Below are 144,179 nucleotides of genomic sequence, written 5' to 3'. Positions count from 1 at the left end.
CAGAGAGGAAGAGAGAGGGATGACGAGGCCTACGAGAGAGAGAGGAGAGAGAGAGAGAGAGAGAGAGGGCCATTCAGCAATTACAGGGAGAAGTGCCTCCAATACAAGGACACTAATTATATCCACCATCTGTAACATATCGCTAGATGATTCCCAAGACATCCATGTTAATATACGTTCATCAGCATACCTCAACATGGGGGGAAACAGTTTTTCTCTAACTTGTATTTAATAAGAGAATACTAACGACTGGTCAACCTCAAACCTGGTATAGTAGTATAGTACTGTAGTTATATATTACTGTCTGGTTTAGGATGACACTCTTACTTGCCCACTTGGCCACTACTCGGGCACTTGCCATCTTACACTCTTAGAAAAAAGGGTTCCAAGGGTTCTTTAGCTGTCCCCATAGGAGAACCCTTTTTGGTTCTAAGTAGAACCCTCTGTGGAAAGGGTTCTACCTGGAACCAAAAAGAGTTCTCCTACGAGGACAGCCGAAGACCCATTTTATGTTCTAGATAGCACTTTTCTACAAGTGTAGCCACGGTTTCAAGAGCACGAGTTATGATGTCACTCCGTTATTTAAGTTTTAATGAACTTTTATGACAGGTTGTGACATCACTTGCCTGAATACCCATCCACATGGCTCTGGCCAAACTGACATTTCTTCTCCACGATGCGTCTGTGGATTTGCCTCCCTGCCCTACGATTTCTAGAATGCGAACACATTCTGACCGTTCTGATTGGTCCCAGAAACCAATGGATTGGATCAGAGCCAGCCTACATGATGATGTTATCAACTTTGATACTCTGATTGGCAGTGGTGGAAAAAGTACTCAATTGTCATACTTGAGTAAAAGTAAAGATACCTTAATAGAAAATGACTCAAGTAAAAGTGAAAGTCACCCAGTAAAATACTACTTGCGTAAAAGTCTAAAAGTATTTGGTTTAAAATATACTTAAGTATCAAAAGTAAATGTAATAGCTAAAATGTACTTAAGTATCAAAAGTAAAAGTATAAATAATTTCAAATTCCTTATATTAAGCAAACCAGACGGCCCAATTTTATGATCTTTTTTGTATTGACGGATAGCCAGGTGTACACTCCAACACTCAGACATCATTTACACACCATTCTGTATACTTCTGGCCCTTCTTTGGACACTGTGTTAACAACCCTCCAGACGAGCTTCAATGCCATACAACTCTCCTTCCGTGGCCTCCAACTGCTCTTAAATACAAGTAAAACTAAATGCATGCTCTTCAACCGATCGCTGCCTGCACCTGCCCGCCCGTCCAGCATCACTACTCTGGACGGTACTGACTTAGAATACGTGGACAACTACAAATACCTAGGTGTCTGGTTAGACTGTAAACTCTCCTTCCAGACTCGCATTAAACATCTCCAATCCAAAGTAAAATCTAGAATTGGCTTCCTATTTCGCAACAAAGCATCCTTCACTCATGCTGCCAAACATACCCTTGTAAAACTGACCATCCTACCGCTCCTCGACTTCGGCGATGTCATTTACAAAATAGCCTCCAATACCCTACTCAATAAATTGGATGCAGTCTATCACAGTGCCATCTGTTTTGTCACCAAAGCCCCATATACTACCCACCACCTGTATGCTCTCGTTGGCTGGCCCTCGCTTCATACTCGTCGAACAAACCCACTGCCTCCGGGTCGTCTACAAGACCCTGCTAGGTAAAGTCTCCCCTTATCTCAGCTCGCTGGTCACCTGTAGCACGCGCTCCAGCAGGTATATCTCACTGGTCACCCCCAATGCAAATTCCTCCTTTGGCCGCCTCTCCTTACAGTTCTCTGCTGCCAATGATTGGAACGAACTACAAAAATCTCTGAAACTGGAAACGCTTATCTCCCTCACTAGCTTTAAGCACCAGCTGTCAGAGCAGCTCACAGCACCTGTACATAGCCCATCTATAATTTACATTTTCATTTTAGTCATTTAGCAGACACTCTTATCCAGAGCGACTTACAGTAGTGAATGCATACATTTCATAAAAAAATGTTTTCTTCCATACTGGTCCCTTGTGGGAATCGAACCCACAACCCTGGCATTGCAAACACCATGCTCTACCAACTGAGCCACACGGGACTACATTTATCCCAAACAACTACCTCTTCCCCTACTGTATTTATTTATTTGGTCCTTTGCACCCCATTATTTCTATTTCTACTTGCACTTTCTTCCACTGCAAATCTACCAAATCTACCATTCCAGTGTTTTACTTGCTATATTGTATTTACTTTGCCACCATGGCCCTTTTTTTGCCTTTACCTCCCTTATCTCACCTCATTTGCTCACATTGTATATAGACTTATTTTTCTACTGTATTATTGACTGTATGTTTGTTTTACTCCATGTGTAACTCTGTGTATGTGTCGAACTGCTTTGCTTTATCTTGGCCAGGTCGCAATTGTAAATGAGAACTTGTTCTCAACTTGCCTACCTGGTTAAATAAAGGTGAAATAAATAAATACCAATACATTTACAAACGTAGCATTTGTGTTTAATGAATCTGCCAGATAGAAGACAGTAGGGATGACCAGGGATGTTCCCTTGTTAAGGGTGTGAATTGGACCTTTTTCCTGTCAAAATGTACTTTGGTGGTGTTTTGGGGAAAATGCATGCAGTAAAAAGTACATCATTTTCTTTCAGAATGTAGTGCAGTAAAAAGTACATAATTTTCTTTCAGAATGTAGTGAAGTAAAAGTAAAAGTTGGCAAAAATATAAATAATAAAGTGAAGTACAGATACCCTAAAAACCTACTTAAGTAAAAATACTTTAAAGTACTACTTAAGTACTTTACACCACTGTTGATTGATTAGAGATGATCCAATCACTGATTCATTTGTTTTGTGCAATGTCCCCTTATTTTGAAGTCACACAAACAACTTCTAGGATGGCAGATTCAGACTGAATGTATGTAGAGATCAATAGAGCAGCAGAATAAAATTCAGGGTGAGTCAAATCAAATTGTATTGGTCACATACACATATTTGGCTGATGTTATTGCGGGTACAGCAAAAATTCTCACCAGGCAATGTCATCACGGCATTAACTATACATTGTGACCAATGGTGTGTTATCTCAGGGCTGATGGGAAAGGTCAGAGGTCAGAAGCAGAGGTTTATCAAGAAAATAGATTAGTTTGACCATTTCATAACCCCTCATTAGCACCTTTTCATTATAGTCCCAGTCCAATAGGTTAATGAGGTTTCTTACATGCAAAATGCTGTCTGACTGCTATACTGAAACAAAAATAAAAACTCAACATGTGAAGTGTTGGTTTCATGAGCTGAAAGAAAATATCCCAGACATCTTCCATACACACAAAAGTGTATTTCTCTCAAATTTTGTGCACACATTTGTATCCTTGTTAGTGAGCATTTTCTCCTTTGCCAAGATAATCCATCCACCTGACAGGTGTGGCATATAAACAAGCTGATTAAACAGCATGATCATTACACAGGTGCACCTTGTGCTGGGGACAATACAAGGCCATTCTAAAATGTGTCGTTTTGCAACACAATGCCACAGATGTCTCAAGTTTTAAGGGAGCATGCAATTGGCATGATGACTGCAGGAATGTCCACCAGAGCTGTTTCCAGATAATTTAATGTTAATTTCTCTACCATAAGCCGCCTCCAATGTAGTTTTAGAGAATTTTGCAGTACATCCAACAGGCCTCACAACCGCAGACCAGGTGTAACCACGCCAGCCCAGGACCTCAACATTCTTCACTTGCGGGATTGTCAGAGGGCAGGAAGAAGGGGTGCTGAGGAGTATTTCTGTCTGTAATATAACCCTTTTGTGGAGAAAAACTCATTCTGATTAGCTGGGCCTGCCTCTACAGTGGGTGGACCTGGCTCCCAAGTGGGTGGGCCTATGCCCTCTCAGAGCCACCAATGGCTGCACCCCTGCCCACTCATGTGAAGTCCATAGATTAGGGCCTAATCAAATCAAGTCAAATGTATTTATATAGCCCTTCTTACATCAGCTGATATCTCAAAGTGCTGTACAGAAACCCAGCCTAAAGCCCCAAACAGCAAGCAATGCAGGTGTAGAAGCACGGTGGCTAGGAAAAACTCCCTCGAAAGGCCAAAACCTAGGAAGAAACCTAGAGAGGAATCAGGCTATGAGGGGTGGCCAGTCCTCTTCTGGCTGTGCCGGGTGGAGATTATAACAAAACATGGCCAGATGTTCAAATGTTCATAGATGACCAGCAGGGTCAAATAATAATAATCACAGTTGTCGAGGGTGCAACAAGTCAGCACCTCAAGAGTATCTCTACCGCTCCTGCTGTCTCTAGAGAGTTGAAAACAGCAGGTCTGGGACAGGTAGCACGTCCGGTGAACAGGTCAGGGTTCCATAGCCGCAGGCAGAACAGTTGAAACTGGAGCAGCAGCACGGCCAGGTGGACTGGGGACAGCAAGGAGTCATCATGTCAGGTAGTTCTGAGGCATGGTCCTAGGGCTCAGGTCCTCCGAGAGAGAGAAAGAAAGAAAGAAGGAGAGAAAGTGATAATTAGAGAGAGCATACTTAAATTCACACAGGACATCGGATAAGACAGGAGAAATACTCCAGATATAACAGACTGACCCTAGCCCCCTGACACATAAACTTCTGCAGCATAAATACTGGAGGCTGAGACAGGAGGGGTCAGGAGACACTGTGGCTCATCTGACAATGAATGAATGAATTGATTTCAATTGACTGATTTCCATATATGAACTGTAACTCAGCAAAATCTTTGAAATTGTTGCATGTTGCGTTTAAATACTTTTGTTCAGTATAGATACTGGACCGTGTGGTAACTATTGATTTTGAGGTTTTCCTCTCCAAACTGAAAACAAACGGCTCACCAATACATATGAGGTATGACACTATAATTAGTGTAGACATTTCTCCTGCATTTGTGATGCTCATATTTCTTTTATATGGAGAATATATTTTAAAAAAACTCTTGTCTCGCTTTCCTGCTCATTCTTGGGGGCTTTATGAGTTTCACCTCTTCAGCAGTCTCAATTAATTAATTTGAGGTGAATAAGTGTGTGTGTGTGATGGGTGAATAAGGGGATCCTTTCTACTTTCTGACAGGATTTTGTAATTGGCCGCTAATGAAAAAGACTAGGGCGCTTTTATTCGCGACTGCAGTGTTGAAAGCTAGCGTAATAATATCATACTTGGTACCTCAGGGATTTGATCAACGAGTCATTATTATGAGCTGAGATCCCTGGCTTGCGTCCCAAATAGCATCCTATTCCCTATATAGTGCACTACTTTTGACCAGGCCCGTAGACATCTGGTCGAAAGTAGTGCACTATATAGGGAATAGGGTGCCATTTAGGACGTACACCCTGAGTGAAAGCAGATGGAGGGAGTTTCGGCTATTAATGACGAGTACATCAAGAGGGTTGAAAGGAAAGCTTGTGAACTTCAAAGGGAGAGATAGAAAGACAGCACATAGACAGGTAGGGCAGAGATAGAAAGACAGGACATAGACATGCAGGGCAGAGAGAAAGACAGGACATAGACATGTAGGGCAGAGATAGAAAGTCAGGACATAGACAGGCAGGGCAGAGATAGGAAGACAGCACATAGACAGGCAGGGCAGACTGTCATAACATGGCAAGACTAGAGTTAGAAAGACAGGATATAGACAGGATATAGACAGGTAGGGCAGAGATATCGAATAAAACCAAATCAAGCTTTATTTATATAACACATTTCAGACAACACAATGCACTTCACAGGAAAAAACAAATAAACAATGAAAAGAAAACTGAAATGTTTACTACACAAGAAACATAAGAGGATAAAAAAACAAAGAATAACAATTTAGAACCAAAAGACTAAAAAGCACCCTAAGGAAAAGCAAAGCTGAAAAGCTGTGTTTTAAGATCTCTTTTAAATATATCCACAGTTTCGGCCCCCCTCAGGTTCTCTGGCAGGCTATTCCAGAGGCTGGGGGCATAATAACTAAAGGCTGCCTCTCCATGCCTCTTGGTCCTAGGCTTTGGGATAGTTAAAAGGCCAGTGCCAGAGGACCTGAGGGACCTACTGGGTACATAACTTAAAAGCATGTCTGACATGTATTGGGGTGCACAATCGTGGATTGATTTAAAAACCAATAGAAGAATTGTCAAATGAATTCTAAAACTCACAGGCAGCCAGTGCAGAGACCTTAAACTCGGTGTAATGTGTTCTCTCCATCTGGTCTTTGTCAGTACCCATGCTGTAGCATTCTATATGTTTTGCAGTTGACCAATGGCTTTCTTGAGTAGACCAGACAGGAGAGCATTACAGTAGTCAAGCCTGCTTGTAATAAAAGCATGGATGAGTCTCTCTGTATCAGCCTGATATAGAAACAACCGCACCTTGGCAATGTTCCTCATGTGGTAGAAACCTATTTTGGTCACATTCCTAATGTGTGATTCGAAATTGAGTTCAGAATCTAAAATGACACCTAGGTTTTTTTATCCAGATTCTCTCTCTGTGCTTTGGCTCCAATAATAAGTACCTCAGTCTTGTCCTGATTTAGCTGGAGGAAGTTGTCAGCCATCCAAGTATTTCAATCCCTAATACAGTGTAATAATTTATCTGTGGATCTAAAATCCTCTGGTGACACAGAAATGTAAAGTTGTGCATCGTCTGCGTTGCACAGATAGAAAGAAAGGACATAGACAGACAGGGCAGACCTAGAAAGACAGGACATGGACAGGCAGGGCAGACTGTTATAACGTGTTAGGACTAGATCCAATACAATGGGCTTCACAGACCAAAACAGGGGTGTGGTGGACAGTACATTGAGGTAGGCAGAGAAACTGCCCTTAACCGTCTTAACACAAATTGGCTACTCCTGCCCAAAACTTGCGCCGCTGTTGTGGGCTGCAGTTAGAGAAACCACTGTACTGCATCATTTACATTAAGTTATTCAAAGATTGACATTCATTTACATTGAGTCAGGCAAAGAAGCCACCACTTCCTATGAATCCTGTCGCTGAGAGCAACTGTGTCAGCTGTATCCTTAGCAAGCCTAGCAAACTCTACAAGGCGCAGCAGCTCTTTTAATATGAGTATGTAAACACACCTATGCTATGAAGCTGCCTGGATCTCCTAGTATGCTTTTTAGAATGTATAATTAAGGAAACGCTGGTCAGCGGCAGGACGCCAAACCAACAAAGAAGAAGACCACATGATTTATGATAACGACAGTGCCTCCAGGCCATGTACAATGACATGCATGATAATGGCCGCTTGGCAGCTCAGATCAAAGGGCCTCAACACGAGATGTGGAAAAGAGAGAGAGAGAGAGAGAGAGAGAGAGAGAGAGGGGAGCTGGACTCTATGTTCTGTGCTGGATGTCTGTCTGCCTCCAAGAACGAACCTCCTCTCTCGGGTGGAAACCTCAAACGAGAACATGAATGCTGGTACATTGCAAATAAAGCATACATGACATGACGGAAATAGACTCCTCTCTCAAGAGAGAACAATCTCCCATACTTGTGGAAAAACGTAATTCCCTGTATAGGGCTACGTTGATGTAGCATCAGTTTGCTCAACAGTTAATGAAGACACGCTGGGAAACGCTCAAAGAACAAGGAAAAGCTGAGGATTGTGGATCTCTATCCTCCACTGGCTGAGCGAGCAACAGCGCTTTGGATAATGAGTGTTGGCATTGGTGGATTGGAGAGGGATTGGGATTGGAAGCGGGTGGGGCGGACCGGGCAGACTGTTGGCAGGGTTCTGGTGCCTGAGACGGGTCTTACATTCTCACTGAATGAGAAGAGGATTCTTCTGAGGCCGGGATAGAAACAAAGAAAGAGAGAGAGAGAGAGAGAGAGAGAGAGAGAGAGAGAGAGAGAGAATGAACACCCACGTTTCCTGGCCTACAAGTGCACTACATCCACCCCAGTGGCCTACTGTTGTGGAGACAGGAAACATCATGCATGGGTGTCAGCCAATGACAGAGACCAGGGCTTCTGTCAGGGCTTAATACATCACATACATCTGGACTGTATTAAATGAGACACTGATACGGAGACACAGAGACGTCCTGGCTTGGCTGCACATGGAGCGGTGCGTTGTGCCTGCCAAGACACCAAGAGGATGGCAGACTTAACGCATTCCCACACATTCACTGCTACCACCACATGCATTGCACACACACGCGCGCACAAACACACCTCCTACTCTTTGCCTGTCTGTGGTGTGAATGGAACTGTGCGCTCCTTCACCCCGAGTCTCTTTCCAACATTTCCAGTCACATGTTCCATGCTTGCGTGGTTAAATCTTCCTCAGATTGTCTTTCCTACAGCATAAAGATCAGGAGCAGTGTTCAAGTCTAGCGTCCTGTTTCCCCAAAAAGCATCTTAAGGCTAAGTTCGTGGTTAGAAACATTGAGCTCGAAGGTTCTAATGATGAACTTAGCCTTAGGATGCTTTTGGGAAAAAGGCCGAGTTCAGTCCAGCAGTCTCGTCTCTGGTTCTCCCCCTAGACTTGATTGATTGAAGGGGTTGATTGGCCCGTGAGTTCATTCTCCTAATCATATGCGCTCCTACTTCAATCAGACAATAATTGAAAGGTAATAATGAACTCCAACAGAATTTACACTGCTCAAAAAAATAAAGGGAACACTTAAACAACACATCCTAGATCTGAATGAATGAAATAATCTTATTAAATACTTTTTTCTTTACATAGTTGAATGTGCTGACAACAAAATCACACAAAAATAATCAATGGAAATCCAATTTATCAACCCATGGAGGTCTGGATTTGGAGTCACACTCAAAATTAAAGTGGAAAACCACACTACAGGCTGATCCAACTTTGATGTAATGTCCTTAAAACAAGTCAAAATGAGGCTCAGTACTGTGTGTGGCCTCCACGTGCCTTTATGACCTCCCTACAATGCCTGGGCATGCTCCTGATGAGGTGGCGGATGGTCTCCTGAGGGATCTCCTCCCAGACCTGGACTAAAGCATCTGCCAACTCCTGGACAGTCTGTGGTGCAACGTGGCGTTGGTGGATGGAGTGAGACATGATGTCCCAGATGTGCTCAATTGGATTCAGGTCTGGGGAACGGGCGGGCCAGTCCATAGCATCAATGCCTTCCCCTTGCAGGAACTGCTGACACACTCCAGCCACATGAGGTCTAGCATTGTCTTGCATTAGGAGGAACCCAGGGCCAACCGCACCAGCATATGGTCTCACAAGGGGTCTGAGGATCTCATCTCGGTACCTAATGGCAGTCAGGCTACCTCTGGCGAGCACATGGAGGGCTGTGCGGCCCCCCAAATAAAAGCCACCCCACACCATGACTGACCCACCGCCAAACCGGTCATGCTGGAGGATGTTGCAGGCAGCAGAACGTTCTCCACGGCGTCTCCAGACTCTGTCACGTCTGTCACATGTGCTCAGTGTGAACCTGCTTTCATCTGTGAAGAGCACAGGGCGCCAGTGGCAAATTTGCCAATCTTGGTGTTCTCTGGGAAATGCCAAACGTCCTGCACGGTGTTGGGCTGTAAGCACAACCCCCACCTGTGGACGTCGGGCATTCATACCACCCTCATGGAGTCTGTTTCTGACCGTTTGAGCAGACACATGCACATTTGTGGCCTGCTGGAGGTCATTTTGCAGGGCTCTGGCAGTGCTCCTCCTGCTCCTCCTTGCACAAAGGCGGAGGTAGCGGTCCTGCTGCTGGGTTGTTGCCCTCCTACGGCCTCCTCCACGTCTCCTGATGTACTGGCCTGTCTCCTGGTAGTGCCTCCATGCTCTGGACACTACGCTGACAGACACAGCAAACCTTCTTGCCACAGCTCACATTGATGTGCCATCCTGGATGAGCTGCACTACCTGAGCCACTTGTGTGGGTTGTAGACTCCGTCTCATGCTACCACTAGAGTGAAAGCACCGCCAGCATTCAAAAGTCACCAAAACATCAGCCAGGAAGCATAGGAACTGAGAAGTGGTCTGTGGTCACCACCTGCAGAACCACTCCTTTATTGGGGGTGTCTTGCTTATTGCCTATAATTTCCACCTGTTGTCTATTCCATTTGCACAACAGCATGTGACATTTATTGTCAATCAGTGTTGCTTCCTAAGTGGACAGTTTGATTTCACAGAAGTGTGATTGACTTGGAGTTACATTGTGTTGTTTAAGTGTTCCCTTTATTTTTTTGAGCAGTATATTTCAATTCCACCATGAATTGATTTGATCTCAGAAGGAAATTGACAAAGTATTTATGAAGAATTCCAGGTAAGGAAAACTTTCACGCCAAATCCTTGAAAAGTCACCGTTTAGAAAGAATCTAAAAAAAGTTTTTTTATTTTCAGTAACCATTCTCCACAATGTCCCACCCTGGATTTCATCTCAGAAGGAAACAGACTCAAGGTATACTGTAGAAGGGACCATGTACAGGTAAGGAAAACACAACAATCCCCTTGAGACACAGCTCTGAGACACCTCCTCTTCAGCTCTGAGACACAGCTCTGAGACACCTCCTCTTCAGCTCTGAGACACAGCTCTGAGACACCTCCTCTTCAGCTCTGAGACACAGCTCTGAGACACCTCCTCTTCAGCTCTGAGACACAGCTCTGAGACACCTCCTCTTCAGCTCTGAGAGACAGCTCTGAGACACAGCTCTGAGACACCTCCTCTTCAGCTCTGAGACACAGCTCTGAGACACCTCCTCTTCAGCTCTGAGAGACAGCTCTGAGACACAGCTCTGAGACACCTCCTCTTCAGCTCTGAGAGACAGCTCTGAGACACAGCTCTGAGACACCTCCTCTTCAGCTCTGAGAGACAGCTCTGAGACACAGCTCTGAGACACCTCCTCTTCAGCTCTGAGACACAGCTCTGAGACACAGCTCTGAGACACCTCCTCTTCAGCTCTGAGACACAGCTCTGAGACACAGCTCTGAGACACCTCCTCTTCAGCTCTGAGACACAGCTCTGAGACACAGCTCTGAGACACAGTTCTGAGAGACAGCTCTGAGACACAGCTCTGAGACACAGCTCTGAGACATAGCTCAAAGACACAGCTCTGTGACACAGCTCTGAGACACCTCCTCTTCAGCTCTGAGACAATCACCGGAACAACGTGCTCTTATTCTCTGATCTAGTCTGTATTCTCCTTACTGAGGGAGGCCCTGAGATGAAATAAATAACATTAACTCGATTCAATGCAAATTGAATAAAGAGAAAAACCTTTATTTATTTCTCTCTATTTCCAGGAATGTAATTAGTTCCCATCCATTGTGTGTCACCAAGGTAATAGGCACAAAAACAACACATTAATTTGACATTAAGACGCAGAAGGCTGTCGAGGAACGCTCATTTATCAAAGATCCACAGACGGGATAAACAACTTTCAGCTCCTAATGCGTTTTAAATGTTTGTTTAGTCTATGGACAGTTACTTATATAGTATTACCCTGTGTATAATGTTGTATAGACAGACACAGAATTAGAGTAGGTTTGTCAAACCTAGAGGAACGAAAGAGTACTTCACCCACTCAGAATGTCTATTTTATACCCACACGTCTGCTAATGTATGTCGACCAGAGGAGGCTGGTGGGAGGAGCTATAGGAGGACGGGCTCATTGTAATGGCTGGAATGGAATAGATAGAGTGGAGTCAAACATGTGGTTTCCATATGTCTGATGTGTTTGACTCTGTAATGGCTGGAATGGAATAGATGGAACAATGAGCCCGTCCTCCTATAGCTTCTCCCACCAGCCTCCTCTGATGTTGAGGTTCAGCATAGGGACAGAATATGTAGGTAGAGTGAATGCAAATGCCCTCATCCTGGACTCCCTGGTGGTAACTTCAGTGTCTGTCTGTTCTTCTTGCCTGCTGCATTTTCTAAGAATGATAAGTAGCTAGGTAATGTTATTATTGTTGTTATTGTTGAGGCACTGCTTCACAGAAAGACTGTCTGCTTTGACTTCCTGAGAGCATCAGACAGTTAGACAGACAGACAGGTTGAAGACAATCAATCGGTGCTTGGCTGTATCGCTTCAAATACATTTCCCAATGACTACCTGCAGGTATCCGGAGCCGCTGTTGTCCACCACAGATCTATAATGCAAACACAATGGCTCGATGTGCGTTTGTGTGCCTGTGTGTGTGTGTGTTTACAAGCGGATGTGCTCCCTCTCTGACACACGAGCACGCCAGAGCTTGTCAAAAAAATATGGACCCTTCAGCGTGACACTGTGTGTGAAGTCCTGGGGAGATAAGTTAGAGTAGACTGAGTCCTTTTACCAAGGAAGGTGTAAACACACAGGGCTGTATAGAATAAATAGACACTATATATTATGAAATGAGATGTCTGTCAATGGTCTTTCAGTGACGCCTTGTTCTCATAGTGTCAGCCATGCCCTGGGGCAAGAGTTAACAACAACCGTAGCAATAAAGGTAATAAGGTGAGCGTTTAAGAGGTAGGACCACCGAATACATCTCTGGCCTTCGACTGTGCTCCAATACAGTCTGTATTGTTGAACTGAACACCTGCGAACATCTCCTTAGCGAACCACAGTCATCGTTATTGTACATTACCTGCATGGCTCTTGCCCCTATGGGTCTAAATGCTGTTCAGCCAAAATACCCTTCCATTGTCAAACAAGCCAAGATGGAATATTGCCTGTGAATAGCTTCAGTCGCCCTTTTGAGAATAATGATACCTCACTGTACCGACTATTCAGTCCCTGAAGTGACGCTCTCTTTCTTATACCCGTCACCATTAGCAGGTCAGGCAGAACAGGAGAGAGATTCATACGGCAGCCATAATGAGATAGGCGATGAGGACTGAGACGGACAGCCATGACAGAACACCCTCTCATTGGAAAGAGCCAAATAGCCACTGGACGGTCTATAACGGAGTAGCTTAATTTGTCTCCTGTGTAGACTCGCTATGGAAACTGAGGTTTTTACCAGAGAAATTGTGACTATAGAAATCGTAGGGTTTTCATCAAAATGAGTACCCTGCCTTGAGGAAGTATAGTCATTAATTTAGCTTAGAGAGATATTGAATTTTGTGCCCACTGTAAAGTTTGGTGGGGGAGGAATAATGTTCTTGGGCTGTTATTCATGGTTTGGGCTAAGCCGCTTCGTTCCAGTGAAGGGAAATCTTAACGCTACAGCATACAATGACATTCTAGACGGTTCTGTGCTTCCAACTTTGTAGCAACAGTTTGGGGAAGGACCTTTCCTCTTTCAGCATGACAATGCCCGGCCTGCACAGAGCCCTGACCTCAACCCCATCGAACACCTTTGGGATGAATTGGAACGCCGACTGCGAGCCAGGCCTAATCGCTCACATCAGTGCCTGACCTCACTAATGCTCTTGTGGCTGAATGGAAGCAAGTCCCCGCAGCAATGTTCCAGCATCTAGTGGAAAGCCTTCCCAGAAGGGTGGAGGCTGTTATAGCAGCAAAAGGGGGGCCAACTCCATATTAATGCCCATGATTTTGGAATGAGATGTTCAACGACTTTTGGCCATGTAGTGTATCTTGAAAATGAAAATGTACCACAGTTTTGGATAAATTGAAAATAATGAGGGGTAAATTGAATAAAAAATAGTGGGTAAATTCAATTTGTCATAAAAGAATATCGTTTTTTTTCTTTACCAAATAGCGCTTATAAAACATCTCTATATCTCTCTCTATTGCTATTGTCCAGGAATAAAATGATGATAGACCAATTTTCCACAGCCTTTTTCATAGCCTAGTGGTAGCGAATAGCTAGACAGGCAGTTAAGTCTTCCATGAACCGTGAGGCGTGAGCGATCTGCCTGAAGACGCTGATCTCTCTAGGTCACTGCATCTGTCTGTCCTCCACACGCACACACACACACACACACACACACACACACACACACACACACACACACACACACACACACACACACACGCACGCACGCACACACACACTCGCACGCACACACACACACACACACACACACACACACACACACACGCACGCACGCACACACACACTCGCACGCACGCACACGCACACACACACACACACACACACACACACACTGATGGCGTTGCAGCCACAAATCGATTACCCCACAAGGGCACAGACAGGAAGCTGCTCCTCTGCCAAGCTGCTAGGTCAGAGGTCAACCCCTCTGTACGCTGACGGAGGTAGGCCAGTCTGTCATGGAGGACAAGACGTGTGTGTTTGAGAGACCAAGGGAGAGCCCCGTCTGTCACTGAGGAGGACAGGACCAGGACAGGCAACACTGGTGCTGGTTGCCTAAGGCATTTGGAGACAAGATAGAACTCTCTGTTCTAATCTTGTAAGGATGCAGGTTTGAAGTCCATGTGGATAGTTTTTAAGAACAAAACTAAATCTATATTACCATTGAACAGCCTAATGTGCATTGGGCGCACCATTCAAACTCTATCCTCTCCCTCCATGAGGTGTATCTCAGGCTTGGTGTTTGAAAGTCTGATCCTTTTGGGTAAAACACAGAGGGTAAGTTGCATGATGGAAACTAGGCATGAGAAATCCCTAGCAATTTGTCTCATAGAACTGCTAGGCTAGCATGGATGCAGTATTAGGCCCCTAAAGTGGAGCACAATGGCAGCTCCCAACTAAAAGCCCACGCTGATGCTCTGCTCTGAAATTGCTGTCATTACTAGAGGAAACAGGCTCTTTGCTTCCTGCCTGCCTGTCTGACTGAATGACTTTCCCTCTGTTTCAGAGCCCTCATTACAAACCCCTCTCCCTCTCTCCCTGACTTTCTCTCTCCGTCTCACTCTGTTACAGTCTCTCGTCCTATTTCTCCCTCTCGGTCTTGTTCTCTCGCTTCTTCCTACCCACCTCTCTTTTACATTCTCTCTCTCTCTCTCTCTCTCTCTCTCTCTCTCTCTCTCTCTGTCTTTCGGGTGCTCTGACTGGCAGGTAATTACCAATGGGGTGACAGTGGCCCATTTCAGGAGTTCAAATGTCATTGTGGGAAATCACTGCCAGCTAATCCCCCCTCACCCCCACTTTGAAAGTTCTGTTCTTTTGTCCTGTCTCTGCCTGTGAGGTAGTACTTGCTAGTACATGCTAGTGATGTGATGTCAGAGAGCTCTGTCAGGGCTATCTATCTATCTGATGTACTCGGACTGGTGTTGGGAAACACTGTTCTAAGTGCACTTGTTTTTGAATAGAGCTCAGACCTCTGTCTTCTCCTCATTACATATGCTACCAGATAGCTGTCAACCAGAGAGAAAATCTGCTGTACTTCCAAGGGGGCAGACTTAGCCACTGTTAATAACAGAGGCTCAACCAAGTATTCTCGGAGATGGAAGGACCAATTGAAGTACCATGTTATTTGGAGACACACAATACAGTCCATACACTTTGATTGGTCGTGTCAACAAACAAAACAGACGTTTGTGGAAAAGAAGCACACGTGAAAACTGGTTGAGTGCACAGAACAGCACAGTATCAATTAGATATAAATAACATTGCTATAAAGGAACCTTTGCTTCAGTGATGATAAGGCTACCATGCCCCCAAAATGTATACCAATGTTGGAGACATCCTTTGAAAAGTTTATTTTCCAATATGTGTTCCTGTATATCAGTAACTACCAACCTAAACACTGTCCGATATCCACCATAATCTAGGCTACCAAGCATGAGGACGAAAAAAACAGATCTGTTCATCTTTTAGTATCCACTTTCTGCTCTTTTGTTTGGCTAACTGCTAACCGCTGGTTCTGTGATCTGGGCGATACAACAGGTTTCTTGTTGGGGGTACCCTTGTGACCTTTCTCCCTCGTTTGTCTCATTCAAGAAAATTAACACATCAAACAGCATCCCGCTGCTAGGCTTGTTTTTAGAGGCCCTTTTTGTTTCCCGCTTTGCATTAGCGTTCCTGTTCAAGAAGCTAGGCCTTACATGCTAACTAGTTAGGAAATGGGCTGCATTAGCATTTTTGAATAGACTTTTCACCCTCAATGAGTCACATACTACAGTTAACTGATGGAGCAAGAGATTAAGCTGAAAGATGTTCCCGAAAGTGACACAGTTCACATGAACTGGGACAAATATTACAAAAGTCAGTAAGTGCTAATGTCTTGTGTTTGATAATTGTTTGGGTCCATTTCAGAAAGGCAATTCACTAAGGCTGTGTTTACACAGGCAGCCCAACTCTGATATTTTTCCGCTAATTGGTCTTTTGACCAATCACATCAGATCTTTTCACAGCAGATAATTTTCAGAGCTGTTCTGATTGGTCAAAAGACCAATTAGTGAAAATATTTTCAGAATTGGTTTGCCTGTCTAAACACAGCCTAGGGGGCAAATGAAGACTTGATCTATGTACATAACTCAGTCTTTCATGTCATTCATCAGTTGACATCAGAATTTGGCCCAAAGTGAACAGAGATCCATACAATGAAAACAACAGACAATATCCACAGTTCAATGACCTAATTTCCTGAGTTCTCATACAAAATGGAAAGAATCCTACCAGGATGCACTGTAGCATACAGAACTACTGTAGGTCCCCTCAGTGTTAGCCCTTTAGGATATTTTCATATCAATTTAGAATTCCCTCCTACCTTCCCTTCCTCCCCAGCACTGTTTTAATACACTTGGCCTTTAGATGTTACACCACAGTAGCCTTCCCTTTATTTATCTGCATCAGAAGCCTGTCATTTGAGGTGCAGCTGAAATGATGCAGTCCACTGGGAGTGACGCAGGCAGACAGAAATACAGCGCCGAGGTTTTCTACCATGAGACTGACGTCGGACTGTCGGGCACACATGCATGTATGGTCATCATCCCGGTGCCAACATGGCTGAGGGGCCCACCACTCGCGTGACGTCTGTCCCTCTACGCGAAAACCCACAATGGGAAAACTCTTGTTGCTATAAGCAGAGGCCTTATTTTAGAACAACCAAATCAGATATAGACATTGTAATGTCTAAATACAATATACTGTTCAATGGTCTTCAATTTCAAATGCATGGAGTTACTGGAAATTCTGATTGTCACTATACAGTTCACGGTGGTCCCGTGTGGCTCAGTTGGTAGAGCATGGTGTTTGCAACGCCAGGGTTGTGGGTTTGATTCCCACGGGGGACCAGTACGGGGAAAAAATGTATGAAATGTATGCATTCACTACTGTAAGTCGCTCTGGATAAGAGCGTCTGCTAAATGACTAAAATGTAAATGTAATTGCGTCTAGCTCTGCGGTAGGGCTAGATTATTCAGCCAGATTATACCCAACCCTCTCTAGTCAGCCCTTCAGCCAGACAGATCTTCCCTACCCAACCCTCTCTAGTCAGCCCTTCAGCCAGACAGATCTTCCCTACCTAAACCTCTCCAGTCAGCCCTTCAGCCAGACAGATCTTCCCTACCCAACCCTCTCCAGTCAGCCCTTCAGCCAGACAGATCTTCCCTACCTAAACCTCTCCAGTCAGCCCTTCAGCCAGACAGATCTTCCCTACCCAACCCTCTCCAGTCAGCCCTTCAGCCAGACAGATCTTCCCTACCTAAACCTCTCTAGTCAGCCCTTCAGCCAGACAGATCTTCCCTACCCAACCCTCTCCAGTCAGCCCTTCAGCCAGACAGATCTTCCCTACCTAAACCTCTCCAGTCAGCCCTTCAGCCAGACAGATCTTCCCTACCTAAACCTCTCTAGTCAGCCCTTCAGCCAGACAGATCTTCCCTACCTAAACCTCTCTAGTCAGCCCTTCAGCCAGACAGATCTTCCCTACCTAAACCTCTCCAGTCAGCCCTTCAGCCAGACAGATCTTCCCTACCCAACCCTCTCCAGTCAGCCCTTCAGCCAGACAGATCTTCCCTACTCAGCCCTTCAACCAGACGGGGATATAAGAGGTTTGAGAGGGATCCACAGGGCAACGCTCCGGAACATTCTGTTCTGACTGGTTATTTGTCACCACAACCCAATGTGATGTGACCATAAACTGCTTGTTAGACGAAGAAATGTACATAACCGCTGATGCTAACATCACCTTCACCAGCTGTTGATTTGAACATTTCCCTCTCATATTCCCTTGCAAGGAGATAAACAACCTAGCTCCTAAAAATATCCCTGAACCTTTTTGATGCAACTGGTGCCAAATGGAACATAGCAGGAGATGGGTGCTTGTGCGCATCATCAAAAAGCGCCCCCTGATTGATATGCACCTACAGTCTCCATGCAGCCTGCTGCTGCAGGGGAGAGAGGAGAGGCAGGGAGCCAGAGAGAAACAGACAGAGACCGAGATGAGAAGCTTAGCTATAGTACACTTTATGATCTCTGCTATGCCTTTACCACAGAGCCCTATGACATCACAAGACGCCTAACTCTGTGACCAACCGACCTTCTGATTCAAAATCGTTCATCTCTAATTAGTGGAACCTAATATTCTCGCTATTGATTGGTGGTTGACGTACGTGTATTGAACATCCGGTTGTATTGAAGGTAGTGCTTTCCCAGATCCTGTGGGGGGAGGCAAAGGTTAAATGGATCAAACGCAGGTTTGGAGTCGTGATGGTATTTGACGGAAGCGTTTGATCTGTGACAGGGGATGACTGGTTATCCCTGAGACTCAGATGGAGTCCCATAGGGCCACGGTCAAAAGTAGTGCACTATATAGGGAATAGGGTGCCATTTGGGACACAACCTCAGAGGGTGAGAAATAAAGTCATCATCGTCTGGATCAGACCTTTTATTTGGCTCCTTTGCTCTAAAGGTCAGAGCTGCTAGTGTACTGCCAAGGCAAGGAGGGGTACACAAATGAAGATGTAGTACGGCACAGTGTGTTGTTGGCTAGAGTCGGCCTGGAGTGGAGTCACTGAGATGTTACTGAGAGCATTGTTGCACTTTTGACTTGAGAAGAGGTTTATTGCTTCTCATGAATAGTCTGGATCTTTCTCTCTCTGTCTGCCAGGCTTTCACACGTTTACACAAGCAGCCCAATTCTGATCGTTTTTCCACAATTTGGTCTTTTGACTAATCACATCAGATCTTTTTCAGAGCTGTTAATGGGAGAGAAAAAAATCTGAATTGGGCTGCCTGTGTAAACACAGCCTTAGTCTTTCACAGTATCTCTCTGTCTCACTCTCTCTCTCTCTGTCTCTCTCTCTGTCTCACTCTCTCTCTCTGTCTCTCTCTCTGTCTCTGTCTCTGTCTCTCTCTGTCTCTGTCTCTGTCTCTCTCTCTCTCTCTCTCTCTCTCTCTCTCTCTCGCTCTCTCTCTCTCTCTCTCTCTCTCTCTCTCTCTCTGTCTCTCTGTCTCCCTCTCTGTCTCTCTCTCTCTCTCTCTCTCTCTCTCTGAACAGCACAACAATAAAACTTGGCCTTAATTAACACTCAGTAATCTGCTGCATTTTCTATTAACGACACCAATTAATTACGTGGCGGCAACACTAATGCTGCATACATAATGAGTGGATGGAAAACAAAGGGAGGAGTAGAAAGAGGAGAAGAACGGACGTGGAAGGGACTTTCTTTCATTCATTCTTATTTGTCTGTGGTCACAACATACAGCAAACATACATCCACACACACACACACACATACACACACACACAATGACCCCCTCACGCAGCACACCTGTTGTTCGGTGTCCACTCTGGGTGACAGTTGATGAAGACTTTGTTTAGGGGCCCAAGCGAGGCCCTGCTTCAACCATCTGGAGCACAGCAGGCTTCCCTCATTGATGAGGTGGCGAGCAGCAGTTGTAGTGACATGAGGTCTTGGTATGAGGTCCGGTGTGCCCTCCTCTCAGTTCACTAAGTATGAAGAGACGAAACCTCCCGACCCACACCCAGCTCATAGACATATTTTACACACGTAGACAAACACACGTGCGGTGACGTACACACACCAATACTACGCCCCACACACACACACACACACACACACGCACGCGCACACGCGCACACACACACACACACTGATACCCCTCCCATTCAACACACATACGCACACTGATGCCCCACCACACACACACACACACCGAACCCCCCTTCACACACACACCGAGGCCCCACATATTTTGTATTCTGTGCTGTATGGCCAGATGACCAATGCTAAGAGTTCCTCATCAGAGAATGTTCAAGACAAGAACCTGTCCAACACATCATAAAGACAACCAAACCATGTCTAATACAGTGCTTCCTCCCTCCCCCTTCCCCTCCCCCTCCCCCCCTCCCTTTTTCTTTCCATCACTATATTTCCTGTTCTTGCTCTCTCTCTCTCTCTCAATTCAATTCAATTCAATTCAATTCAATTCAAGGGGCTTTATTGGCATGGGAAACATATGTTAACATTGAAATAGATAATATACAAAAGTGAAATAAACAATAAAAATGAACAGTAAACATTACACTCACAGAAGTTCCAAAAGAATAAAGACATTACAAATGTCATATTATGTATATATACAGTGTTGCAACGATGTGCAAATGGTTAAAATACAAAAGGGAAAATAAATAAACATAAATATGGGTTGTATTTACAATGGTGTTTGTTCTTCACTGGTTTCCCTTTTCTTGTGGCAACAGGTCACAATTATTGCTGCTGTGATTGTACACTGTGGTATTTCACCCCGTAGATACGTGAGTTTATCAAAATCGGGTTTGTTTTCGAATTCTTTGTGGATCTGTGTAATCTGAGGGAAATATGTGTCTCTAATATGGTCATACATTTGGCAGGAGGTTAGGAAGTGCAGCTCAGTTTCCACCTCATTTTGTGGGCAGTGTGCACATAGCCTGTCTTCTCTTGAGAGCCAGGTCTGCCTCCTTTCTCAATAGCAAGGCTATGCTCACTGAGTCTGTACATAGTCAAAGCTTTCCTTAAGTTTGGGTCAGTCACAGTGGTCAGGTATTCTGCTACTGTGTACTCTCTGTTTAGGGCCAAATAGCATTCTAGTTTGCTCAGTTTTTTTGTTAATTCTTTCCAATGTGTCAAGTAATTATCTTTTTGTTTTCTCATGATTTGGTTGGGTCTTATTGTGTTGCTGTCCTGGGGCTCTGTGGCGTCTTTTTGTGTTTGTGAACAGAGCCCCAGGACCAGCTTGCTTAGGGAAGCAAGCTGGTTCATCTCCAGGTTCATCTCTCTGTAGGTGATGGCTTTGTTAATTAAGGAAAGTTTGGGAATCGCCTCCTTTTAGGTGGTTGTAGAATTTATTAGCTCTTTTCTGGATTTTGATAATTAGCGGGTATTGGCCTAATTCTGCTCTGCATGCATTATTTGATGTTTTACGTTGTACACAGAAGATATTTTTGCAGAATTCTGCATGCAGAGTCTCAATTTGGTGTTTGTCCCATTTTGTGAATTCTTGGTTGGTGAGCGGACCCCAGACCTCACAACCATAAAGGGCAATGGGTTCTATAACTGATTCAAGTATTTTTTTAGCTAGATCCTAATTGGTATGTTGAATTTTATGTTCCCTTGTTGTTTGTGTACATGGATTTTATAATGTCGTATGTTTCCCCCCAAACACCACTTTCCATCAATTTGTATAGCAGACCCTCATGCCAAATTGAGTCGAAGGCTTTTTTGACATCAACAAAGCATGAAAAAACGTTGCCTTTGTTTTGGTTTGTTTGTTTGTCAATTAGGGTGTGCAGGGTGAATACTTGGTCTGTCACACGATAATTTGGTAAAAAGCCAATTTGACATTTGGTTGCTGTTGACGCATATCCCACGGTAGTTATTGGGGTCAAATTTGTCTCCACTTTGTGGATTGGGGTGATCAGCCCTTGGTTCCAAATATTGGGGAAGATGCCAGAGTATGATGTTAAAGAGTTTAAGTATAGCCAATTGGAATTTGTTATCTGTATATTTTATCATTTCATTGAGGATACCATCAACACCACAGGCCTTTCTGGGTTGAAGGGTTTTTATTTTGTCCGGTAGTTCATTCAAGGTAATTGGAGAATCCAGTGGGTTCTAGTAGTCTTTAATAGTTGATTCTAAGATTTGTATTTGATCATGTATATTTTGTTGCTGTTTGTTCTTTGTTATAGAGCCAAATTGATTGGAGAAGTGGTTTACCCAATACATCTCCATTTTGGAAAGATAATTATTTGTGTTGTTGTTTGTTTAGTGTTTTCCAATTTTTCCAGAAGTAGTTAGAGTCTCTCTCTCTCTCTCTCTCTCTCTCTCTCTCTCTCTCTCTCTCTCTCTCTCTCTCTCTCTCTCTCTCTCTCTCTCTCTCTCGGCTGTCTGTGCCCACCCTCTCTTCCCTCACTACAAATATGGAAGCTGAGAAATGTCCATTATTTCTGTGTGTATATCTATTAAAATATCTAGGCGTCGGTTCAAGTTGGAAAGTCATTCTCTTGGTGAATTGCAGAAAGAATATTTTCTCAGTACTTTTTCATTATTGTTGTGAACTATTTCTGTTATAACTGTACATTTCCTAAGTGGCACAATCATTAGAGCCATTACACCATTTTCTCCTAAAACCTCTTAAGATCCACCCCTTTTTTTAATTTTTCCCCTAAAATGACATACCCAAATCGAACTGCCTGTAGCTAAGGACCTGAAGCAAGGATATGCATATTCTTGATACCATTTGAAAGGAAACACTTTGAAGTTTGTGGAAATGTGAAATTAATGTTGGAGAATATAACACATTAGATCTGGTAAAAGATAATACAAAGAAAAAACATGCATTTTTTTTGTAATTTTTTTGTACCATCATCTTTGAAGTGCAAGAGAAAGGCCATAATGTATTATTCCAGCCCAGGCGCAATTTATATTTTGGCCACTAGATGGCAGCAGTGTGCGTGTGCAACGTTTTAGACTGATCCAATGAACCACTGAATATCTGTTAAAAATGTTGTATCAAGACTGCCCAAATGTGCCTAATTGGTTTATTAATACATTTTCAAGTTCAAAGCTTTCTGCCAATATCAGATATTGTACTTTTATTACAGCCCCAATACTTATTTAAACATATAACATTTCCACTTTGTCTCATTGAGGAAGTAAACACAAAAGATGAGGTGCTGATAGTAGACAACATGATAAACGTCCAGTACACATGACTAAACATACACATCAAATTCTCTTTCTGTTCTTTGTAATAGTAACACTTATTGTTGGATTGTGTCTTAGATCAAAAGAAGAATTGAATTATGTTTGTGTTGTGATGAAGTAAGCAAGACTGAATGGTTGGCATTTGGTTGTCGTGGTGATTTTAGCAACCATCCTCTCAGCGCCTGTCAATCACAGTTCCTCTGCCGTGGTCCAATACCATCCGATCCTCTGTTTCCCACTGCTAAACACCCCCATGGACTCTAACCACAACCCCAGTCCAGAGCCCGCAGCCTATAGGCCTGTCACATCACCCTGTCACACCCCCCCTCTGTCATCCTCACCCCACCAACCACCAACTCCCCAATAAACTAATTATCCCAGGATTCTCCCTGTTCCCTGGCTGCGGCCTGTCCACCGCAAACCACATCCTCTCCCCTCCAAGAAAGCAGACCTCAGTAAAACAAAGTCAGATCCCATCTAGTAAAGAGGGCCTTGCGTATTGAATGTACGCGCATACTGATGTGAAGTATGGTACTTTATTGGTTTGGATGATGAATGGGACTTCAACGGTTGTTAACAATGGAGGACAGTTGAGGAAGTTGGAAACAGAAAGAAAAAGCATTCTGGAGGACATAGGGATGATTGGAGAGCGCTGGTCTGCTAAATATTGTCATCGACCAATGTGGAAAAAGCATTCTTGGTTTTGTTGAGGTGTTCCTACCTAAACTTGTGTGAGTTATATGTTTTCATCCACCATGACGCATTTTTAAATTACAATCTTTATCATGGTGTAGTCGGCTTGTGGTATAAAAATCCCATTTAAACTCAATGGAGACGCACTATGGGAACACAATGCCAAACTAGTATGGTGGAATTTTTAGTTTTTCTCTCATCTCTGGAGAACGAGACCATCTGTTCCTTGGTATGTTGTTTACATCCAACACTGAAGCCATAGATAACATATGCTGTTTGTCATTCAAATCCAATGAAAGAAGTCCCATATAAATGGAAATACATAATGTTATCTTTGAAGTCTCTTGGCAGCCATGTTGTATAACTAAGTAGGAAAATTGTAGTGTGCTTTCAAGTACTTTATACATGCTGTAGCAAACATAAGTACTTAAAATATAATTTTATATTGGGCACCTATCTTCAAGTATACACATGCTTTGGCATGCATAAAAGCACTTAGGTGGTGAGATGGTGAGATTCGAACTTCAGAGCTTTGTAAGAATCGCAACACACCACCGCTCTTTCTTGTGCATGTACTTTAGCTTGTTAAGAGACAAGAAGGCTTGAGTAATCACATCACATTTGTATGTGCGATATTAATACACTATCTCTCCGGCTTTAATTAAAAGATAAACAACACATGTTATTCAAGGTGCTTAACAAGAGGCTTCATTTCAGCAGTAGGAGGGTTCCCACTGGTTGAATCAACGTTGTTTCCATTAAAATGTAATTACATTGAACCAATGTGGAATAGACGTTGAAATGATGTCTGTGCCCGGTGGGTTTTCACCCTCTTGCTACTTCAGAATGTTAGAAAACTGATTAGTTTCTCATTAGATTGTAGCACCAACTCCCTTGGAAAACGTAATATGGAGAGGAACTGTACTCCTCTGTAAGGTTAAACATGTGCTCTCAACATCCTAAGAATTGTTTATTTCTAAAGAGAGTCCGTTATAGAAAATATGACTGCTGCACACGGTATTACGTCTGTAGTGTGTACGTTGTTTATTGTGTATTTCTAAAGAGTGCTTTATAGAAATGTCAAGTAAAAGTATTCATTAGTTACTCAGGTCTGACACAAGAGTATGTGGAATATATACAGTACCAGTCAAAAGTTGACACCTACTCATTCCAGGGTTTTTCTTTATTTTTTACTATTTTCTATATTGTAGAATAATAGTGAAGACATCAAATAATATGGACTTGGTCTTTTACCACATAGGGCTATCTTCTGTATATCAACCCTACCTTGTCACAACACAACTGATTAGCTCAAACGCATTAAGAAGGAAAGAAATTCTACAAATTAACTTTTAACAAGGCACACCTGTTAATTGAAATGCATTCCAGGTGACTACCTCATGAAGCTGGTTGAGAGAATGCCAAGAGTGTGCCAAGGTGTCATCAAGGCAAAGGGTGGCTACTTTGAAGAATATCAAATATCAAATATATATAAAATATACCACTTTTTTGGTTACTACATGTTTCCATAAGTGTTATTTCATAGTGTTGATGTCTTCACTATTATTCTACAATGTAGAAAATAGTAAAAATCAAGAAAATCCTTGAATGAGTCCAAACTCTTGACTGGTACTGTACGTTTACTGTCCCTTGTTCCATGTCCTGCCACTGTGCTGTTTTCAGAAGGTAACGTTGGGTCAGCAAAGGTCAATATTGATTGATTCATAGATAATTATTGACTTGTGAGTTCTCAGTGCCTTGTGTTTACACTCTAATATGGTACCATGCGTTATTATTGGAAAGAAATGATTGACAGCTCAATTGTTGTGTAATTCTTTGCACAACAGGAGAGTTTCCTTGAAATGTTTAAATAAACATTGGACAAACAATGCTTCCTTAATAACGGTGGAACAAGACTGTGTGATGCCACTAAATCATCGGTGTTTTTCTATTTTACCTGTACAGATTGTCTGGCTGTGCTAGCCTATGTCTGCACAAAAGAACCGTGAGTGGTTGAAAAGTCTGTGAGTTTTGCAAAAGATAATTACAAATAAAATGATTTGTGACACCCTGTGTTTTTTCAAGAACAAGTCTTACTTTTCTTTATGTATGTCTAATAACTCTCCCACCGTCTCCCATAATGAAAAAATGATCCCTCGTTTTCATGGTCATTGATTGAGTGTCAAGTGATTTGTTATTTTGAGGTGAGGTCAGAAGACCGAAGGTAGACATTTATATTGGAAGAATTAATCACTAAGAAGACAAAAGCTTTTGTAAATAGACCAGTTGCTCAAATTGATTGTAGAAAGTTAGAGGGCCGCGAAGTCAGTTTTGCAGTGGAAACCCAAACGCAGGTCTGTGATAAAGAGAACTCACTGTAGACCAAGTGGTTGTACAACTGCACCCCAACATCGGACTAGATGCTAAACAAGATAAAATAACAGGCTACTGCCTGCAAAGAGCTACTTTATAACTAAGTGGCCTTAAGTAGTAGTGGCGGTTGTAGTAAGAATTATTTGTGGGGGGCTTGTCGGCTGCCTGCCTGAAAGTGTGTGGAAGATAATTTGAGTTTGGCTTATAATGTAATGAAAAGGTCTGTAATGGATACAAAATCAATATGACCCAATTGCTCCACCAGTGAAACAAGCTGAATCCATTTATTTGGAATAGGAAGATGTACCTTGAGGAAAAAAAAGACCACTGCACCATTACAATGCTTTTTGTGGTACAAAACTTGTTGGAGAGAAGCCAAGGTAGAGAACAGCTTGGTGTGTAATCTATCACACTATTCCACGTAGGATCTCCAACCGTTTGGATCTGAGGACTAAACTGAACACGGTAGATGGCATAGACTGCCTAGATGATTGATCACTAACATATTCTAAACAGGTGTTCGATATTATGATAAATCACCTACTGTAACATGATAAAACATGATATGATCATGGAAAATATTTCACTCCTCATAATGGGAAATTGGATTGATTACTAACATATTCTTAAGATTATGATAAACTACATAGTGGAACTTGCATGATAAGGAAGCCACTCATCACAATGTGAATTTTACATCACTATATCCACAGCTGCTCATTTCACTTTCTAAATTAGATGATTAGATGTTCTTTTTAAGACTGGTTATTAATGTAAGTCATATCACTAATCTTGTCATTATGATGTTAATCAGAGAGAGTGATTAAGATCCTGCATAATTATCATGTTTCTTTACTCTCCAATTAATATGTATTATATATTGTAATTCTATTATACATTAATATGTATAACACCTAATGGTTATAGTATATCTGAGGTTGATTGTAGTTGATATGGCAAATATATCAGGGCATAAGGCGAGACCCAGATGCAGACACAGGAGGCAGATGGTTGGAGTCTTAGAGGGTTTTTGATCCAAAAAGGAGTAGGCAAGAGAAAGGTCGTGGACAGGCAAAAGGTCAAAACCAGTTCAGAGTCCGGAAGGTACAGAGTGGTATGCAGGCTTGAGGTCAAGGCAGGCAGAATGGTCAGGCAGGCGGGAACAGAGTCCAGAAACAGGCAAGGGTCAAAACCGGGAGGACTAGCAAAAAGAGAATAGAGAAGACATAAGAATGGGACAAACCATGCTGATTGACTTGGACATACAAGACAAACTGGCACAGAGAGACAGGAAACACAGGGATAAATACACTGGGAAAAACAAGCGACACCTGGAGGGGGTGGAGACAATCACAAGGACAGGTGAAACAGATCAGGGTGTGACAAAATATAAAGTTGCTGTAATGAATTGAAGTTCTGAAACAGTTGACAGTGACAGAGTAGTTTTGATTCCAGGGTAAAATGTGGTTTGTTCTCACTTGGAGCAAAGTTATCCATGAGTTATTATCCTGAACTCAATAGGATGTTCATCACTCAAATATAGGACAAAGGACAAGCCAACTTGAAAGATGTTAAATCAGTAGGAACATTACATTTAATTCAGTATAGCTTAATATGAGCCTCTGTCTTTCCAATTTGCGGCTTCGACTTAAGCATTTAAGACATCAAAGACTAGTATGACTTTTGGAGGTCCAAAAGTCATTAAAACTGTGCTTCTGATTATGACAAATTATGGACGGCAGAATTATGGATAACTGGTGCTCTATCATCTTTTCAAAAAGGGAAATGTTACAAGGACTTCAAAGAATTTAGGACATAAATTATAGTTTTATAAATCATTATAACTGCCATATATTTCCATAAACATCAGAGATGCAGCCAAAAAGGAGAAGTTACTAAACTCTTAAAACAAGATTAACTTTTTTATTTTGGCTAGGATCACTGTATGTCTTTGCAGTGCATGCCTTGATAGACTCTGCAAATATTGATAGAATCCTCTCCATACCCAGAGATCCAATGTTCTAGGCTCTGACCCCTGCATGGTAAGCAACCTGGTCTCAGAGCATTTTCTATTATTCTATACGTAAATCCGTGTCTCTCCATTTAGTATAATATGTTACAAATTAATATGTATGGTATGTGTTAATTTGTGGATGTCCATCACCCATATCACATGATATGTTACGATGTACAATTCGTATTATATGTTACGAATCACCAAAACGTACAATATCTTACACATTTGCAAAATCTATGATATGTTATGAATTTTTGATGGTCGGCTAATGTTAGGTAGCTGGCTAACGTTAGCTAGGCTAGGGGTTAGGGTTAAGTTTAGAAGTTAGGATAATGGGTTAAGGTTAGGGTTAGCTGAAAGTGTTATGGTTAGGGTTGGCGGAAGGGTTAGCTAACATGCTATGTAGGTAGTTTAAAAGTTGTTAATTAGCTAAAATACTGTTGTCCGTGATGAGACATTTGAACTGGCAACTTTTGGGTTGCTAAACGTTCGCATTATACGCCCACCCATCCATCCTGACCATTCCCTTAAGTAACCATCTATCTTATGTAACCATACTAAATGTGTGAGTCTCCTGGATATACATGTACTATGTTACGTCTAGTCTATGAGACCAGGCTTTGGTAAGATGACTGAACTCTGTATACAGTGCACTTGGAAAGTTTTCAGACCACTTGACTTTTTACAAATTTTGTTACGTTACAGCCGAATTCTAAAATGGATTAAATGTCATTTTTTTATAGAATCAGAACAGTGTACATGGCTTAAGTGTATAGAATCAGAACAGTGTAGATGGCTGAACTCCATATAGAATCAGAACAGTGTAGATGGCTGAACTCCATATCGAATCAGAACAGTGTAGATGGCTGAACTCCATATCGAATCAGAACAGTGTAGATGGCTGAACTCCATATAGAATCAGAACAGTGTAGATGGCTGAACTCCGTATAGAATCAGAACTGTGTAGATGGCTGAACTCCGTATAGAATCAGAACAGTGTAGATGGCTGAACTCCGTATAGAATCAGAACAGTGTAGATGGTTGAACTCTGTATAGAATCGGAACTGTGTAGATGGCTGAACTCTGTATAGAATCAGAACTGTGTAGATGGCTGAACTCCGTATAGAATCAGAACAGTGTAGATGGCTGAACTCTGTATAGAATCAGAACAGTGTAGATGGCTGAACTCCGTATAGAATCAGAACAGTGTAGATGGCTGAACTCCGTATAGAATCAGAACAGTGTAGATGGCTGAACTCTGTATAGAATCAGAACAGTGTAGATGGCTGAACTCCGTATAGAATCAGAACAGTGTAGATGGTTGAACTCTGTATAGAATCGGAACTGTGTAGATGGCTGAACTCCGTATAGAATCAGAACTGTGTAGATGGCTGAACTCCGTATAGAATCAGAACAGTGTAGATGGCTGAACTCTGTATAGAATCAGAACTGTATAGATGGTTGAACTCTGTATAGTAAATTATCATGAGTATCAAGCTGTCCGCTGTGTTCTGTTCTCACAGCAGCATGACATCACAAGGCGATCTGAGCTCCCTCGCTGGCCACTCACTGCTCGCTATCATGAGTGTGCTTACTGTTTGGTGGGGCTGGTTGTGTGTGGCTGTCTGCCAGGAAATGGGAGGTGGGCATTGGAGGCAAAATGTGCTGTGAGAAAATAAGCTGGCCTAATCAATAACGTAGACAAACAAATAACACCTTTGACAGTGTCTCCAGTCTCCTGTATTGCTAGCTACCACACACAGCTAATTAACCTTTAAGGAGGGGGTCGTATTAGCCTGTGTGCGTGTGAATTTGCACGTCTGTGGACCTGCCTGCCCATGTCACAGACGAGACATGCAACCGAAGTCTAGATCAGGCGTGGGCAAACTACGGCCGCGGACTGCTCCACAGCCCATTCAATCCGGCCCGCGGGAGGTTTGAGAAAAAAAATGAATGGGGGAAATTATTATTTTGGGTTAAAAACATTCCAGGCCACTCTTGTATGTCTAAAACTAGATAGAAAGCATGTAGGAATTATAAAGGACCTATATATTTTCAAATAACTGCCCTTTTTCTTGCCCGCAAATTGCTTTTGACAAACAAATTGGTCCGTAAATAAAATAGTCTCGTTCTTGGTTGAATTTTGATATCTCAATGTGACCCTCGAGCTAAAATGATTGCCCACCTCTGATCTGGATGTACCCTCTGTGCTGAGATGGACCTTAAATCAATGGCTGTCGCTTGGCATTGGAATGAGGAGCCTGCAGCATTTTCTCAAGCTCTCCTCATAAAAGGGCAATTGCACCACTTTTCAACCTCATTTTCATTATTTCCAGCACAATACCAGTGTCTGAGTATGTGAAAACTTCAGCATTTTGTTGGGAAAAAAATATAAAGTAAAAAAGTTCTACCCGATGACATCATCAAAAGTGAAAGCATTTTTAAGAAGTCATTTTCAAACACTATGAGATTCGCGGTGACGTGGGGATCAAGAAAATACCCTCCCCTGACTAGCAACTCTGCACGTTTAAAAAATCACTGATTTTAATCCTGATTTTAATCCTACCCTGTGATGTCACAGCAAAGAATATTTTAGGAACTTTATTCTTATCTTTTTCACCACAGATCATGGAAACGCCATCTGGTGCTAGAGAAAATGAATATCAGGTTGAAAAGTGGTGGAATTGCCCTTTAAGAGTATAGGGAGAGCCCACCACCATTCCCTTTTTGTTTCTATACATGAATATTTCATCACTAGCACGCTCTTATTTAGGAGGCAATATTGTTGCTGTGGGGCACCAATTATGAGAACAGTAAACCCTGAGATCAATCAAGTCTGGGTTTCATTTGCTGGGTGGTTTGGTTAGTGGACTGATGATTGGCGGTAAGGTGTGTGTGTGTGTGTGTGTGTGTGTGTGTGTTTGCCCCCACCTTCCAGTTATGTGAATGCTATCAGAAGCACATTCCCAGATTCCCATCCACATGCAATACATATCAATCTCAATGTATCAATCCCAGTCCCTGCCTCGGCTTTCACGTTTCCCTGAGTACGTTTTAAAGTCTAATTTACAGTTGGGTAAAGCCAGTCAAAGCCAATGATGTCGCTTTGTCCAATCTGACTTTCTGTGACATGCAGTCATGGCGTGGTGTTAGATGGATTTGCTAGAGACTGTACATCAGAGGTCATAAAGTCAAGACAGACAGTAAACCCAGGATGAATCCAGGGGTGCAACTTTCAGTGGGGACGGGGGGTCAGGCCCCCCCCACATTCTTAAATGTTTGTCTCCCCCAGTTTTAGCATTGAAATGGGATTAGAAAGGAGGCAACGGTGTGCTTTAGGACCAGGTGGACGCCTCCGAGTGGTCTGGTAGGCTGTTTGGAGTGTTTATCCGATTGAAAAAAAATAATATATATATATATATATACACAGTTGAAGTCAGAAGTTTACATACACTTAGGTTGGAGTCATTAAAACTCGTTTTTCAACCACTCCACAAATTTCTTGTTAACAAACTATAGTTTTGGCAAGTCGGGTAGGACATCTACTATGTGCATGACACAAGTCATTTTTCCAACAATTGTTTACAGACATATTATTTCACTTATAATTCACTGTATCACAATTCCAGTGGGTCAGAAGTTTACATACACTAAGTTGACTGTGCCTTTAAACAGCTTGGAAAATTCCAGAAAATTGTCATGGCTTTAGAAGCTTCTGATAGGCTAATTGACATCATTTGAGTCAATTGGAGGTGTACCTGTGGCTGTATTTCAAGGCCTAACTTCAAACTCAGTGCCTCTTTGCTTGACATCATGGGAAAATCAAAAGAAATCAGCCAAGACCTCAGAAAAAAAACTATAGACCTCCACAAGTCTTCATTTCAAAACGCCTGAAAGTACCACGCTCATCTGTACAAACAATAATACGCAAGTATAAACACTATGGGACCACGAAGCCATCATACCGCTCAGGAAGGAGACGTGTTCTGTCTCCTAGAGATGAACGTACTTTGGTGCGAAAAGTGCTAATCAATCCCAGAACAACAGCAAAGGACGTTGTGAAGATGCTGAAGGAAACAGGTACAAAATATCTATATTCACAGTAAAACGAGTCCTATATCGATATAACCTGAAAGGCCGCTCAGCAAGGAAGAAGCCACTGCTCCAAAACCGCCATAAAAAAGCCAGACTATGGTTTGCAAATGCACATGGGGACAAAGATTGTACATTTTGGAGAAATGTCCTCTTGTCTGATGAAACAAAAATATAACTGTTTGGCATAATGACTGTCATTATGTTTGGAGGAAAAAGGGGGATGCTTGCGAGCCGAAGAACACCATCCCAACCGTGAAGCACGGGGGTGGCAGCATCATTTTGTGGGGGTGCTTTGCTGCAGGAGGGACTGGTGCACTTCACAAAATAGACGTCATCATGAGGACGGAAAATTATGTGGATATATTGAAGCAACATCTCAAGACAAGTTAAAGCTTGGTCGCAAATGGGTCTTCCAAATGGACAATGACCCCAAGCATACTTCAAAAGTTGTGGCAAAATGGCTTAAGGACAACAAAGTCAAGGTATTGGAGTGGCCATAACAAAGCCCTGACCTGAATCCTATAGAAAATTTGTGGGCGAACTGAAAAAGTGTGTGCGAGCAAGGAGGCCTACTAACCTGACTCAGTTACACCAGCTCTGTCAGGAGGAATGGGCCAGAATTCACCCAACTTATTGTGGGAAGCTTGTGGAAGGCTACCCGAAACGTTTGACCCACGTTAAACCATTTAAAGGCAATGCTACCAAATACTATTTGAGTGTATGTAAACTTCTGACCCACTGGGAATGTGATGAAAGAAATAAAAGCTGAAATAAATAATTCTCTCTACTATTATTCTGACATTTCACATTCTTAAAATAAAGTGGTGATCCTAACTGACCTAAAACATGGAATTTATACTAGGATTAAATGTCAGGAATTGTGAAAAACTGAGTTTAAATGTATTTGGCTAAGGTGTATGTAAACTTCCGACTTCAACTGTATGTATGTGTGTATATATATATAGATATAATAATCTGCCCCCCCCCCCCCCCCTTCTAAAACCAAAGTTGCACCCCTGGATGAATCTACACTACCAGTCAAAAGATTTAGAACACCTACTCATTCAAGGGTTTTTCTTTATTTTCACTATTTTCTACATTGTAGAATAATAGTGAAGACGTCAAAACTATGAAATAACATATGGAATCATGTAGTAACCAAAAAAGGGTTCAACAAATCAAAATATATTTTGTATTCTTCAAATAGCCACCCTTCACCTTGATGACAGCTTTGCACACTCTTGGCATTCTCTCAACCAGCTTCACCTGGAATGTTTTTCCAACAGTCTTGAAGGAGTTCCCACATATGCTGAGCACTTGTTGGCTGCTTTTCCTTCACTCTGAGGTCCGACTCATACCAAATCATCTCAATTTGGTTGAGGTCGGGGGATTGATTCCATATGTGCTATTTCATAGCTTTGATGTCTTCACTATTATTCTACAATGTAGAAAATAGTAAAAATAAAGAAACACCCCTGAATGGGTAGGTGTTCTAAAACCTTTGACCGGTAGTGTATATGTAAATATAAATATCTATATTCAGTAGTGGCATAGGACTGTAGTACAGGCCATGAACGAAACGTAAACAAACCCAGAGAAAAAATGTGTAATAGCATAAAAATGAATGTGTAAAATGACCACGGTCTCCAAGGCAACATGAAACAAGTTTATTTTCGCTTATCTGCTGGCTTGCATATTGAGATACAGTTGAACGGTAACATGCAGTGTAAGATTTTATTTATTTAGATGCAAATTGAGGCATAGGGGTTTTAATCCTTAGTCACAAGGCTCTATTGTGCATCAGTGGCTTCCCTTGTGCTCTGTAAATGTATGATGTTATTTGTGATTCAAATGGCTCTCACCAGAGGCAGTGAAGGGTGTACAGTACCTGTTAGTTACTGTATTGTCAACATTTTACTTATCTTCCAGTGGGGTTTATGCTGTACTGCCCTAGACTGGTCTCAGATCTGTTTGTGCTGTCTTGCTAAATTGGTGTGACAATGACCATACAAGGTGGCAAGAATTGGCACAAATTGATCTGGGACTAGGCCAATAACCATACAAGCTGGCTAGACGGCACAAATTGATGTGGGACTAGGCTAATATTTCCCTTCAGGTACTATTGTTTTTTTTTCAAGGTGGTTGATATTCTCGAAAACCTGACCCTAGGCAACAGTGGCTAAAGTCTGGTTTCAATGACGGACTCTTTTGTCAACTTTGATGAGGACAAAGAATAATATTCCAGAGTGGGTCCTCTTCAGACACTACCCCAACAAATCATGAGGCAGACATGCCAGAACGTCGCGATTCGAAACCAAAGTTGTGGTTTTAGTGAAGGTACAGTAGTTGATGCAAACTAGCCATTTGCAAAATGCACACATTAAAAATAACCTCCGTGATCTCCCTCTCGCTAGCTACTATTTTGTATTTTATTCAAGCGGACAAGGGAATGAACTACCAGTAGTTCCTCTATGTCAAACTGACGCTCTATTAAGTACAGATGCTGCTGCCGGAGCATTGAAAATTGTGGGACTTAACCTGGATGTCTCGAGGGGTGACTGATGAGCTATTAATGTAATTAAGATAATAATGTGATTCATGAAAAATACACCTCCGATGTGAAACATTATTCAAATCAAACTGTTTTTGTCACATGCTGTCACGACTCCTACCGAGGGTGACTCCTCTCCCTGTTCGGGTGGCGCTCGGTGGTCGTCGTCACCGGCCTACTAGCTGCCACCGATTCCTTTTTCCCTTTCTGTTTGTTTTGTCTAATTCGTTTCACCTGTTTTCATTTAGGCTTGTTAGTTGGCCTATTTAAGCCAGTAGGCCCGCCTGTTCTTTGTGCGGGCTTAATGATCCTTCCACTGTGTTCTGTATGGCGAAGAGTATATTTTGGGCGTTTGTATTTTGTTGTGCCCGGCATTGTGGGCGAATTACTTTTGTGCGTAATAAAGCACTACATTTAACTTTCTGTCTCCTGCGCCTGACTCCGCAATCACTACGCCCAGACCGTTACACATGCGCCGAATACAACAAGGGTCGATCTTACCGTGAAATGCTTACTTACAAGCCCTTAACCAACAGTGCAGTAAAAGAAGAGTTAAGAAAATGTGATTCTCAGTGACTGATGACCTATCACAGTGAAATAGTCATCTCTAGAGACATGTGGCATCAAAGGTGAGCTAAGTTAACTTAGCAAGTCATTGGTAAAGTATCAGGTAGAGGATTAACTTTCACATTTTAACCTGATTACTACCCACTGGGCACAGATGTCAATTCAACATATTCAATTTTGGTTCAACTTAATGTAATTGAAATGACGTGGAAACAACGTTGATTCAACCAGTGTGTCCTGTGGGTATATACAGTGCATTCAGAAAGTATTCAGACCCCTTGACTTCTTCCACATTTTGTTACGTTACAGCCTTATTCTAAAATGGATTAAATAAAATAAAAAATCCTCATCAATCAACAGTCGTGGCCAAAGGTTTTGAGAATGACTGTCACGGCAGTTTGAAGGAGCGGACCAAGATGCAGCGTTTTCGTAGTTCCACAAGTTTTATTAAATCAGTGAAACCGAATGCAACCATTAAACATTACAAGTATATACAAAACAACAAACCGTGACGCTTGACGAACAATAACCTCAAGAAGAACAATCACCCACAAACACCTGTGGGACAAACCTAACTTAAATAGGACCTCCAATTAGAGACAACGACAACCTAATGCCTCTAATTGGAGGTCATGCCAAACACCCCCAACATAGAAATGCAAACCTAGAACCAAAACATAGACAAACACCCCCTGTCACGCCCTGACCTATTCTACCATAGAAAATAATACTCACTATGGTCAGGACGTGACAGTACCCCCCCCCCCCACCCCAAAGGTGCGGACTCCGACCGCGCCTAAAAAACACAACACAAAGGGAGGGTAGGGTGGGTGACAACTGTCTATGGCGGCGGCTTTGGTTCCGGGCGTGGTAACCCCACTGCCTGCTGATCCCCTCACTTCTGTATGACTGGGGGAACCATACCATGGGTCCTCGTCGGATTCTTCGGACCACCAACCGCCGCTGATGACTCCAGGCTGCAGATCGCCGCTGATGACTCGGGGCTGCAGGCCGCCACTGAAGGATCGGGGCTGGGAGGCATCTCTGGAGGCTCCGGACTGGGAGGCGTCTCTGGAGGCTCAGGACTGGGGGGCGTCGCTGGAGGCTCCGGACTGGGGGGCGTTGCTGGAGGCTCCGGGCTGAGGGGCGTTGCTGGAGGCTCCGGGCTGAGGGGCGTTGCTGGAGGCTCCGGGCTGAGGGGCGTCGCTGGAGGCTCCGGGCTGAGGGGCGTCGCTGGAGGCTCCGGGCTGAGGAGCGTCGCTGGAGGCTCCGGGCTGAGGAGCGTCGCTGGAGGCTCCGGGCTGAGGAGCGTCGCTGGAGGCTCCGGGCTGAGGAGCGTCGCTGGAGGCTCCGGGCTGAGGAGCGTCGCTGGAGGCTCAGGGCTGAGGAGCGTCGCTGGAGGCTCCGGGCTGAGGAACGTCTCTGTAGGTTCCGGACTGGGGACCTTTGCTGCAGGCTCCGTGCCATGGGTCATCACTACTGGTTCCTCATCATGGATAATTACTGGAGGCTTTGTGCCATGGATCATCACTGGAGGCTCCGGGCCATGGATCATCACTGGAGGCTCCGGGCCATGGGTTATCACTGGAGGCTCCGTGCCATGGATTAACACTACAGGCTCCGGGCCATGGATCATCACTGGAGGTTTCATGCCATGGATTATCGTTGGAGACGTCGGACCATTGACCATCATTAGAGGCTTCCTGGGCGCTGGAACTGGTCTCACCGGACTGGGGAGATGTACTTCGGACCGCGTGCTCACAGCAGGCACCGGCCTTACCGGGCTATGGTGGCGCACTGGAGGTCTGCTACGTGGGACTGGTATAGGAGGCGCCAGGCTAGTACCACATACCTTCGGGCTAGTGCGGGGAGCAGGAACAGGGCGTACTGGGCTATGGTGGCGCACTGGAGGTAGAGTGCGCGGAGCAGGCACAGGGTACACTGGTTCTTGGAGGCGCACTGGAGGTCTGGAGTGCACGGCCTGCACAACCCGCCCTGGCTGGATACTCAACTCCGCTCGATCACTGCGGGGTGCGGGCACAGTTCGCACCGGCCTTTGTATGCGCCCTGACGACACAGTGCGCGTCACCGCAAAATACGGTGTCTACTCCATCACTTGCACCTCATAGTAAGCCCGGGAAGTTGTCTCAGGACTCCATCCTGACTCTGCCCAACTCCCCTTGTGCCCCCCCCCCCCTAAAAACATTGGGGCTGCCTCTCAGTCTTGCCTTTAGGTGCATTTAGAGCCTCCTCTCGTCGCCGCTCTGCTCTTGCTGCCTCCACTTCTTCCCATGGATGGCGATTCCATCCCTTCTGGATCTCCTCCCATGTCCAGGATCCCTTGCCGTCCAATATCTGCTCCCATGTCCATTCCTCCTGCTGCTCCTTCTTACGCTGCTTGGTCCTTCTTTGGTGGGTGATTCTGTCACGGCAGTTTGAAGGAGCGGGCCAAGATGCAGCGTTTTCGTAGTTCCACATGTTTTATTAAATCAGTGAAACCAAATGCAACCATTAAACATTACAAGTATATACAAAACAACAAACCGTGACGCTGGACGAACAATAACCTCAAGAAGAACAATCACCCACAAACACCTGTGGGACAAACCTAACTTAAATAGGACCTCCAATTAGAGACAACGACAACCTGCTGCCTCTAATTGGAGGTCATGCCAAACACCACCAACATAGAAATGCAAACCTAGAACCAAAACATAGACAAACACCCCCTGTCACGCCCTGACCTATTCTACCATAGAAAATAACACTCACTATGGTCAACACGTGACAATGACACAAATTTTAATTTCCACAAAGTTTGCTGTTTCAGTGTCTTCAGATATTTTTGTCAGATGTTGCTATGGAATACTGAAGTATAATTTCAAAGGCTTTTATTGATCATTATATGGAGTTGATGCAAAGAGTCAATATTTGCGGTGTTGACCCTTCCCACTCCCTTGGCTGAGAAGCAACCACACACATGAATGGTCTCAGGATGCTTTACTGTTGGCATGACACAGGACTGATGGTAGCGCCTTGTCTTCTCGGGACAATCTTTTTTTCCGGATGCCCCAAACAATCGAAAAGGGGATTCATCAGAGAAAATAACTTTACCCTAGTCCTCAGCAGTCCAATCCCTGTACCTTTTACAGAATATCAGTCTGTCCCTGATGTTTTTCCTGGAGAGAAGTGGCTTCTTTGCTGCACTTCTTGACATCAGGCCATCCTCCAAAAGTCTTGGCCTCACTGTGCATGCAGATGCACTCACACCTGCCTGGCGCTTGCTGGATTTTCTTGGGTGCCCTGAAGCCTTCTTCACAACAATTGAATCGCTCTCCTTGAAGTTCTTGATGATCCGATAAATGGTTTATTTAGGTGCAATCTTACTGGCAGCAATATCCTTGCCTGTGAAGCCCATTTTGTGCAAAGCAATGATGACAGCATGTGTTTCCTTGCAGGTAACCATGGTTGACAGAGGAAGAACAATGATTCCAAGCACCACCCTCCTTTTGAAGCTTCCAGTCTGTTATTCGAACTCAATCAGCATGACAGCGTGATCTCCAGCCTTGTCCTCGTCAACACTCACACCTGTGTTAACGAGAGAATCACTGACATGATGTCAGCTGGTCGTTTTGTGGCAGAGCTGAAATGCAGTGGAAATGTTTTTTGGTGATTCAGTTCATTTGCATGGCAAAGAGGGACTTTGCAATTAATTGCAATTCATCTGATCACTCTTCATAACATTCTGCAATATATGCAAATTGCCATCAAACAAACAGAAAATTAATATTTGTGTCATTCTCAAAACTTTTGGCCACGACTGTACACACAATACCCGATAATGAGAAAGTGAAAACAGGGTTTAGACATTTTTGCAAATGTATTAAAAAATTTAAAATACCTTATTTACATAAGTATTCAGACTGCTATGAGACTCAAAATTGAGCTCAGGTGCATCCTGTTTCCATTAATCATCCTTGAGATGTTTCTACAACTTGATTGGAGTCTACCTGTGGTAAATTCAATTCATTGGACATGATTTGGAAAGGCACACACCTGTCTATGTAAGGTCCCACAGTTGACAGTACATGTCAGAGCAAAAACCAAGCCATGAGGTGGAAGGAATTGTCCGTAGAGCTCCAAGACAGGATTATGTCAAAGCACAGATCTGGGGAAGGTACCAAAACATTTCTGCAGCATTGAAGGTCCCCAGGAACCCAGTGGCCTCCATCATTCTTAAATGGAAGAAGTTTGGAACCACCAAGACTCTACGGACAACCATCTCTGCAGCACTCCACCAATCAGGCCTTTATGGTAGAGTGGTCAGACGGAAGCCAGTCCTCAGTAAAAAGCACATGACAGCCCGCTTGGAGTTTGCCAAAAGGCACCTAAAGACTCTCAGACCATGATAAACAAGATTCTCTGGTCTGTTGAAACCAAGATTTAACTCTTTGGCCTGAATGCCAAGCGTCACGTCTGGAGGAAACCTGGCACTATCCCTACAGTGAAGCATGGTGGTGGCAGCATCATGCTGTGGCAATGTTTTTCAGCAGCAGGGACTGGGAGACTAGTCAGGATTGAAGGAAAGATGAACTGAGCAAAGTATAGATAACTCCTTGATGAAAACCTGCTCAGGACCTCAGACTGGGGCGAAGATTCCCTTTCCAACATGACAGCGACCCTAAGCACACAGCCAAGACAACCCAGGAGTGTCCTTGTGTAGCCCAGCCAGAGCCTGGACTTGAACCCAATTGAACATCTCTGGAGAGACCTGAAAATAGCTATGCAATGACACTCCCCAACCAACCTGACAGAGATTGAAAGGATCTGCAGAGAAGAATGGGAGAAACTCCCCAAATACAGGTGTGTCAAACTTGTAGAATCAAACCCAAGAAGACTCGAAGGCTGTAATCGCTGCCTAAGGTGCTTCAATAAAGTACTGAGTAAAAGGTCTGAATACTTATGTAAATGTGATATTTTTTTATTTTTATACATTTGCAAACATTTCTAAACTTGTTTTTGCTTTGTCATAATTACCTACCTAAGATGAACCCTTGATTCATAATTCAACTATTCATAATGCAAGTGACTCACAGGTGTGCATGTATGATGCAAGTGATGCTATGGGTTCTGTTTACAGTTTTGGTATACTGCATTGTGACCGCACATACAGAACCTGATGTATTATTGTCTATGATTGTGACAGTCCCATTTGATGAATTCAAAACAAGCCCTGGTAGATGGAGGCCCTGACCCCATCAGCACTTAGTCCCAGTGAACAGAGAGGGAGGGACGAACACTGCTTGCTCTCCCGTTAACCTCTCTGCCCTTCATTATGCTGGCTTGGTTGGTACACTTCTCCCTGTGGATGGTTCCTAGAGGAGAGAAGGAAAACATATAGCTGCATGTGTTTCTCTCTAGTGTTTCATTCAAATTTCTGTTAGCTGTGTTAGCTCTGTTGTTAGGTTGTTAGCCGAGTTGTTAGGTGTCGTGACGTTGTATTAGTTAATGTGACGACTGTTGCTCATCGAATGATTAAAGGTTACTAATTGCGTGATTAAATGAATCAAGCAAATGTTAACTCATTAACCTGGGGCACCATGGGAAAATTTGTTTTATTGAGTTTCTATTTCCAAAATTAACTCAAAGAATATCAGAATATCGATTTTACAACAGTCGCTAATTAATCAATTTCCTCTACAGTCTCATTCTGAACGTCGTATAATCCGGGAATCTGCACGGACCCGGGTCCCACCAATGAGTTCGTACCACACCAATCTTAGTTGATTATTTATTTACTAGAAAGCTAAAATGATGATAAAAGATACACATACACAAAACACAGTCTAGGCTATTGATTAGGACTTAGTATAACGGGCCAACACACTATGGCGCGTGTTACCCAAAATGGGGATTTAAAAGGGAGAGAAAAAGAGAAAGTACACAAGAGAAATATACAGCTTGGGTCACTTAGTCTGTTCTGTTCATTCTTAACCCCCATGTCTTATACCCTCGGGTCAGAAGCGGGCGTAACCGCTTTTAGGGCAATTCTCTGGGAGTACCAAGTTAAGAGGCAAGGTCTAGATTTTACTCAAATCCAATTTTAGACAACTAACTTCACATTTCATCTTTACCAAAACATTCTCTTTGATTTAAACATTTTCCACACAACGTACAATGTACAAACATCAGGCATATACTGGGAAAAATCTTAAAGTTACAATGTTTTCGTAATAACATCACCTATTAACCTTTAGTAACAACACAAAAATGACATACATTTTCATATTCCATCTATCGTCATGACCACCATTGTGGCTGACGGAAACCATTGTTCCAAAGTCCCTTTATTGCATGTTTAATGTTCTGAGGCTGGTTTTCCATAGTAAGAGGACAAAGGAATTTTGTCTGTGGCCTAAGATTTATCATGGGCGTGAGGGGTCATAAAACCCCCACATCTTCAGACCCCTAGATCTCTCCTCCTCTGTTGGGGGTGAGAGATACTCTGTAGGGTTGTGGTCTCCTGTAACCTGACCTGAATCCGGACAGTCATGACAGTCCCCCTCTGGTAGGTTCAACTTGGAAGGATTCTGCATGTTGCAACCCACCATAAGAATGACCATCGGATGTCCTGGTTTGTGGATCATAGCAGTCCCCCCCACCCCCTTGGTGGTTCACCCTGGTAGGATTTCCGCAAGCTGCGGATCACCACCAGAATGGACCTGGGAGATCCGGCAGGGGCTCTGTGTTCCGGCCCGTCGTCCGGTTATCCCGGCTAGTGGACCTAGGCATTAACTTGGCAGACGTTAATAACGCACAACACTCAGGCAATACATCATTACATTTCCTCCCCAAATGAGCGGCGTTTTGGCTCTACTGCTTCCTAAGTGTCAAAGGAAATGAAACGAAAAATTGGAATAGAAACATGAAAGTATACAAAATGTGTCTACCACACCTTAATCATCTAATATGGACTATGTTCTATATATGTCCAAGGTCTTGGCTAAATGGCTCTATCATGGCATTGTCTCTAATGTCATGTCTAGGGTGATCCTACTTGCAGGTGGGTAGTTAAGGCACTTGGAAAAACTTGGCCCCTGAAGGCCAAAGCTTACATCGGGGACATTACTGCACACGCCAAGGGAAATAAGACCAAGGATCATAGTAACAGTCAGGATACTGTCCGGCACCGTCCAAGAGCAGGCGACAGACCAATCTATTGGTCTGTAGTCAGTCGGGTCGACTAAAAGTGCCTCATCCAGTATGCTAAGATCAACAGTAATGGGTCCCTTGTACTGGATTTGGTATTGAATGGCTTGTGGTAACTCAAGGGAACGTTTAGCAAAAGCGTCCGGCATTTCAATCTCTGTGTCTATCCTGTCGTCGGGAAGTTGGTGTAGAGCGAGGTCGTCTATGTGAATAATCGCCCACTCTGGTACCTTAACAAAAACAGTCTGGTTGGGGAGGTTCAATTGGGTGATGGAGTCATGGCGTTTGTAAGTCATAGTGGCGGACGTGAACGGTGTGTTGACCAACCATCGGTTCCCTACCACCTCCACTTGTGTGGTGGTGGCCCCATCCCTGGCTGTTAGTTTGGCTCTACAGCGTTCTTCGCTGGTGATAGCTTTAATACCACAAAGACGCTCAGTGTTATCCCTGACAAACGGTTTGCTAGGACAGAGGTAGTGGACATCTTTGGTTAGAGTACACATTAGCAGGTTAGGGGTGAGATAGAAATCTGGGTTGTTTTCCTGGTAAGCTACAACTGGGGGCGTGGCAATCTTTACGTGGGTACTGTCGCGCCAAAATCCTACATTAAGAACCGTTTTCAATTTATAGATATTCTCCAGTTCAACAACCGGCAGCGTCAGTAGAAAACCCACTTCATTACGATCAACATCAACGTATATTGGGATGGCCGACCCCAGACTATAGGCCAAATGTGACTGTAACGGCCTTATCGTGGTTGAAGTAGCTGAGGTCAATATGTCGTGACCCATTGAGAGGGGCACTAGATATGAGGGGATTCTATTCATGGCCAAGTGGTCCATAGAAGAGCTAACATAACGGAGAAAATCCTCCAGTAACAATCGTACCAATTGGACATGGGCATAGTCATGGTTCATGACCTCTGCTAGCTTTCCTACAGACAGGATAGTTTTGTTCAGGAGAGTAGCTTGTGTGTTGACCACCAGAATAGTGTCCTGGAGAGACTTTCCCACATGTTGCAACCTGAGGGCCTGTGCCTTCATCTGCTGCTGGATACGTGGCATCTCTTCAGTAATCTCCCTAACATTCCTCTTGACTGTGGCTAGACTGACTGCGTTGACGGCAGCGGTACCTAGGGCAAATAGTGACCCTACGGCTGCCCCTATCGATAGTAGCGCCCCGACGAATCGTTTTTCTCGCTTGGGCTCGGCTAGTTCTGACTGGGTTACTGTGAACTTTTGGAGTTGGGCCAACATATGGGCAGTGTCTAGCTGGGCGTGCTTAATTGCCTGGCTGGTCCAGTCAGCCCCGGCCCAACTCAAATGTGCCGCATGTGGAATGTGTTGGCGGTACACATTCTCTGCATCTAGGCGGACATATACCCTCTGCATGTGTACTCTGCAGTTAGTTATGAGGAGTCCTGGATCGTCGCGGAGAACGATTCCCATAGGGGGTCCATTCGTGATTACGTCTGCTGGGTTGGTTTTGACCAGGGCGCAGAGTGTCAGGATCATCCAAAGGAACTCCATCCTACAGAAACGCATAATCAGAGATTGTTGGATTATTTCAGTTATTTGTATTTGTAAACAAAAATGTTTTGACAACTATTTTTCTGATTTTCTTATTTTGAAACAGTACAGCGCAGGACGATATCAATAGTGACAACAGATGTATATCTGGTAGCTGGGAAGAGAATAAAAGATGTTAGGTGCAACGTACTGATCTCCTGGAAGGGATCAGCAGAGGGTACTTAAGAATTTTCTTAGTTCCTCTGGCTTTGCTAGGGTTTTATCTATTCGGTGCTGGCTAGCACCCCTTCTATTCCCATGGGGGGAGTGTACAACTTGATTTGGTTCCGGTGGACCCACTTTAATGTGGCGTTTTGTCGACCTTTGTTGATTTTGATCTGGTAAGCTACAGGTGATAGCTTCACCACAATCTCATGTGGCCCCGTCCAGTGGGTCAGGAACTTTGTTGCGACGCCCGCGGGTTTGGTGTATATGTAGTACCACACCTTATCCCCGACCTCGAACACCTGTTGTGAGGCTTTTTTGTTGTAATAGGTCTTGTCACCTTCTGCACTTCTTTCCAACTGTCCTTGAGCATACGCAAAGGTAGCCAGGACATGGTTCCGCAAGTCGGTCACGTATTGATGAGCCGTGTAGGCAGTGGCTGCAGCGACATCTCCCGGTTGGTACAGGAGATGCAGTGGAAGTGTCATTTGCCGGCCCGTCATCATCTCGAAGGGTGTTATCCTGTTAGGGCTAGGGGGCAGTATTTGCACGGCTGGATAAAAAAAATGTACCCGATTTAATCTGGTTACTAATCCTACCCAGTAACTAGAATATGCATATACTTATTATATATGGATAGAAAACACTCTAAAGTTTCTAAAACTGTTTGAATGGTGTCTGTGAGTATAACAGAACTCATTTGGCAGGCAAAACCCTGAGACATTTTCTGACAGGAAGTGGATACCTGATGTGTTGTATTACCTTTAAACCTATCCCATTGAAAAACACAGGGGCTGAGGAATATTTTGGCACTTCCTATTGCTTCCACTAGATGTCACCAGCCTTTACAAAGTGTTTTGAGTCTTCTGGAGGGAGATCTGACCGAACAAGAGCCATGGAACGATGATGGCCCATTAGACACCTGGCGCGCGAGTTCATGTTGGGTACCCTCGTTCCAATACGTTATAAAAGAGTATGCATTCGTCCACCTTGAATATTATTCATGTTCTGGTTAAAAAAGGCCCTAATGATTTATGCTATACAACGTTTGACATGTTTGAACGAACGTAAATATATTTTTTCCCCTCGTTCATGACGAGAAATCCGGCTGGCTTAGATCATGTGCTAACAAGACGGAGATTTTTGGACATAAATGATGAGCTTTTTTGAACAAAACTACATTCGTTATGGACCTGTGATACCTGGAAGTGACATCTGATGAAGAGAATCAAAGGTAATGGATTATTTACATAGTATTTTCGATTTTAGATCTCCCCAACATGACGTCTAGTCTGTATCGCAACGCGTATTTTTCTGGGCGCAGTGCTCAGATTATTGCAAAGTGTGATTTCCCAGTAAGGTTATTTTTAAATCTGGCAAGTTGATTGCGTTCAAGAGATGTAAATCTATAATTCTTTAAATGACAATATAATATTTTACCAATGTTTTCTAATTTTAATTATTTAATTTGTGGTGTTGACTTGACTGCCGGTTATTGGAGGGAAACGATTTCCTCAACATCAATGCCATAGTAAAACGCTGTTTTTGGATATAAATATGAACTTGATAGAACTAAAAATGCATGCATTGTCTAACATAATGTCCTAGGAGTGTCATCTGATGGAGATTGTAAAAGGTTAGTGCATCATTTTAGCTGGTTTTATGGTTTTGGTGACCCTGTCTTTGAATTGACAAAACATTACACACAACTCTTGTAAATGTACTGTCCTAACATACTCTAAATTTATGCTTTCGCCGTAAAACCTTTTTGAAATCGTAAAACGTGGTTAGATTAAGGAGATGTTTATCTTTCAAAGGGTGTAAAATAGTTGTATGTTTGAAAAATTTGAATTTTGACATTTATTTGGATTCAAATTTGCCGCTCTTGAAATGCACCTGCTGTTGATGGAGTGCACCACGGGTGGGACGCTAGCGTCCCACCTAGCCCATTATAGACCTGTTGCGTGTGGCTCTGATCGCCATCAGTACCAATGGAAGTTTGAGGTCCCAATCTTTGTGGTTGGCTGCCACATATTTCTTCAAGATTCTGACGATTGTTTGGTTGCTCCTTTCTACCCTCCCCGAGCTCCTAGGGTGGTATGCGATGTGGAGTTTAGCTTTGACTCCCAGAAGCCTCCACAGTTCGGTCATTACAGCTGCCGAAATGTGGGTTCCTCTGTCTCTGTCCACGGTTTCTCCTGGCAGGTCGAAACAACTGAAAACGTGGTTTAGCAAAAGAACGGCTGTGGTTTCCGCTGTGTCATTGGTCGCCGGCAGGCACTCCACCCACTTTGTGAATGCGCAAGTCACTGTGAGGAGATACTTATTGCCTCTGGCCGGCCTGGCAACTGGGCCGACCCAGTCGATCTGGATCGAGCTCCAGGGGTAAGACACACCCTTGCGTTGCAGGGGTGCTCTGTGAAGTGGCTTGGAGGGTTGAAACTGGCAGCAAACTAGACACCCCCTCACGTATTGTGCCACGTCTTGTTCCATGTGAGGCCAGTAGGCCACCTGTCGCAATGTTTCACATGTAGCCTTGACCCCCCTATGGCCTCCACATGGCTTGTCGTGGGCATGGGCTATTATTATCCCCCTCTGTGTTTTAGGAACCACCCACCTTCGAGCGGTGTCGGTTTCTGAAACATACACCAGTAGGTCATCTACAAGTGTGAGGTGCTGTTTAGTTGCGTACAGCGAACGCCAGTCGTGTGAACCTGCCAAAGCCAGTTCGGACACTGGATCCGACAGGAACACCATCAAAGTGGCGAGGGACTCATCTTGGTGTTGCATTGCTAACAGGTCGCCATTCAGGAATGAATGCGTTAGCAACACATTATGTTCGTGCAAAGACGTATTCCGTGGTGCTACATGGCTTCGCGTTACCGCAGACACCATAGCTTCTTCAGTGGTTTTTTCGTCTCGAGCATCAAACACCCAAGGGGTGCCGTGAATTGCACCGGATTTCGCCATGCTGTCGGCATGGTCGTTGCCAAGTTTGTCACGACCAGGTGATTTGGAGTGTCCCTTGACTTTCTTCCAATACACCTGTATGTCGTGTTTGGTGATGAGGTCATCACAAGCTAGAATGAGCTCTTTGTTTCTCACCTCTTTACCACTTGAAGTAGTCATGTGCTTTTGTTTCCAAAACGGCAAGTGGCATAAGAAGGTGAGTCTCGCGTAGTTTGAGTCGGTGCAGATCACCAGTTCTGACAATTCGTGTTTCACCGCCGTTTGCAGGGTGATCAGCACGCCAGCCACTTCTGCAAACCGGCTGGTCTTGTTGCCAAGCTGAAATTGAAGTAGTTTGCACGGAATGCCGTTGTGCCATACCAATCCCACCCCAGCTTGCAAGTGGTCTAGATGGCGGTAAGAACAGCCATCTACAAATGCCATCGGCATGTCGAGACACACGTTCTCTTTGAAGTAGTGATGGTTCGAAGGCAATGGCGGAGCGATGTCACGCGGGGGTGGTGCGGAGTCGGTTTCATCATCACCACAGTGTTGACACACTGCCAAAGCACTGCCCAAAGGCAGGTTTTTCGCTTTTGCGTAGTTGATTACTACATCATGGCTCTACAGCGTCATGAGCCAAGCCGCTATCCTGCTGTTGTGTAAAGCACCCTCACGGATTCGTTGGCTTTTCAGAAAAGTCACAGGCTGGTGACATGTTTATATGATCACCTTTTGTCCGCCGACATAACTGGTGAAGTGTTTGATTGCCCAGACTGTCGACAGCAGCGCTTTTGCGCAGTCTGAGTATTTGTCTTCAGCAGGGTTGAGTGTTTTGCTCGCGTAAGCAACCACACGTTTGTCTGGGTCGTATTTTTGGTACAACCCAGCGCTAAGGTAGTGCTTTGAGAAACCGACTTCCAAAAATAATGTCTTGTCTTTGTTGGGGTATACCACGCAGGATGCCTCGCAAAGCAGGTTTTTCAAGGAAGCCACAGCTTTGTTGTGAGTGGCATCCCAAACGAATGGGGTGTCTTTCTGAAGAAGACGAGTCAACGGTTTTGACAAGTCGGCGTAGTTTTCGATGAATTGATGGGAGTAATTACATCCTCCCAAGAAGCTGCGCACCTCGTGACGGTTTGTAGGTGTTTTGATGTTGCGGACTGCTTGGATTCTGTTAGACTGTGGCAGAATGCCCTCGGCACCCACCAGAAGCCCAACATAGTTTACCTTGGTCCTGCACCATTGTCCTTTCATGATGGCCAACTTAGCCCCTGCAGTCCCGAGTTGGGTGAGAACGTGGTCCATTTCATTGAGGTGATGTGACCAAGTCTCACTTCTCATGAGAACGTCGTCCATGTACATTTTCGTCCCCCTCGAGGCTGCGTCTGGCATTGCCTTGTGCAGGAAGATGTTGAACTCTGAGGGGGAGTTCGCATACCCGAATGGGCAACGATTGAACGTGAAGAGCTTGTTCGAGAAAGAGAAAGCCAACTTGTTTTGGTCACGAGGGTCGACTGTCATGGTCCAGAAACCATTCGCCACGTTGACGGTGGAGAAGTACTTGGCGTTTGCCACCTTTGGCAACTCTTGGTCGAGCTGTGTCATTGGCCAACGAGACAACGGAACCAGTTTGTTGAGTTGTCTATAGTCAATGGTAAGACGCCATTTACCCGTTGGTTTTAGAACGGACCACACGGGAGCGCTGTACGTACTGTTACATTCCCTGATTATCCGTTTAGCTAATAAGGAATCAATAATCTCTTGTACCGCTGCGTATGCTGCGAGCGGGATTTTGTATTGTCTAACAAACGTAGGAGTTGCTCCGGGTGGCGTAGGAATATGCACCAAATGGATACCCATAACCCCGCAATCCAGCGAGTCTGTCGACCAGATCTCACTGTGTTTGTTAAACAATTCTCTCAACTGATGGCGTTCAGTGTCATTGACAAGAGCATCAGCATCCGACAGTAGTTGTATTACCTGTGCATGGAAACCAGGATATGGTTCAGTGACATTGTACAGGTCTTCATCGGGTGGTGACGGCATGTCACTTTTGGAAGTGTCATCGGTTGTTACCTCACAAGAGTGTACTTCGCATGCAGGAGGAGACGTGATATCATCCTCCGCCGTGGAGTATATTAACAGGTTGCTGTCAGAATCGACATCCAGACTGAAAGTTGATGTGTCGTCAAGTGGTAATACGGGAGTTGGTGCGATTGCTTTTAACTGACAAGTAAACAGCGTACCTCCCTCGCCATCTAGGTCTAGGGAGGACGGAAGAGGCCCAATCACGGGAACAACCAGTTCAAAATCATGGAAGGGGTAATTGATCAATGTTCCTAGCTGAGTGTGCTGAGAAATGGAAATATCCGCTTGAGTCAGATTTTGTACCAGGAGGTAAGTGGATCTAGCGGTTAATTCCAACAGCGGGTTGCCATTGATAGTTAGCCCCAAGTCGAATAGTTGCGGAGAGGGTTGGAAGAACGCAGTGGTGCCTTCCATCTGGTATCCAGGCGCCAGATTCAGTCTTACAGAAACCTCTGTGGTTCTTGCCGGAATCAACATGGCGGACTCAGTTATCACCTTGCAAGCTTCAGGAATAGTCTGCCCGGATGCGAGTGTATCGAGTTTAACTCCCAATCTTACCAAAATGTCCGCAACCAGTAGGTAGTGAGATACTTCCTTGGTTCCAATGCGGATCGATAGCGCACACACCCCTATTGCGGTGAGTGTTGTCTGGGGAGTCGTTCCCAGTGGAAATCTAAACGTTTTCAGCACAAGGGGATGGCAGTTAGCCGTTTTCAAAATTTTGTTGAACATTTCCAAACTGATTGCATATTTTTCTGACCAGGTTGCCAGCCTGGTATCCTCAACCATAGTGCCGTTTAGGCACACGCCCCCTTTCAGAGGAGGGCGGTAAGTGTCGGCTGGTGAATCACCCAAGCCACACAGGAAAACCTCATGTTTGGTTAAGTTCCGAGTTGAACTCACCTTGTCATTTGCCACCAATGGCGGGCTCATGGCCAAGTTCACCGGGTTTGCGTCAGATGCTGACGTCGAACCCACGTCGTTGCACAATTTATGGCAGGTAGCCTTGGAAGAATGCGGTGAAGTCAACAGAGTTGGCATAGGTATTTGTGACCAGATTTGATTGGTTTTCCAATCCATTAGTGGTACCAAGCTGTAGCTTGAGTGAAACCTCAAAGATTCGTATCGCAGTGTTCCGTTTTCAACCAATGTTTTGCTGGGTCCACTGCCCTTTTTAGCTCATCCAGCAAGGTTTCGGATACGAGGGAAATTGTCGAACCCGAATCTATCAGAGTGTGACAGGTCAAACAGTCCTCCAGGACTGTTCTAAGGTATGGGCTGTTCGAGTTGGTTTTTCTCGTCATATCCCCAACAAAATGGTGAGGGTTGGGAGAACGGAGCAGTTTGTAATCTGTGTCGATTTCCAAGACAGATAAGTCACCTACGTGACCCAGTGGGTCCTCTATCGGAATGGGAGAGGAATCATCTGTTGCAAAGCTGCTTATCTTGTGCATCTCCACATCCGTGTCCAAGTCTGTAGACAAAACCTGCGGGCGTGAGTTTCGGCGGACTTGGTTTCCAACGATTTTACGCCTAGTCATGATGACTTATCCTTGTCCTCTTTCTCAAATTTCTTACGATGCAGTACATCTCTTATCAGAGCTTCTATATCATTTCGGTTAGCGTTTAGATCATTGTTGAACACTTTGTTGCCCTTGTTACGCTTGTTACTCTTGTGTCCTGACCCTTTGTGAGAGTGATGGTTCCCGCTTAAGCTCGAAAGTCGAGGTGTCCGGGCTCTTAGCCCGGCTTGCTTTTGATGCTTCAAAAGCGGTGCTTGCAAGCTGTCGGAGCGTCGAGATTGGTAACCCAACGTGGACAGTAGGGCCCAAGTAGTCAATGAAGTTGGGAGACATGTTTGACAGGAACAGTTGTTTGAATGGTAATAGGTCTTCCATTCCCGTTTCAGTGAGCATGCCAAAGTAAGCTGAATGAAGCCGATGATAGTAGGCTTGTGGGTGTTCATTTCGAGCTTGTCTGATATTGTTAGCCAACGAGCTATCGTGTTTGCGAGTCGCAGAACCACTGAATTCTATTTTCAAAACCGTGGCAAGTTTAGCATAGTCGTTTTGTACGTGTTGCTCTTGTAGACGGATGAACCTTGTCACGTGTCTGTTGGACGTTCGCTTCAAAAGGTAGAGCCTGTCTGCATTCGTAGCATTTGGGTAGCCATCCAAGGCGTCCTCTATGTCTGCTAAGAATGTCTCAGTGTCGTTTGGCTTTCCTGGAACGGGGTCAAAGAGGCGGAAGTTTTTGACGATTTTGTCAAGGCGATCCCCGCCAAGTGCGCGGGGAGCATCTGCACTCTCCCGTGGGGAATTGTGGGCCGAGAGGCCAAGAGGAAAAGTCAAGCTGTGGTTGTGTTGGCGAGGAGGCCCCAATTCACTGTGGGCCGAATGGCCAAGAGAAAGAGGCTGAAATCTCCTGTCATCTACATTCCTTCGTTCTCTGAGCTCCGGATGTGAGCTAGGTTGCTTGGTTTGGTTGTCCCGCGATAGCGCGTGACTGTTCTGGAGTTCCTCCAGATGATACCTAAGGGTGGTGTTCTGCTGCATCGCAGAGTCCACCTGGGAGTTGAGGGTGTTTATTTTAGACACGTAGGTGTCGCACCTTGCTCCGCTCGGCCTCATACTTATCTGTCATGGTTTGCAGGGAGAGGTCTCGAGTGTGGAGTGAGAGATCCAGGGATGCGATGTCCTCCTTTTGTTTAGAGGTCACTTTTTCCAACTTTCTCACCTGTTCTTTCTCATCCTTCATTAAATCAGCGACTTCAATGAGTTCTGCTGTTTTGTCCTCCAACTTGGTCATTGTGTTCATTAACTGATCGTCTTTGGTCTGCAGCTTTTGGAATAGAGGATTATTGCTTTGAGTGGTTTCATTCACAACCGTTTGCAGGGCATCAATTTGCTCACCCCGTTTTCTAGCTAGCTCGTCCGATTCATCTAGTTTTGCGTGGACTTCATCGTATTTAGTTTTGGCTAAAACGAGTTGTTCCTTTAGAATACGGACTTCAATCAATCAATCAAATTTATTTTTATATAGCCCTTCGTACATCAGCTGATATCTCAAAGTGCTGTACAGAAACCCAGCCTAAAACCCCAAACAGCAAGCAAAGCATGTGAAAGAAGCACGGTGGCTAGGAAAAACTCCCTAGGAAAAACTCCCTAGAAAGGCCAAAAACCTAGGAAGAAACCTAGAGAGGAACCAGGCTATGAGGGGTGGCCAGTCCTCTTCTGGCTGTGCAGGGTGGATATTATAACAGAACATGGTCAAGATGTTAAAATGTTAAAATGTTCATAAATGACCAGCATGGTCAAATAATAATAATCATAGTAGTTGTCGAGGGTGCAACAAGCACGTCCGGTGAACAGGTCAGGGTTCCATAGCCGCAGGCAGAACAGTTGAAGCTGGAGCAGCAGCACGGCCAGGTGGACTGGGGACAGCAAGGAGTCATCATACCAGGTAGTCCTGAGGCATGGTCCTAGGGCTCAGGTCCTCCGAGAGAAAGACAGAAAGAGAGAAAGAGAGAATTAGAGAGAGCATATTTAAATTCACACAGGACACCGGATAAGACAAGAGAAATACTCCAGATGTAACAGACTGACCCTAGCCCCCCGACACATAAACTACTGCAGCATAAATACTGGAGGCTGAGACAGGAGGGATCAGAAGACACTGTGGCCCCATCCGATGATACCCCCGGACAGGGCGAAACAGGCAGGATATAACCCCACCCACTTTGCCAAAGCACAGCCCCCACACCACTAGAGGGATGTCTCCAACCACCAACTTACCGTCCTAAGACAAGGCCGAGTATAGCCCACAACGATCTCCACCATGGCACAACCCAAGGGGGGGGCGCCAACCCAGACAGGAAGACCACGTCAGTGACTCAACCCACTCAAGTGACGCACCCCTCCCATGGACGGCATGGAAGAACACCAGTAAGCCAGTGACTCAGCCCCTGTAAAAGGGTTAGAGGCAGAGAATCCCAGTGGAAAGAGGGGAATCGGCAAGGCAGAGACAGCAAGGGCGGTTCGTTGCTCCAGCCTTTCCGTTCACCTTCACACTCCTGGGCCAGACTATACTTAATCATAGGACCTACTGAAGAGATAAGTCTTCAGTAAAGACTTAAAGGTTGAGACTGAGTCTGCGTCTCTCACATTGGTAGGCAGACCATTCCATAAAAATGGAGCTCTATAGGAGAAAGCCCTACCTCCAGCCGTTTGCTTAGAAATTCTAGGGACAATTAGGAGGCCTGCGTCTTGTGACCGTAGCGTACGTGTAGGTATGTACGGCAGGACCAAATCGGAAAGATGGGTAGGAGCAAGCCCATGTAATGCTTTGTAGGTTAGCAGTAAAACCTTGAAATCAGCCCTTGCCTTAACAGGAAGCCAGTGTAGGGAGGCTAGCACTGGAGTAATATGATCAAATTTTTTGGTTCTAGTCAGGATTCTAGCAGCCGTATTTAGCACTAACTGAAGTTTATTTAGTGCTTTATCCGGGTAGCCGGAAAGTAGAGCATTGCAGTAGTCCAGCCTAGAAGTAACAAAAGCATGGATTAATTTTTCTGCGTCATTTTTGGACAGAAAGTTTCTGATATTTGCAATGTTACGTAGATGGAAAAAAGCTGTCCTTGAAACAGTCTTGATATGTTCTTCAAAAGAGAGATCAGGGTCCAGAGTAACGCCGAGGTCCTTCACAGTTTTATTTGAGACGACTGTACAACCATCCAGATTAATTGTCAGATTCAACAGAAGATCTCTTTGTTTCTTGGGACCTAGAACAAGCATCTCTGTTTTGTCCGAGTTTAAAAGTAGAAAGTTTGCAGCCATCCACTTCTTTATGTCTGAAACACAGGCTTCTAGCGAGGGCAATTTTGGGGCTTCACCATGTTTCATTGAAATGTACAGCTGTGTGTCATCCGCATAGCAGTGAAATTTAACATTATGTTTTCGAATGACATCCCCAAGAGGTAAAATATATAGTGAAAACAATAGTGGTCCTAAAACGGAACCTTGAGGAACACCGAAATGTACAATTGATTTGTCAGAGGACAAACCATTCACAGAGACAAACTGATATCTTTCCGACAGATAAGATCTAAACCAGGCCAGAACTTGTCCATGTAGACCAATTTGGGTTTCCAATCTCTCCAAAAGAATGTGGTGATAGATGGTATCAAAAGCGGCACTAAGATCGACTTGGTCAAGAGTTTGTTCACGTTCGTTGTTATAAGTGTTAGACAGATCTTCCAATTTATCTGTTCTCACACACAGTTTCTCGGCTAGCAGTAGCTTATCTTTTTCGGCTTTCGATGCCAACTCCCTGGTTCTCTCCACCTGTGCCTTGAACTCCCCAGCTTCCTGCTCGTGACTCTGCTGGGCACTGAGGTACTGGTGCACTGTCCATCTCTGCTGGTGGGCATAGTTAAGGGCTAAACTGGAGAGAACCTTCACAAGGCCTCCGCCTGATGGTCTATTTTGAAGAGCGTCTGTCGCAATGTCTGCATTTTTCTCGCTTATGGCATCGAAATCTAACATTTTCAGCCCCTCAGCATAGTTAGGATTTGCATCGTTGCTAAGGTCAGCGATCAATCTTTCCATGGGTGAAGGTCCACTGATTAGAGGGGAAATGGGTGGAAACCCATCTGATGAATTGCTCATTGTTATGATTATCAGTTATTTCAATTTACGTAATGTTTGGGTTTTTGAGTTGGAGGCTGCAAACACGATTTAACTCAGTTTGTAAATGTCAATGAATCATCAAGACTGGGTCAGTAATGTGAGTTGGTTATTACTGAACTTGCCAAAACAGGTTTAATTGATTAAATCGATTTTAATGATAAATCTGACCTGTATAGGCTATTTGGGAATTTTAACTTTAATTCATCTGAAAGAGTTGCTATCTCTAAGTTAACATTGAAAAGTTTAACGATGTCTCATTGGTTAGAACACATTAGTTTGCGTATTATTCCAATAACCAACCTGGAAAGGTAGTGTAGCAATTTAATGTATGTATTAAATTGAATGAGACAATGATATCCAATCAGTTCTGGTTAGATATCGTACAGCATAACCTGAATTATTTTAAAATAATTACTGGTGATTCTTCACCACCGGAGGTCACTGTTAACACAAGCTAATATCGACCAGGTACCAGTGAAGGTAGAATTTCACAATGCTGTTAAAAAGGTCTCCCTAAACACCATTAAGCTGGTAAAACAGATTTAATCTATTAATCAATTTGCATGATTAGTCAACCCCGTATAGGCTAAAGGAATTAGCTTTAATTAACCTGAAATAGTTGCTATCTCTAAGTTAACGTTGAAAAGTTTAACGATGTCTCATTGGTTAGAACACATTAGTTTGCGTATTATTCCAATAACCAACCTGGAAAGGTAGTGTAGCAATTTCATGTATGTATAAAATTGAATGAGACAAGAATATCCAATCAGTTAAGACTGGTTTGATATCCTACAGCGTAACCTGAATTATTTCACAAAAAATTACTGCCGATTCTTCGCCAGAGGTTACTGATAGCGCAAGCTGAGATCTCACAGGATTCCCGCCTGGCACGGGAATTCACTATGAACAAAGGGGAAAACAAAAATGGCTGCTCCCCTTTGTTAGCTTAGCATCTGGCGCAATGCTTAGCTTTCCTTGCGCGGGGTTTCCACCTCGCCACACAAGGGAAGTTCCCTCCAACAAGGGAACAGGTTTACTAGGTGACGTCTCACGTTCAACTCTTAAACTCTTCACGTTACCAAACGCGAGAGGTAGAGAGATAATGACTTCGCTTCGGTCAAACGAATATATCTACTCTAATTTCCGTAATGGCTGGCTCATATGTCCTCTGCTCTAGGAATTGCTTATGACCGAGTCAGATCGCTCCTGAAAGCGATCGACAGAAATAACACTACGTTGGGCCCAACTAGCATCCGCATCCAACCGCATCCGCTACAAGACCATGGTGATTGCCTACGGAGCTGTGAAGGGAACGGCACCTCCATACCTTCAGGCTCTGATCAGGCCCTACACCCAAACAAGGGCACTGCGTTCATCCACCACTGGCCTGCTGGCCCCCCTACGTCTGAGGAAGCACAGTTCCCGCTCAGGCCAGTCAAAACTGTTCGCTGCCCTGGCACCCCAATGGTGGAACAAGCTCCCTCACGACGCCAGGACAGCGGAGTCAATCACCACCTTCCGGAGACACCTGAAACCCCACCTCTTTAAGGAATACCTAGGATAGGATAAAGTAATCCTTCTAACCCCCCCCCCCCCCCCCTTAAAAGATTTAGATGCACTATTGTAAAGTGGTTGTTCCACTGGATATCATAAGGTGAATGCACCATTTTGTAAGTCGCTCTGGATAAGAGCGTCTGCTAAATGACTTAAATGTAAATGTAAATGTATTATTCTCAGAATGCCTGCATTGGCTGGTACATATGCCCTAGCTCGTAGCATTCAGTAGACCCCCCCTACACACTGGCTTTCGTCAGATATACCACGGGGGTGGTTCTCTCCCGACCAGTATCTGGGTGAAATGGAACGACACACACACGCTTCTCTCCCGCACTAGTCCTGCCTATAGCTATTAATGGTATATATGTATCTTGTTACACAATTGGTATGGAATTACCCAATAGTGCGGCCTAGTCCTATCTTAGACTCCTCACAGGGGGCGCCAATATGTCGTGACGTTGTATTAGTTAATGTGACGACTGTTGCTCATCGAATGATTAAAGGTTTCTAATTGCATGATTAAATTAATCAAGCAATTATTAACTCATTAACCTGGGGCACCATGGGAAAATTTGTTTTATTGAGTTTCTATTTCCCAAATTATGTCACGTCCTGACCAGTAAAGGGGTTATTTGTTATTGTAGTTTGGTCAGGACGTGGCAGGGGTGTTTGTTTTATGTGTTCCGGGGTTTTTGGGTATTCTATGTTTTGTATTTCTATGGTTTTTCAATGTTGTGTATTTCTTTGTTGGCCTGGTATGGCTCTCAATCAGGAACAGCTGTACATTGTTGTTGCTGATTGGGAGTCATACTTAGGTAGCCCTTTTTTTTACCTGTCTTTTGTGGGAAGTTGTTTTTGCATTGCTGTGTGTAGCCTGCAAGACTGTTTGTCATTCTTTCGTTTTCTTGTTTTTGTTACGTGTCTCTAATAAAAGTAAATATGAGCACTCAACCCGCTGCGCCTTGGTCTACTACGTACGACACCCGTTACAAATTAACTCAAAGAATATCAGAATATCGATTTTACAACAGTCGCTAATTAATCAATTTCCTCTACAGTCTCATTCTGAATGTCGCATAATCCGGGAATCTGCACGGACCCGGGTCCCACCAATGAGTTCGTACCACACCAATCTTAGTTGATTATTTATTTACTAGAAAGCTAAAATGATGATAAAAGATACACATACACAAAACACAGTCTAGGCTATTGATTAGGACTTAGTATAACGGGCCAACACACTATGGCGCGTGTTACCCAAAATGGGGATTTAAAAGAGAGAGAAAAAGAGAAAGTACACAAGAGAAATATACAGCTTGGGTCACTTAGTCTGTTCTGTTCATTCTTAACCCCCATGTCTTATACCCTCGGGTCAGAAGTGGGTGTTACCACCTTTAGGGCAATTCTCTGGGAGTACCAAGTTAAGAGCCAAGGTCTAGATTTTACTCAAATCCAATTTTAGACAACTAACTTCACATTTCATCTTTACCAAAACATTCTCTTTGATTTGAACATTTTCCACACAACGTACAATGTATAAACATCAGGCATATACTGGGAAAACTCTTAAAGTTACAATGTTTTCGTAATTACATCACCTATTAACCTTTAGTAACAACACAAAAAATGACATACATTTTCATATTCCATCTATCGTCATGACCACCATTGTGGCTGACGGAAACCATTGTTCCAAAGTCCCTTTATTGCTGGTTTTCCATAGTGAGAGGACAAAGGAATTTTGTCTGTGGCCTAAGATTTATCATGGGCGTGAGGGGTCATAAAACCCCCACATCTTCAGACCCCTAGATCTCTCCTCCTCTGTTGGGGGTGAGAGATACTCTGTAGGGTTGTGGTCTCCTGTAACCTGACCTGATCAGGACAGTCATGACATAGGTTAACCGTGTTAGCTGTGTTAGGTTAACTGTGTTTGCTGTGTTGTTAGGTTGTTAGCTGTGTTGTTAGCTGTGTTAGGTTGTTAGCTGTGTTGTTAGATGTGATGTTAGGTTGTTAGCTGTGCTTTTAGGTTGTTAGCTGTGTTTTTAGGTTGTTAGCTGTGTTGTTGTTAGCTGTGTTGTTAAGTTAAGTTGTGTTAGGTGGTAGGCTGTGTTGTTAAGTGGTTAGCTGTGTTGTTGGCTGCATTGTTAGCTGCGCCTCTCTTTTCTCCATCGTAGCGAGCTATAAGATTTCCCAGGTGGAGATGGGTATAATGACAGGCGACACCGTACGTCGCGCACGCACCCACACACACACACACACTCACAGCCTCTAGCTCTCCATCCAGCCATTCCCTATCTCATCACACTGTGTTTACTCTCTGTCTCTCTACAGGTTCCTGCTGACTGGACTCTTCAGAGATGAGTATGAACCTGGACCGCGTCCCAAATTGCATCCAATCTCTACATAGTGCACTACTTTTGTCACATGCGCTGAATACAACAGGTGTCGACCTTGCCATGAAATGCTTACTTACAAGCCCTTGACCAACAATGCAGTTCAAGAAATATTTACTAAACTAAAGTAAAAAGTATCACTGTAAATTGTGCGTGGGCCCATTTGATTAATTGTTTGATTAATTAATTGTCTTATAGCTTGTGGGTAGAAGCTGTTAAGGAGCCTTTTGGACCTAGACATGGCACTCCAGTACATCTTACCGTGCGGTAGCAGAGAGAACAGTCTATGACTTGGGTGATTGTCTTTGACTATTTTTGGGGTCTTCCCTGTATAGGGCCTATACAGGGTGCCATTTGGAACACAGTCTATGAAACCAGGCTTAATTTGTCATAATTACAACAGGAAATGTTTTCCATACAGACTCCATGCTTGACATTTTCAAAAACACACAAGGCCATTACACCATTACAGACCAAATGAAGATGGAGCACGGTCCAATTGAATTCTCCCTCTCAAGTAATGCTTCTGCTTCATTATGTTTTAATATGGTGTGTATGTGTGGGGTGAGTGGGGGTGTGTGTATTTTTGTGACCGTGCATGCGGAGGAGCTCGGAGCAACAATTTAATATTGCTAATGAATAGATGCATATTAATGATTCGTTACATGAAGTGAGGATTTTCAATGCATAATCAAGTAGTCTTGTTATGAAGAACTATTTTGGACCCAATTTATCTTTGGTATTTTGAGGTTCAGGTCTGTGTTGGAATAGATGATTAAGTATTGTATCACTCCAGTCAGTGATATAATTTAGGCATGCAATCGCAACTTCTCTTAGATTAGTTTTGAGACAGTGAGCCTCCCATTTTGAGCGTGATTTAGCACAAGGTGAGCAAGCAATGAGCATTGACTTATTTCCATTTCAGAGCCTTTCCCTCACGACACTAAGCCCTGGAGAGAGAAAAGCGATAACGTTCCCGACAGGATGATAAGTTTATGGCCTTTTGTACAGTTCTAGACAGTCTGTTTCTCTCCTGGTCCTCTTGATGAATGCAACACTCCTCCCTACATACCAACGCTCAGGTTCTGTCCACAATGGTCCTGACAGGGTTCTTTTCTTGTTTCGAGGTTAAAAAGAAAAGAAGTGATGGAATGACAAAGGCACGTCAATCAAACAGTGTTTCCGTAGTACTTAAGATTCCAGGCTGTTCTGCAGAGTAGAGAAACTTTGTCTCCCAGGCCAAGGTCCCGGCCCTCTCAGAAAGAACACTGGAGACATGACCAGACTGAGAATGAATACACTACAATACTGTGGCTTTAGGCTTGACAACATCAACCTCGACATCACCTACACTGGTTAAAACAGTGGCCCTTTTGTGGTGGAGTTCAGTTCATAATACTTCTTGACTTTCTATTATGGTTGTGAAAGGATTTTGTTAGTGATAGTTGAAGTTTTCATTTTGTTTGTTGTGTTCATGTCATTTATGTAGTTATGTGGGCTGTCCTTTTGAAAATAACCGCTTTTCCTCAAGAATAACGTCTGAATGATAAAAGCTGGACCTTTACTTTATCTGTGTTCTACATCTATCTATGCCACTGCCTGCATGGCCCGGCTCTGCCCTAAATGCTGGTCCTTGATGGTGACATTTGGTGGCATTTAGAGTTGTAGACTGTGAATGGCTGTGTGTAGAATGCTAAAAGGTCAGGACACTAGGGAGAGAGTTTGGCCACTCGCTTTGACATTCGCCTTGTCCAGTCCAGTTTTGTTTAATGTTATGGTCCATTTATTCAGACAATAAATATCTAAATTATTAAGGAACAGGAAAACAGGTAACGGCATGGACAGTTTATTCAGGCTCTTTTATGACTATAGGAATCTGTTTTGGTTGGTATTTTCTTGTTTATTACTTGGTTGATGAGGGGTGGTATGCCCATTTTGAAACATTGACCACAGTATCTTTTATTCTTCCCATCGCTTGCCTTCAAACTTAACAATGTTTGGCCTGACTTTACAATCTAAAACATAGTTAGACGAGATCCTTCCATAGTCTCTGTAGATTACTTTACAGTCTAAAACATATTCCAACCCAGCCATCTACATACACTATGGTAGAACCTCATCTACCTGCCTCAGACCTTAAAAGCCACCAGCACACCACTTATCTTGGGTCCTGGACTCCCAGCCCATGATGGCTTCTGATTGGCCGGGGGCTGGGGTCATTGGAACGAGGGACAGTGATGATTAAATGTTCCCTATTCCGAGCTATCTTTGGTGCTTCTGGGAGCAGGGAGCTATCTACCTGTCTGTGGTGCTTCTGGGAGCAGGGAGATATCCACCTGTCTGTGGTGCTTCTGGGAGCAGGGAGATATCCACCTGTCTGTGGTGCTTCTGGGAGCAGGGAGATATCCACCTGTCTGTGGTGCTTCTGGGAGCAGGGAGCTATCTACCTGTCTGTGGTGCTTCTGGGAGCAGGGAGATATCCACCTGTCTGTGGTGCTTCTGGGACCAGGGAGCTATCCACCTGTTTGTGGTGCTTCTGGGAGCAGGGAGATATCCACCTGTCTGTGGTGCTTCTGGGACCAGGGAGCTATCCACCTGTCCGTGGTGCTTGTGGGAGCAGGGATCTATCCACCTGTTTGTGGTGCTTGTGGGAGCAGGGAGCTATCCACCTGGCTGTGAGCAGTCACATCTTCTGACCCAATCAATGGCTCTACTGGGGTCTGTGGGGGACCTAGTTGAGCTGAACTAATTACATCTCTTTTTAACAGTTTATTTGCTGCTGGGGCCTCCTTCTCTCCTCCTATTGTTTTTGTCTTTCTCTGACCGTCTCTCTCTCTCTCTCTCTCCTCTTCTCTCCTCCTCTCTCTTCCCCTATGTCACCTGATTGAGGTGATCTAGTAATTATCTTTTGTTTCATTAAGTGCAGCAGGCAATCAGTGAACTCCAGAGGGGACTTGTCACTGACTCTGACTCAGTATGCATGGCCAATACATGACTTCATACTACATAGTGCACAGAGGAGGCTGGTGGGAGGAGCTATAGGAGGACGGGCTCATTGTAATGGCTGGACTGGAATCGATGGACTTGAGTCAAACGTGGTTTCCATGTGTTTGATACCGTTCCATCTATTCCATTCCAGCCATTACAATGAGCGGCACTGCGGGTTCCCTCTCTTGGGATGGTGAGGAAGGTAGGAACCCCACAGCTACACACACACTCACAGCCACGGTAGTCATCCTGTGTAGCGGCTGATGAATTGGAACACACTCCGACAAGACAGAAGCCCACCAGTGGCTGACACTGAATACATTATTATGACAGCCATGGTAAATCAGACTTACTCTGTGGTGTAGAGCGGAGATTGAGGAGATTTCACCCAATGAGGTAGCACGCTCCTCCGCTCCGATGCACTTCATTGGGCCAAATGGATGATAACGCGCAGCACACGTGTTGATTATGAAATGATGGTTGCACAGCAGAGTGGGGATGGAGGCCAGGGTGTTACCACGGGGCTAGGATGTGATTAGTGCTTTGGGACTCAAACTGTCTGCGATCCAATTTTGTGCAACAGTTTGAGATGTGTGCTACTGGCTGCACAGAGAAAACAATCAGATAGCAAATCATTCATTCTCAACATGAAAGAGCATAATGATACTGCAACTGTTGCTAATGAAGGCTACTAGACTAACATTCAAAATTACCCTGACAACATTCACGCTGACGATCCTATTTCTTTCAGTGCCTGCATGCCCTCTAAAATGAGACGTGGTATCTATGCCATGTCGAGCGTGTGCTGTGTGTAGGCCACGGTGGAAGAGATCCCTGGAGTTTCCACAGGAGAAGACTCTATTTAAAGACGTGCAGACAGGCGGGAGCGGTGGACGGGCAGGGAGGGGAATGGAAGATCTCAGGTGGGTTGAGTCCGGTGTGTATTTGGCTAAATTAATGATGAGCCATCTGTCTGTCTCCAGTGTGTGTGTGCGTGCGTCTCCAGCGGGCGAGACCACCAGCTGCCGAGGCTTTGATCCCACCTGTCTGTCTTCACCTGGTCATCACTTCTCGTGCTGGTGGTGGAGGAGGTGGTGCTACACTGTACTGTGACTTGTTAGAAAGAACTGTACACAATGTATGCAATGTGATGTTATGTTTGAGTTGACATCCTGTACGTACTGCACAATCTTGTTACACCTCCAGGTAACATAAGGCTCTATTTCTATCCCCTATGAACTAAAAGCCCAGATTTCTTACATCAGCGATACTGGCCCAGATTCCCACCCAGGTTACCTACTGCCCCACATACCAGACACACTGGAAGATACCTGTTGAAACAGCCAATAAGTTCATTCATGACCAGAGCCTCTCTCATTAATCTCTGCATTGATCCCCCACTCTATCGCCTCTTTCTCTCTGTCACTCTTTTTCTCGTAACAGGAGCCTAAGGCCTCTCCTCAGCTAACCGCTAAAGCGTCTCCTCTAAAAGTGAAGGTGATGCACAGATAAATTGTCTTCTGTGGGAAGGGAACACACTATACATCACAAAGCCTAGTGTCTCAGCTGCTCAGCCTCCGACAGCAGAGGTAAAGTAAAATAAAACTCTGGCTCGCATTCGAATCCAGGTCCCCTGAGAGATGGAGTCTGTTTTTTCAGGATAGACGCTTAACAGTTTTTCCTGCTTAGCAAGAAGGGGGGTTTGGTTTTTCATTGAGCACTACAGACAATTTTCAGTGTGATTTTAATATTTAAATACATGCATCAGGGGACACGTTTGAACTTTTAGATGCATAGTTCTAAACAACTACTTTAGCAAAGCTGGGTAGACATTCTTTGACATTATTTTAGTCTTATGAAAACCCTCTGTCTCCTTCACACGATCTCAACTGATTTAGAAAAACCCTTCTTTGACCACATAGTTTATTATTTCAGCCTCAGCTGCCTACGGGCGACTTAAATAAGGGCCGATGAATTGATGAGTAACTTTTGAAACCATCGCTCGTCGTTCTCAGAGAACCAAAAACATGTGGCTTGGACATCAAAAAGACATTTCCCTGTGACATCAAATTAGAAACATCAAAGTGCTCCAACTTCAATAAGCAATCTAGTTCAATAGCCTGAATTGGTCTCTGCTGGACTTGAAATTCCAGTTGAAATGTCTCTTTTAGGAGGGTAAAATCTGAAGATTAAGACTTACTGAACTGGATCATTGAGTGTAATGTTCTGTTTATCTCAGGCAGGTAAACAACAAGAATACAAGACAGTTGGAATAAATAGGCTAGATATAAAAGCTTATTTTTATTTCTTTATTTTCTCCAAGGCACATTTGTCTCTTCTTGAAAGCCACCCCCGGTGACTATAAACTTAAAATGGAGGATTAAGATGCGCAATACGATTTCTTTGAATGTGCTTGAAAGCGTACATTCAGCTTCAAAACAAACACAACTATTTGGAGTATAAAGTAAACTAATGTTTGGAGGGCATTTGGACTTTTTCCTATCTCTCTTTCACACTGTGTGCTTCCCAACACTAAGGCTAATTAGCCAATGGAGTCCATGGATTGTCTAATTGACATGGTGTGGAGTGACTTCCCAATGGGCACACACTGGTTGAATCCACATTGTTTCCACGTCATTTCAATAAATGACTTTGAACCAACATGGAACTGACGTTGAATTGACATCTGTGGGTAGGGCTATTGGACTGATGAGGGGGGTCAAAGGGTGTGTAATGTATATGTAATCAGTGAATAAGTGTAACGCGTGGGTGCAGGAATCAGGCGCAAGGAGCAGAGGGTAGGACGAATGCAGTTTAATGCAGGACTGAAAATAAGGTCACGCCAAAACACTAGGCGCAAAACCAGACTGGGCCAAAACAGGACCCACTACAGTGCTGCGTAAAAGCAAAATTACACATCCACATCTACACAGGAGAAACAAGCCCGCACAACAGCAAGTGGGCATTACCAGCTTAAATAGCTCCTCATCAAACGTCAACAAGGAACAGGTGAAAACAATCAGACCCAACCAACCAAAAAGGGAAAAAGGGATCGGTGGCCGCTAGTAGACCGGTGACGACGACTGCCGAGCACCGCCCGAACAGGAAGGGGAACCGCCTTCGGTGGGATTCGTGACAGTACCCTCCCCCGACGCGCTGCTCCCGCAACGCGTCGACACCGGCCTCGATGGCGACCCGGAGGGCGAGGCGCAGGGCAATCCGGATGGAGGCGATGGAAATCCCTCAATAGTGATGGATCCAAAATGTCCTCCACCGGTACCAAACACCTCTCCTCCGGACCGTACCCCTCCCAGTCCACGAGGTACTGCAGGCCCCTCATCCGGCGTCTGGAGTCCAGAACAGCACGTACTGTGTACGCCGGGGACCCCTCGATGTCCAGAGGGGGCGGAGGGACCTCCGGCACCTCACCTTCCTGCAGGGGACCAGCGACCACCGGCCTGAGGAGAGACACATGAAACGAGGGGTTAATGTGATAATAAGACGGGAGTTGTAATCTAAAACACACCTCGTTTATCCTCCTCAGGACTTTAAAGGGCCCCACACACTGCGGACCCAGCTTCCAGCAGGGCAGGCGGAGGGGCAGGTTTCAGGCCGAGAGCCAGACCCTGTCCCCCGGTGCGAACACGGGGGCCTCACAGCAGTGGTGGTCAGCGCTCTTCTTCTGCCGTCCAACCGCTTGCTTAAATGATTTCTGGACAGCCCTCCAGGTCTCCTTAGAGCGCTGCACCCACTCCTCCACTACAGGAGCCTCGGTCTGACTCTGATGCCACGGTGCCAGGACAGGCTGGTAGCCCAACACGCATTGAAACGGAGACATGTTCGTAGATGAGTGACGGAGTGAGTTCTGGGCCATCTCCGCTCATGGGACGTACCTTGCCCACTCTCCTGGCCGGTCCTGGCAATACGACCGCAGAAACCTGCCTACCTCCTGGTTCAATCTCTCGACCTGCCCATTACTCTCGGGGTGATAACCCGAGGTCAGGCTGACCGAGACCCCCAGACGCTCCATAAACCCCCTCCAAACTCGGGACATGAACTGGGGACCCCGATCAGAAACGATGTCCTCAGGCACCCCGTAGTGCCGGAAGACATGAGTGAATAAGGCCTCCACAGTCTGTAGGGCTGTAGGGAGACCGGGCAACGGGAGAAGACGGCAGGACTTAGAGAACCGATCCACAACGACCAGGATCGTGGTGTTCCCCTGAGACGGAGGAAGATCGGTCAGAAAGTCCACCGACAGATGAGACCAAGGCTGTTGTGGAACGGGGAGGGGTTGTATTTCCCTCTAGGCAAGTGCCTAGGAGCCTTACTCTGAGCGCATACCGAACAGGAGGAGACATAGAGCCTCAAGTCCTTAGCTAAGGTGGGCCACCAGTACCTCCCCCGAAGACCCCGCACTGTCCTCGCCACACCCGGATGACCCGAAGAGGGTAGAGTATGAGCCCACCGAATCAACTGATCATGAACACCAAGCGGCACGTACTTCAGATCCCGAGGACACAGGAGGTGTAGGTTCCAAACGCAATGCCCGCTCAATGTCCGTGTCCACCTCCCATACCACCGGTGCCACCAGCCTAGAAGCCGGAAGGATGGGAGTAGGATCGATGGACCTATCCTCAGTGTCATAGAGACGGGACAGTGCGTCAGCCTTCGTGTTGAGGGAACTTGGTCTATACGAGATAGTAAATCTGAATCTTATGAAAAACATGGCCCACCTTGCCTGATGAGGATTCAGTCTCCTTGCTGCCCGGATATACTCCAGATTGCGGTGGTCAGTCCAGATGAGGAAAGGGTGCTTAGCCCCCTCAAGCCAGTGTCTCCACACCTTCAGGGCCTTGACCACAGCTAATAACTCCCGGTCCCCCACATCATAGTTCCGCTCCGCCGGACCGAGCTTCTTCGAAAAGAAAGCGCAGGGGCGGAGTTTTGGTGGCGTACCCGAGCGCTGTAATAGCACGGCTCCAACCCCAGCCTCGGACACGTCCACCTCCACTATGAACGCTAAAGCGGGGTCCGGATGCGCCAACACGGGAGCATCAACAAACAGCGCCTTCAACCGATTGAAAGCTCCGTCTGCCTCTGCCGACCACCGTAAGCGTGCCGGCCCCCACTTCAGCAGTGAGGTAATAGGAGCCGCCACCTGGCCAAAACCCCGGATAAACCTCCGCTAGTAATTGGCAAACCCTAAAAACCGCTGCACCTCCTTTACCGTGGTCGGAGTCGGCCAATTACGCACGGCCTTTACGCGGTCACACTCCATCACCACCCCCGTGGTGGAAATGCGATAACCCAGGAAAGAGACGGCTCGTTTGGAAAACACACATTTCTCAGCCTTAACGTACAGGTCATGCTCCAGCAGTTGCCCAAGTACCTTGCGCACCAGGGACACATGCGCGGCGCGTGTGGTGGAATAGATCAGGATGTCATCAATATCACCACACCCTGCCCATGCAGGTCCCTGAGAATCTCGTCTACAAAGGATTGAAAGACAGCTGGAGCATTCGTTAACCCATACGGCATGATGAGGTACTCATAGTGGCCCGATGTGGTACTAAACGCGGTTTTCCACTCGTGTCCTCCCCGAATACGCACCAGATTATACTGAGGTCCAATTTTGTGAAAAAACGCGCTCCGTGAAATGATTCCACCGCCGTAGCGATTAGAGGTAGTGGGTAACTAAACCCCACTGTGTTGGCATTTAGACCTCGATAATCAATGCACGGACGCAGACCTCCCTCCTTTTTCTTCACAAAAAAGAAACTCGAGGAGACAGGTGACATGGAGGGCCGAATGTACCCCTGTCTCAGAGATTCCGTGACATATGTCTCCATAGCCAACGTCTCCTCCTGTGACAATGGGTACACGTGACTCCTGGGAAGTACAGCGTTCTCCTGGAGGTTTATCACGCAATCCCCTCGTCGATGAGGAGGTAATTTAGTCGCCCTCTTCTTACAGAAAGCGATAGCCAAATCGGCATATTCTGAGGGAATGCGCACGTTGGAAACATGGTCTGGACTCTCCACCGACGTAGCACCGATGGAAACTCCTACACACCTACCTGAACACTCCTCTGACTACCCCTTGAGAGCCCCCTGTTTCCATGAAATACTGGGATTGTGTTTAGCCAGCCAAGGAACCCCCAGCACCACCGGAAACGCAGGTGAATCAATAAGGAAGAGACTAATCCGCTCCCTATGATCCCCCTGCGTTACCATGTCCAGTGGAACCACGGCCTCCCTGACCAGCCCTGACCCTAACGGTCGGCTATCTAAGGAGTGCACGGGGAAGGGAGGATCTATCGGCACCAACGGAACCCACAACCTATGGGTGAGTCTGCGATCCATAAAGTTCCCAGCTGCGCCTGAATCGACTAGCGCCTTATGCTGAGAGAGGGAGAAAACACAGGAAAAGAAATTAATAAAAACATGTGACCAACAGGGGGCTCTGGGTGAGTTTGGTGCTGACTCACCTGGGGTGATCGAGAAGTGTTCTGCCTGCCCTCTCGACTCCCAAACGAGCTCCCCCAGCACCGGTCGGAAGTGTGCCCTCTCCGACCACAGCTGGTACAGGAAGAGCCTCCTCTTCCGGTCCCCCTCGATGCTGCCCCCGCTAACTCCATCGGAACGGGAACAGGAGGTCCAGGAGATGGAGCTGACAGGACCCTTTCTGAACGCCCGCGGGCAGGTTGTCCAATCGAATCGACATGTCGATAAGTTCATCAAGGGAGAGAGTGGTGTCCTGACAAGCTAGCTCCTTGCGGACGTCCTCCCGGAGTCTGCACCGGTAGTGGTCCATCAGGGCCCTGTCATTCCACCCCGCGCCAGCAGCCAAGGTCCGGAACTCCAGCGCAAAGGCCTGCACACTCCTCGTCTCCTGCCTAAGGTGAAACAACCGTTCACCCACCGCTGGGCCCTCAGGAGGGTGGTCAAACACGGCCCAGAAACGGCGGGTGAACTCTGGGTAGTGGTCCCGAGCGGAGTCTGGGCCATTCCAAACTGCGTTGGCCCACTCCAGGGCCCTACCCGTCAGGCAGGAGACGAGGACGCTCACACTCTCTTCACCCGAGGGAGCCGGACGAACGGTAGCCAGGTATAGCTCGAGCTGGAGCAAAAAACCCTGGCACCCAGCAGCCGCTCCATGGTCGTATGATGGAGGACGCGCTCCTCCATAGATGGAAGAGGGGTGGCCGTTGCTCCTGCTGATTCCATCGTGGTGCGGGCTTCTGTAACGCGTGGGTGCAGGAATCAGGCGCAAGGAGCAGAGGGTAGGACGAATGCAGTTTAATGCAGGACTGAAAATAAGGTCACGCCAAAACACTAGGCGCAAAACCAGACCGGGCCAAAACAGGACCCACTACAGTCCTGCGTAAAAGCAAAATAACACATCCACCAACACTACACAGGAGAAACAAGCTCGTACAACAGCAAGCGGGCATTACCAGGTTAAATAGCTCCTCATCAAACCTCAACAAGGAACAGGTGAAAACAATCAGACCCAACCAACCAAAAAGGGAAAAAGGGATCGGTGGCCGCTAGTAGACCGGTGACGATGACCGCCGAGCACCGCCCGAACAGGAAGGGGAACCGCCTTTGGTGGGATTCGTGACAATAAGATACCTGTCGCATAAGAGTCACTGCTTGACTGTTATATACAGTGGGATCTGAAATGATTGACACCCTTGATAAAGATGAGAAATAATGACTGTATAAAATAAATAATTCAAATACTGAGCTATATTGTATGCAAACATTTTTGGGGGAATTGTTTTGTACTAATTAATTTGCTCAGAGAAAGAGATTTGGTTTAACAAGTAATACTTGTTTTTCTCAAGAAGGTAGGGGTCAAAATGATTGACACCCCTAAAGATTCTTATATATAAAGTATTCAAGCGTGTAGTATTTGGTCCTATATTCTTAGCACCAATTGACTACATCAAGCTTGTGACTCTACAAGCTTGTGACTCTACTTTCTAAACACTTGTACATTAATGGGGATGCATGATCTCTGGTCTCATTTCACTGTGTGTGTGTGTGCTTGTGTATGAGGATGCACGCATGTGCTTGTTCTCTCCGGTCTCATCTCTGAGAGGGGAATAAGTTAGGGAGCAGCCTCTTGAGTGTTGTGTTTAAAGGAGGCGGTGGAACTCAAAAAGCCCTTCGCTATTTGGGCCCTCAGCCAATGAGAGTGTTATTAAGATGGAATTAGTGTCTATTCAGCTTCCTGAATCCCATTATCATTGCATTGCAGATCAGATCGGCGACACTCAAGCTGTTTGTTCTGAAAATCCTGTCTGAAATGGCCTGGTGGAGATTTCGGGGCTATCACAACTACAGTAGTGGAGCAGGGCTTGATAGAGTGGTTGTTTAGATGAGAGGAGATAGTGGACTAGGGAAGCTTAGTGATGAAGCTCATAAAACACCACCACTGCTGGAGTCACATACTCTCTGTAAGTAAGGCACATTGAAGACCATACACACATTCAATGCAATCTACTTTTCTTGTTTTTTTAAAACATATTTTGTTACAGGTTCTTCTTAACTGTTCTTAGTTTAGCAAGAAAAGGAACACCAATAGAGAGAAAGGATATTTTAAAAAGAGTAACTCAATGGGTTGGGACTGCCCAACACATAAGGTGTACTTTGACCTTCCCCTGACCTTTCAATGCTCATATGTAATACAGTGACATAGATAATGTATAGCTCCACTATGGTCAGCTGTAATAAAGTGATAGAGAGATAATGTATAGCTCTATGGCCAGATGTCATTCAGTGACAGAGAGCTAATGTATAGCTCTATGGCCAGATGTAATACAGTGACAGAGAGATAATGTATATCTCTATGGCCAGATGTAATACAGTGACAGAGAGATAATGTATATCTCTATGGCCAGATGTAATACAGCTCTAGCTTCATACAGTCATCCCCTGCTACATCCGTTGCTTTATTGGAAGACAAAGAGGCCTGGAGGCTCCAGTGAAACCTGAACATGACATAGTCCACAATCACAATATTGTTTATCATGTTATATTAATATAGGTCTAGGGGCACTGAGTCACATGTTTGGAATGGGAGGCCAGGTCAATAAAGGATATGGCAGCTGTATATGGCTGTGATAAATACAAATGGTCATAACAACATGATATAGCACCTTTTGCATTGCTGAGTACAGGATTATTTTTATTGGTGCCATTATGTTTGATTCGTTAGGCTGTTGGTGAGTGGGTGTTCGTATTGGCAGACTGTTTGTCTAGGGTGTTGAAAATGGAGTTGAAATGTCTGTTTGTGTTTTGTCGCTAAGGTGTTTGTAAAGAATACACAGCTAACTACCTAACTAGCTATATGAGTTCAAATATTGATATACACAAATATTTTCTAGCTGTTCATCAATACAATGACACTGCAACCTACCTATGCAAATCATATTTCAGGACAAATCATGGACACATTCCCAATCCCTTGGCGTGACGGATAATGTTTGAATAAAAATACCTTCGGAATATTTATTCCAATATGACTGCGTATGTTTAAACGACAGAACTAAATCACAAAGTGAGGGGATTGAGATGTGCTAGCTTGAGGACTGAGCTATACAGGCGTCAACTAAATCAAGTCATTTTTATGTGTTGGAACCAGCATTCATTTATTCTCCATTTCATTCTGTTCCGTCCGAATGCTTTACAGCATGGCAAATATTTCCATTAAACCCCAAGTTGGTCCAATTATTACCTTGTTATCAATCCACTTGACTGTAGTATGCCCCCTGCATTTGCTGAGGGTGGTGTCCCAAATCGCACCTTTTTCCGTTTATAGTGCACTACTTTTTGGCCGGGGCCCATTGGGGAATAGAGTGTAATTTGGGACACAGCCTGACTATCTCCTTAGCTGGAAAGGTTAAGCAGTTGTTTATGTATAGAAATGTGTGATATGTCAGCATTAGCAATTCCTCAGAATATCGATCGCTGGGGGGGGGATTGATTGATTCACAGATGAAAAGTGCTTGTGTATGGACTGTGAAATGACCTTGGCTGGAGTGAAATGTGTGGCCTCATCACAACCAGATGGAAGAACAACAACAACACCTTATAGCCAATATCAGATAGTTGAATCATATGGGTATTCTAGAGACCCAGAAACAAGGGACATTTGGAGAGAGAGAGAGAGAGAGAAAGAGAGAGAGAACGGGAGAGGTAGAGGGAGAGTATCCTATACTGTATACCGAGCACTACCTGAGGGATATGTTTGGATGTAGGAAAGCTAGGTGTGAGAGAGAAAAAGCGAGAGAGTAGCTGAGAGCGCGAACGCAAGGGAACGAATGAGAATCCCTTGTCAGCTAGCATATACTGTCTGTTCCCCAGGTCTGGGTTTGAGAGATAGAGAGGGGGAGAGTGAGAAAGCGAGAGATGGATGGTGAGAGAGCGAGAATGGGATCCAGTCTGCTGTTCAGAGGAGCTCTGAAGGAGAGAGGAAAGGAAAGCCGCTGCAGCAGAGGCAGTTGCTAATGATGAAACAGCTGACCTCCCCATCCACCTCTCTACCTCCTCCACTAAGTTAGTCTGCCTGACTCACACCTGCAGTCTCTCTCTCTCTCTTTTCTCCCTCGCTTCCCTTGTCTCTCACTCTTACTCTGTGTTCCTATTTTGCTCTCCAAACTACCTCTCTCTTTCTCTTTCATTATCTTGTTCTCTTGCTCTCTTGTCCACTTAGTTTTAAATTCATATTAGCCATTTGCTTTATTGGCATGATTCCTTGGCATGACTCTGTGAGAGGCGAAAATTGCCAAATCCCTCAAATTGTACCAACTGGTTAGATGCAGTTCTTGGACAAAACAACAACCTATAAAATCATCAATAATAAATGCAGTATCTCTTTCTCTCTCTCTCTTCCTCCCTCCCTCTGCCCCTTCTCTCCACCCGTCATCTCTCTCTCTGTCGAGGGAGAGAAGGAAGGAGGGATTATGCGGATAGAGGAGTGGGAGACAGGGGAGTGGAATGGGGTTCATTATAGGTGCAATACTGCCTGCAAAGCATATCACTCTAGGGCAGTGTTTCCTAAACTCGGTCCTCGGGACCCCAAGGGGTGCACGTTTTGGTTTCTGCACTAACACTAACACATCAAAGCTAGATGATTAGTTGATTATTTAAATCAGCTGTGATTTAAAGGGCAAAAACCAATATGTTCACCCCATGGGGTAGGAAACTCTGCTCTAGGGCAAAGCAGGCAGGGTAATGCATTGGTCCACCATCAACCACCATCAACTCCACTGGCTTCTCCATTTCCATACCTTCACGTTCTCTCTCTGTCTCTCTCGCTCTCACACTCACTCAATTTCTCTTGTCAATATTTGATGGAATGTGACTCTTTCCCCCTAAACCTCTAGCCATGAATTTCCTGATTGGATGAAGCTAGAGCCACACCTGTGGTGTTGACCAATTACAGAGAATGTGTGGTGTCATGTGAGATGGAGTTGATCTGGATGTGCAGCTATGTTTGGAATGGCTCTGAACTGCAGGTGAGAGAGATTCTGTAAACATCTGCTACTAACCAAATGATTGTGTGTGTGTGTGTGGGTTTGCCTGTTTGTGTGTGGTGTGTTTGCTTGCAAGTGAATGAAATGTCACATCATGTTGTAATGATGCTTTTCCTCTAGTGAAATGGTCAGGGCAGATAATAACATTTTCTTTCCTTCCCATTACCAGTCCAATGTCATTTCCTACTGAGGCCACTGTACAACAGGCCAATAAGGACGTTTCATTCGTTCATAGAAGTTTCAGGGTCTTAGTTCAAGAAACTACAAAATCAACTAAATCTTTGGGAAGTTATTTGGACCATTTCTTTCCAGTATACAAGCGTACATTTTCACTGTTATCTCAGAGAAAGGTAGCCTACGAGCGAGAAGCCATCTGTTTGAGTGGATGTTGTTTGTGTGGATGTTGTTTTGTGTGTGGGGGGGGGGGGGGTGTAGCGGTATAGTGGAGAGTGGGAAATAATAACCTTGTGTGTGTCTACAGTGCACTGGCCACTGTCTGGTTGAGGGGAGTGGTGTGGTGTGCAGCGGTCTAGTGGAGGGTATGAAATAACAGGCCTTGTAATTGCATTGGGACAAGCCAGGATGGTTCCTCGGATGATGGGATACTTTTCTTAGGTTGAGCATGAGGAACATAGATAAGAGACAGAAAGAGGTGGGGGGAAGAGGTGGAGGAAGAGGAAGGAGTGGAAATGAATGGGGAAGAAATCCACTCGCACTGAAATAAAGTTAGTTGGAGTTTTCCTCAGGAGGAGATGAACTCTACGTACGATGGCATGATGGTGTGTAGAAATAGAATCTTTGGGATCCCAAGGGAGAGATGGAACAGTAAGCACGCACTTGGTCTTCCAATAATGTGGAGAGAGGAGGAGGAGAATACAGAGAAACGGAGAAAAGAAGAGAGAAAGAGAGGGTGAAAAAAACGGAGAAAGAGAGAGCGCCGACAGCAAGAGAACAGGGATCGATTTCTGAGGCTGAGCACAGAGCATTCCTTGTGTGTTGCATCGCTTACTGTTTGCCCAGTGTGGTTAGTCGTGCATATTGCCAGCAGACTCTGAGGAATTATACTATTAGATCATAGCTCCACGAGCCATTAGAGTTCCAACCCCTCGCTCTTTGCCACCGCTCTGTAAGGATCAGTCTTCTGACAGGCATACAGGGCTGTTTCCCAGACACAGATTAGATCTGCACTAAAAAAAACATGCTCAATGGAGAATCTCCATAGAAATTGTTTTTCAGTCCAGGAATAGGCTTAATCTGTGTCTGGGTAACCAGCCCTCAATCGTCAACCACAGGTCAATGTGGAGCAAAATGAGATATCAACTGTAACATTTTGCATAGCCAGGTAGAGTCTAATGAATCGTTTAAAACAATGTCCTTACGCTTCCAATTTCAGAGAGCCGTTGATCAATTATAATTATCAATACCCTCACAGACTTCAAGAGTTGAGGACAGAGACTAGCTTTTAGTCCCACTGGTGACTCATCATAACGCTGGATAAATATGGCCTAGATGAGATGGAACTCTTACAGAATAATGTATCTAAATGTGATATAATGATATTGTTTTGAAGCTTCTCTTCCTCAGAATGGATGTGCTGCCTTGAGCCCTCGACACCACATATTCATCACTTATCCCTATTCCTTTGTGTTGTTTTTACTTTTCAGATTTCATTATGAAGGCACTGGTGGTTCTGCATTTGTATCCATCTGGAATTCGGGAGATGAAATGGAGCAGGTGTTTTATACTCCTATTGATTTAGCCTCCCCTCTCCTCCTCTCCTCCTCTCACTGTCCGCTCTCCTCTACCCTCTCCTCTCCTCTCCTCCGCTCCCCTCCCCTTTAACTTTCCCCTGTAATAAACCACATTGAACACATCTAGCCGCAAAACATTTACTCTGCATCTTCACGCCCAGTCTAATTCTGATTCTAGCAAATCATAACTAAAGGACAGATGTATTTCCCTCACTCCCTCTCACGTCTTCCCATCTTATTTCCCCAAATGCAAATTTTCCGTGCTGAGACTTAATTGAATTTCACAGCATGCTGGGTGTGTAAAGTAGTGGGTCCTTAGCCACAGTTGCTCAGGACACACTACTAAAACAGCCAGGCAGGCTGGTGGAAGGAGATGGAGCTAGAGGAGTAAGACGGCCAGTGGCACGTAGGGATACCCCGCTGAGTGATCAGTGATATTATTAGAAGCTGGGTGTTCAGTATCGTTATTGGTTTGTGTTCACACAGACATACACACATGGATGGGGAAGAGTGGTCCCGGAGATGGAGAGGGGGCCATTGAGTTGCATTCCACCAGGGGACCGTGCACCGTTTGCATGCAACTGTGGTAAAAGGTTTAACTGGGCTGCTGGTTAATGCGTGTGTTACTAACTTTACTCCGTGCTAGAGGAGAGGGAAAGTCCTACAGCACAGAAGGAACGCCAGAAAGTCTTACAGAACAGGGACAGCCAGTGTCAGTGCAACACGCCAATGTTCTGTTCTTAGGAGTGGCTTGAAATATTCTTCCCATTTCCCCCACACACGTTATTCTCAGGAACCACAGATTTCATTAAAGCCAGGGAAGACCCCAAAAGAGGGTGAAAAAAGTCCCCTGGAAAGAAAGCACATAGTGGAATGATGCAGCCTATCTTAGCCTACCTCTCTGGAGCCATCTGACAGGGATATAGAAATATCCTCTCTTTTTTCCATCTGTCCATCCTCTTCTCTCTCTCGCTCCATCTTTCGCTTTTTCAAAACAAGGGAGTGTCGTGATGCACCTGCCACGAGGAGAACGTTATGCAATGTTTCCTGCTCATGCGGAAGACCCGGTCTTTTCTCGGTCTGATCACACACTGTGTGTGGGTGTGTGTCCTCTGTCCCTCTCTGAGGCCTTTGACAGGAAAACTGTAGGTTTGGTACTTTCAGTGACAATGGATAGAGATGATGGGAAAAGAAAATCTGTCTCATTCATATCTAATCGATGACACTTAAGGGGTGGTGGAAGGATTGGATCGTAATGTAGCCAGATGATATAATATTGTCTGATATAGTGATATGATACTGGATGATATTGAGTGATGTGATATAAGCTTTAGTAAAAGAAAAAAAAAATTCATCTTCTGTTTACCAGAATATTGAGGATAGAGAGTAGGGAATGAAAGTTAAATGATATGATGTAAGCTTTAATAAATAAAATATTTAAAAACATTGATCTTCTCACAATTCCATGTATACAAAGAAGCCTTGAGGATTGTAACACTCGTCGTTGAAGGTGGACCAAAACGCAGCGGGTAAAGTGCTCATCCTCTTATTTATTAAAGAAAACACTTAATCAAAATAAACAAACAACAAAAACAGTGCAGTAAGGTGCACAGACTATACTAGAAACAACCCCCCACAAAACCCATTGAAAACAAACACAACTAAATATGGCCTCCAATTAGAGACAACAACAACCAGCTGCCTCTAATTGGAGGTCATTGACAAAACTCACATAGAACTAGAAAAGCTAGATAAACATAGAAATAAGAAAACTAGAACCTAAACCCACAATACCCAACCACACAAAACAAACACCCCCTGCCATGCCCTGACCAACTACAATGACAAATAACCCCTCTTACTGGCCAGGACGTGACAAGGATAGAGAGGAAGTTTTGTCAAGTAGATATTAGCTGTGATACTCTATTATATACACTGAGTGTACAAAACACTAGGAACACCTGCTCTTTACATGACATAAGCTGTGTTTGAATACTCATACTAACCTCACTAACTGTACTATTTGTAACATAAATTGAGTATGTAGTATGCTTACTGGTCATAGTATGGATATAGTTAGTATGCCAAAAGTTCCCGGATGTTGTACTAACTACGGCAAAATATGAAGTATACAAGCAGTGGGCACTATTTCGTGGCTTTTAGGGCCCATAATGCAATTGGTCTGAAAATGGGCGTGGCTTCACAACGTTTTCAGATATGAAGAAAATGGTGGAAAATATGCAGCAGAAGTCCGACGAGAGCGGATACAAATTCATGGTTTAACTAATTATGACAAATGTTAAGAAAATGTTGAGAAATGTAAAAAAGTAATGACTTTTCAAATAAGTTACATTAAACGTTATGTTGGTTGACAATTTGTTAGCTACTCTATCCTTATGAACCGCATAGCATTACAGTAGTATGTACCGGTATACCGCTATGTTAGCTAAAGTTAGTTACCTAACGAGTAACGTTAACGTTAGTTGGCTACTAATACATCGAACTTGCCAGGCAGTATATTAACTATAATCTAACTAACTACCCAATGTTTATTGACTTATTATTCACATCATTCTTAGCTAAGTGGTATAGTCTTTGTGCGTTCTCAATGGACATTGTTATTTCTGGCTATCTACTCCAATTTCAGAGCACTCTCGGGGGTGTTGAACATAAACATCGGCAAATAAAGCGTAATTAAATTGTTGCCAACAGCACAGTTACAGTCACCAACGCTCTGGATAACATGAAAACAGCCTAACCAGCTCTGCTATGGCGAGTAAAATGGTCAGAGTGAGGTGTTCTCTCATTTGTGTCTGGAAATGGCTAGCAAGCTAGCCAACGTTAGTCAGTTAGCTTGGGTGCTGGACTGTGAGTGATGCGCTCTCCGAGATCAAAACTGCGAACTGATAATCTGGCTACACTCTGGATTTACGAATGCCCAGAGCACACTCTGAGCGCAGTCTGGCAATCCAGATTGAATTTTGCGAACACACCCGAAATCGTAAAATGTCTGGCTAGTCATTTGTTATACTAACAAGCTAGCAAGAGGTTGCATAGCAACAGCATCAACTTCCGGTAGACAGGCGAAGCGCTAGTACGCTCAACTGAAAGAATACCATTTGTTTACAGTATACTAAAATTAACTAATATACTCATTAAGTATGTAGTATACAGTATGTTGGTATGGATATTCAAACACAGCTATAGATTGACCAGGTGAATCCAGGTGAAAGCTATGAGACCTTATTGATGTCACTTGCTAAATCCACTTCAATCAGTGTAGATGAAGGGGAGGAGACGGGTTAAAGAAGGATTTTTAAGCCTTGAGACAATCGAGACGTGGATTGTGTATGTGTGCCATTCAGAGGGTGAATGGGCAAGACAAAATAAGTAAGTGCTTTTTAACAGGGTATGGTAGTGGGTGCCAGGCTCACCGGTTTGTGTCAAGAACTACAACGGTACTGTGTTTTTCATGCTTAACATTTTCCTGTGTGTATCAAGAATGGTCCACCACCCAAAGGACATCCTGCCAACTTGACACAACTGTGGGAAGCATTGGAGTCAACACGGGTCAGCATCCCTAGGGGATGCAACTCAATATTAGGAAGGTGTTCCTAATGTTTGGTATACTCATTAGATATTATACTGTAACTCTATATATTGTTCAGTACACTGCGGTGCAGCGCCATTAACACACATAGCCACAACCAGTAACACTTTGTCTTCAGGGAGAGTGACAGAAGTCCAACCAGTAGTACTTTGTCTTCAGGGAGAGTGACAGAAGTCCAACCAGTAGTACTTTGTCTTCAGGGAGAGTGACAAAGTCCAACCAGTAGTACTTTGTCTTCAGGGAGAGCGACAGAAGTCCAACCAGTAGTACTTTGTCTTCAGGGAGAGCGACAGAAGTCCAACCAGTAGTACTTTGTCTTCAGGGAGAGTGACAGAAGTCCAACCAGTAGTACTTTGTCTTCAGGGAGAGTGACAGAAGTCCAACCAGTAGTACTTTGTCTTCAGGGAGAGTGACAGAAGTCCAACCAGTAGTACTTTGTCTTCAGGGAGAGTGACAGAAGTCCAACCAGTAGTACTTTGTCTTCAGGGAGAGCGACAGAAGTCCAACCAGTAGTACTTTGTCTTCAGGGAGAGCGACAGAAGTCCAACCAGTAGCACTTTGTCTTCAGGGAGAGTGACAGAAGTCCAACCAGTAGCACTTTGTCTTCAGGGAGAGTGACAGAAGTCCAACCAGTAGCACTTTGTCTTCAGAGAGAGTGACAGATGTTCAAATTATCTTTGAGGTAAAACAATTAAAAATAATGTAGAAACTATACAGTAGCACAATAATTTCTGTGTTTTTCCTTTTGAGTAAGGTAATTTATCAAGAGACTCAAAAGGCAATTGCCTCGATAAGTTTACACTGGGAGAAAATGACAGCTGTCAAGTCCAAGACAAATTGCTTCACCTAGTGACTACTGATAGAAGATTGATAATCGAGCCGTACATCAGCAGACATCAATTCATCCGTCAGCTTTGCTCGCATGTTGCATTGGGTCTTTTTTTGATAGAAATAGAATAAAACTGAGTAAGTGTGGATAATATATTTTATACACACCTGCTCAGCTTCACTCAGTTCGATACTATTTCTATCCAATGCCATATGGGGATTGTAGTTCTTTGGGGGTATTTAGCGTGTGATGGCTATTTTTATTTATTTCACCTTTATTTAACCAGGTAGGCAAATTGAGAACAAGTTCTCATTTACAATTGTGACCTGGCCAAGATAATGCAAAGCAGTTCGACACATACAACAACACAGAGTTACACATGGAGTAAAGCAAACATACAGTCAATAATACAGTAGAAAAATAAGTCTATATACAATGTGAGCAAATGAGGTGAGATAAGGGAGGTAAAGGCAAAAAAAGGCCATGGTGCCAAAGTAAATACAATATAGCAAGTAAAACACTGGAATGGTAGATTTGTAGTGGAAGGAAGTGCAAAGTAGAAATAGAAATAATGGGGTGCAAAGGAGCAAAATAAATAAATAAATAAATACAGTAGGGGAAGAGGTAGTTGATAAATGTACAGGTGCAGGTGCAGTAATCTGTGAGCTGTTCTGACAGCTGGTGCTTAAAGCTAGTGAGGGAGATAAGTGTTTCCAGTTTCAGAGATTTTTGTAATTCGTTCCAGTCATTGGCAGCAGAGAACTGGAAGGAGAGACGGCCAAAGGAGGAATTGGCTTTGGGGGTGACCAGAGAGATATACCTGCTGGAGCGCGTGCTACAGGTGGGTGTTGCTATGGTGACCAGTGAGCTGAGATAAGGGGGGACTTTACCTAGCAGGGTCTTGTAGATGACCTGGAGCCAGTGGGTTTGGCGACGAGTATGAAGCGAGGGCCAGCCAACGAGAGCGTACAGGTCGCAGTGGTGGGTAGTATATGGGGCTTTGGTGACAAAACGGATGGCACTGTGATAGACTGCATCCAGTTTATTGAGTAGGGTATTGGAGGCTATTTTGTAAATTACATCGCCGAAGTCGAGGATCGGCAGGATTGTCAGTTTTACGAGGGTATGTTTGGCAGCATGAGTGAAGGATGCTTTGTTGCGAATTAGGAAGCCAATTCTAGATTTAACTTTGGATTGGAGATGTTTGATGTGAGTCTGGAAGGAGAGTTTACACTCTAACCAGACACGTAGGCATTTGTAGTTGTCCACATATTCTAAGTCAGAACCGTCCAGAGTAGTGATGCTGGACGGGCGGGCAGGTGCGGGCAGCGATCGGTTGAAGAGCATGCATTTAGTTTTACTTGTATTTAAATCAAATCAAATTTATTTTTATATAGCCCTTCGTACATCAGCTGATATCTCAAAGTGCTGTACAGAAACCCAGCCTAAAACCCCAAACAGCAAGCAAAGCATGTGAAAGAAGCACGGTGGCTAGGAAAAACTCCCTAGGAAAAACTCCCTAGAAAGGCCAAAAACCTAGGAAGAAACCTAGAGAGGAACCAGGCTATGAGGGGTGGCCAGTCCTCTTCTGGCTGTGCAGGGTGGATATTATAACAGAACATGGTCAAGATTTAAGAGCAGTTGGAGGATACGGAAGGAGAGTTGTATGGCATTGAAGCTCGTCTGGAGGGTTGTTAAGACAGTGTCCAAAGAAGGGCCAGAAGTATACAGAATGGTATCGTCTGCGTAGAGGTGGATCAGAGACTCACCAGCAGCAAGAGCGACATCATTGATGTATACAGAGAAAAGAGTTGGCCCAAGAATTGAACCCTGTGGCACCCCCATAGAGACTGCCAGAGGCCCGGACAACAGGCCATCCGATTTGACACATTGAACTCTATCAGAGAAGTAGTTGGTGAACCAGGCGAGGCAATCATTTGAGTAACCAAGGCTATTGAGTCTGCCGACGAGGATGTGGTGATTGACAGAGTCGAAAGCCTTGGCCAGGTCAATGAATACGGCAGCACAGTATTGTTTCTTATCGATGGCGGTTACGATATCATTTAGGACCTTGAGCGTGGCTGAGGTGCATCCATGACCAGCTCTGAAACCAGATTGCATAGCGGATAAGGTGCAGTGGGATTGCAACAATTTCGGAAGATAATTTTAGAAAGAAAGGGTCCAGATTGTCTAGCCCGGCTGATTTGTAGGGGTCCAGATTTTGCAGCTCTTTCAGAACATCAGCTGACTGGATTTGGGAGAAGGAGAAATGGGGAAGGCTTGGGCGAATAGCTGTGGGGGGTGCAATGCTGTTGACCGCGGTAGGGGTAGCCAGGTGGAAAGCATGGCCAGCCGTATTTTAAGGTTCACTCCACTGATTGTAGTTCCATTTAAGCGAGCATAACTCCGGTCTGAATTCCCAGTAACTGAATAACACACATTCCCTTTTTATGCACTTTTCTCTTTACCCTTACTCTGACCTTGAACTTAAGCAATTGAAAACGCATATGCCAACCAGCTATACGTTTGGGGTGGAGATCACAGGAATGGAGGTGTGGCATAGGTGTTTCTGACCTTGACTTAATTCCCTAATGATTTCACCACCTTTACATGTGAAGAAACCATGAATAAGATCAAGCGCCTGTCGGTTCCAAGTGGAAAAACATCTACTATTCCCGATTCATTCTCCATGCACTATATAATGTATAAATTGATAACAGCTAGGTAAATGAGTAATCTGTTTGAAGGGTGTTGTAAATACAAATAGCAATTGTTTTAGATGATTTTTCCTTATGATTGCTGGAGACGAATGTGAAACCAGCCATATGGAGGGAAAAATGAAAATCATACCAACATGACATGTATTTTGTCCCTTTTTCCACAGGAAGTTCCTCAGTGTCCAAAGGATTTAAAATGGCCTACTCACACATGCACAGTCGGGAAGAAGGCGCAACCTCTATATCAGGCGGAATGAAAGGAAGGCCTGGACACCAGCCACCCAATCCATAGACTGTTCTTGCACGGCAAGCAGTACCAGTGCAACAAGTCTGACACCAACAGGCTCCTGAACAACTTCTATCCTCAATCCATAAGACCGCGCTAAATAGCTAACACAATTGCTACACAGATTGAGTTTACCCTTGTATTTTATTTTAATCTCTATGCACACTCACAGGACTCTACACGCTCACGCACACTGACACTCCAACACACACATAACATGCACACATATTTATACTGACTCTATACACGCACGCACACACACTCACATACAATCAGAATTTATGCTGCTGCTATTCTTTATCATATATCCTGATGCCTAGTCACCTTACCCCTATACACATCTACCTCTTTCACTCCAGTATCCCTGCACATTGTAAATATGGTATTGGAACTGACCTGGTATATAGCTTCTTACTTTCTCTTGTTCTTATTTCTATTGTATGTGTTTTTGTTCTACCTTATGTTATTTGTAGTGCTACATTGATATTGATTACCGCATTGTTGGGTTTGGAGCTTGCGAGATAGGCATTTCAATGTGACAATTAAAATTGATCATTTGCGGGGATGAAATTTGGAGACCCAAACTATTGGCCTCTATAGCACCGAACATACCGAGTTGATTTATGCGCTCTAGAATGTTTTAAGTAAATGCCCGGGCCTTTCACAGTTTTTTTATCATGTTAAATATTAGCCACTATGGATACCCACCATCAATAATTCCCACATACATTTATAACTGTCACTTTAGTGTTAGTTTCCTTCAATTTGTAGCCTACATTTTGCATCAATCCATTCCATTTACCTTTCTTTCCTTTGTGACGTCCGTATAGTTGTTCCTGAGGATCATATTAGGCTGTTGTGCAATAATTTGTGACATGTAGCCTATTTTAATCATTATGTATATCAGGTTTCAGGTAAGACCCAAATGCAGACTGTGTTGAAGTAACAATTCTTATTACAGCAACAGGGGCAGGCAAACGACAGGTCAAGGCAGGCAGGGGTCAATAATCCAGAGTAGTGGGACAAAGGTATAGGACGGCAGACAGGGTCAGGTCAGGCAGAGGTCGGTAATCCAGAGTAGGGGCAAAGGTATAGGACGGCAGGCTCAGGGTCAGGGGAAGGCAGAGCGGTCAGGCAGGTGGGCTCAGAGTCAGGACAGGTAAGGGTCAAAACCAGGATGGCAAGAAAAAGAGAAACTGGGGAAAAGCAGGAGCTGAGACAAAACGCAGGTTGACTTGACAAACAAGACGAACTGGCAACAGACAAACAGAGAGCACAGGTATAAGTACCCAGGGGATAATGGGGAAGATGGGCGACACCTGGGGGGGATGGAGACAAACACAAGGACAGGTGAAACAGATCAGGGCGTGACAATGAAACTCAGACCACACTTAGCATTTTAAACCTGGAGCCTGGCGTGTGGTTCACGACGACTGGACCTTTGTAATTACAGTTCCATGATTAGTGGGGATTAGAGTAAACTATTGTTCATGAACACCTTTCAATATTTCATGGATTGAACAATAAATGCCATATTATGGCAACTTTCAGCATGAATCAAACCACTGTATTTTTTATTTATCAATATATTTCATGTGTAAAGGCTCTCCAAATTTTTTTTTTTATGATTCATAAATACTTTCCTAACTCTAAATTATCTACAAGATCACATTTTTTGTACTTACCAATTGGTGCTGAAACGGACACGAATATGCATATATTTATATGGCTTTTTTCATTGATCCTTAATATTCTGAACCCATTCTGACATATTCTAGTGAATCTGTTGACTAAATTTTAATTAAAGGTACACTATTTAAACAGATGGCATAACATAAATGTACTGAAAACCCTATTGCATGAAAACTCCACGAGAAAATCTATTGGCCAGCAAGTGGGAGGATTTTTATTGGTTGAATTACATTTATTCAGTGTGCGCAAGGGAGCCACACATATAGAGCACGTTATGCACCTGCATAAGGTAAGTCTGAATAACAACTAATGAGAAGAACATAGGAGAGCACAGAAAAGGCGTACATTTCCTAAGTCTGAATCAGCCCCTTAATGATGTCAGGTGAGTTAGTCATCCTCCATTGCTTCAGATGAATCAGATCTACTCAGCCAATCACCAGGATATAAACAGTTACCAGATCTAGCTCTAACATTGAGGGCTCGATTCATTCAGTAGCGCGGAAGATCTGCGTTATAGCGCGGTTGACATTTAAAGGTAATTTTCCGATTGAGCCGACATATGCAGTGTTTATTGTGAACGCAGTCTCCACAAAAGCGGTAACATTAACTTTCAATGTCAATTGCGCTGCGACACTGATTTTCCATGCTACGGATTGAAAAGTACCTGCACCACTCCAGGACCAGGGTTTCCTACCTTTGCAATAAAAGCAAATAATTTATCCACGTCTTGGAATTTTATCTTTACTCATATGAATAGCAAAATGTTACAAAATAAAGTTTTTCAGGGAACAGAACCCAAAACTTGAAAATAAGGCAATTTTTGGAGGAACAGAATCAGAACCAGGAACGAAAGAGATCTATACTGTTTAGGAACAGAACCGTTATTTTAAAAGTATGGGAAAAGGTTGTTCTTTTACGTTCCGGTCATTTTTTTTTGTCCCACAAAGGAAGCAACAAGGCTCTCACTCTGTTACTCAGAAACGTATTCCAGTGTCTGCCTGCCAGCCTGATTCAGAAATTAGGGAGATATTTTTTATTAGAGAAGAATGGATTTACTTTTTCAATGCTAGTTACGGATACTATAGGTGTCAAGTCTCACATTAGATTTATTAACTACAAAAAGGTAAGACGTGTTTTTCATTCTGGTGCCGCTCTGCACACAAGTTTGTTAGCTAGCTAGCTAGCAAGCTCTGGTCCAACATTAAGCCAACTGTCTGAAGTTCAAAGACATTCAAAGTTATTCAGTAGAAGCCGCTCGTCTGTAGTTATAATTCTCTGGACCTAATTCAGATAATGCATGTCATAACAAGAAAAGAACAATATAAGCCAATACTTTTTTGGGGTTAGAACCAGTTCAGAACTTTACTTTGCAGGACAGAACAGTGGAACGGAACAGAAAAAATAATGCTTCTGTTCAGAACGGAACTATTGGAAAATCATTTCGGTTCCTACCCCTGGTTTGAACTCTTCTTTCTGGAAGCTGTTTTTCCCACTTATGTAAGCTACATTTACCCACTTGGCAGAGCGTTCTTAAGACTACAGTACTCAAAATCATTCACTAGATTTAATGGTAATTACAGATAATGTTTACATTTCCTATTTTATTAATTTCCCACCATTTTGTAAGTCAATACAAAAACCCAGACAGTTCCAGGAAACTCAGAAGCTTCTTTATCCAATAAATGTGTCTTTGGCTGCATCCGGTGGTTGGCTGTGTCATTACACCTCCTTATGTCAGGTCTCTGCCCCGTCTTGTCAAAGGGGTGGTTGGAGGTCCTTAGAAAACCATTTCTACAGATCAACTGGCTCACGACCATAGAGAATGATAGAGGCCTATAGTGGCCAAAAGGCAATTTTAACAGCATGGGCAGCGCCATTGAGGGCTTCTACTATGCTTCCGCCATTTTAAAGTAATCAAAGTAGTCAACTGGGTGGGGATTCCTATGGGTTGTAACCTCAATGGTGCTGCCCATGCTGTCACAGGTGTTATAAAGGCACACATATAAAGATGAGTCCTCTATCTATCTTTATGTTTCACGACAGCCATGGCTGAGGACTTTCCAGGTTACTCTCGATCAGGCAGATTTAAATACATAACTTTCATAGCTGTACGATGAATGCGACCCTTAAGCCTAAAATAAGTAAATAAGACATTTTGTGTGGATGTCAAACTTTGTTTTACGTAGGAGGCAGACACATGGCATACGCTTATAACAAAAATATTTTGGGCATATGTTCCTAAAACTGTAGCTATATATGGACATGTTATAAAGTATGAAAAGGCTTATTCATTCACATGTCATTCATTCACTATGATATAATCATATTTTTATGGTTTATTATACTTTTATGTATTAGATCATATGTACTAGATCAAGACGTATGTTGTAAATAATTCCTGGTGAAAGCCAAAGGCCATAACTTTCTAGGGTTTGTGAATAGACTTTGTGTGAGTGTATTGTACAAACAGGAGGACGGATAGCTGTATGTACTGTGACTCGGGAGTCGGGTTTCGTCCCCAAATGGCACCCTATTCCCTATATAGTGCACTACTTTTGATGGGCTCTGGTCATAATAGGAACACAACCAGGGAATGCTATAGCTACACCGCAGAGTTCCAATTACTGTTATCTCCCTTCGCCTTTTGAGATTCATGAATCAAAAGATAAACCAAATTATTAAAACAGCTTTGTACCGGTCACTCAAACCTTGGGAGAAGGAGTTTAGAGAGAAATAAGGGTTAGTTCTGATTTGGAAATAAGGGTTAATTCTGATTTGGAAATAAGGGTTAGTTCTGATTTGGGTTGGAAAGTAGTGTCTGTTCGGTTTTTATGGCTGTCCTAACAATGAATATACAAACCTATCAAGTTCTTAGGATCCAAAAATGCTACGACAAAGCACACACAGAAAACATTTATTTCACACAAACACTTTCACACAAACTCCTCAATAATGTGTAGACTAACAAATAAACAATCAATCAATAAAGAGATTAAATCCAATCAATGACTTCCCATTCAACCCCAACCCAGTGAACTTAGCCAATATGGCTGTGTTTAGACAGTCAGACACAATTATGATATTTTTCCAACTAATTGGTATTTTGACCAATCACATCAGATTTTTTCACAGCAGAGCTTTTTCAGAGCTGATCTGATTGGTCAAAAGACCAATTAGTGAGAAAAAAAATCAGAATTGGGCTGCCTGTCAAAATGTAGCCTATGATGTCCAATACAGTAGTTTCGCTCATGCTTCATCCCTCAAAACGCCATGGCAGTTCATTAGAGCAAATTAGCAGCAGGTGTTGCGGTCACATGGTATAATAATCAGCCAATAGGGGGTGAATACTAACCTAATACCATGGGCCTGTTGTAATACTTTTAACATGTATCCTTCCATTCTTTCTTTCGTCTGTCTTTCTATCTTCCTTCCTTTCTTCCTAAAAGAAATCACAGATTTTGGCCAGGACTCTCTTGTAAAATACATGTTTAATCTCAATGAGACTGACCTGGTAAAATATAGGATCAATAAAAAATCTGATATATTGGACGGCTATACTAAACTCGTGGCATTACATGCCTTTCTGTCACATCAGACATAAACTCAGCAAAAAAAGAAAACGTCCCTTTTTCAGGACCCTGTCTTTCAAAGATAATTCGTAAAAATCCAAATGACTTCACAGATCTTCATTGTAAAGGGTTTAAACACTGTTTCCCATGCTTGTTAAATGAACCATAAACAATTAATGAACATGCACCTGTGGAACGGTCATTAAGACACTAACAGCTTACAGATGGAATGCAATTAAGGTCACAGTTATGAAAACTTAGGACACTAAAGAGGCCTTTCTACTGACTCTGAAAACCACCATAAGAAAGATGCCCAGGGTCCCTGCTTATCTGCGTGAATGTGCCTTAGGCATGCTGCAAGGAGGCATGATGACTGCAGATACTGTAAGGCCAGGGCAATAAATTGCAATGTTCGTACTGTGAGACGCCTAAGACAGCGCTACAGGGAGACAGGACGGACAGCTGATCATCCTCGCAGTGACAGAGCACGTGTAACAACACCTGCACAGGATCGGTACATCTGAACATCACACCTGTGGGACAGGTACAGGATGGCAACAACAACTGCCCGATTTACACCAGGAATGCACAATCCCTCCATCAGTGCTCAGACAGTCCGCAATAGGCTGGGAGAGGCTGGACTACAGGCTTTTAGGCCTGTTGTAAGGCAGGTCCTCACCAGACATCACTGGCAACAACGTCGCCTATGGGCACAAAGCCACCGTCGCTGGACCAGACAGAACTGCCAAAAAGTGCTCTTCACTGACGAGTCGTGGTTTTGTCTCACTAGGGATGATGGTCGGATTCGCATTTAGCGTCAAAGGAATGAGCGTTACACCGAGGCCTGTACTCTGGAGTGGGATCGATTTGGAGGTGGAGGGTCCGTCATGGTCTGGGGCGGTGTGTCACAGCATCATCGGACTGAGCTTGTTGTCATTGCAGGCAATCTCGACGCTGTGCGTTGCAGGGAAGACATCCTCCTCCCTCATGTGGTACCCTTCCTGCAGGCTCATCCTGACATGACCCTCCAGCATGACAATGGCACCAGCCATACTGCTCGTTCTGTGCGTGATTTCCTGCAAGACAGGAATGTCAGTGTTCTGCCATGGCCAGCGAAGAGCCCGGATCTCAATCCCATTGAGCACGTCTGGGACCTGTAACATCTCACAGCAAGAACTGGCAAATCTGGTGCAGTCCATGAGGAGCAGATGCACTGCAGTACTTAATGCAGCTGGTGACCACACCTGATACTGACTGTTACTTTTGATTTTGACCCCCCTTTGTTCAGGAACAGTTTTTTCAATTTCTGTTAGTCACATGTCTGTGGAACTTGTTCAGTTTATGTCTCAGTTGTTGAATCTTGTTATGTTCATACAAATATTTACACATGTTAAGTTTGCTGAAAATAAACGCAGTTGACAGTGAGAGGACATTTCTTTTTTTGCTGAGTTTATATAACCCTCAAACTAAATTCTGGACATCGAAGCCAATTCCACTGCGTTTTCTCATTGTTGCTCTCTAATCAGGGAGTGATTTAGACCTGGAACACCAGGTGGGTGCAATTCATTATCAGGTAGAACAGAAAACCAGTAGGCTCCGGACCTCGTGGGGTAAGAGTTGAGTACCCCTACTATATAACATTGAGAACTATAAACCAGGAAAAATGTTCCCTACAGATCAAAACATTTTCAGGATACTGTGTTGCCCACTGGTACTGGTAATATAAACAGTAGTCCCCAAATAACAAGGGTAATGTCAGTTTCATATGAATAACAATACAAGTATGAGATATGGCACTGCTCCCATCAAAACATCAATTCAGTTTGCCGATAACGCAAAGTAATTTCCTCTCTTGCCAGTTGTATGCTGCTTTTGTGTCAACCAGAATCAATTTTAGGAAGTTGGAGTTGGATACATGGCATTTCTAGGCCAGCCTTTTGGGCCAGACAGCTCCCCTCAGACACTTGCCTGGAGGTCTAGCCATATAAGAAAAATCACATTAGTACGCAAACACAGCCGAACTCTGGACAGATCGACTGAAGAGTTATGCTTCATCTCTGCACTTCACTCACCTTATCTAATCCTCAAAAGATGATGTATGATTGAATCCCTGTGGTATGATATCAACTAAAGTGGCAGCGTAGCCTAGTGGTTAGAGCGTTGGACTAGTAACTGAAAGGTTGCAAGTTCAAATTCCTGAGCTGACAAGGTACAAATCTGTTGTTCTGCCCCTGAACAAGGCAGTTAACCCACTGTTCCTAGTCTGTCATCGAAAATAAGAATTTGTTCTTAACTGACTTGCCTAGTTAAATAAAGCAATCCAGTCACTACTACTGGACTCTCTGCAGTAAGCCTCTCTGAATCCTAAGTGCCACAAATAGGATTCTCTCCAACCTGTATTCATCAGTAATTGGAACAAAGTTAACTTGTGGGAATATGCCATCTGCACAAGGACAGCCACACAGTGGGCAGAATCATGGATGAAGAGTCAAAGTCAAACAGGTTGAACAAAAACAATTCCCAGAGCTATAAGGTGGGGGGGGTGTCCATTATTTCAAATGAGCTCATTTATTGCAGTCATCTATCAGCATCTAGGTTGGAATTGTTGTTTAAGGTTTTCCCCTTACTTTTCCTGTTGTAAAAACACACACACACGCACACACACACACACACACACACACACACACACACACACACACACACACACACACACACACACACACACACACACACACACAGACAGACAGAGAGAGAGAAAGAGTGATGAAAAGCAGAGATAATTGAAAAGGAATCAAATGGCAAATGTAATCCGGTCGAACGATGGCACCCTATTCCCATAGGGTTCTGGTCAAAGGTAGTGCACTATATAGGAAATAGGATGCCATTTGGGATGCAACCAACATCTTTTATTTTGACATCAGCATGTTTAATTTACACAGGCTGTTTTTACTTTCACACTTATTTAATGTAGATAATCAAAACACAAGCAATACAATCTCAATGTAGTTGATGTCATTTCATTCCTATCCCGAAAGCAACAACCGGGGTAATGAGAATATAACAGGGGTTTATGCCAATCTTGTACATATGAATGTATCAAATTGGATTTTAAATTGCATCAAGCTCTGTTGTAGAATCAGACGACCAGACACAAACAGCAACACAAAGCCTTACGGTGTTTGTTGGCATGCCAACCCACTGGGCGCAGTGGTGATTGGGCAGTAGTGTGTCCTCAAGGTGGTCGTGGCAATCTGCAAATGATAGAGAATGGATTTAATAAAGCACATCATAATTAGATATACACAGATACGCACGCTCACGCACAGACACGGACGTAGGCATACACACACACAACACACACACACACACTAAATGTTCCGTAGAAGGAACACAGAACAGAGATTACATTTTCGAAGGAAAACGACAATAGCAGCGCCCCTCTGTGTGTACATTGCACTAGATGCCAAAACACTGATTACTAATTGTGTTTTGACGACACAGCTGCAGCTAACGTGGGAATAAATATGATTAGGAAGAGAAAAGCATTTAGCATTTAGCTCAAATCACTCCCTAATAAAGACATTAAAGGGTTAATCCTAATCAAACTCAATTTAGTGTGAAGGCGCTGTAGAGTGTCTGCACTGTGGCCAAAGCCTGGGGAGGCGTCCAAATTGGCACCTTATTGCCTACATAGTGCACTACGTTTGACCAGGGCTCTGCGTTCACAGGTGCGTCCAAAATAGCACCCTATTCAAATTACCCTCGTTTACCAAAATGCTTTTGTCTGATATAATTGAATTAGTTTCAAGCACTAATGCAGGCCTGCTTCGCTGAGTTGGAATAGGGAACGAAGATTAAAGGTTGATGAGATCGTTGGGAGAAAGAGGGGATTATTCAAATATTATTATACAGAGTAAGATGAAATGCTGCTAATAAATAAACCGTTAAACCCCTTTTGTTCATTCTGATGAGTTTAAGGAGATGCATTAGGAAACCCAGTATGCAGTGCGTCTACACATCTAATCCTTCAGATGTTAGTGACGTGTATGATGATGATGGAATTCATCGAAACGTGTTGGTTTTAACAATAAAATATTCATTTTTGAAGCACGACTTCCATTGTGCTACCGAGAGTTGATGAATATCTTTTCAACTTTAGTCTGCTCAGTCAGTCTGTTCATGCACCTTCTGGTTTGAAAGCGAGGTAGCAGCAGCATTTCTTTGATCTTAGAATACCAACAGCGAATCTTGCAGAGCTTTACTTACATGTTACTATAGCTGTAACATGTATACATTATGTAGCGTATGCATTGACTTAGCCATGGCTTTTAAGATGTAGCCTATGCATTGCCTTAGCAATAGCTTTAACATGTAGCCTATGCATTGCCTTAGCCATAGGTTTAACAGGTAACCCATGCATTGCCTTAGCCATAGGTTTAACATGTAGCCTTTGCATTGACTTAGCCATAGCTTTAACATGTAGCCTTTGCATTGCCTTAGCAATAGCTTTAACAGGGCCATTCCATGTTTTCATTTTACGCTGATTGTTTTGAAGGGAAAATACACGTGTGTCATCATGACATGTCATTAGGCCGTCATGATGGAATCATCCTATATCTTTGACCCTGCGACCTCCAAGATATGAATCCCAGGGCCTCCATCCACTAACCAATCACCTTCCTAACCAATTACTATTATTGCCGCCAATAACACTTCCTGTACCTATGATTACACTTCCTCCTTTTATAATTACAGCCGCTCCGTCCGGCTCTGAAGGTAAAAGGACTGTCTAACGCAGGTCATAACCATTAATACACAGCTGGACCAGCTGTGGCTTGACGTCAACGGGGTAATTTACTCCACGTCAAAATGAATTGGTTTCCATGACGTCGGATTGGATTCTAACTCATGCATAACGTTGAAGCTGTGTATAACTCATGTCTGGTCCGAGTAAATTACCCAGGTCTTGAGTTGGCTGTTTTCCCACAGCATCAACCAATGAAGTAATGGGAGAGAAGAGTTAAAATGCTTTCTGAGGTTGACTTTGTGGAATGGAGAGATGTATAGTAGCAATTCCTTAATATTTACATTGACATCCATTTATTATTTGTTAAAGGGGCAATCTGCACTTGCTACATCTATTTCTGGACTCATAAATTAATGATATCTACCCATGAACTTAATTTAATTGTCATACCCGATCAGCACCCACAATATAAGCTTGTTTTACTCCAATGTCTGTAAACAAAGTAAATGAAAACAAACACTATATAGCCTCAAAACATAGTTCAAACTATAATTTTGATTTCATGGATGGTCAGTCCTTCCATCCATAGCTCTGTCTATCAATTTGAGAGTGGTTTCATTTTTCAAGACCCCATCCCTCAGCTTTTTACAGAAACAGGGGCGGGGAGCACGCTTTGTTGTTGTTTCAGCTGCTGATTGACGCTTTAATGAAGATCTCAGTGTATTATCTCTGGGTCCAATGTAGTTCACCCTTATGTTACTCTGTCATGCAAACATACGTTTTGAAGATCGTTCAGTAGCCTTTTTTACATAATCAATTTCCTTTTGAAGGGCAAACCAACTGACTGACTAATGTTCTTGTGCACCCTCTGAGAGAAAAACAACCAACCCCAGAGCTATCTAATTACCAGACAGAGAGAGAGTCGAGTTCCTACCACCAGTAAATCCCATGATGCATCATTAATCGGAACCGTTCAACAACTGTGCTACCCAGTGGTCAGTAGTAACGCTGCTTTGTCATCCTTCGACACACACACACACACACACAAAGGGCTACAGTATGTCTGCAGATACACCCCCCCAACCACCATATCTAGCAGACGCAGACACAATACACACAAACAATGGTGCTGTCAGTGCCAGCAGCGCTAAGCTAGTGCTAGGAGGTGTTTTGACACCATGTGCTGTCTGGGACGGAGAGAGCACAGTCGTCATCCATTATCCCTACCCAGAGCACCACTGAGGGCCCTGGCCTGCTATCTGAGAGACAGGCCAACCGCACAGGAAACCAGATAAGGTCCCATCGCCATCGGGACCAAAGGGAAAGGTGGACGGATGCAGGCGGCAACACGGATGGGCACATTCTCTGACGGGTGTACTCTACCATAGTGCTTTGTGTTGGAATTTAGTGGGAGAACGTTGGCCTGAGGTCAGCCACAAAACATACACCATTTGAGCTGTATAAACAGCATCTCTCACAGGGAAACTAACACCAGTTTATCTGTACCAGCAACACAAACGATTCAAAAGATATCAATAATAAACTCAGCAAAAAAAAGAAACGTCCTCTCACTGTAAACTGCGTTTATTTTCAGCAAACTTAACATGTGTAGGGGGGCGCTAGAGAGCGTGCTATGGAGTAGACGTGCTTTGCTAGAGCTCCGCTCTATTTTGAAACAAATTCATATTTATCTTAACCTCTCACAACCTATAACTTCAAACATTGTCTGGCAATATGACAAAGGGAAAAGGCACCAAAAAAGGGGGCGCTGAACAAGATAATTTGAATGAGATAGAAAACGAACCAATTTCAACATTGCCGACCCACGAGGAGTTAGCTGAAGATGCTAGCTCCCAAGAGTTCCCCACAGATCCTAATCAAAGTGACATACTGGCTGCCATAAACTCACTAAGCAAGAAGGTGGACACAAGGTTGGCTGATACCTCAAAGAGTATTGGGACTTTGACTGAAACTGTGAAGGAAAAGTAAGGGAAGGGTGCATGAGGTTGAGCAAACGACAGTCGATCACGAGGCCAGGCTACAGGACATAGAGAAACAGTGCGCGTTCAAAAATGACAACAAAACCCTGAAAGCCCGATTGCTCGAGTCGCATTCAAGATGCCAGAACATCTGAATATTTGGGATCCAAGAGGACACTGCGAAAGGGAAACCCACTGAATTAGTCTCGGAGCTGATACTGACATTGCTGGGGAGTGAACACTTCAAAACGGCCATCCTGATCGACCGCGCACACAAATCACAGGCAACGACGCCGGCCAAGGGCGCGCCACCAAGGCCATTCATTGTACGGCTGCACTATCCCCAGACCAGGGATCTCATCCTCAAGCTGGCTAGTCAAAAGTTCCCCCTTAACTACAATGGAGCCAGGGTGTCTTTCTACCCAGATCTTACTTTGGAGGTGAGGAACCAACAGAAAGAGTATGATGAGTTACACAACAAATGCAGGGCGGCCAACATCCGATATGGATTCCTCTTCCCAGCCCGGTTTTAAGGTGACAGTCGAGGGATCAACACGTACGTTTGACAACCCAAAATATTTAGCCGATCTGTTCTTGGCAAGCAAGTTCACTGGCTGAGGATACAGAACGGCTGTGTCAACCGGCTAAATGGCCAAAAACAGACCAGGAATGTGTTTGAATTTTTCGATCAGAAGATCAGAAATTGGGACTTATACGATGGGTGAGATGTTGTGGCTTACATAGCATTGTTTAGCCTATCATGTTTTAGCGCCACTCACCCCCTAATGTGAGAGTTAAGTGTTATTTAATATTAGTTTATATGCGGATCATCTATAGATGACGAGTTAGTTCAAGCTGTATGTCTAGACACCCTAAGGTTTGTGTGTTAGTCAAGGAGTGCTTCGTTTGGGGAAGTCACTCAGTAAAGGGACGGGGGATGGGGTCTGTGTTTTATGTTCACATTTATTAATACAGGTGGCATGACAAGCTCTCGCACGGCGGGACGTTTTTCTTTTGGGCTTTGTATGACAGCAACAATTTGCTCAAAATTAAGAAATGCCACATAGTGGCGAAGCACAGAGTAGACCTAGTGAAATAAAGATAGTCAGCTGGAACTGTAATAGCTTAGGTAATGTCGTGAAACGAGCTAAAAACAAATTCTCATCTTAAATCACTGGGGGCTGACATAGTGCTTCATCAAGAAACTCATAATAAACGCTCCGCTCAGGCCAAACTACGAGTCGGCTGGATCGGTCAGATATACCATTCTAACTTTGATGCAAAAGCGAGAGGGGTAGCAATCCTGATAAGGAAAAACATTCCTTTTGTTTACTCATCCTCGATTTAATGGTCGGTATATAATTGTGGCAGGTACACTGAATTCGAAACCAATAACCGTGGTCAATTTATATGGACCCAACTTCGATGATCCATTATTTTTTCAAAGGGTATTTAAGGCCATACCAAATATCTCGGATACAAGTGTTATTGTTGGCGGTGACGTTAACTGTACGTTAGATCCTCTTTTAGATAAACAGCTATCAAGGTCACTTCAACAATCAAATGCCAGTGTCTGTCTTAATACATTGATGACAAACCTTAACTGTGTTGATATTTGGAGGCTGACGCACCCAACAGATAGGGATTATTCTTTCTTTTCATCAGTTCATAAATCATATTCCAAAATTGACTCTTTTTGGTTGGACTCCAAACTAATTTCAGCAGCTGCGTCGGTTACCTATCATCCAATTCTAATTACGGACCACTCTCCTCTGTCCATGGTGCTGAAACTCGACAATATGTCGACAGGTCGGCGACCGTGGCGCTTAGACACATACCTGTTGAAAGATTAGGCTTTTTGTCAGTATTTGAAGGAGCAGATTGCCTTTTTCCTCGGAGCTAACAACACGGGGGATGTTGACGACTCCACCCTTTGGGAATCTCTAAAGGCTGTGATTAGAGGTTACATTATTTATTCTACATCAGAGAGGAAGAAACGCGCCAATACTAGGCTGAGAGAAATTGAAAGAGAGTTAGGGGAACAGGAGAACGTTTTTAGGACGAATTCCACGAATACAGTCCTTGAGAAGATCACAAAGTTGAAATATGAATACAATACCATCCTTTCGAAACGGATGGGCTCTTTACTTGCTAGAACGCAACAAAGTTATTTTGAACTGGGTGACAAACCACATCAATTATTAGCAAGACAGCTAAGGCATGTACAGGCATCTTGAGCTATTCACAAAATAAAAGACAAGAAGGGTAAAATAGTAACAGATCCGCAGGATATTAATAAATGCTTTTCGCAGTTTTACTATATCAATCAAAATGCGATGCTACTGATCCACAAACTATGGAACGCTTTCTCGCTGAATGTGAACTTCCTAAACTAGACAGGGGGCAGCTGCTGCACTCGATGTTGGGATAACTTTAGAGGAAACTAACACAGCGATAGCACAATTTCCAAACAGCAAGGCCCCTGGGCCCGATGGATATGTCATAGAATTCTATAAGAAGTACTGCGCCAGTCTAGCTCCACTTATGTTGCGAATGTTTAAACAATCCAAAGAAAATGCCAAACTCCCGCAAACACTGTATGAGGCTACAATAGCACTGATCTTGAAAAAAGATAGTGATTCCATGGAGGTGTCGTCTTATCGCCCCGTGTCGTTACTCCCCATATAAAATAAGGTGTTGACAAAGATATTGGCAAACCGATTGAAAACATATATTTCTGACATCATTCACCCTGACCAGACAGGTTTTTATCCCAGGCAGACATATATACTACAATTTGAGACGCCTTTTCAACGTAATGTATCATGATCATAAAGTTGAGGCAGTGGTAATAGCTCTTGACGCAGAGAAGGCATTCGATCAGATTGAGTGGAAGTATATGATGTCGGTTCTGGAGCATTTCGGGTTTGGAAAGGAATTTATTAATTGGATAAGAATTATTTATGCACACCCAATGGCGTCCGTGGTAACCATTCAGGAAATGTCGCAGTCATTCCGCCTGTTCAAGGGTTGCCGACAGGGGTGCCCTATTTCGCCTGCTCTCTTCGCTATGGCCATGGAACCCCTTGCTACTCGCATTCGGATAAACTGGCAAAAAAGCAAATTGATGCCGATATCACGGCCTGTGGATATGCAATTTCTGCAATCTACCCCATTTAGAACAGTGATGGACAAGTTCACAAGCCTTGGCATTGTAGTGACAAGAGACCTTGATCAGCTATTGAAAGCAAATTGGGACATTAAAATTTATCAGCTGAAACAAAATATAGATTTTTGGAAAACTCTGCCTATCTTCTTGGTTGGTTATATAAACGCTATTAAAATGGTTGTCCTACCCAGGTTTCTTTACCTCCAATGTCTACCCAATTTCATACCACAAAGCTATTTTAAGAAACTGGATTCAATAGTAATTCCATTTTTATGGGATAACAAGGCAGCCAGAATTTCAAAGAAGCATTTATGCAAGTACAAGATAGAGGGGGGCTTTGGCCTTCCTCACTTTAAACTGTATTATTGGGCTGCTAATCTGAACATTGTGTCTTTCTGGGGGGAAAGTTTACCTGGGATGCGACAGAATGATATGCCTTCATGGCGTTTGATTGAGCAGGTCTCCTGTCAACGTTCCTCACTCCCTGCACTTGTTAATAGTCCATCATATGTGAAAAAAGCCACTTATGACTCTAATCCAGTCATTTGTCATACTCTTGGGATCTGGAAACAGATGAGGTATTTTCTTAACATACCCACTGTATACATTGACAGGCCGATTTGCCTGAATCATGCTTTCCACCCTGCATTGGATGATATGGTGTTTTCACAGTGGAGGGAGAAAGGGCTCACAACAATTGGTAATGTATACACGGCTGGTCAGTTAGCTTCATTTCAACAGTTACAGGGAAAGTTCAACATGCCAACAACACATTTTTTCAGATACCTCCAAATCAGGAATGTCTTATTAAGGACACATATCCACAGTATGGCATTAAGACAAATAATCCTACATTAGATAGCCTGATCCTTGTCAAACCCCACTCAAAAGGGTCGGTCTCTAGACTGTATGATGTGCTACAGGTCCACATAGATGTATCCACAGACACTATTAAAAGGGCTTGGGAACAAGAACTTGGTTCAGAAATCTCAGATGAGGACTGGGTAGAAGCTCTCAGGAATATAAACCACAGTTCAGTGAATGCCAGACACAACCTTGTACAGTTTAAAAGGTGATACACAGATTACATTACTCAAAAGTGAAACTGCATACATTTTGGAAATTGTAGACTACCTACCTTTGAAATGTGGTTACAGGATTTAGGGAATGTAATACATATGGAAAAGATACGATACAATACCTCCAATAGAAGTCCATTGTTTTACAAAATATGGCAGCCGATACTGGATAAATGGTCTAGTCCCGCTTCATAACTGGGTTGATGATCTGCTGCTACTCTGTGCTGTACTCCACTCAGTATATATTTTTGGCTTAACTATACTGCTCGTAATGACTATATGGTGTCTTCTTATACATGTACCACCTAATAGGATTTTATTGTATTTTGTGTACTTTTGTCAAAAGTAACAGTCACTATCAGGTGTGGCCACCAGCTGCATTAAGTACTGCAGTGCATCTCCTCCTCATAGACTGCACCAGATTTGTCAGTTCTTGCTGTGAGATGTTACCCCACTCTTCCACCAAGGCACCTACAGGTTCCCGGAGATTTCTGGGGGGAATGGCCCTGGCCCTCGCCCTTCCATCCAACAGGTCCCAGACGTGCTCAATGGGATTGAGATCCAGTCACTTCGCTGGCCACGGTAGAACACTGACATTCCTGTCTTGCAGGAAATCATGCACAGGACGAGCAGTATGGCTGGTGGCATTGTCATGCTGGAGGGTCATGTCAGGATGAGCCTGCAGGAAGGGTACCACATGAGGGAGGAGGATGTATTCCCAATAACGCACAGCGTTGAGATTGCCTGCAATGACAACAAGCTCAGTCCGATAATGCTGTGATACACCGCCCCAGACCATGACGGACCCTCCACCTCCAAATCGATCCCGCTCCAGAGTACAGGCCTCGGTGTAACACAAATTCCTTTGACAATAAACGCGAATCCGACCATCACCCCTGGTGAGACAAAACCGCGACTCGTCAGTGAAGAGCACTTTTTGCCAGTCCTGTCTGGTCCAGCGACAGTGGCTTTGTGCCCTTGGCGACGTATGCCGGTAATGTCTGGTGAGGACCTGCCTTACAACAGGCCTCAAAGCCCTCAGTCCAGCCTCTCTCAGCCTGTTGCGGACAGTCTGAGCACTGATGGAGGGATTGTGCGTTCCTGGTGAAACTCGGGCAGTTGTTGTTGCCATCCTGTACCTGTCCCGCAGGTGTGATGTTCGGATGTACCGATCCTGTGCAAGTGTCGTTACACGTGGTCTGCCACTGCGAGGACGATCAGCTATCGGTCCTGTCTCCCTGTAGCGCTGTCTTAGGCGTCTCACAGTACGGACATTGCAATTTATTGTCCTGGCCACATCTGCAGTCCTCATGCCTCCTTGCAGCATGCCTAAGGCACATTCACGCAGATGAGCAGGGACCCTGGGCGTCTTTCTTTTGGTGTTTTTCAGAGACAGTAGAAAGGCCTCTTTAGTGTCCTAAGTTTTCATAACTGTGACCTTAACTGCCTACCGTCTGTAAGCTGTTAGTGTCTTAATGACCGTTCCACTAGTCCATGTTCATTGATTGCTTATGGTTCATTGAACAAGCATGGGAAACAGTGTTAAAAGCCTTTACAATGAAGATCTGTGAAGTCATTTGGATTTTTTATGTCTGATGTGACAGAAAGGCATGTAATGCCACGAGCCGCATGAGCGACATGAAATACTAGCCCTTGATTATGACTTGTTAGAATATTACACACTTTGTATTGACATATCTTAAATTGAAAACCAAAAACCTTATCATGCATGAAATTTCCTTGGAAAATGTGTGGTTTGTTTTCACAAGCTAATTAATGTTTTCCCCTCAAAAAACATGCAAAAAACATTAAAAGGAAGTAATTAGTGTAATATTCAGGGGACATAAAAAGCTTTTACTTTGCCAACCAACAACATTCAGAAGTAAACAAACCAGCCAGGAGTGTATACCCAATCTACCCTGATTCTTACCTGCTTTGACTACATAAGTTAACGTAACCACAAAGGGTTAAATGGCTCACTTCATGGTATGTCCCTTCAAAAAGGTTCTTTATGTTTTAGAGCAGTGCACGACTAATGTGTCACGACCGTCGGATGTAGTAGACCAAGGTGCAGCGTGGTGTGCATACATTTTCCTTTTTATTGAATGTCGCCAGCAAAACCAATAAACAATACAAAACGACCGTGAAGCTTACAGGGCAAAGTGCCACAAACAAAGTTAAGGACAGGACAGGTGGGAAAAAGGGCTACCTAAGTATGGCTCCCAATCAGCGACAACGAAGTACAGCTGTCCCTGATTGAGAGCCATACCAGGCCAAAACAAAGAAATACAAAACATAGAAAATAGAACATAGAATGCCCACCCAAATAACACCCTGACCAAACCTAAATAGAGACATAAAAAGGCTCTCTCAGGTCAGGGCATGACAGTACCCCTCCACCCCCCAAAGGTGCGGACTCCGGCCGCAAAACCTGAACCTATAGGGGAGGGTTTGGGTGGGCATTTTTCCGCGGTGTCGGCTCTGGAGTGGGACGCAGACCCTGCTCCACCACTGGCTCACCCCACCTTGGTGGCGCCTCTAGAGCAGGGTCCCTCGCCGTGGGCCCGGACAGGCGGGCGACTCCGGCAGCGGAGGACAGGCGGGCGACTCCGGCAGCGCCGGACAGGTGGGCGACTCTAGCTCAGGACGCACCAGGAAGGGGAGACATGCAGGAGGCCTGACTCTGGGAGCAGGCACAGGACTCACCAGGCTGGGGAGACTTGCAGGAGACCTGGCACTAGGAGCAGGTACAGGACTCACCCAGCTGGAGAGACATGCGGGAGGCCTGGCTCTGGGAGCAGGCACAGGACTCACCAGGCTGGGGAGACTTGCAGGAGGCCTGGCTCTGGGAGCAGGCACCGGATACTCTGGGCCGTGGAGGCGCACTGGCGGTCTCGAGTGCAGGACTGGCACCACCCGTATTGGCTGGGTGCTCGCTTCCCCCCGGCAAATGCGGGACGCCGGCACCGAGCACACCGGCCTGTGGATGCTCGGCCTCGACACCGTGCGCATCACCCCATAACACGGGGCCTGACCAGTCAAATGCTCGCCACGGTAAGCACGGGGAGTTGGCTCAGGCCGCACTGGGTTCTCCAGGCAAACTGGGGAAACCGTGTGTGGAGCGGGCGCAGGACTCACCGGGCTGTGGAGGCGCACTGGAGGTCTGGAGCATCAAGCTGGCACAAGACGTGCAGGGCTGGGGAGGCGCACAGGAGGCCTGTTGCGTGGGGCTGACACAGTCTTCACCAGACGGCTAGCATGCACCTCAGGACGAGTATGGAGAGCTGACTCAGGTGACATCAATTCAAGGACATGCTCCATAGGGCGAATGTCATGCCTCATGCACCAACACAGCAGCTCTCTCATAGCTCTCTCCTCCAATCTCCCCATCAACCCCTTCACTGTCTCTGCTTTGCTCCCTTCGCTCTGGTTCCATCCTGATGATCATGATAATGGTGAGGAATCAGCCCCGAACTACACGGGAGGATCTTGTCAATGATCTCAAGGCAGCTGGGACCATAGTCACCAAGAAAACAATTGGTAACACACTACGCCGTGAAGGACTGAAATCCTGCAGCGCCCGCAAGGTCCCCCTGCTCAAGAATGCACATATACATGCCCGTCTGAAGTTTGCCAATGAACATCTGAATGAATCAGAGGACAACTGGGTGAAAGTGTTGTGGTCAGATGAGACCAAAATGGAGCTCTTTGGCATCAACTCAACTCGCCGTGTTTGGAGGAGGTGGAATGCTACCTATGACCCCAAGAACACCATCCCCACCGTCAAACATGGAGGTGGAAACATTATGCTTTGGGGGTGTTTTTCTGCTAAGGGGACAGGACAACTTCACCGCATCAAAGGGACGATGGACGGGGCCATGTACCGTCAAATCTTGGGTGAGAACCTCCTTCCCTCAGCCAGGGCATTGAAAATGGGTCGTGGATGGGTATTCCAGCTTGACAATGACCCAAAACACACGGCCAAGGCAACAAAGGAGTGGCTCAAGAAGAAGCACATTAAGGTCCTGAAGTGGCCTAGCCAGTCTCCAGACCTTAATCCCATAGAAAATCTGTGGAGGGAGCTGAAGGTTCGAGTTGCCAAACGTCAGCCTCGAAACCTTAATGACTTGGAGAAGATCTGCAAGGAGGAGAAGGACAAAATCCCTCCTGAGATGTGTGCAAACCTGGTGGCCAACTACAAGAAACGTCTGACCTCTGTGATTGCCAACAAGTGTTTTGCCACCAAGTACTAAGTCATGTTTTGCAGAGGGGTCAAATACTTATTTCCCTCATTAAAATGCAAATCATTTTATAACATTTTTGACATGCGTTTTGGGGGATTTTTTGTTGTTGTTATTCTGTCTCTCACTGTTCAAATAAACCTACGATTAAAATTATAGACTGATCATTTCTTTGTCAGTGGGAAAAAGCACAAAATCAGCAGGGGATCAAATACTTTTTTCCCACACTGTAGGTAGGAGTCATTAAAACTTGTTTTTCAACCATTCCACAAATTTCATGTTAACAAACTATAGTTTTGGCAAGTCGGATAGGACATCTACCTTGTGCATGACACAAGTAATTTTTACAACAATTGTTTACAGACAGATTATTTCACTTACAGTGAATTATATCACAATTCCAGTGGGTCAGAAGTTTACATACACTAAGTTGACTGTGCCTTTTAAACAGCTTGGAAAATTCCAGAAAATGATGTCATGGCTTTTGAAGCTTCTGATAGGTTAATTGACATCATTTGAGTCAATTGGAGGTGTACCTGTGGATGTATTTCAAGTCCTACCTTCAAACTCAGTGCCTCTTTGCTTGACATCATGGGAAAAATCGAAAGAAATCAGCCAAGACCTCAGAAAAAAGGAGGAAACAGGTACAAAGTATCTGTATCCACAGTAAAATGAGTCCTATATCGACATAACCTGAAAGGCCGCTCAGCAAGTAAGAAGACACTGCTCCAAAACCGCCATAAAAAAGCCAGACTATGGTTTGCAACTGCACATGGGGACAAAGATCGTAGTTTTTGGAGAAATGTCCTCTGGTCTGATGAAACAAAAATAGAACTGTTGGGCCATAATGACCATCGTTATGTTTGGAGGAAAAATGGGGAGGCTTGCAAGCCGAAGAACAACATCCCAACCGTGAAGCACGGGGATGGCAGCATCATGTTGTGGGGGTGCTTTGCTGCAGGAGGGTCTGGTGCACTTCACAAAATAGATGGCATCATGAGGCAGGAAAATTATGTGGATATATTGAAGCAACATCTCAAGACATCAGTCAGGAAGTTAAAGCTTGGTCGCAAGTGGGTCTTTCAAATGGACAATGACACCAAGCATACTTCCAAAGTTGTGGCAAAATAGCTTAAGGACAGCAAAGTCAAGGTATTGGAGTGGCCATCACAAAGCCCTGACCTCAACCCTATAGAAAATATTTGTGGGCAGAACTGAAAACTGAAAAAGTGTGTGCAAGCAAGGAGGCCTACAAACCTGACTAAGTTACACCAGCTCTGTCAGGAGGAATGGGCCAAAATTCACCCAACTTATTGTGGGATGCTTGTGGAAGGCTACCCGAAACGTTTGACCCAAGTTAAACAATTTAAAGGCAATGCTACCAAATACTAATTGAGTGTGTGTAAACTTCTGACTCACTGGGAATGTGATGAAAGAAATAAAAGCTGAAATAAATCATTCTCTCTACTATTTTTCTGACATTTCACATTCTTAAATAAAGTGGTGATCCTAACTGACCTCAGACAGGGAATTTTATCTAGGATTGAATGTCAGGAATTGTGAAAAACTGAGTTTAAATGTATTTGGCTAAGGTGTATGTAAACTTCTGACTTCAACTGTACAGTACAAAAGAGGTCTGATTTGGGTTTGTTTTTAAATTATAGACTCATAGAAAACCTTGAGACTCTGAGGCATCACAACGCATGCAGGACAATGAAGAAAAGCTTTCTAAGATTTAGCACTTCTACTTAAGTGCATTGTAAATTTAAGGTTAATACTGAGGCTTTATCAATTTAAGTAGCGAGTCTCTTCCTTTACAGTTCTGTCAGTTACTTTCAGAATAGTTCGGCAAGAGCACAAGTCCAAAGTAGCTTATTCATGTATTATCTTATATTTTATTACATAATTCCTTGGTTTGAATGTATGAATTTTACTTTTCAAATTCGTTTTACTTCTTAATAAAGTAGGGTCAGACACAACTCAGAGTTAGTCCGAAGATAAGAAATATTGTATTATCTTCCAATAGAAGTTAAGATATTGAAAATCTGTCAACTGTTGCCCTAAGCAAAAGGCCTTCTATGAGTTATTAATTATTATTGTCCATAAGTATGATTCTCTGACAGCAAATCATTATAAATGTATTAAGGTAGAATCCATTACGACTCACTAAGACAGTGTGTACTGTACTGTCTGAGTCACGTCTGTACCCTCTTCTAGTCCAGTTGATGCAATCATTTCAGGAAGTTTGAAGTGAGACATAATCACAACAGTACCATTGTCTTGTGTCACATAGCGTGACTTTCCTCTGCACTGTCGGGGATTATAGCTTCATGCAGGACTGACACCACCCTTCGGAAGACTACGCTACACTATAAAATAATGCTACCACGGTAACACCTTTTGGATGAGCACATTATCGATCCATATGAGGATGATGTTTGCTGCACTACACAGTATGGGGTTTCCAAGGAAACCAGCAAGCTGAAGTGCTGTAAGGGGAACAGTCTTGAAGACAGATGTCAAGGTGTACTGTACAGTATGTAGCCTACAGTAGCAGGTCTTGGTGCAGCACCTCCATAGCACTTCTAGACAGTAAAGGCTGGGAGCTGGGAAGAGGTTTTCTACAGTGAGTCTCAATGTGGGGTACAGAAGTCCTCACAAGGATAGTAAAATAAGGTAGATTTGGCCAAGTGGGGACATTTCGCCGGTCCCTACATTTCAATGTGTGCTCGTGAGTCTCTATGTATGACTATTCCTGTATGATGTGCATGAGTTTGTTTGTGTTGTAATTGGTGTGGCTCAGAGACATGACAGGAATATGAATGCTGTGCTTTTGTGTGTTTAATTTCCCTTGGAAACATTTAGGAGACTGATATAATCTGATATATTCATACTGCAGGTACATTTATTGTCATGAAGTGCATTAGTGTGTGTGTCCGTGTGTGTGTGTGGCTCAGCGACATGACAGGAATATGAATGCTGTGCTTTTGTGTGTTTAATTTCCCTGGGAAACATTTAGGAGACTGATATAATCACCCTGCAGGTAAATGTATTGTTTTGAAGTGTGTTAGTGTGTGTGTGTGCGTAACAGAGTTAAGAACGTACTGTGAGCTCTCTCCACAGCTAGCTTGAACTGCCGCCGATGGAGCTATCCAATTAGATATTTTTTGATAGCTCAAACGTTGTCAAGGAGGGCGCTCAACTCTGTCTGGGAGCAGAGGATCACTGGTTGGAGCCCGGTATGGGGACAGGGTTGGTGGAGAAAGCTATACTGTTTGCAGCAAACTGATGTCTGTTTCATTTTTAGCCACTGCAGGCATTGCATTGTCATGTGTGATTGTGAATATACTGTGAGTGTATAATGCATCAGAACATTTGTGTATGCGTGTTGAATAATATGTGCATGTGTGTGTGAGTGTGCACCTGTGTGTGTGTGTGTGTGTGTGTGTGTGTGCTCACGTGTACACATTTATGTGTGTACTGATCCACTTTAGCTAGCTAGAGTGATCTAATCTCAGGCGCTCTCGCCTGAATAGGGGTCCCTGGTGGCTTTCTCACAGTGTGTGATAGGACTGTGTAATAAGGGGAAATTTGCTGGAGAGGGGGATTACACGAGAGTCCATGCCCGACAAACGTGACGTGTCCCTGGGTCTGGGGATGAGGAGGAGTGGGTCCAACGGTAACTTCCTCCACTCTAGAGAGGGGAGAGGATATCCCTGGCCTGCTTAAGAACATGTACACTGCTGAGTGGATTCACACTAAGACCCTCACATACTGTACTATGGAGGAAGGGAGGGAGGGAGAGCTGGAAGAGAAAAAGAGACAGAGACAAAAAAGAGACAGAGAGACAGACAGAGAGACAGAGAAATTCAGGATCTCTTTCTGAGTCCAATTGTCCATGATGGGTAAATTGAGACAGCATGCACACTGCAGAGTCAAATCATACCTTCGCTTAGTGGGCGTACTGTATTGTCAAAGCCAAAGGCATAGAACTGGTGTATTCACCATGACCATTAAAAAGTTCACTGTATGAAGTTTGTAGATGTCAGGTTCATTAAGTTCAGGCATAATACCATGTAATTCTATGTGGACTTGTCATTAGCTGAACCGTATTAGTGGCTATCATGGTGGTGTGTGTGTGGGAGGGTGGAAAATTCAACCCTTCAAGCTTTTGGAATTCTACTTTTCAGACAGATCGTGCTCTCATACTGTAGTTCTCTCACAGATATGAAAAATGTGAAAGAATTAAAGGGAAAACGCAAAACGCAACCAAAAGTAATCAACAAAATGTCTTGTTTGAATGGGACAGGGAGTCGACCTAGGAGGCAGTGCAAGATATAACTGCTAATTAAATATTGCAGTTAGTGTTTAAATACTGGCAGAGAACCAAAACAAGTCCTAACGTTCTAATAACCAAAACTTGCATCCAAAAGCTGGAACACCAAAACAAATCATGAATACTTTCAATTGGTACACAAGTGGATAGGGTGTCATACATACTGTCATATACCCAGTTTGAACATACCCTAGAGCACTCAAACCCATACTGTCATACACCCAGTTTGAACATGCCCTAGAGCACTCAAACCCATACTGTCATACACCCAGTTTGAACATACCCTAGAGCACTCAAACCCATACTGTCATACACCCAGTTTGAACATGCCCTAGAGCACTCAAACCCATACTGTCATACACCCAGTTTGAACATACCCTAGAGCACTCAAACCCATACTGTCATACACCCAGTTTGAACATGCCCTAGAGCACTCAAACCCATACTGTCATACACCCAGTTTGAACATACCCTAGAGCACTCAAACCCATACTGTCATACACCCAGTTTGAACATGCCCTAGAGCACTCAAACCCATACTGTCATACACCCAGTTTGAACATACCCTAGAGCACTCAAACCCATACTGTCATACACCCAGTTTGAACATACCCTAGAGCACTCAAACCCATACTGTCATACACCCAGTTTGAACATACCCTAGAGCACTCAAACCCATACTGTCATACACCCAGTTTGAACATACCCTAGAGCACTCAAACCCATACTGTCATACACCCAGTTTGAACATACCCTAGAGCACTCAAACCCATACTGTCATACACTCAGTTTGAACATACCCTAGAGCACTCAAACCCATACTGTCATACACTCAGTTTGAACATACCCTAGAGCACTCAAACCCATACTGTCATACACCCAGTTTGAACATGCCCTAGAGCACTCAAACCCATACTGTCATACACCCAGTTTGAACATACCCTAGAGCACTCAAACCCATACTGTCATACACCCAGTTTGAACATACCCTAGAGCACTCAAACCCATACTGTCATACACTCAGTTTGAACATACCCTAGAGCACTCAAACCCATACTGTCATACACCCCAGTTTGAACATGGCCTAGAGCACTCAAACCCATAAAGGTGTAGTCTACTACAGTAAGTCGACGAAGAAGCAGTCTATTAAACAAATCCAACCGTCTGATCCAGTTCAACCCCGCCCTATCCGTCCAGCACCAGACGATTAATCCGCCCACCTGGCTGTGTGGATGACTGAGGCTGGTGGCAGAGAGAAACCCAGAACTCCCATCATCTCCTCCATCCATCCTCTTCTACATAAAAGTGGGCGTTTAGCACTTAGTTCTGCTCTGGGATTTCGAGACACAGCGTTGGCAGAGGAAGGGACTTCCTCTACTGAGAGGGACTGTCAGACATTTTGGATAATTAGCCTGTGAATAATTCTTGGGGAGAGAGTTAGATTGTGTAACTTGCCTCACTTCTTAGTTCATTTCTTTTTCAATTCCACACTAGATGTCTCCACAGTCCCCAGTTCAACTCTGGATGAAAGAAAGCGACATTAATATCTGATAGGTGTACGAGTTGTGTTTCATTAGCAAGCTCTGCTGTGTACTGCATCTGAGCCAAGTCTCTCTCAAAGGGCTCACACGCTGCCATATCAATAGCATTACATTCCACTAGCCTCAAAGATATATTTCTGTAAAAGCAGACACACTTTCATCAAGTCACTCTGGCTGGTTGCGGGGGAATGAAAGAAACACCAGCTGTGACTGTTTCCCTCGCTTGCCGACGCTTCTTAGGGCCCTGCTAGCTGCGCTTCTCCCCCCGGTCATCGCTCATACAAATCAGAATGCTTTCCCCTCGCAAACACACAAGGAGTAGAAGAGAGAAAGACAGACAGAGAAAGGGGGATAGAGGACAGAAGACAGAAGAGGAGAGAGCCAAGCGAAGCAGACACTCCGGCGGTAATGTGAATATATGATATGATTATGGGTAACAAATGCCGGTGGGCTTTAGGCCTGGAGCCAAGGTATTTCATTGTGTTATGGCCGGTGGTGCGGTGAGATGAGGAGAGAGCAGCAGCCTCAAAGGCAGGAGGCCAAGTGCTTCACTGATATATAGATCTTCCCATTGATGTTGGTTGGTAGAGTGCTTCATAAAAGAGCAGGTCCATAATCAAGAGAGGAAGATTGTCCAAGGGCTCAGTTTTGTCTGTGTCATTTGTTTTATACATTTGTTTATTGTAACTGTGTTCACTGCCCATATAAATGAAAAGCTGTTGCCTACACAATTTTGCTGTTGCTTGAAACCAGAAAGTCCTCAATGTTAAGTTTCCATTCAATAGAAATTGGGTTGTCATTAGTTGCCACAGCCACAAAGTAAAAATTGTACAAATTTAAGTTTAGGGTTAGGTATAAGGTTATCGGTGTGGTAAAGGTTAGGGTTAGGTTTAAAATATTATTTTAAGAAGATACATTGTAGAAATAGGCGGGATTTAGTCATCATTATAACTGTGGCTGTGGTAACTAGCCACCGGGGACAGATACAGATGACATCACAGCAGTTATTGAAAAGGTTAAATAACAAATCTAAGCATCTAGATAAAATCTCATAGCTAGCGGTGGTATAAGGTTACTTCCATTCCAATGCAGGTACATGCAGACAATGCCAATACCTACTGGGCACAGACGTCTATTCAACGTCTATTCCACGTTGGTTCAGCATAATTTCATTGAAATGACGTGGAAACAACGTTGATTCAACTCGTGTGTGTGCCCAGTGGGTAATGACGACCGAGAAACGGTGATGCTCTTTTGAATTTGCGTCTCATTAATAAGCAATTATGCGTTACGCAAGACAATCGGTTCTTATATTTATCTGTCACTGTTGAATACAAAAAGGGTGTTGGGGAATGCATGGAGTAATTTCACAGGTGACAGGTTCCTGTTTGTTTGGGAACATACTGGCTAATGCAAACTGCACTGGGAGAATACCTAATGGCCATCAAGCTTCCCTTCACTCAGAGATAGGATAGGACGAAGCATTGTCCTTTCAAAAGTTACAGTTAGTTAAGTAAAAGTTACCTGCACGGTGTCCATACTAAGACAGCATCACACATCCATAGAAGTTGTGTCAGTGAGTATGTCAGAATATGGATAGCGTACAACTGAGGGCATATAGATTGGCCTAACGTAGCCCCTAACTGCCCAACTCAACTTCGCTTGACGTCACAGCGCACAAATTGTGTTGCACTCCGAGTAGCCTAGGCCTAAATTATCAAAGCTATGTAGCAGATGACGAACAACACAATGAATGTGTCTATGACATGGTCAGATAACAAAATAACAAAACTCTAATCAAATACCCTCATCTTTTAATGGAGACACTCCTGCCTCCTAGCCTGGTCGTGTTTGTGAATGTGACAGGCAGGTTATCGTTCTTGTTTCTCGTTAATGTTTTCTATTCATCTGTTTTCGCCTCTGGGCTCCGTCTATCTAAGGTTAATTTGTTTATGCTGATGAGCCACTCCGTTCCAAACACCTGCTGATAAGCAGCAGCGTGCCGCTGATTGCTCTTTTTAAATGAGGTGCAACCAACGCGACAGTTAGCATCCCAGCTAAGTCGCTAGCTCTTGAATGCTAATGTAATGGCATTAGCATTGACATTTATCACCACAGCTAAGTCACTAGGGCTTGAATGCTAATGTAATGGCAGTAGCTTTGACAGTTAGCACCACAGCTAAACAGTAACACTTCAACGCTGATACTGTTAGCTTTGACAGTTGAATACACACAGATGATGGTTGGGGAGCTCTAGCATGTTAATGCTAATAGCATTTGCTTTATCAGAGCTGTGGAATGCAGATGATGTGAAAGTAGCAAACACTTCCTTCGATGTTACTTACTTCGCACTTATGTCTATCTACTTTGTGTACATTTGAGTAAATTACTCTGTCTGTATGCAGTCTCTAAATGTTGTCTATCACTAGCAGCACTATATCACTAAGTAAAATTCAGAGTATGTGTAAATGTACTTAGTGAATAAAGTTGATTTTCAATTCTAGGTGTAGGCCTAACTACATTCTTCCCTTTCTGGATATGTCGGTTCCATGTTTCCGTTGGTGGGCTACGTTAGGCAGGGATGATATTTATACTAAACTATTTCATTATAGGGATCGTGTCCGAACCGGATTCAAATGATTAAATAAGGATAGGTTCAGTCTGAAACTCTCACATATCATTATTTCCTTTCCTCTTGACGCCAATTATTTCCTAAACCAAAAGAGATCGCCATTATTCTTTCATTTCATGTAGGTTATAAAACAAGTCAGAAATGGTGCTGGAGAGAGACATATCAATGTATCTCTTTCTTTCTTTTATTCCGAGTGAAAACAAGTCATCCCTGCTCTGTTATCTGTGATGAAAGTCCAAATTGCAGTTATGCAACCCATATTTCATGTTTAATTATCATTTAATGACAGCCATTGACGTCAAACAACTGACTTGTTTTCTTGTTTCTGGGATATTCAACTGCCATGAAATTCAAAAGTTTCTCAGATTTTTTACAAAAGGAAATCATTCCACTTCAAGTAATTTTCAATGCCTATTTGAATTCAGCAAGGCTCCAGGGCTGTTAAATTCCAGTCCTGGAGGGCAGAAACACTTCTTTTGTTTTTCTTCTACCTGGTAGTTAATTGCACTCACCTGCTGTCCCTGGTCTGAATTAGTCCCTTATTAGGAGAGGATCAAAACCAGAAGTCATTTCTCCACAGGACCGACATTGAACAGCCCTGCTAGACAAACTCAATATGACAACATATGAATTAATCAACAACCATAACATTAGTCTTCGCATAAGCAAAGACTGCCACAGCCAATATTTATCACTGATCTGATTGTGAATTCATATCCTATACTACAGTATGTGGCCTAGTGTGAACTTCTCTTGTATTTTAATGTTATTTTTTAAATACCACAGGAAGAATATGTAATCTGAGGCGAGCATCAAACATTTCCTGTACCTGCTTATAATACCATCTAAACTGATACTGCAGTATCTCTGCGTCTCCCTTGGCCTTATAACATGTCAAAGGAAATGAGATTTTCTATTCTCCTTGATGCCCTTTCGTCCATTTATATTCTGATGAAACATGGGCCTACATCTTCAAAGGCGCAGGCTCTTTTCTTTACAGTGACAACTAACACTATCAAAGTTCTGAGAACTACAATATGCTATAGAAGGAAAATGATTACCACTACTGTCTGACCTTTAGATTGCCAGACCTACAGTATAGGCCACAAGCCAATCATTATCTGTCGTTTGTTACTTTACATTACTCCCTCTTGAATACTGTAGGTACAAGTAGCTACCAAGCACCACACGACAAATGGCATTATGTCCAGCTAAAATGTACTGGCAATAGGACATTCAATTCAATGTAACGCTATGAAAAACAACATGTAACTCAACATTACTGAATCTTTCAGTTGTTGGCAGGGTTCCTATCAAGCCCAAAGCAATCAAAACCAAATCAACAGATGTCAAAAGTATCTAATTAAACAAAGCTTCTGTTTCACTTTTAAGCCTACATGAAATACCGGGTGGTCCAGACTCAGATTTTCATATCTACTGTTCCTATTGCGTTATCATTAAGATAATAAGCAGATAAGCAAATATAACATTTTGAAGAGATAAACTGATTACAGAGACAGGACGCCGTATCACGTTCTCCTAATGCAGATTAAGACTGCGTACAGCCGCAAATGAGGAGGGATAATGCATTCATTAACGAAGGTCATTCAATTAACATCCCAGGTCGATGTATGCCAATGATTGACACCGTGCTACAGTTTATTATGGGAAAAAAATAAAGAAGTGTTGTACAACAAGTCAGCTTTGCTTTACTCCTCTCCACGATATTAAGTTAAGGTGCCATTCAATCAAAAACAATAACTGCATTTCTGGGGATGAAACAAATATAATTTTACACTGCAAGAGTGCAAATTTGGATCCATATACCTAACAATTTTATTCAGAACCATGGCCCAGTGTTTACAGTTTGAAAAGAAACAAATAATAAAAAATCCATTCCAAAAGCTTTTTCGCTGCACAGGAAGACTGGGGGGATATTGTGTTGGTCTTGTCCCGGAAAGTAAACCCAGTTACCGGTTATAATGTATGTCTGATGCCCTACGTCTAATTCAGCCATGCTTTGTAGCCATGGAGACCCTCTACAATCCATGCAGCCTGTGATGTGACCAGAGGAGAGGAGAGGAGCGAGCGAAGAGGAGATAAGAGTAGAGCGTACACACACACACACACACACACAAACGTACACAGCCTGTTTGTCACTCTACCTCTAATTACTGCTTACACAAAAGGAATGGGAATTTGATCAGCACAGTATTTGGTTGATCATCTGTGCTCAGTGGTTTAGCAGGTGTGACTAGAGTTTTAATGAAGACAGTGTATACGAGTGGCTACCTGGCTATATAGAGGAACAAATATACAGATGCCGTATCTTAATTTCAGCCAGTTTCACACAGTAGGAAAATAATTCTGCAGCAACAGGAAATGTGAATTGTTATGTGGATTATATTTAATGGAAATTCTTTGTAGGGGTTGATACATTTTTCATTAGGGCAAATCAAGTCTGAACTCGAAATTACACTTTTGAAGCCTTTTTAAATCTGGAATACACTTCAATTTTGTGTTTCCTGTAGTGTAGGATGATCAAATTAAGATACGGCATCTGTACATACACAATACACATATACCTTTGGCCTCTATCTCCCGTGGTTCACTCTATAGCTCTGGTTCTCTTTCTTCTTTAGTTGGATCTCCATTAGCTGATGCCTTAGAGGCTGCTAGTCTTCCTGGAGTCAGACCAAATATTCTGTCAAACAACCCACCGCCCCATTTATTTATCATTTTTACTACTATGGCATATATATTAACCTTTAAGCCATGTTGGGGAGTGAAAGTCACAAGGGAAACTATCTGTTTACTTTCCAATGGAAATAAGGAGAGTGCCGAGACACACTGGCAGATGTTTTCTCACCCACATAGAGTGCAGAAACATGTATGAGCTCTCAAAGGGAGAGGAGATGGCATATGGACATGACAAGATGGCTGCACTTAGGCTATAGCTTTCTTGTTAGAGCATTATTCACCCACCCACACAGTCAGAGAGGCCAGAGTGTGTCGTACAGAGGCACACACACACACACACACAACCACCCACACAACCACCAACCAAACACCACCCAAACACACACAAAACCACCAACCAACCCACCCACACACACACCTGCCACCCACTTTTTACAAAAGTGAAACTCTTGTAAAAGTCTAGTTCTGGAAACAGACAAAGTGCCAGAGCCACAAGGACAAAACAAGATGGCAGCTCTGCGGGTGAGGAGGCAGAGAGAGAGAGGCAGGATGATTCAGGCATTTCTGAAGTCAAGTGTGAAATGGGCTTTAAATCATGTCTCCCTAAGCGGAGAGAGACTTTGTTGACTTCGCCAGCCCCTCTGACTCTAATGAAAGGGAATCTTATCGGTTTAGCTCAAACCAAACACCTACAAATTAATAAAGCAATTACCGCGGTAACTGTGCCTTCTGCCTTTTTAACTACGGGCTAATCACTGGTCCTCTCAAAGAGACGTATGTAAATCAGAGTTTAGGAGGCACAACGTCTAATTCGGACCAGGGGGAGAAAAATAAACTTTTGAAAACAGCAGCTACGTCCCAAATAGCACCCTATCCCAACAAGTGCAATTCTTTTCATCAGGGACCATAGGGCCCTGGTCAAAACTAGTGCATCCTATAGGGAATATGGCGCCATCTGGGTCACAATCCCCATCTCAAACGGCCTTCCTGCGGACCCAACTTATGTTCCAATAACATGAAAACAAAACACCCCCACAGACTACAAATTATCATTAGCTTGTTGGTCACGTTGATATTGTTTCACAGCTACAAAATAGAGCAGAGTACAAACAAACTAATGGTAGCCTAAATACCTAACAACTGTTGCAATAATCTGTGTTGTTGTCGATGCCTCCAGGTTGAGTTAAACATGTTGTTTGTGGCTAGTACAGTAACAACCGTAGGAAAAGAACAAGATTAAAGTAGAAGACAGAGAATATAATATAAAACAAATAAATTGGCAAATAATGCTAAAGCCAGAAAACAACAGGTTTTGCTGTTACTTTGCATTGAATGAGTATTAAAATACCATTAGTAGCCATAACACAAACAGTGAAATATACAGGCCTTCCTTTACTGTATGGTATAGCGTCGACCTTCACATACTGTAGTACATGTAATGCAGTAGTATAGCTTATATGTAGGGCAGGACTCAAGGGACGGAACGACCTCCTCTGAAAGCACAGTTTCCCTTTTAGGACTCTACCCCATATCCCTCTGAGCATGTCCATCTCAGACAGAGGTTATACACACAGCAGAGGTTGGACAAGAGTGGATGTCCTGAGAGAACAGCCTGGGGTCACATAGCAGGCTTAATTAAACCAAATAAACATTTTATTGGTCAAATACACATATTTAGCAGATGTTATTGCGGTTGTAGCAAAATGCTTGTGTTCCTAGCTCCAACAGCACAGTAGTATCTAACAATTCACAATAATACACACAAATCTAAAAGTAAAAAATCAATACAAAATAAATATACAGTATCAGTCAAAAGTTTGGACACACCTACTCATTCAAGTGGTTTTCTTTATTTTTACTATTTTCTACAGTGGTTCTTCCTTTAAAAGTTTGGAGCTTACGCCGCAACAGTTTGTGGTAGATGGTGGCAGATTGTGGTAAATTGCAACATTCTGGCAACAATGGCTGACACTTAAATAACATGCCATAGAATTCTTCGCACCCTGCAAGCTGTGCTGCAGTACGCCGCAACTTTTAAAGGAAGAACCACTATGGAATAATAGTGAAGACATCAAAACTATTAAATAACACATATGGAATCATGTAGTAACCAAAAAAGTGTTAAACAAATCAAAATCATTTTATATTTGAGATTCTTCAAAGTAGCCACCCTTTGCTTTGATGATAGCTTTGCACACTTTTGGCATTCTCTCAACCATCTTCACCTGGAATGCTTTTCCAACAGTCTTGAAGGAGTTCTCACATATGCTGAGCACTTGTTGGCTGCTTTTCCTTTACTCTGCGGTCCAACTCATCCCAAACCATTTCAATTGGGTTGAGGTCAAATGTCCATTGCTCGTGTTTCTTGGCCCAAGCAAGTCTCTTCTTCTTAATGGTGTCCTTTAGTGGTGGTTTCTTTGCAGCAATTCAACCATGTGGGCCTGATTCACGCAGTCTCCTCTGAAAAGTTCATGTTGAGATGTGTTACTTGAACTTTGTGAATTATTTATTTGGGCTGCAATCTGTGGTGCAGTTAATTGCCAATTTCTGAGGCTGGTAACTCTAATAAACTTATCATCTGCAGCAGAGGTAACTCTGGGTCTTCCTTTCCTGTGGCGGTCCTCATGAAAGACAGTTTCATCATAGCGCTTGATGGCTTTTGCGACTGCACTTGAAGAAACTTTCAAAGTTTTTGAAATGTTCTGTATTGACAGGCCTTCATGTCTTAAAATAATGATGGACTGTCGTTTCTCTTTGCTTATTTGAGCTGTTCTTGCCAAAATATGGACTTGGTCTTTTACCAAATATGGCTATCTTCTGTATACTTACCCTACTTTGTCACAACACAACTGATTGGCTCAAACGCATTAAGAAGGAACGGAATTTCACAAATGAACTTTTAACAAGGCACACCTGTTAATTGAAATGCATTCCAGGTGACTAGCTCATGAAGCTGGTTGAGAGAATGCCAAGAGTGTGCAAAGCTGTCATCAAGGCAAAGGAAGGCTACTTTGAAGAATCTGAAATATAAAATATATTTTGATTTGTTTAACACTTTTTTGGTTACTACATGTTTCCATGTGTGTTATTTCATAGTTTGATGTCTTCACTATTATTCTACAATGCAGGAAATAGTAAAAATAGAGAAAAACCCTTGAATGAGTAACTGTGTCCAAACTTTTGACTCATACTGTATAAATATTAGGACGAGATATTACTGTGCACTGACTGAGGAGTACTGGGTCATCATGATATTTATGACGAACTGCCAAGTCGTGTACTACATCACCAGTAGACAGACAGCGATGATTCTCCTTCCTGTATATTTCATACATAAGGAGACAGTGTTCCAACTTTCATTCTTTCTCCTCTGTGTTTCATTATTTTCACCTCAGTTCAGTTTGGATGGTGGAGACCGCTACAAAATACAATCCAGCTCTATGTGTTGTGTAAACTCTTACAGTGCCTTCAAGAAGTATTCAGACCCCTTGACTTTTTCCACATTTTGTTACGTTACAGCTTTATTCTTAAATTGATGAAATCGTTTTTTCCCTCATCAATCTACACACAATACCCCATAATGACAAAGCAAAAACAGGTTTTTAGACATTTTTGCTAATTTCTTAAAAAAAATGTACAAAATATTACATTTACATAAGTATTCAGACCCTTACTCAGTACTTTGTTGAAGCACCTATGGCAGGGATTACAGCATCGAGTCTTCTTGGGTATGACGCTACAAGCTTGGCACACCTGTATTTAGGGAGTTTCTCCCATTCTTCTCTGCAGATCCTCTCAAGCTCTGTCAGATTGGATGGGGAGTGTTGCTGCACAGCTATTTTCAGGTCTTTCCAGAGATGTTCGATCGGGCTCTGGCTGGGCCACTCAAGGACATTCAGAGACTTTTCCCAAAGCCACTCCTGCGTCTTCTTGGCTGTGTGCTTAGGGTCGTTGTCCTGTCTGAGGTCATGAGCGCTCTGGAGCAGGTTTTCATCAAGGATCTCTCTGTACTTTGCTCTGTTCATCTTTGCCACGATCCTGACTAGTCTCCCAGTTCCTGCCGCTGAAAAACGTCCCCACAGAATGATGCTGCCACCACCATGCTTGGGTTCCTCCAGACGTGATGCTTGGCATTCAGGCCAAAGAGTTCAATCTTGGTTTCATCAGATCAGAAAATCTTGTTTCTCATGGTCTGAGTCTTTAGGTGCCTTTTGGCAAACTCCAAGCAGGCTGTCATGTGCCTTTTACAGAGGAATGGCTTCCGTCTGGTCACTCTACCATAAAAGGCCTGATTGGTGGAGTGATGCTGAGATGGTTGTCCTTCTGGAAGGTTCTCCCAACTTCACAGTGGAACTCCAGAGCTCTGTCAGAGTGAATATCAGGTTCTTGGTCACCTCCCTGACCAAGGCCCTTCTCCCCCAATTGCTCAGTTTGGCTGGGCAGCCACCTTGAGGAAGAGTCTTAGTCCTTACAAACATCTTCCATTTAAGAATGATGGAGGCCACTGTGTTCTTGGGGACCTTCAATGCTGCAGACATTTTTTGGTACTCTTCCACAGATCTGTGCCTCGACACAATCCTGTCTCGGAGCTCTACGGACAATTCCTTCAACCTCATGGCTTGGTTTTTGCTCTTACAATCAATCAAATGTATTAATAAAGCCCTTCTTACATCAGCTGATGTCACAAAGTGCTGTACAGAAACCCAACCTAAAACCCAAAACAGCAAGCAATGCAGGTGAAGAAGCAGAGTGGCTTGGAAAAACTCCCTAGAAAGGCCAGAACCTAGAAAGAAACCTAGAGAGGAACCAGGCTATGAGGGGTGGCCAGTCCTTTTTTGGCTGTGCTGGGTGGAGATTATAACAGAACATGGCCAAGATGTTCAAATGTTCATAGATGACCAGCAAGGTCCAATAATAATAATCACAGTGGTTATAGAGGGTGCAACAGGTCAGCACTTCAGGAGTAAATGTCAGTTGGCTTTTCATAGCCGATCATTAAGAGTATCTCTACCACTTCTGCTGTCTCTAAAGAGTTGAAAACAGCAGGTCTGGAACAGGTCAGGGTTCCATTGCCACAGGCAGAACAGTTGAAACTGGAGCAGCAGCACGACCAGGTGGACTGGGGACAGCAAGGAGTCATCAGGCCAGGTGGGGGGGGGGGAAGAGAGAGAGAGAGAGAGAGAGAGAGAGAGAGAGAGAGAGAGAGAACACTGGACAAGACAGGATATGCACTGTCAACTGTGGGACCTTATTTAGATAGGTGTATGCCTTTCCAAATCGTGTCCAATCAATTGAATTTACCACAGGTGGACTCCAATCAAGTTGTAGAAACATCTCAAGGATGATCAATAGAAACAGGATGCACCTGAGCTCAATTTCAAGTCTCATAGCAAAGGGGCTGAATACTTACGTAAATAAGGAATTTTTTCATTTTTAATACATTTGCAAACATTTCTAAAAAACCTGTTTTCGCTTTGTCATTATGGGGTATTGTGTGTAGATTGCTGCGGAATTTGTTTTATTTAATCAATTTCAGAATAAGGCTGTAACGTAACAAAATGTGGAAAAAGTCAAGGGGTCTCGAATGCACTGTATGATACAGTATAGTATATATAGCTACTACCCGAATGCACTGTATGATACAGTATAGTATATATAGCTACTATCTGAAGCACTGATGTGTATGACCCCCTTTCATCTGGCACACACACACACACTATATATATATATATATATATTTGTTATCTTGTACTCAGGGTGAATATGGATATGATACCTGCAGCGGTAAATAATCTATCTTTCTACAGTGGGATTCCCAGGGCCATGTTTCAGACAGGTAGTCCTGTTGTGTGGAGAAGTGGAGAAGGCTACAGACATGGAGGGGTTGTACTATCCTACTATCTCCCCTCAACCCTTCTCCTGCTCTCTGATATGACATCCTGTGGTGTTTTGAGTGGGGGACTACCTGTAGATGTGCATGTTGACAACACTGTGCGTAACATTGTGTCAGGTTGTTTTGTTTCAATTCCTCCCTAGGCTTTTGATCTATTTTACTCAAATTCTTTCAGCTTGCTGAAAAGGGCTTTGACGTCTGTGTCTAGAGTATGCGAGGTGTCAGAGATGCTGTATCCATTGCAGACACACATTTATTTACAAAAATGACACAAAAAAAAAAAAATGCACAACACATCCATATCAATATGGAGGTATTGTGCATTTTGTGTGTGTGTGTGTGTGTGTGTGTGTGTGTGTGTGTGTGTGTGTGTGTGTGTGTGTGTGTGTGTGTTAGTTTGTAAATAAGTGTGTGTCTGCAATGGATATAGCATCTCTGACACCTCGCATACTCTAGACCCACACACACACACACACAGACACAGACACACACACACACACACCACCCTTGCCTGTGATTGCCATCACCCCATAGCATCAGACATTGGCAGGTCATTATCAGACTCTTATCTGGCCCTCCATTAGACATGGTTCTGTCCTGCCACAGATTGTCCTTGTCCCATGATGACCTATTACATGGAAATCTAGCCTTGTAATGGGGCCACAAGATCAGAAGATTGCCACACACAATCAAAAGATTGCCATGCAGAAGACTCGTTTGCCTGTTGCCTTAGAGATACCCACCACAACACACTAAAATATGTCAAATTACATTGCCAGCTGAGAAAATACACCACTCGTCCATGAAGAATAATTTCCTGTTTACCCACATACTACAATCCTGCCACACAGGTATAGGTGAGTGATATATTTTGCCATATAAATTCCTGCTCCTGTATGTGTTGTCCTTGATTACATCATCCCTGTTATATAGAATACAATCACGCTGGTAGGTGGTGGTTGTGAAGAGACAACCCTGAGCGTGTGTGTGTGGCGCAGCTGCAGACCCTGATTGATAAAGACGTGTAAACATCAGATCGAGATAGGGATTCGCAATTGCAATTTTCACCTCCACGCCTTCGCCACGATAGGCCCATTTTCAATCAAATCCTTCAATCTGCCATTTTCCCCGCTAGGCGTTAGCCGCTGATGATGCTAAACTACAGCAGTGGTGATCAGACCACCACAGGGGCGGCTGTAACCTTTTCTCATTTGAAGCAGTTGTGCCTTGCTGGAATAATTGCCAAGCTTTCAAAGCTGCAATGGTGGAATCAGAGGAGCCACACACAAACAATTTCCTAGCTAGCAATGTCATTGGGTTCCTCAGTGACAGCTTGTAGACTACGTATTGGTGGGAAGGTGGTTACATGAAACACCATCATAGCCTATAGTCCAGGGCTCTCCAAACCTGTTCCTGGAGGGCTATCCACCTGTAGGTTTTCACTACAACCCCAGTTGTAACTAACCTGACTCAGCTTATCAACCAGCTAATCATTAGAATCAGGTGCGCTAGATTAGGGTTGGAGTGAAAACCTACAGGACGGTAGATCTCCAGGAACAGGTTTGGAGAGCACTGCTATAGTCTATGTATCATAGTACAATAACTACATGTTATTTAAGCAATTAGGCATGAGAACCAATGGATTATTACTAATAACACACGGCTAAGGACTGTTCTTAGGCACGACGTAAATCACAAAAGGCTCTGACGGTTGGTGCCAATTACATAAAGCTCACCAGGTTTTGATAACTGTTAATTGCATTATCAACATTGAATTCTTCACTGAATTAGTCATATCCCTTCATTACATTAAACTATAGCAGACTGAGTGAAGTTCCCATGTTCCAGACAAGTACACACCACATGGACCACTCCCATTAACAACTCAATTATAACGCTGGCACCCGTTCATGTCTGTGTTTTCACAGTAGGTGACTAATGAAAAATGACAACAGTAAATGTATCCTTAATGAGCAGCCATATGCAGAAGATGATGAAGTCACTGCATGGTTACCTTCCTGAACCAAAGACCAGCTAATTGGCTTTATTTTTCAGCTGGTATTTACCTTTACTAACCGCTTATGTGGTTACAGTAGCTAGCGATGTAATATATTAGTAAGAAGCCATCATAGCGTGTAGTAATAAAGAATCATAGTCTCAATACAACAATAACTACACATTGTATTAACAACCAATTCATAAATAGCCATTTCTCTTGACTAAAGGGATTTAATTTGGCACATGGGAACTTGTCTACAGAATAACATTAGACATATCGTAAAGGCGTTAGCTACTGAAAGTCTTACCACTGTTGAGAAATGGTTGTGAAGACAGGTGCCAATTTCCTAAGGTGATCATTTGGCTCAACAGGGTTTTGATAAGTGCTAATTGGGAGTTTAGTAAGATTACATGGCATTGGCAGAATTAGTAATAACACCTCATTACATCACACACAGTGAAGTTCCCATGTTCCAGACAAGTACACACCACATGGACCATTCCCATTAATCAAATCAAACATTATTTGCCACATGCGCCAAATACAACAAGTGTAGACTTTACCGTGAAATGCTTACTTACAAGCCCTTAACCAACAGTGCAGTTCAAGAAGAAGAAAATATTTATCAAGTAGGCTAAAGTAAAAAGTAATAATAAAAAGTAACACAATAAGAATAATGAGGCTATATACAGGGGGCACTGGTACCAAGTCAGTGTGCAGGGGTACAGGCTAGTTGAGGTAATCTGTACATGTAGGTGGGGGCGAAGTGACTATGCATAGGTAACAAACAAACAGCGAGTAGCAGCAGTGTACAAGAGGGAGGGGGGGGGGGTCAATGTAAATTGTCCACTGGCGATTTTTATGAATTGTTCAGCAGTCTACTGGCTTTGGGGTAGAAGCTGTTGAGGAGTCTTTTGGTCCTAGACTTGGCACTCCAGCAGAGAAAACAGTCTATAATTTGCGTGACTGGAGTCTCTGACAATTTTATGGGCTTTCCTCTGACACTGCCTATTATATAGGTCCTGGATGGCAGGAAGCTTGGCCCCAGTGACGTACTGGGCCGTTCGCACTACCCTCTGTAGCGCCTTACGGTCAGATGCTGAGCAGTTGCCATACCAGGCGGTGATGAAACCGGTCAGGATGCTCTTGATGGTGCAGCTGTAGAACCTTTTGAGGATCCTGAGGGGGAAAAGGTTTTGTCGTGCCCTCTTCACGACTGTCTTGGTATATTTGCACCATGATAGTTTGTTGGTGATGTGGACACCAAAAAACTTGAAACTCTCGACCCCCTCCACTACAACCACGTTGATGTTAATGGGGGCCTGTTTGGACCGCCTTTTCCTGTAGTCCACGATCAGCTCCTTTGTCTTGCTCACATTGAGGGAGGGGTTGTTGTCCTGGAACCACACTGCCAGTTCTCTGACCTCATCCCTATAGGCCATCTTATTGTTGTCGGTGATCAGGCCTACCACTGTTGTGTCGTCAGCAAACTTAATGATGGTGTTGGAGTCGTGTTTGGCCACGCAGTCGTGGGTGAACTGGGAATACAGGAGGGGACTAAGTACACACCCCTAAGGGGCCCCAGTGTTAAGGATCAGCGTGGCAGACGTGTTGTTGCCTACTCTTACCACCTGGGGGCGGCCCATCAGGAAGTCCAGGACCCAGTTGCAGAGGGAGGTGTTTAGTCTCAGAGTCCTTAGCTTAGTGATGAGCTTTGTGGGCACTATGGTGTTGAACACTGTGCTGTAGTCAATGAACAGCATTCTCACATAGGTGTTCCTTTTGTCCAGGTGAGAAAGGGTGATGTGGAGTCCGATTGAGATTGCGTCATCAGTGTACCTGTTGGGGCGGTATGCGAATTGGAGTGGGTCTAGGGTGTCCGGGAGGATGCTGTTGATGTGAGCCATCACCAGCCTTTCAAAGCACTTCATGGCTACCGACGTGAGTGCCACGGGGCGGTAATCATTTAGGCAAGTTACCTTCGGTTCCTTGGGCACAGGGACTATGGTGGTCTGCTTGAAACATGTAGGTATTACAGACTCGGTCAGGGAGAGGTTGAAAATGTCAGTGAAGACACTCGACAGTTGGTCCGCGCATGCTTTGTGTACACGTCCTGGTAATCCGTCTGGCCCAGTGGCTTTGGGAATGTTGACCTGTTTAAAAGTTTTGTTCACATCGGCTGCCGAGAGAGTTATCACACAGTCATCCAGAACAGCTGGTGCTCTCGTGCATGCTTCAGTGTTGCTTGCCTCGAAGCGAGCATAAAAGGCATTTAGCTCACCTGGTAGGCTCGCGTCACTGGGCAGCTCGCGTCTGGGTTTCCCTTTGTAGTCCGTAATAGTTTTCAAGCCCTGCCAAATCCGACGAACGTCAGAGCCAGTGTAGTAGGATTCAATCTTAATCCTGTATTGACGCTTTGCTTGTTGGATGGTTCGTCTGAGGGCATAGCGGGATTTCTTATAAGCGTCCGGATTAGTCTCCTGCTCCTTGAAAGCGGCAGCTCTAGCCTTTAGCTCGATACGGATTTTGTCTGTAATCCATGGCTTCTTGTTGGGATATGTACATACAGTCACTGTGGGGACGACGTCATCGAAGCGCTTATTGATGAAGCCGATGACTGAGGTGGTGTATTCCTCAATGCCATTGGATGAATCCTGGAACATATTCCAGTCTGTGCTAGCAAAACAGTCCTGTAGTTTAGCATCTGTGTCATCTGACCACTTCCGTATTGAGTGAGTTACTGGTACTTCCTGCTTTAGTTTTTGCTTGTAAGCAGGAATTAGGAGGATAGAATTGTGGTCAGATTTGCCAAGTGGAAGGCGGGGAGAGCTTTGTATGCATCTCTGAGTGTGGAGTAAAGGTGGTCTAAGATTTTTTTTCCTGGTTGCACATGTGACATGCTGGTAAAAATGTGGTAAAACTGATTTAAGTTTGCCTCCTTTAAAGTCCCCGGCCACTAGGAGCGCCGCTTCTGGGTGAGCATTTTCTTCTTTGCTTATGGCCTTATAGAGTTGGTTGAGAGCAGTCAGTGCCGGCTTCGCTTTGTGGTGGTAAATAGATGGCTACGAATAATACAGATGAGAACTCTCTTGGTAGATAGTGTGGACGACAACTTATCATACGGTACTCTCCCTCAGGCGAGCAATATCTCAAGACTTCTCTAATATTAGACATCGCACACAACCCCACCCCTCGTCTTACCAGAGGTAGTGTCTCTGTTCTGCCGGGGCATGGAAAATCCCACCAGCTCTATATTGTCCGTTTCTTCGTTCAGCCACGTCTCGGTGAAACATTAGATGTTACAGTTTTTAATGTACCATTGGTAGGATAATCTTAGTAGTAGGTCATCAATTTTATTCTCTAACGATTGCACGTTAGCAAGCAGAATGAAAGGCATAGGGAGTTTAAACGCTCGCCTACGGATTCTCAGAAGGATCCCCGATCTGCGTCCCCTTTTCCGGCGTCCTTTCTTCACGCAAAAGGCTTGGATCTGGGTCTGTTCCAGTGAAAGCAGGATATCTTTCTCGTCGGACTCGTTAAAGGAAAATGTTTCTTCCAGTCCGCGGTGAGTAATCGCTTTTCTGATGTCCAGAAGTTATTTTTGGTCATAAGAGATGGTAGTAGCAAGATTATGTACACAATAAGTAAAAAAATAAGTTACACAAAACGCTAAATTACAGAATTGGTTGGGAGAATGTAAAATGTCAGCCATATTCTTTGGCGCCATCTTGCTTTTAACAACTCAGTTATAACGCTGGCACCAGTTCAAGTCCGTACATGTATGTGTTTTCGTAGTAGGAGACTAATTAACATTTACAGGAGCAAATGTATATAAAATCAGCAGCCGTATGTAGATGATGATAAACTCACTGGATGATTACTTTCCTGATCCAAAGACCAGTTAATTGGCTTTATTTGACTGTTGATGGGTACTTTCTGGATCTGGTATCAAGTGATACCTAGTAGAGTTAGCAGGTAGCCTAGCATTGAGCGAGGAACTGAAAGGTCGCTGGTTCAAATCCCTGAGCCGATTAGGTGAAAAATCATGCTGATGTGCCCTTGAGCAAGGCACATAACCCTAATTGCTCCTGTAAGTCACTCTGGATAAGAGCGTCTGCTAAATGACAAATGTTATTACTATGAATTTGCCATTTTACCATGTTATACCCGCTAGATAACAATGAAATAAAGCTGAATCACTACTTGTTATTGAAAAGATTGAGGATCATTTTCACATAGAATAATAGTATCACTGTGGTCTAAGATCAAGACAAGCATCACATCAGGGAAAACATGAAAGTGTTATGAACTTGCAGCTGCTCAACCCATATCCTCTATGACTATGATTCATACTCATATCCACTGACATGACTTCATATAGGGCAGAGCACAGTGATATGGAGCCTACACTAAATGCCAGTGCCAAGTCCCTGAAATCATTCAGACACCTCAAGAGGTGTTGCTATGGCACCGTAAGAAGTTGTCTAAATCATCTTATCATCGTTACGTAAATCCACCACCACAAACCTTTTAACACACCACACGCTTGTCTGACTGAGGCGTCTGAACATTATGGATGGCTTCTTAAGTGGAGCTGACATTTCATGCATCTCCCCTTGAAGCATCTAAGAGAGGAGACAAAACACATTTTCTTTCACTTTGAAAGTCCTTTGTGGTTTGCGTTGGAGCGTCATGTGTAGCAGTATCACAAACATACCAAATAATTCATTCTAATGGTCCCAGCTGGCGTATATTTCAGAATTATAAGTCAAGATGTCTTAGCAGTAGGAGAGAGAGTGAGGGGGGAGGAGAGAGAGAGAGAGAGAGAAGGGGAGAGAGAGAGGGGGAGGACAGAGAGAAGGAGAGAGAGAGAGAGTGGAGAGAGAGAGGAAGAGAGAGAGGAGAGCGAGAGAGCAGAGAGAGAGAGGGGAGAGAGAGAGAGAGAGAGAGTGTGAGGGGGAAGGAGAGAGAGAGATGGAGAGAAAGTGAGAAAGCGATAAATATGAAATAGCAAAGCCAAGATTCCTGTCTGGCTTAACAGCTGCCAAAACCCACTCACATCATCATCTCAACTTTCTGAATCATGATTGGAGAAAGGAAACTTGGGGGGGGGGAGCAACTTAATTGCTTGCTTTGAGATACATCAACTATTTCGCCAAACTTCAAACAAGAATCCGGTACACTTCAATTTGTGCACAGATTCATGCACAGATATTGAAAGAAAGGTAAAATAATAAGATGTGACAATCATTTCATCTGATGGCTGTCTTCATGGAAATGAGACCACTGGTTTAGATCAGCGACTCTGTCATTGTAATCAGTGAAGGGGAAAATGGCTTCCCATGTTTCTTAATGAGACTCAGCCAAACACATTGATTGCTCTCTATTCGATAGTATCTTTTTCATTAAAACAGCAATCACACTACGGTCATCATGGCTACTGGGAATCCCTTGCTCTGGTCTGGACTACCAAAATCTTTAAGAGCCATCTTCCAATAACAATAAACATGATTGGATACCTCAAACAGTTAAATTCTCCTTTATAGTGAACATTAATGGTACTGCACTATTAAAGCTACAAGTGTGTTTACAACAGAAACATCGACTTTACTATTACTACTGCTGGGTAAATTTGCCATTTGGTGGCAGAGACCCACAAATTTGCCAAGCTGGTGTAATTGTTTGGGACACTAGCCAAATAGTTAACTAAGGAGCGCAGGTGGCATCTGTAGCCAGACAAAGAGTGTGATGACCGGTACAGTAACAATGCCAACAGACCTGCTTCCGGAACCAACCAATGAACCAGATTGACCAAGCTTCCATCTGCACCTGTGCGAGGTGTACAGCTCTTGTTCAACAGGGAATATAAAAAACTGAAACTAAGTGAAAACAAAATGCTAATGTTTTCTACTCAAATATTTAAGTTTAACTTGAAGAGTATACAACATGATGGCCCTATGTCTCTAGACATAATGGGACTCATGTCATTAAAAAAGTTTACCTGGGGCTTCCCGAGTGGCGCAGCGGTCAAATAGCCCTTACACAGCCTAGAGGTGTGTTTTGGGTCATTGTCCTGTTGAAAAACAAATGATTGTCCCACTAAGCGCAAACCAGATGTGATGGTGTATCGCTGCAGAATGCTGTGGTAGCCATGCTTTTTAAGTGTGCCTTGAATTCTAAATAAATCATTGACAGTGTCACCAGCAAAGTACCCCCATACCATCACACCTCCTCCTCCATGCTTCATTGTGGGAACCACTCATGCGGAGATCATCTGCTGACATATTCTGCCTCTCAGAAAGACACGGCGGTTAGAACCAAAAATCTCAAATTTGTACTCATCTGACCAAAGGACAGATTCCCACTGGTATAATGTCCATTGCTCGTGTTTCTTGGCACAAGCACGTCTCTTCTTCTTATTGGTGTCCTTTAGTAGAGGTTTCTTTGCAGCAATTCGACCATGAATGCCTGTTTCACGCAGTCTCCTCTGAACAGTTGATGTTGAGATGTGTCTGTTACTTGAACTCTGTGAAGCATTAATTTAGGCTGCAATCTGAGGTGTAGTTAACTCTAATAAACGTATCCTCTGCAGCAGAGGTAACTCTGGGTCTTCCTTCCTGTGGGGGTCCTCATGAGAGCCAGTTTCATCATAGCACTTGATGTTTTTTGCGACTGCACTTGAAGAAACTTTCAAAGTTCTTGAAATTGTCCGTATTGACTGACCTTCATGTCTTAAAGTAATGATGGACTGTTGTTTCTCTTTGCTTATTTGAGCTGTTCTTGACATAATATGGACTTGGTATTTTACCAAATAGGGCTATCTTCTGTATACCACCCCTACCTTATCACAACACAACTGATTGGCTCAAATGCAAATTAACAAGGCACACCTGTTAATTGAAATGCATTCCAGGTGACTACCTCATGAAGCTGGTTGAGAGAATGCCAAGAGTGTGCCAAGCTGTCATCAAGGCAAAGGGTGGCTACTGAAAAATCTCAAATATAAAATTGCTTTTGATTTGTTTAACACTTTTTTGGTTACTACAAGTTTCCATATGTGTTACTTCATAGTTTTGATGTCTTCACTATTATTCTACAATGTAGAAAATAATAAAAATAAAGAAAAACCCTTGAATGAGTAGGTGTGTCCAAACTTTTGACTGGAACTGTATATATTTCACCTGTCCATAGAACATTCTTCAAGGAGTATTGACGAGTCTAGACAGATGCTTCCAGTTTGGCAAACTAAAGTATTTTGAATGACATGGGTCCCATTATGTCTGCCAAAAACCCAAACATTCCACAGTAAGAACCTCATACCAAGAGTCAAGCATGGTGGTGGTAGTGTGATGGTTTGGGGATTCTTTACTGCTTCAGGACTTGGAAGACTTGACATCATTAAAGGAACCATGCATTCTTCTCCGCATCAGAAAATGTCTGGCCATCTGTCCGTAAGCTGAAGACAATGATCCAAAACACACAAGCAATTGTACATCAGAAATGACTGAAAAGCAAGAAATATACTGTTTTGGAATGGCCTACTCAAAGTCCAGACCATAACCCAATTGTAGAACCTGAAGCGAGCAGTTTGTGCAAAAAAGAAAAACACAAATGTTGAAGAGTGGGTCACAATCAACAACTACAAGAAAATGGTGGTTGCAGTCATTTCAGCTAAAGGTGGTCCAACCAGTTATTGTGTGTAAGGGGGCAATTACTTTTATTACACAGGGGGCATTGGGGGTTGCATAACTTTTCCAAATTAAAGAAATGAAATAAGTATACAAAATGTTGTGTTATTTGTTCACTCAGGTTCCCTTTATCTAATATTAGGTTTTGGTTGAAGATCTGACAACATTCAGTGTTAAAATGCAAATATCGAAAAAATCAGAAAGGGGGCAAATACTTTTTCACGGCACTGTATATTAGTGAGCTATGTCTCAAGAATCCAGTATATATATCACGCACGCACACACACACACACACCCAAAATTGCACCCAGGGGTAATCATTCAGTAATGGTTGGAGAGACAGAGAGACAGGGAGGGTAGTGGGACGATGCCAACGACACACAGCCCAGACAGTTGACAACTATTTTCTTGAAGCGTGAATCTGAATGGCACTAAGTAGTTCTACAGTATATTGACTCCTCAGCTGTGTTCACAGTGACCAATCAATGATGTTTGAGAAGGAAGTGGCACAAAGGCAACATTTTAAAAGGGTCTGTGTTTGAATAGTGTCTCAAAGGGAAGCCAAGGATAACGTCCTTCAAGTGATAGAGTCAAACGTTGATGTATAAATGATCCACGGCACCAAGAGATGCACCTAACTGACAAAACGTTCAATCTGATGTAGTGCAGATGTAATCACAGTACATGGCACATCAACGTCAAAATAGCTGCACCATGTTGCATCATGTCAAAACGTACCGTTTTTCCCATTCAAGCTGATATAGGATGTCCACATTTCATAAACATTACAGCAGGTATTACACAGGCATTGATCAATTACATTCTGCGCAGTTTTAAGCAGTGTGTCCCCATTACACCTAATGACTCAAGCAGTTATCTGCACCTTCATTATTCCCAAACACTAAGCATCAGATCCAGCCATGACAGAGAGAAGTAGGGCAGCTACACTGTATCAGACTGAAATGGCTGTAACGTGTCAATCAATCAAATCAAATCAAATGTATTTATATAGCCCTTCTTACATCAGCTGATATCTCAAAGTGCTGTACAGAAACCCAGCCTAAAACCCCAAACAGCAAGCAATGCAGGTGTAGAAGCACGGTGGCTAGGAAAAACTCCCTAGAAAGGCCAAAACCTAGGAAGAAACCCAGAGAGGAACCAGGCTATGAGGGGTGGCCAGTCCTCTTCTGGCTGTGCCAGGTGGAGATTATAACAGCACATGGCCTAGATGTTCAAATGTTCATAAATGACCAGCATGGTCAAATAATAATAATCATAGTAGTTGTCAATACCTGCAGTATCTTTCAAATTAATGCTGTAATGGACTTCAAGCTGAACAATCTATTTAAGTTCAGCAGGTTCCCATCATGCAACAGGTGTGTATGACTATGACAGTTCCAGCACCATTACTATAAATAGTTTACCCAGCTCATCTAAACATCCCCATTAACCAAGCCTCTCCTCTGCCTCAGTTTCAGTCTGCCCTGTGATGTCTGAGATGTGTTGTCCTTCACGGCTAATTCAGATCCCTTTGATTGCTACAATTAGTACCTTCATTATCCCTCTTCTGTCTGTCTCCTCCCATCCAGCTCCGAGTACACTATCTCAGTCCCCCACTGCACCTTTGCCAGTGTGTGTGTGTGTGTCTGTGTGTGTGTGTGAGTTTTGTTTGTTTGTTAGGCCCTGTACTGCGAATAGGGCTTATTCCTCTCCACACACACACAACCTCTCCATCATGTGGCTCCAATCAACCAAAACCAGCAATCATACCGTTAACTGCACCGAGTGTTTTTCACCCCCGCCATTTGGAGAAATTATGCCCATTTTGACATATTTTCTCCAGCTCCAATATGCATGGCATGGCACAGAGAAGAACCCCTGGTCCCAGTGGTAACACAACGTGGGCATGGATGGGGGTGAATGGCTGAATGTCTCAGTCGTGGCTGGTCTTCATGGCTATGGCATTTAATGTTTCCACTGAGGGCAGTAGGCCCTATTTGCAGTGTGGAGCCAAACAAACAAACACACACACACCACATACACACACACACACACACACACACACACACACACTGGCAGAGGTGTGGTGGGGGACTAAGATAGACCGTGTAAGGGCTGGTAGGGAGGAGACAGACAGAAGAGGGATAATGAAGGTACTAATTGTAGCAATCAAAGGGATCTGAATTAGCCGTGAAGGACAACACATCTCAGACATCACAGGGCAGACTGAGACTGAGGCAGAGGAGAGGCTTGGTTAATGGGGATGTTTAGATGAGCTGGGTAAACTATTTATAGTAATGGTGCTGGAAGTCATCAAAGGAACAGAAATGATGCGGAGGGGAAAAGTGTTATTGTGACACGCTTGTCAGATTGGATCGTAAACAGTGTCATTAGGTGAAAAAAATGTACAGATATGCTGTTCAGTAATGTGTGTCATGCTGATAGAATGTGTGAGCTAAAGACGTGTCAAGTGCGATGATGTTAATTGCACAGTACTGTTGTACTGCGTGTGATAGGTCAATGTCATCTATATCTCATCATGTTCAGCACTGAGGACTTGTATCTCAGTCTGACAAGCGTTTACAGAGCTGATACCTGTTAAAGAGAGCTTCTCCATAGAGCACAGTAACAGATGAAAGTGTCTAGAGCAGTGGAGGCTGCTGAGGGCAGGACGGCTCATAATAATAGCTGGAAAGGAGCGCATAGAATGGCATCAATGTATTTGATACCATTCCACCCATTCTGCTCCAGCCATTATGATGAGCCTGTCCTCCCCAATTAAGGTGCCACCAACCTCCTGTGTTCTAGAGTTACATATTGAATGTTAGCCCCTGCCATAGATTAGGGCCTAATGAATTTATTTAAATTGACTGATTTTCTTATATGAACTGTAACTCAGTAAAATCGTTGAAGTTGCATGTTGCGTTTATATTTTTGTTCAGTATACAGTAAGTACAGGTTTGAAGCCCAGGGCATGGTAGAGTAAAAAGAGAAAGAATATCAGACAACAAACACCCTTTGATCTTAAGAGAAGGGGTTTAGAGAAAATAAGCTATAAGGATAATGGAGTATGCCTTAGCCTACATGGTTAATCTCTGAGAAACTCTTCCTTTCCCACCACCGCTGCCCAGGGGAAGGCTCTTCAACAAAATCTAAAAGTAAAACTTCTGCCAAAGATAATATAGTCCTTGGAGAGAGGCTGTAAAAGAGGATAAATTATGCATGTAACACCTGGTCAACTTCAAAGGGCTTTAGACGCAACAATGTAGAATCTAGATGTGCCGTCACTGTAGAGGTTCTCCTTTACTTTTAAGTTATAGGGTATAAGGGCTTAACAAGATGTTGTCTTAGGGATTACACTTTGGATCAGAGCTCCCAGCCTGTTCATCTGGCACGGACACACACACACACACACACACACACACACACACACACACACACACACACACAGAGATACAAAGACAGAAAGAGACAGAGGGAGACAGAGGGAGACCGAGAGTGTGTGTACCCAGGGAGGATTTCCTGATATTTATATTTCGTTTGACATTTGACAGTAAATAATCAAAGTCTCTGAGATGCAGACACTCTCACAGTAATGCCAATTCCATGGGATGTGGAACGGGGGACGGGGAAGGCATTAGCTGTGGCACAATGTTGTTGATTCAAAGTTTCCTAAAACTGTGGAAGAAGTGTGAAGCTAGGCCATTACAAAGACAAAACAGAGGAGGAGAGCACAAACTCAGCATCAAGAATTACTCAATGTCCAGATGTCAGAGGAGCAGAACTCTTAGTCACTGGTAGTGCTGTGGTATAGCTCTGCAGAGCGCTGAGAGTTACTGCTCTGGGGAAGTGATTTAGAGAGAGTGAGAGAGAGCGAGAGAGAGAGAGCGAGAGCGAGCGAGGCAGTATCAGGCAGTACCCAGAACCTTCGCCATGACACTCAGCAGCAACAAACATTTCCTTCCCCTCTCCTCTCTCAGCTTACTGGCCCTCCTGTACGTATACAGTATTACTCAAACAACCATACCCCAACTAAATTAACCACTCGCATTCGCTTTCCGACGGGTGAGTAATATACAGTATATAATAATACGTGTCCAATGAAGAAATGGAAAGATATATTGCAGCTAAGGGGGGGTTGTCATTGCAGCAAAGCAAATGGGAGACAAAATATATGTCTATAAGCAAAGTTTAATTTCACAGGACATAAAGCTGGGATTTTATTATTTGTTTTTCTCTACTGGAGTACTACACCTCAAAGCCATAGGGAATGTACAGCGGATTGGAACAGACATCTGATTGGGCATTTTTAAAACACCGGCTGAATTCTTTTCAAGGCCCTGACACCAGCCCATTTCTTTTCCACGTGGCATCATTAGCCAAATATCATCATTTTCTACCCATTTGCCTCAATTGACCTGTGGTCAGTCCAGTTCTGGTGAAATATACCTGCATGGTGTTATTGAAAATCCAATCATGAAGCCAGCTTCCCTGCTGTGATAAATTAGAAAGTAGGAGCCATCATTTAACATCTTCCAAACAAACCTACCAGGACTACTTTTACTCTCTTTGAAGAATTCAAAGTGAGAACATTTCCTTTCGCCAAAACTCAACATTAAGCCGACCTGAGAAGTTTTAAAGATGCGTAGCAAGAGAGAGTGGAGAGAGGAAGATATGAAAAAAACGTAGAGACAGAGCGAGCGAAAGAGAGGCAAGTTGCGAGAAAGAAAGACAAGAAGCAAACAGACAGACGGACAAACAGACAGAGAAAGAGAGGAAGAGAGAGAAATACATGAAGCGAGCGAGAGACAGACAGAGAGACAGGCGAGAAGAGAGAAAGATTTGAAAGCAACATTATGCTCGAATGAAAGACACAAATAATACATTTATAGATTACAGGGAAAGTCAGTTGTACAACTGAAACGTGTCTTCCGCATTTAACACAACCCCTCTTAATTAGAGAGGTGCGGAGGGCTGCCTTAATTGACATCCATGTCTTCGGCGCCCGGGGAACAGTGGGTTAACTGCCTTGCTCAGGGGAACAGGGGGTTAACTGCCTTGCTCAGGGGAACAGGGGGTTAACTGCCTTGCTCAGGGGAACAGGGGGTTAACTGCCTTGCTCAGGGGAACAGTGGGTTAACTGCCTTGCTCAGGGGAACAGGGGGTTAACTGCCTTGCTCAGGGGAACAGTGGGTTAACTGCCTTGCTCAGGGGAACAGGGAGAGTGCAGTGGTGCCTTGCTCAGGGGCAGGACAACAGATATTTACCTTGTCAGCAAGGGGATTCGATCCAGCAACCTTTCGGTTACTGGCACAATGCTCCTACCCACCAGGCTACCAGTCGCAGTGAGCTGTAAACTTTTGAAAGTACAGTGCAGTCAAAAACTAGATTTTCCTGTGTTTTATATATTTCAACATAATGAGGTTGGAATAATACTGTAAAATTGTGAAAATGATGAAAATGCCCTTTTAGTGTAAGAGCTGTTTGTAAAGACCACCTGAAATTTCAGCCTGTTTTGGTGGGATGGAGTTTTGGCCTGCCTGATGACATCACAGGTATCTGGTGTGACCACCATTTGCCTCATGCAGCACAACACATCTCCTTCACATAGAGTTGATCAGGCTGTTTGTGGCCTGTGGAATGTTGTCCCACTCCTCTTCAATGGCTGTGCGAAGTTGCTGAATATTGGCGGGAACTGGAACATGCTGTCGTATACGTCGATCCAGAGCAGTGGTTCCCAAACTTTTTATAGTCCCTTACCCCTTCAAACATTCAACCTCCAGCTGCGTACCCCCTCTAGCACCAGGGTCAGCGCACTCTCAAATGTTGTTTTTTTGCCATCATTGTAAGCCTGCCACACACACACTATACAATACATGTATTAAACATAATGTGTGAGTTGTCACAACCCGGCTCGTGGGAAGTGACAAAGAGCTCTTATAGGACCAGGGCATAAATAATAATAAATACTTTTGCTCTTTATTTAGCCATCTGACATATAACACTGTATTTGTTTATCAAAAGTTGTAAATAACTCACCACAGGTTAATGGAAATGGTGTGCTTGAAGGGATGCACATAACTCTGCAATGTTGTGTTGTATTGGAAAGTCTCAGTCTTAAATCATTTTCCACACACAGTCTGTGCCTGTATTTAGTTTTCATGCTAGTGAGGGCCGAGAATCCACTCTCACATAGGTACGTGGTTGCAAAGGGCATCAATGCCTTAAAAGCGCGATTTGCCAAGGCAAGAAAATCTGAGCGTAGCCCTATCCAGAAATCTGTCACAGAAACGCTTGTTGAAATTTCAATTTCAATGGGGCTCTCTTGTTCAGATATTGGTAAGTGAACTGGAGGCAGGGCATGAAAGGGATAATGAATCCAGTTGTTTGTGTTTTCCGTTTTGGGAAAGTACCTGCGTAATTGCGCACCCAGCTCAATCAGGTGCTTCTCTATATCACATTGTCCGTAAGCTTGACTTAATTTGCACACAAAAGAAAATCATACAATGATGGAAAGACCTGTGTGTTGTCCTTGTTAATGCAGACAGAGAAGACCTCCAACTTTTTAATCATAGCCTCAATTTTGTCCCGCACAATGAATATAGTTGCGGAGAGTCCCTGTAATCCTAGACTCAGATCGTTCAGGCGAGAAAAAACATCACCCAGATAGGCCAGTCGTGTGAGAAACTCGTCGTCATGGAAGCGGCCAGACAAGTGAAAATTATGGTCAGTAAAGAAAACTTTAAGCTCATCTCTCAATTCAAAAAAACATGTCAATACTTTGCCCCTTGTTAACCAGCCCACTTCTGTATGTTGTAAAAGCGTTACATGGTCGCTGCCCATATCATTGCATAGTGCAGAAAATACACAAGAGTTCAGGGACCTTGCATTAACAAAGTTAACCATTTTCACTGTAGTGTCCAAAACGTCTTTCAAGCTGTCAGGCATTCCCTTGGCAGCAATAGCCTCTCGGTGGATGATGCAGTGTACCCAAGTTGTGTCGGGAACAACTGCTTGTCTGCGCAAGAGTGAAGGTTTCATCTAGTTGTAAGATAGTACTTTAGCAGTACTACCAGTAGAGCGGTTATGTGTCTCTATGGACGTGGGCCTTACTTTTAACCATTTATTCATTTTCGAGCAAATGGAATGAGAAGCAGCTACATTTGGCTACATACGGACCGTTAGTGGAATTCCTGCGAGAAAGTAACGGTTAATGTGATTGGATGTTAATTATTTGACTAGGCTACCTGTATTTGACATTGTGTTGTTATTTCGCTGAACACTAGATGGTTAAATTTTATTTTTGGCAGTGAAACGAGGCTACTCAGGCAAGAAAAAAAACTCACCCAAATGTTTAGCCTCGTTGGAAAATATAAATGTGAAAAAGTTTAAATAACATTTTTTATATAAAATCACATTTTTATTTGGCGTACCCCCTGACGGCATTGCACATACCCCTGGGGCTAGGCGTACCCCAGTTTGGCAATATCTGATCCAGAGCATCCCAAACATGCTCAAAGGGTGACATGTCTGGTGGGCACACAATGGGGCATTGAAGGCCATGGCTGCCAATCGCCCTGCTTTGAAAGCACCTCTCACTCACATGGCTCTCTCAGATATCTCAATTAGCCAATGCCCATCAGGTGATATGGTCCTTCTTACAGGCATTGCAGCTCCGAAGTAGGCTACTAATGAAGAAGCAATAAAGCTGATGCAAAAGATCAGAGCGTTTAAAATGTTGATAAACTATTATGCTATGTCTTCAAATTATACGCGCAGCAATGCCCACACGGCAGTAGGCTATACGTGTGAATGTTCCAAAATGCAATTAGCAGGAAAACACCGTTCTCCAAAGCACAACACATAGGTTGTTAATAGGACTAGGATTGTCTCTTTTGCTGCTGGACAATGAAAGAAAGTTGAGAACATGAGAGAAATACTGGTTTCAATGGCATTTGAGGAAATGTTTATAAAATGATCCCCTTAACGTTCCTATGGTCGGAACACGGTAAGATATGACTCATAAAATGAAAAAAAATTCAATTACATTTATGGTTAAATAGTTGGAAAACGTTGACTGCCTCCGTTCAGATTGCAAGGTGGATGATGTTGTGATGCACAACAGGTACGGGCCTTTCTCTCCTATTTGAAAGGAAAGTGACTGGAGTATGAGAGAATCAAGCCTTTAGACGCTCATATTAATTATCTGATATATATATATATATATATATATATATATATATATATATATATACTGCTCAAAAAAATAAAGGGAACACTTAAACAACACATCCTAGGTCTGAATGAAAGAAATAATCTTATTAAATACTTTTTTCTTTACATAGTTGAATGTGCTGACAACAAAATCACACAAAAATAATCAATGGAAATCCAATTTATCAACCCATGGAGGTCTGGATTTGGAGTCACACTCAAAATTAAAGTGGAAAACCACACTACAGGCTGATCCAACTTTGATGTAATGTCCTTAAAACAAGTCAAAATGAGGCTCAGTACTGTGTGTGGCCTCCACGTGCCTGTATGACCTCCCTACAACGCCTGGGCATGCTCCTGATGAGGTGGCGGATGGTCTCCTGAGGGATCTCCTCCCAGACCTGGACTAAAGCATCCGCCAACTCCTGGACAGTCTGTGGTGCAACGTGGCGTTGGTGGATGGAGCGAGACATGATGTCCCAGATGTGCTCAATTGGATTCAGGTCTGGGGAACGGGCGGGCCAGTCCATAGCATCAATGCCTTCCTCTTGCAGGAACTGCTGACACACTCCAGCCACATGAGGTCTAGCATTGTCTTGCATTAGGAGGAACCCAGGGCCAACCGCACCAGCATATGGTCTCACAAGGGGTCTGAGGATCTCATCTCGGTACCTAATGGCAGTCAGGCTACCTCTGGCGAGCACATGGAGGGCTGTGCGGCCCCCCAAAGAAATGCCACCCCACACCATGACTGACCCACCGCCAAACCGGTCATGCTGGAGGATGTTGCAGACAGCAGAACGTTCTCCACGGCGTCTCCAGACTCTGTCACGTCTGTCACGTGCTCAGTGTGAACCTGCTTTCATCTGTGAAGAGCACAGGGCGCCAGTGGCGAATTTGCCAATCTTGGTGTTCTCTGGCAAATGCCAAACGTCCTGCACGGTGTTGGGCTGTAAGCACAACCCCCACCTGTGGACGTCGGGCCCTCATACCACCCTCATGGAGTCTGTTTCTGACCGTTTGAGCAGACACATGCACATTTGTGGCCTGCTGGAGGTCATTTTGCAGGGCTCTGGCAGTGCTTCTCCTGCTCCTCCTTGCACAAAGGCGGAGGTAGCGTTCCTGCTGCTGGGTTGTTGCCCTGGTACGGCCTCCTCCACGTCTCCTGATGTACTGGCCTGTCTCCTGGTAGCGCCTCCATGCTCTGGACACTACGCTGACAGACACAGCAAACCTTCTTGCCACAGCTCGCATTGATGTACCATCCTGGATGAGCTGCACTCCCTGAGCCACTTGTGTGGGTTGTAGACTCCGTCTCATGCTACCACTAGAGTGAAAGCACCGCCAGCATTCAAAAGTCACCAAAACATCAGCCAGGAAGCATAGGAACTGAGAAGTGGTCTGTGGTCCCCACCTGCAGAACCACTCCTTTATTGGGGGTGTCTTGCTAATTGCCTATAATTTCCACCTGTTGTCTATTCCATTTGCACAACAGCATGTGAAATTTATTGTAAATCAGTGTTGCTTCCTAAGTGGACAGTTTGATTTCACAGAAGTGTGATTGACTTGGAGTTACATTGTGTTGTTTAAGTGTTCCCTTTATTTTTTTGAGCAGTGTATATTGTCTGTAATCCATGGCTTTTGGTTGGGATGTGTACATACGGTCACTGTGGGGACAACGTCGTCAATGCACTTATTATTAAGCCAATGACAGATGTGGTAAACTCCTCAATGCCATCGGATGAATCCCAGAACATATTCCAGTCTGTGCTAGCAAAACAGTCCTGTAGCTTAGACGAGCAGTCTGTGTAATGTCACTGTGCCCTGCACTGTGCACCAGTCACTGTAATGTCACTCTGCCCTGTGGTGTTCAGCAGTCTGCTTAATGTCACTCTGCCCTGCGCATTGCCGCAGGAAGTAGTTTGGGGGTGCAGAATTATTTTTCCCGTGTTGAAGACGTCTACTGTATATCGGTCTGCTAATACAGGACTAGTAAAGGGACGTCTACTGTATATCGGTCTGCTAATACAGGACTAGTAAAGGGACGTCTACTGTATATCGGTCTGCTAATACAGGACTAGTAAAGGGACGTCTACTGTATATCGGTCTGCTAATACAGGACTAGTAAAGGGACGTCTACTGTATATCGGTCTGCTAATACAGGACTAGTAAAGGGACGTCTACTGTATATCGGTCTGCTAATACAGGACTAGTAAAGGGACGTCTACTGTATATCGGTCTGCTAATACAGGACTAGTAAAGGGACGTCTACTGTATATCGGTCTGCTAATACAGGACTAGTAAAGGGACGTCTACTGTATATCGGTCTGCTAATACAGGACTAGTAAAGGCCCAGTGCACTACTTAGTGATTTCTTTTAACAAAATGTATTTCAGTGTTTACCAGCATTTGTAACTTGCGTCTGATAATTATCTGAACAAAACAGTTAATCTGATAATACTTACGGAATATAAAAACACTTGCTTGATATATGTTTTCCAGTTTCTTGAAATACTTTGCAAATGCAACTTATTTCTATGTGAAAACTGTCTATTCATTCCTTTTCCATTTTAGTAGACGTCTTATCCAGAACAACTTACAGTAGTGAGTGCATACATTGTCATACTGTTTTGTACTGGTCCCCCGTGGGAATCAAACCCACAACCCTGGCATTGCAAGCACCATTGGTACTGGTCCCCTGTGGGAATCAAACCCACAACCCTGGCATTGCAAGCACCATGCTCTACCAACTGATCATCACAGACCACTTGATGTCTCAATGTACTTAATTACTGGATTGGTCATTGTTTTTCTTCATGGTGATGGAAAGTCTACAGGTACAAACGTATATGATCAGCTTATGTACAATACATTAATGTACATTTACATTAAGTGGTTTGTAAGTATGGTAAATTAATACTGCATAAAAATTGGTTGTTTTCCATGTTATTTGATCAAGAAAAACATTTCATTTGATGTGAATGTTTGTGTCTTTGGACATAACTTTGCACCTTTTGATGTAGATGTTTGAGCACAGGGTTTTGTTCTGTCTGGATCCCATTAGAACAACAATTGCAGAGAAAGAGACAGGTGTGAAGTGGAGATGCTGAATTTTCTTTTCTTCTCCAGTCTATATCAGTCTGCTAATACTAGTAATACACGACTTTTGTGAAATATATATCTTTTTTAAATCTGTTTTATTCAGGGGGTGCTGCAGCACCCTCAGCTCTCCTACTTCCCACAGCTATGGCCCTGCGGCCTTCACAGTGTTAGCCTAAGATTATAGTCTTGGTTTCTGCCGTCGGAGAGGAATATTTCCCTTAATGTTATCACCAGGGTGAAGAGGAAGGGCTTTTGGCTCCTGTAACGCTGCACACACGCAAGCACATATACACACACTTCCAGTCCACCTCTATGTGAAATTGCTCAGTCTTAATCACAGGGAGATAAATGATCAGTCCTGAACCTGCACCTGGCCCTGAGTGTGTACTACGAGTGTGTGTGTCAGTTCATTTGAATGCCGAGTCGAGACCTTGATTCCCAGTATGTCCTCTCTTATTACTATCAATGTGGGAGCAGAGTAGAGCAGGGGAGGAGATGCCAGTGACTCTCCCATCCACATCAACGGAGAGGGAGAGTACACATGGAAATGTTGCTCGGAATGAGATCTTAAATAACTCAATCATGCTGTACTCAATGCCAGCACACTCACAGAGACAGAGCTGCTTCGTCTGTCTCTGGAATGGGAAACATACCAAGCCTGTTTAAAATGCACTCCTCCAGTTCATGCCAGTGCTGAAAACAACAATTTATCTAGCAGCAATAAGCACGGCTGGTTGGGGGGGGGGGGAAACACGTGTGATGTGGCTAATGCACCAACCGAAGTGTCACACAAACCCCTCTCGCCCTTCTCACTCTTTCCCCCCTCCTAGTTATCCAGGGCCTGGGGAGGTGGTTGGTTGGAGTGGCGCTGGGGAGTGAGTTGTATCCCACTTACAGTGCTGGAATCATGGGAAGACCGTGGAGATGTCATTTAGCACCATGCCTCCCATCTTTAATGTCCACCCATCCAAACAAACAGGCACTACAGCCCCTCCCTCTCCTCCTCAACCAATAGCAATAACAGAAGACAGCATTCAGATCAATAACAATCAGGATAGTCAGCATTCAGCTGTAGTGATTTAATCAGAATTACATTTGGTGCCTCATATGAATATACACATCCATCTCTATCCAATGGTTTGTGTGCTAGTTTGTCAGTGTGTGTGTGTGTGTGTGTGTACCACAGAAGCAAAGTCCCTCCACAGTGCCTCAAACTGGATTGCCTTTCAACTCCCGACAAGATGGAGAATGGCGTTTTGTGTTGCGTAGCGGGGGCAACCTGGGGCAAGGATCCATCACAGAGACACCGGCCTGATAAACACAACCGGGACCTCCCAATCTCCACGGCTCACAAAAGAAGAGCAGCAACCCCAGACGTCATCTGACAGGGTACACTGAAAGGTTCTCTATCGCTCTCTCTTTATCTCCCTCTCTCTTCACCCCTCTCACTCTCTCCCTTCATCCCGCTATCTCTCACTCAGGGATATAATTCCAGCCGCATGGTTTTAAATTGATTCTGCCCTGTCCAGCAGGATACCTTTGATAAAGCCTCAGCGTACAGTATGATTGAGCAGCTTCTTAATGTATTCTCAGTGTCCAGCCATGGACCTGGCTACTACTACCACCACACGCACACACACACACACACACACACCTCACACACTCACACACTCACACACTCACACACTCCGGCAGGGAAAATGAGGGAGGGCAGGAGCCTCAGTGGACAGTTAAACAGGACTTTGAGCTACAGTACCTCCCGAGGGGGACTACTATTGAACGGGCCTTTCTCGGCCCTGGAGAAGGAAATCAGATTCCTTTTTCAAAAGGGTCTCTTAACAGTGCATGGGGGCATTTCCATCGAACAGGACCCATGAGCACCAATATGTGAAGTTCATAGGAGTATGAAATTGGGTGTCAAATGAAGCTAAGAGTCAATATATTTTGGGGAAACTAAGACATAGATAGATTTTTTTCAACCATTTTCCCTTAAAAAAAATGTTTAAACATTGTCTTAGAAAACATCTACCAGAAAAGGTCTTAAAAGCTATCAGAAATACATCAAAATCCAATAATGTTGACGTAAAGTCCCATGCCAACACTTATATTTAGTTTGGGAGAAATTGTTTACCTTCTGTAAATTTAACCTCTGATGGACGGTTGAGCTAACGTAAGCTAATGTGATTAGCATGAGGTTGTAAGTAACAAAAAAAAAGCCAGGACATAGACATATCTGATATGGGCAGAAAGCTTAAATTCTTGTTAATCTAACTGCACTGTCCAATTTACAGTCGCTATTACAGTGAAAGAATACCATGCTATTGCTTGAGGAGAGTGCACAATTATGAACTTGAAAATGTATTAATAAACCAATTAGGCACATTTGGGTAGTCTTGATACAACATTTTGAACAGATATGGAATGGTTCATTGGATCAGTCTAAAACTTTGCACATACACTGCTGCCATCTAGTGGCCAAATCTAAATTGTGCCTGGGCTGGAATAGTACATGGCCTTTCTCTTGCATTTCAAAGATGATGGTACAAAAAAATGTCTTTGTATTATCTTTTACCAGATCTAATGTGTTATAATATCCTACATTAATTACCCATTTCCACAAACTTCAAAGTGTTTTCTTTCAAATGGTATCAAGAATATGCATATCCGTGCTTCAGGTCCTGAGCTACAGGCAGTTAGATTTGGGTATGTCATTTTAGGTGAAAATTGAAAAAAAAAAAGGCAGATTTTTAAGAGGTTTTTAAGAAATATTGCCTTGTGCCTTGTAATTCCTTACCAAAAACCCACATATCTGTAAGATATGTTCTAATTAATTTCCCTCATGAGGGAGGAGGATAATGAAAGTTCACAGAAGTAACAAGAATTAGTTATAGTGATTTTACTGATAT

Source organism: Salmo salar, chromosome 04 (assembly GCF_965601325.2).
Source record: "Salmo salar chromosome 04, fSalSal1, whole genome shotgun sequence".
In the NCBI taxonomy this organism is placed as follows: domain Eukaryota; kingdom Metazoa; phylum Chordata; class Actinopteri; order Salmoniformes; family Salmonidae; genus Salmo; species Salmo salar.
This window is presented reverse-complemented; position numbering follows the sequence as displayed.